This window comes from Ovis canadensis, chromosome 15 (genome assembly GCF_042477335.2).
Source record: "Ovis canadensis isolate MfBH-ARS-UI-01 breed Bighorn chromosome 15, ARS-UI_OviCan_v2, whole genome shotgun sequence".
NCBI lineage: Eukaryota > Metazoa > Chordata > Mammalia > Artiodactyla > Bovidae > Ovis > Ovis canadensis.
The window spans coordinates 37476210-37592716 of record NC_091259.1 but is presented as its reverse complement, the minus strand read 5'-3'; the positions used below and the strand labels follow the sequence as shown (position 1 = coordinate 37592716).

General features: G+C 48.6%; 8 protein-coding genes across 28 annotated transcripts in view; 3 read left to right on the top strand and 5 right to left on the bottom strand.

The window, feature by feature from the left end:
• The window catches only part of ABCG4 (ATP binding cassette subfamily G member 4), a 13380-nt gene extending 10320 nt beyond the window's left edge, over positions 1 to 3060 (bottom strand). The window contains exon 1 of the mRNA XM_069555699.1: positions 2814 to 3060. Within this exon, the coding sequence (XP_069411800.1) occupies positions 2814 to 3051 (238 nt within the window). The 5' untranslated portion in view covers positions 3052 to 3060. The remainder of the gene's footprint in view (positions 1 to 2813) is intronic.
• A 16226-nt stretch (positions 3061 to 19286) lies between these two features.
• Positions 19287 to 29411, bottom strand: HINFP (histone H4 transcription factor). 2 transcript variants are annotated; one of them, XM_069555234.1, is made up of 10 exons: positions 28776 to 29411; positions 25282 to 25466; positions 23033 to 23262; positions 22662 to 22773; positions 22310 to 22462; positions 21716 to 21793; positions 21510 to 21630; positions 21286 to 21424; positions 21069 to 21193; positions 19287 to 20257 (listed from the first exon to the last, which is right to left on the bottom strand). In XM_069555234.1, the coding sequence occupies exons 2-10, from the start codon at positions 25454 to 25456 to the stop codon at positions 19840 to 19842; spliced, it is 1551 nt and encodes a 516-aa protein (XP_069411335.1). In that variant the 5' UTR covers positions 25457 to 25466; positions 28776 to 29411; the 3' UTR covers positions 19287 to 19839. The 2 variants fall into 2 exon arrangements, with proteins under 2 accessions (XP_069411335.1, XP_069411337.1); XM_069555236.1 differs by having other exon boundaries at positions 28336 to 28816.
• A 4001-nt stretch (positions 29412 to 33412) lies between these two features.
• C2CD2L (C2CD2 like) lies at positions 33413 to 43421 on the bottom strand. Of its 4 annotated transcripts, none has more exons than XM_069553619.1 (14): positions 42639 to 43421; positions 40559 to 40654; positions 39871 to 39990; positions 39597 to 39707; positions 39393 to 39509; positions 39184 to 39295; positions 38933 to 39041; positions 37961 to 38025; positions 37740 to 37867; positions 37476 to 37650; positions 36453 to 36554; positions 36172 to 36308; positions 35799 to 36084; positions 33413 to 34503 (listed from the first exon to the last, which is right to left on the bottom strand). In XM_069553619.1, the coding sequence occupies exons 1-14, from the start codon at positions 42990 to 42992 to the stop codon at positions 34292 to 34294; spliced, it is 2124 nt and encodes a 707-aa protein (XP_069409720.1). In that variant the 5' UTR covers positions 42993 to 43421; the 3' UTR covers positions 33413 to 34291. The 4 variants fall into 4 exon arrangements, with proteins under 4 accessions (XP_069409720.1, XP_069409721.1, XP_069409722.1 ...); XM_069553620.1 differs by having other exon boundaries at positions 36172 to 36305; XM_069553621.1 differs by having other exon boundaries at positions 42478 to 43397.
• A 3518-nt stretch (positions 43422 to 46939) lies between these two features.
• Positions 46940 to 52700, top strand: DPAGT1 (dolichyl-phosphate N-acetylglucosaminephosphotransferase 1). Of its 3 annotated transcripts, XM_069553609.1 has the most exons (10): positions 47302 to 47396; positions 47512 to 48203; positions 48504 to 48624; positions 48787 to 49000; positions 49271 to 49417; positions 50541 to 50625; positions 51175 to 51363; positions 51678 to 51765; positions 51932 to 52087; positions 52171 to 52700. In XM_069553609.1, the coding sequence occupies exons 2-10, from the start codon at positions 48043 to 48045 to the stop codon at positions 52234 to 52236; spliced, it is 1227 nt and encodes a 408-aa protein (XP_069409710.1). In that variant the 5' UTR covers positions 47302 to 47396; positions 47512 to 48042; the 3' UTR covers positions 52237 to 52700. The 3 variants fall into 3 exon arrangements, with proteins under 3 accessions (XP_069409709.1, XP_069409710.1, XP_069409711.1); XM_069553608.1 differs by having other exon boundaries at positions 46940 to 48203; XM_069553610.1 differs by having other exon boundaries at positions 47319 to 48203; positions 48880 to 49000.
• An 823-nt stretch (positions 52701 to 53523) lies between these two features.
• Positions 53524 to 54763, top strand: H2AX (H2A.X variant histone). Its single transcript, XM_069553618.1, has one exon. It carries the CDS (start codon positions 53524 to 53526, stop codon positions 53953 to 53955), a length of 432 nt encoding a protein of 143 aa, XP_069409719.1. The 3' UTR covers positions 53956 to 54763.
• Positions 54764 to 55064: 301 nt separating this feature from the next.
• HMBS (hydroxymethylbilane synthase) lies at positions 55065 to 62459 on the bottom strand. 6 transcript variants are annotated; one of them, XM_069553611.1, is made up of 14 exons: positions 62188 to 62459; positions 59764 to 59817; positions 59341 to 59413; positions 58921 to 58970; positions 58776 to 58831; positions 58316 to 58393; positions 58028 to 58105; positions 57838 to 57913; positions 56606 to 56719; positions 56324 to 56362; positions 56081 to 56200; positions 55800 to 55853; positions 55580 to 55666; positions 55065 to 55493 (listed from the first exon to the last, which is right to left on the bottom strand). In XM_069553611.1, the coding sequence occupies exons 1-14, from the start codon at positions 62218 to 62220 to the stop codon at positions 55320 to 55322; spliced, it is 1086 nt and encodes a 361-aa protein (XP_069409712.1). In that variant the 5' UTR covers positions 62221 to 62459; the 3' UTR covers positions 55065 to 55319. The 6 variants fall into 6 exon arrangements, with proteins under 6 accessions (XP_069409712.1, XP_069409714.1, XP_069409713.1 ...); XM_069553613.1 differs by lacking the exon at positions 62188 to 62459 and adding an exon at positions 59982 to 60158; XM_069553612.1 differs by lacking the exon at positions 62188 to 62459 and adding an exon at positions 59994 to 60154.
• A 3060-nt stretch (positions 62460 to 65519) lies between these two features.
• Positions 65520 to 77435, bottom strand: VPS11 (VPS11 core subunit of CORVET and HOPS complexes). 3 transcript variants are annotated; one of them, XM_069553604.1, is made up of 16 exons: positions 77200 to 77435; positions 76025 to 76173; positions 75792 to 75927; positions 75306 to 75469; positions 74465 to 74712; positions 73518 to 73719; positions 72968 to 73119; positions 70324 to 70510; positions 69521 to 69667; positions 69041 to 69229; positions 68774 to 68935; positions 68222 to 68361; positions 67927 to 68129; positions 67628 to 67799; positions 66164 to 66386; positions 65520 to 66040 (listed from the first exon to the last, which is right to left on the bottom strand). In XM_069553604.1, exons 1-16 carry the CDS (start codon positions 77384 to 77386, stop codon positions 65876 to 65878), a joined length of 2826 nt encoding a protein of 941 aa, XP_069409705.1. In that variant the 5' UTR covers positions 77387 to 77435; the 3' UTR covers positions 65520 to 65875. The 3 variants fall into 3 exon arrangements, with proteins under 3 accessions (XP_069409705.1, XP_069409706.1, XP_069409707.1); XM_069553605.1 differs by having other exon boundaries at positions 76025 to 76288; positions 77119 to 77418; XM_069553606.1 differs by having other exon boundaries at positions 76025 to 76196; positions 77119 to 77413.
• A 29-nt stretch (positions 77436 to 77464) lies between these two features.
• HYOU1 (hypoxia up-regulated 1) lies at positions 77465 to 98116 on the top strand. Of its 8 annotated transcripts, none has more exons than XM_069553598.1 (26): positions 77465 to 77592; positions 87503 to 87599; positions 87841 to 87934; positions 88124 to 88202; positions 88353 to 88507; positions 88631 to 88707; positions 89146 to 89327; positions 89567 to 89682; positions 90742 to 90934; positions 91152 to 91286; positions 91441 to 91523; positions 91616 to 91748; positions 91898 to 92085; positions 92365 to 92503; positions 93048 to 93108; positions 93246 to 93325; positions 93836 to 94021; positions 94167 to 94339; positions 94422 to 94509; positions 94632 to 94754; positions 94886 to 95019; positions 95100 to 95184; positions 95808 to 96048; positions 96141 to 96188; positions 96465 to 96515; positions 96629 to 98116. In XM_069553598.1, exons 2-26 carry the CDS (start codon positions 87509 to 87511, stop codon positions 96697 to 96699), a joined length of 3006 nt encoding a protein of 1001 aa, XP_069409699.1. In that variant the 5' UTR covers positions 77465 to 77592; positions 87503 to 87508; the 3' UTR covers positions 96700 to 98116. The 8 variants fall into 8 exon arrangements, with proteins under 8 accessions (XP_069409699.1, XP_069409698.1, XP_069409701.1 ...); XM_069553597.1 differs by having other exon boundaries at positions 77470 to 77592; positions 96462 to 96515; XM_069553600.1 differs by lacking the exon at positions 77465 to 77592 and adding an exon at positions 86405 to 86524.
• The last annotated feature ends 18391 nt before the right edge of the window (positions 98117 to 116507 follow it).

Sequence of the window (116507 nt, the reverse complement as noted above, 5' to 3'; positions counted from 1 at the left end):
GGTGCCCACTGTGGGATCCTGATCATACTAACTGCCTGGATAGTGCTTTCTGGTTTACAAAGCTCGTGGCCTCAGTCACTGCTATTGCAACGGATGAGGCAGCTAGGGCCCAGAGACATCCAGTGACACCCAGAGTCACACAGCAAGTTCTTTACTTGGAGAAGGGACGTCATGAATTCCAACCCTCTGCTTCAGTCATTGTCACCATCAATCAGAGAGACGTGTGGCTGTGCACACCAGCATATGCCTCTCAGAGCTCCACACAAGAAGTGATTTCTTTTGCAGGAAAAAATTGGCAATGATAAACCTTCCCCTCATTTAATTACCACTAAGCATTTGATTGAACTCTGATGTCGAATTCAAATATTATCTTAACGCTTGCCTTTCACAAAGCATTTTCATGGCTAATGTCTCAGCTGAGCTGCACAAGCCCATGCAGTGAGTATTCTTATCATCCCTGTTTATTGGTGAGGAAAGTGACAGCAAAAGAGGGTAGGCAGTCTGCCCAAGATCACGCAGCTTAACTGGCTAAGAACCCATGTCTTGGGACTCCTGCTGGACCCCAACTGCTCAACCTGGGAAGGGCCTGCCTCCCAGGCTTTCAGGATGGAGACCCACCAGAGTTCTAGCTCTGCCCCCATCAGTAACTTTCTTTGCAATTTTATGAAGTCACTTACTCTTTCAGGGCCTCCATTTCCTCATCTGTAATATAAGGATAGAAGTATCTCCTCCCAAGGACAAAAAAAGGTTATTATGACTATTAAGTGAGATTAATAATAATTAATAGAAAAGTGTTTTGAATATCAAGAAATGTCATATATAATTAGGAGAAGCAGGTGACAAATTCTGACCTGGGAAAGTCAGAATCTCCCTTTCTCCATGCCCCTTATTCTTTTTCCTCTTGAAATGAGTGAATGTGCCTGCATGCTCAGTCATGTCCAACTCTTTGTGACCCCATGGACTGTGGCCCACCAAGCTCCCCTGTCCATGGGGATTCTCTAGGCAAGAATACTAGAGTGGGTTGCCATTTCCTTCTCCAGGTGATCTTTCCGACTCAGGGATCAAACCCGTGTCTCCTGTGTCTCCTGCATCAAGAGGCAGCCTCTTTACCACTGCCTCTAATTGCTCTCTATCCTCCAAAGAAAAGGACAGGGATTCACATGAGAAAAGCAGGCAGAGAGAGGAGTACAGAGGGCAGAGAGAGGGACAAGGGATGCAAAAGATGGCAGAATGGCCAGTAGAACAGAATGGGGCTGGCAAGGGCAAAGGAGGGCAGGACCTGGTCGGGGTGCCCATTTGTGGCTAGTGAGTTGAGTTAAAGCCACCAGAAAGTTGGCCCATCTAGACACTTCTTTTGCATTTTCATTTCTCCTAAAACTGAAAGTGTTAGTTGCTCAGTCATGTCCAACTCTTTGGGGTCCCATGAACTGTACCACTCACATTCCTCTGTCCATGGAATTCTCCAGTCCAGAATACTGAAGTAGGTAGCCGTTCCCTTCTCCAGGGGATCTTCCCAACCCAGGGATCGAACCCTGATCTCCTGCATTGCAGGCAAATTCTTTACCGTCTGAGCCACCAGGGAAGTCCTAAAAGCTGAGGGTTAAGGAAATAACAGGTACCTCCTGATTGTGCCCCAAACTGGCTTCAGGACCAAGGGCACTAAGCAGAGAGCCCAGATATCTCATATTCTAGTGACTCAGACCCTGTGATCTTTTGGTCGATCATGGGAGTGAGGGTTGGGAGTACGGAGAGAATACAGACTCAGCTCTGCCCTGAAGCACCCCAAACATTTCTTAAACCTCAGAGAAGAATGTCCCAACTCCACCCCTGATCCACACCCAGGCTCTGGGGAAACCCCAGCTTCTCTATTCCCAGCTCAACCTGCCCAGGGAAGGGGGAAAGGGTGAGGAGCAAAGGAGGGGAGATGGTGAGGATTCAGAGAATTTGGAGCCTCAGGCTATTCCATTACCCACTTGTCCTAAAGAGAGAAGCAGTGAAGATGGGAATTCTTAACAGGGAAGATAAGAGAGAGAAAAGAGCACTGCAAGGGGAGCTGGGAAACCTGGCTTCTGGTCCTCAGACTGCCACTTATTAGCTGTGTGACATCAGTCAAGTTACTCAACTTCTTTGGGCCTCAGTTTTCATATTAGCAACATAGAAAGGGCTTCCCAGGTGGCTCAGAATCCACCTGCAAAGCAGGAGACCCAGGTTCTATTCTTGAGTCGGGCAAATCTGGAGAAAGAAATTGCAACCCAGTCCAATTTGCCTAGGAAATACCATGGACAGAGGAACCTGGATGGCTACAGTCCATGGGGTCTCAAAAGAGTCGAACAAGACTTAGCAACTAAACAACAAGATGTCACCTATCCTACCAACCCTTCACCCTCCCTGCTTTGGAGAACTTTGGCAAGAATGAAGTAAGAAGACAGGAATGAGAACATCTTTTAAAATTAGCAGTGCTCCATAGGGCCAAGGATTTTTGCTAACCACTGAGGACAACCGCTGCCGTACAGCCCAGACTTTCTCATATCCACCCTAGAAGGTAGGAGCTCTACCTGAAACAAAAAAGGACAACTCCTCAAGGACCAGAAGCAATAGCATCAACTTAGAAGAGGAAATAACCATTGAACCTAGTGTCCCCTGGTGCTTACAGGTGTGAAGGGAGCTCAAACCCTGGCACCTCAGCTGTCTGCAGAGTAAGTGAGAGGCTGAGATTTTAGTGGACTGGCTCCTGCAGGATTTGTAGAACAGGGGACAAACCCAGGCCTCCTGTTCCAGAAGAGGCAAATCACGGGGGCCCACTGCTCCCTTACCCCGTTTGCGCCAGCAGGGCCCCTCCCTCACGGAATAGGACAGCTCCACGAACTCAATGTCCACCGCTGAGCGCTTGGGTAGGTGGGAGAAACGCTGGGCTTCGGTGATGTGGTTCTCCACCTTCTTCAGGTGCGTGGTCAGCACAGGGGGCTCCGCCCCATCTTCCAGCGCCACGGCCATGGCCACAGCTCCAGGTCGTAGTCCACAGACCACGGCCTCCAGAGTCTTCTCTGCCATCAGGCCAAGTCCGGCCTGAAGGGAGAGGCCCTGCTCAGTTTGGGGCAGACCTCCATCCCTGGCTCGGAGCTCCCTTGCTTTCTCTTGTGCCCTCGCCTCCCCGCCTCCTTCTCAGGGTAGATCGGCTACCGGAAGCTCCCACGTCCCACCTCCAGAGCATCTGCCCTCCACCGACCACCACTCCCAGCGCAGCTTCGTTCAGTCCCCACCTCTCCTCGGTCCCAAGCAGCCCCAGCCCCAGACGGGCCCCTTGAAGCCCGCACCCGCTCCCTCCTGCCCGCGGAGGCTCTAATCTCCTTACCCTGCAGGCCAGCAGTCTCTGGGGACTGGATGGGGCGCGGCGGGGATGGGGGTGGGGGTGAGGACTGGGGGTGCAGCAGCCTCTGCCTGCTAGGAAATCAGGGTAGCAGGGTGACTGCAGGATGGACCAGGCAAAGGCGGAGGAAGGGGAGGCTCTGGGCCTCCTGCTGCGCCGCCCTCCCCATCTCTAGGCGAGGTGCCCTGGCCAGTCCCTCCTGCCGGCGGCCCTGGGTCCGCGCGCCCTGGACTCTCGCCTGGAACGGGCTCACCACCCGGACTCAAAGCCCACACTGCCAACTAAACGCCGCATTGGGGGTCATTCCCCTCCCATTTTCCGCAAGCCTGGTCACCTTGAGGCGCCCTGGGCTGGTGCAGAGCTGAGATGATGAGCGCTGCCACGGGCTGAGGATGGAGACTCTAGGTCCTCCTTACCTGCCTCTGGCTGCGGCACTGGGCCCGGTGTCCCGGCTCCCGAACCCGGCGGCCGGGCCGGGGCGGGACCGGGGCGGGGCAGGCGACAGGGGAGGGCTCGAGCGTCAGGTCAGAAAAGAGATGACAAGTCTGCGGAGGGGCGACTGGGGCGTGCCCCTACCCTTCTCGGCCGTGCACACGCGGTTCCCTAAGCCCGATCTTTGGTGCCTTGTCCCTCCGAACCCGCCGGCTCTCGGCCGAACCTTTATGCGCTCTTGCCCAAGCTGCTGCCAGCCGGTCCTGCGGTTCTTAAAGGGCCCACGCCGCCCCTCAGCCAGGGGAAGCGAGGATGGCGAAGGGGAGAGAAGCGCCGGCTACGCGGGGTGCGGGAGAGACTGCAAGTGTGGACCCAGGACTGGAGATTGGTGGCAAAAGGCCGACTCCGAGGCGGTGAAGAGGGCTGAAGTCGCTCAGTGGAGACAGGTCCCTGAATTTCAGACTATACAATGGTGGTGGGGGAGGGGTTGGAGGGTGCAGATTCCGTCACTGTCAAGGGATTGTGGAGCTGCCAGGCTGTCTGCACCACCACCCCACCCCCCATCAGTTTCCCTCAGTTCTGGCCCTTGAGCTCAGCATCCCCTAGGAATTCCCAAGCAAGAGTCTTGGGACATCCTCTCCACCTCCCCTTTTCCTCTCTGAGGACCAGGAGACCAGTCAAAAAGGGACAGAACTGCTTTTGGAGAATTCAGAGGCAGCTCCAAGGTTAAACCGGTACCCAGAGCCCAGCCTGCTCCGGCTGATTGCCATTTAGTCACTAAGTCATCCAGTCTTTGCAACCCGGTGGACTGCAGCCAGTCAGGCTCCTCTGTCCATGGGACACCCTCACCCCCACCCCAAGCAAGAATCCTGGAGTGGGTTGCCATTTCCTTCTCCATCTCCGACTGTAGAAATCTCGGTTCTCCCAGGCAAATTCGGGCCTTTAAGACAGACAACGCCTGATGCTGGAGGTACGTGTGTGCCAGGGCGTAGAGCAGAACACTGTGTTTGGCATCTTCTCACACACGTGTACATCCTTACCCTCACCCTACAAGCCTTTAAGACCCCAGAGCACCCAGGGGCTTCCCCCTGCCCTGTGCCTTTCTCAGGCATCTCCTCCTGGCCCCAGCCTGCCCCAGCCCCAGTCTTCAAGGGGTAAGTAGGCTAGCCAGCTGAGACACGTGACCTGAGCTTTTAAGTTCCCACCTGTCACATAGCAAAGATGGATGGTTGGGGAGGCAGTTGCCACTGCTGAGGCTTCTCCTTACCGCAGCAGAGGTTACTAGCAGTCAAACCTCTGCCCCGCAGATTGCACCCCCGTCCCCCAGCCTCTCTGCAGCCTGGAGTCTGGCGGCCCCTGCAGGACACCTCCAGGCCCTGCCCTGTGACTTAGAGTGCCGGAGTCCAGCTCCAGAGCCCAGGGATTCAACCTGAAGAGATGAATGGTGTCAGCGAGCAATGGGACAGCCTCTCAGTTTTCTTGGACTGCCTATTTATTTCAAGTTTAAGATTTTCTTTTATACTTTTACAAAAGCATTAGGTCAGAGGTTTGACATTTTCAGTTCCCCCTCATCCAGATTTATTATGTCCATAAATTATTGTTACTCTTCAAACAGAGTTCCTGCTTCAGTGATTCTCTCGGAATCAACCTTACCATCTATTATCTACTTCTTCTAACGTGTCCTATAGTTAATTTATGATTTACATTGTAACTCATGCTACATTCCTCAGTTTACTACTTATCTTCCTAAGTCCTGTTTGCCCCTAACATCCTGAGCTCACTATCTCTTAAAAAGGCTCCTAGCTATAGTGTCTCTAAAAATTCCTAACTTCTATAAGCTATAGTAAAATATGCTAACTTTACAACATTCCTTAAATCTTTAATTTCTAACTGTTTTAATTATTTCTAAGTGCTAAATTCAGTAAACTCCTTTGCCATAAACATTCTCCTCACAAATAGGCTTCAGATAGCAATCCCTCCCATGGCCTCAAGCTGCGGCCTATGTGCTCATCCTGGAACACTCTTTTGTAAAAGTCGTTAAACAAATGTCAATGATTAACTTTGCGAATTATTTTCTGAGCACAGCTGCAGAAGGCTTTGTGCCTTCTCATGCTCCTCTCAAGAACAATATGCACCTTAATATTCCTTTTCAGTCAACTCAGCCGAGGAGAGGAAAAAACAAGTCAGAATTACAAGGCCTAACTCCTTCATCCCAGGTCCATGCCTGCGGAATGAGGGGAGGGGTCTGGGGCTGTGCCTCCATTTGGTCAGTAATGCCTAACGTGGCCCCCGACATCAGAGGTCTACCTTCCTCTGATCCTATGCCCCACATCACCACTGTTCCCCAGGACCCTCTATTCTCTAAGGTAACCTTCAGTCCTCCCCACAGTTGCATTATCTCATTTAAATCTCACAGTATCCCTACAAGCAGGTGTTACAACAACTCTTTACAGATAAAGAAGCTGAGGCATAAGTTTCTGAGGTTTCTGAGGTTAAGCCATGTGCCAAGAAGACATATCTAATTGGCAGCAGAAAAGGGCTTAAACCCTAAAGCCCTCACTTTTACCCACTCTGCTGTGAAGCCCCTGGAAAACCTGTTCCAGGACTGTCTCCCTCCACTCTCCGGACAGGCTGTTCATAACCTTCACAGCTTAAGGACATTCTCCTCCATTCCATGGCATATAACCTGACAATTTTCAGGAAAATTTCTTCCCCTTCTTAGGAATGCTCTGTCCCCATTCCTCAGGTCAGACATCCCTATCCTCAGAGATCAACATTCCTAAGTCTTCTACCAGCTTTCCACCCTGTGTGATTCACATCCCCAGCCCCAGAGCAGTGATCCCCAGCTTTGGTTGAGACTAGGCATCACTTGGGGATTTTCAAAAGATGCTTAGATAACATTCTAAAGCAGTTCATGCTGATCCCTAAGGTTGGATCCAGGTATTAGTATTTTTAAATGCTCCCCAACTGATCCCACTGAGCAGGCCAAGTTGAGAGCCACTACCCTAGATGAAGTTTCCAATTTCCTGGGTTAGAACACCTGTCATATGCCTACAGAGGGTAAAGCATCTGCCTGCAATGCAGGAGAACTGGGTTCAATCCTTGGGTAGGGAAGATCCCCTGGAGAAGGAAAAGGCACCCCACTCCAGTACTCTTGCCTGGAAAATCCCATAGACTGAGAAGCCTGGTATGCTACAGTCCATCAGATCGCAGAGAGTTGGACACGGCTGAGCGACTTCACTCTCACTTTCATGTGCCTACTATAGGCAGTCTCTTCCCTGGGACATTCTCTAGGACACAGGACACCCTCTCCCCATTTTGTGAACACTTCTTTCATGTCCTGAATTTGGAGTTGGAAGATGTGCATTCTACCCTTGGTGCTGTCACTAATTCTGTACTGAAGTAAATTTCTCTCCCTCTCTGAGCGTCATTCAAGTTGTGGGAATGACAAAAATCCTGCATATCTACCTCAGAAGGTTCTTATGAGATTCAAGTGTTCAAGTGCCCAGATTGGTGATTGTTCGTTCTCAAAAACAGATCATGCATCCTTACTCTCTAAGTCTTACTTTCTAAGTCAGACTTATCATGGTTCAAAGTAATTTCATTTTCCCCAGAAGAATCTCCCATTTCCTTGGCAAAGGAAAGGGAACTACATTTTTTGAATGTCTCCTATGTGCTCGGCTTTCATCTTAGGGATATGAGCTCTGAAGAAGGAGCTAGGTCTGTCTCTTTCTCCCCTGAATTCCCAGAACTTGTACACAGAAAACCCACTCTATAGCTATCTGTTGACTAAATAGTCTAACCAGTCCTCACAACTTTAGAGGCCAGTATTTGTTACTGTGATTGTTTTATTTGGCTCCACCAGGTTTTGGCTCTGACCGGCAGGATCTTCAATCTTTATGGTGACATGCAGGGTATTTAGTTGCTGCCTGCAGGATGTATGGTTCTTTTTTTGTTTGTTTTTTTATTTGCAGCACACGAACTCTTAGTTGTGGCATGTGGGATCTAGCTCCCTGACCAGGGATTGAACCTGGGACTCAGGCACTGGGAATGTGGAGTCTTAGTCACTGGACCACTAAGGCCAGTTATTATCCTCTCATGTTTCAGATGAGGAAACTGAAGCTAAGAAATAGTGTGAGGTCATACAACTCATGTGGTGGATCCAGGGATCCAAATCCAAGACTACACATTCTAAACCATGACTTGGTCTACAGTGCCAAGCTTCCTCAGTCCCTGGTAGTGTCAGCTTCCCATTTGATGAAGCAGATCCATCTCCACTCTCCTAAACAGGCTTTTTCCCCTTCTAAGATACAGAAGTTTTCCAACCTTCTAGAAGCCACTAGGGTAGACCCTTCTCATCTTGGGAGATACCTCCAACTCCCTCCATATACCTTCCCAGACAGGACTTTTGATTCCATAGTATGCACACCTCTAACTACTAGAAGAGGCCTTCTAACTCAAGAATAGTGGTTCTCAAGCTTAGCACACATGAGTATCCCCTGGAGGGATCCTTACAACACAGATCACAGTCCCTGACCCCCCAGAGTTTCTGATTCAACATCTGGGGTGAGGGCAGAGAATCTGCATCTCTAATAAGTCCCCAGGTGATGCTGATGTTGCTAGTCTGGGAGTACAGTTTGATTTCTCATCCCCCAAATAAACTTCCAATCTCTTACCCTGGACTTTTCCTCAGTGCCTCAATGAACCCTTCCCCCTCTCCTCAAATAGACCTCCTCTGTTCCCTGTCATTGATCCTCTTCTGTCTCTAGGATCCTCCCCAGTTCCCATTCCAGAACCTCCCCTCCCATCACCACCAAGACAGCCTCCATCGAGGACAGGCTCCCTAGACCCAGATAGGTAAGTGTTGATGGTAATTGGCTTACGAGGAGCAAGGCAGAAGCAGAAAATTCCTGTCTCAGCTTAGTGCCAGGAAGTAATCAAGCAGACACAGGGTGCTCTGGGCACGGATTTGTGGGAGAAGCAGTTGATAAGGAGATTTACGGACCTATTGGGAAAAGGGAAGGGTATCAGGATCCTATGGGAGCTGGGCAGAAATTGGACTGAGGACTTTGAAACTGACTCAGTTTTGCTTCCACCAAGCCAGGTTTCTTGTCCACCAGGACAGCTTCTCATCTTTGGATAGATTATTATCAAGTGTATTTGTCAATGGAAGGACCCTCTGCTGTCTACTTGGGGAAATGGAAGAGAGTGGTGGATGAAGAGGGAGGTGTTGGAGGTAGGTAGTAAAGACGGGTATAGGCACCTGAGTCCAGGCAGTGGAGTGGTATCTACAAAGAGTCCCTGATGTTACTTAAAACAAAACAAAACACTTTATTGTTAGGACTTCCCTGGTGGTGCAGTGGACAAGAATCTGCCTGCCAGTGCAGGGGATATGGGTTCGATCCCTGGTCCATAAAGATTCCACACACCGTAGAACAACTAAGCTCATGCACCACAACTACTGAGCCCAGAGCCGAAACTATCGAGCCCAAGAGCTGCAACTACTGAAGTCCGCGTGCCCCGCGACACGCGACCGCAGCTCCCGCGCCTACATGCCTCGCCCCGGCACCTTAGGGCCCACAAGGCATGACTACTGAGCCTGAGCACCGCAGCTACTGAAGCCCACCTGCCTAGAGTCTATACTCTGCAACAAGACAAGCCACTGCAATGAGAGGCAACAGCAACAAAGACCCAGGGCAGCCAAAACTCAACTAACTTTCAAAACTTTGTTTAAAAAATCAGAATACAACATATATAACAAAATCAAGCAATACTGAAGTATATTTTTAAAGTATGTGGAGAAGGAAATGGCAACCCACTCCAGTACGCTTGCCTGGGAAATCCCATGGACAGAGGAGCCTGGTAGGCTACAGTAGGGTTGCAAAGAGTCAGACGCACCTGAGCAAATTCAGTTTCAGTTTACTGCCAGACATACTGTGTAATAGAGAGTAATGCAGTTGTGAATAGCTTAAGTGTGCTTAAGAGTCAGAGGCATGAAATCCGAACAGCGTTTCCTACGTCATAACAGTTGCTTATATGTAAGTCCCATTAGAAGAACCTGAAACCAAGATACTGGGCTTCAACGTAAGAAAATGAATAAATAAATAAAGTGTGATATTTCTCTCTCCATCTCTTACCTGTGATGTACTGCCATTTCCTTTTGATAAGAAGAAAATGAGGGGTTCTTCAGAGGTGCAGAATGCCAAGGTTCTCTGCCCAAGTCGTTGTCTCTCGTTCCTTGAGAATCCACACACCTCTGCCTCCCAGTCTCAGCTTGCCATCTTTCTTTTCCTAGAACCTGAACTCCCACCACACCCCTTTGTACCCTTTGCATGGAACCAGTCTGAGACCAGGTGTCTGCCCAGATTTTCTCTGTGACCTTTTCTCCTGCTCCTAACACGGATTACTCACTGGAGGCTGAGAAGAAAGGCTACAGCTAGTAGGGGTTCAAAATGCTTTATTTCCCTTGGTCTCCGCTACTCCAATGACCTCTGTCTCCACTCAGCAGCCTGCTTCCTTGTGGACATACTCCAGACTCTTAATAGCTCCATTTAAAACTGTCCCTTTTCACACACACGTACACACACAACCCAATCAAAAAATGGAAAGAAGACCAAATAGACATTTCTCCAAGGCAGAAATACAGATGGCTGATAGGCACAAGAAAGATGTTCGCCATTGCTAATTATTAGAGAAATGTAAATCAAAACTAATGCCACTATGGGGTACCACCTCAGCCAGTCAAAATGGCCATGATTTTAAAAGTCTACAAGTAACAAATGCTGGAGAGGGTGTGGAGTAAAGGGAACCCTTCTAGAGTGTTGGTGGGAATGTAAATTGGTGCAGCCACTATGGAAAACAGTACGGAGGTTCCTTAAAAACCTAAAAATAGAGCTACCACACAATCCTGCAATCCTACTCCTGGGCATATATCTGGAGAAAACTATAATTCAAAAAGGTATTTTTACCCCAATGTTCATAGCAGCACTATTCACAATAGTCAAGACATGGAAACACCCTAAATGTCCACTGACAGATGAGTGGATGAAGATATGGTACCTACATACAATGTAAGGCTACTTAGTCATTCCAAAACAAAATCCATTTGCAGCAACATGGATGGACTTAGAGATTATCACACTGAGTGACATGAGTCAGAAAGAGAAAGACAAATTCCATATGATACCACATATCATGAACTTACCCACAAAACAGAAACAGACTCAAAGCAATACAGAACAGACTTGTGGTTGCCAAAGGAAAGGGAGGTTGAGGGAGGGATAGAGCGGTATAGGATGGAAAACTATTATATATAAAGTGGATGAACAATAAGGTCCTACTGTATAACACAGGAAGCTATTGAAATATTCAATAGCTTGTGATAAACCATCTAGTCAAGGCTATGGTTTTTCCTAGTCATGTACGGATGTGAGAGTTGGACTATAAAGAAAGCTGAGTGCTGAAGAATTGATGCTTTTGAACTGTGGTGTTGGAGAAGACTCTTGAGAGTCCCTTGGACTGCAAGGAGATCCAACCAGTCCATCCTAAAGGTGACCAGTCCTGGGTGTTCATTGGAAGGACTCATGTTGAAGCTGAAACTCCAATACTTTGGCTACCTGATGCGAAGAACTGACTCATTGGAAAAGACCCTGATGCTGGGTAAGACTGAGGGCAGGAGGAGAAGGGGACGACAGAGGATGAGATGGTTGGATGGCATCATTGACATGGTTGGACATGGGTTTGGATGGACTCCGGGAGTTGGTGATAGACAGGGAGGCCTGGCGTGCTGCAGTTCATGGGATCGCAGAGTCAGACACGACTGAGTGACTGAACTGAACTGAGCTGTGATAAACCATAATGGAAAAGAATCTGAAAAAGAATGTATATATATATATATATATATATATATATATATATATATATATATATGTATGTATAACTGAATCACTCTGCTATACAGCAGAAATTAACACAACATTGTAAGTTAACTGTACCTCAGTTTAAAAAAAAAACCTTAAAAATATCCCTTTGTTCTGACCACCTTTCCCTCCTGCCCTCTAATCTTCAAAGGTTCACTTTATTTGACTCTAACTAGCCTCCGAGGGCCTCCGTGTCCAGTGTTGATGTCACTATCTATCTCTGGGTGCTCTAATTACCTTGCTCCTTCTCCCTAGGCAATTCATGTCTAGGCTGGAAGATCATGGTTAAGGATCAATCCAGTTTTCTTTCTTCTTCTTTTGCTCCAGGAGTGATGATATCGGCTTCAAAAAGGTGTCTGTTTGCGTTGAACTTGCCTCTGCCTGTTCTTAGATTTCAGCTTTGCTGACTTGTCAGGTGATCTATCCCACTCCTATATCTATTGATGGTATTTCTAAAACTTGACAATTCTTATAAAGAAACTTAATCCAACAGGTTATCCCTCAGTCACATTAATCCCCACTCTATCAAGAAAACAGAGACCTCCAGGCATGAAATGCCCCTCGCACCTTATACCTCCTACAAACTAAATCCATGTCCTCTTATTCTGTCTTCCCACTACTTTAAAGAAGGGGTGTCTCCAGTCCTTTCCAAGCTCCTTCTCTCCACTTGTCCTGCATACTCCTCTCCCAGTCAAGAAATGCAGATATTTAGCATGCTAGGAAAAGTTTTCACAAACCCCTGAACCTCCCTCTCAGCCTCACCTCCTCTGCCACTGTACATGAAATGAGTATGCTCCTCATTCTCCAAATGCACCATAGTATTCCTGATCTTGCCCACATTCATTCATTCACTGAAAGTCTATATCCCCTACATCATAATCTGACAGAAATGACTTTTTTCCCCATGACTATTTCTCCTTCTTCTCATTTTGGAGAAATATTTCTCTTTTCTACTGGCTCAGTTCTTCCTTGCTCTTGTCGGAGGTTAGGGACTTGCTCCAAAGAAGAGAAAAGAAGCATTAGCTTCCACCCTCTTGGACCACCTGCCCTCTCTTCCTACCTTCACCCCATTGTGAAGAGTGAGACAGGTGTCTCCTTAATCTTCAGGCACCACGATCTGACTCTAGATGAAACTCTAATCAAATTAGTATTGGCAGGCTGCTCCCTCCAGGGATCTGCTCTCACCCACCCCCAGCCTCTAATATCTTCCATAGGCATCTGACTGCTTAGACCCAATACTCTGTCTCTCCAGTTTAGCACTTTCTAACCCAGGCACACAGAGCCCTGGATCCCCTCCTCCTGGAGAGCCAGAATCATACAGTATCAGGTCAAAATGTCTTCTGCTGCCCCCATGGTCCAGACAGAGCAACGGGATTTCATGTGGGTGTGACCCATACAACTGGCAGGCAAGGCCCTTTTCCCCGGCTGCTGTCCTGACCCTGAAAGCTCTGCTCAGCTGAGAAATGAATGGCATCAGTAAATGCTGGAGTAACCACTCAAGGGGCAGCCCACACCATTGCTTAGAACACCAGCAAAACATGGGCACCAAAAAAAAAGAAAGAAAGAAATTGATGTCAGAATTTGATAGGTTATAAATATATGTTTGTGAAAGCATAATTGAACTGTTCTTCCTTATATTTGCTTCCCAGTTTAATATTTTCATTTTGAATTATACACAAGAATGGGGCTCCTGGAGCGCCATACTCTCATCAGGGCTCAGAGGTTTTAGTCTTCATCTGGTCTTTTTTTTTTTTTTTGGAGAAGGCAATGGAACCCCACTCCAGTACTCTTGCCTGGCAAATCCCATGGATGGAGGAGCCTGGTGGGGTACAGTCCATGGGGTCGCTAAGAGTCGGACATGACTGAGCGACTTCACTTTCACTTTTCACTTTCACACATCCGAGAAGGAAACGACAACCCACTCCAGTGTTCTTGCCTGGAGAATCCCAGGGATGGGAGAGCCTGGTGGGCTGCCGTCTGTGGGGTCGCACAGAGTCAGACACGACCGAAGCGACTTAGCAGCAGCAGCAGCAGCAGGTCTTTTTTTAAATAATTTTTAAAACTTATTTATTTATTTATTTGGCTGTGCCAGGTCTTACTTGTGGCACTTGGGATCTTTGATTGCAGCATACAGAATTTTTAGTTGCAGCATCTGAACACTTAGTTGAGGCATGTGGGATCTAGTACCCTGACCAGGGATGCAACTCAGGTCCACCGCATCAGGAGCACAGAGTCTTAGCCAGCCCCCGTCTTTATCTGGTCTTGATTAGGAGAAAGGTCTCTAACCTTTGTTTGGGGGTTTGCCTTTGGCCCTGTTAACGTGCCACTTTGAGACAGCTGTCAATTGCATCTAACAAGTCAAAATTTAATGAGGATAAACACGAGGGCCTGCTGTTAGGCCCAAGATCACCACTGCAGACATCCAAAGTGAAGAAGCATAGTTTGGGCAATAACAACACATATAAAGGCTTAGGTATGTCAGAGGGCAGTGGCTTCATAATAAGCTGAGAACGTGGTATAACTACCAAAGCCCTAGGCCCCGAGGATGTGGGGATGGAACAGGGACCCCTAACCGCACAACACAAGGAAGTTTAGAAGAAGCTGAGGGTGCTTAGCACAAAGAACTTCTGTTGCTTCAGCTATCTGAAGGCCTATTGGGGGAACCAGAATTATACTTGTTTAGTGGAGGGAGTGGGTGTGGGGTAGCCAAATTAACACAGGATCCTAGAGGAGTGAGCCTGGAGATGCAGTAGCTTTGCTTACGGAGTCTTCACTTGCTTTTCCTCTCTCCTCTGGGTTGCCAGTTTTTAAAATTACCTTTTCAATGCCTTCTTTATAAAGATATTTTTTAATTGAACTATAGTCAATGTGCAGTATGTTATAGGTATATAATATAGTAATTCACAATTTTTAAAGTTATACTCCATCTGTAGTTAGTATAAAATATTGGCTATATTCCCTGTGTATACAGTATATCCTTGTAGCTTATTTTTTCTTGGCTGTGCCACTTGTGGGATCTTAGTTCCCTGGTCAGGGATTGAACCCAAGCCCTCAGCACTGGAAGCACAGAATCCTAACCACAGGACCACCAAAGAATTTCCTCTCATGGCTTATTTCATATATTATAGTTTGTATTTCTTTTCTTAAAATATTTTTATTTGTTTTTGGCTGTGTCCAGTCTTAATTGGGGCAGGTGGGATCTTCCGTGCAGCATGCGTGATCTTTTATTATAGCTGGCAGGCTCTGTAGTTGCCACACATGGAACTTAGTTGCTCTATAGCATATGAGATCCTAGTTCTTAGACCGGAGATCAAATCTATGTCCCCTCCATTGGAAGGCAGATTCTTAACCACTGGACCTCCAGGGAAGTCTCTTCTTAATCCCCTACCCCTATCTTGTCTCTTCGCACTTTCCTCTCCCAACTAGTAACCACTCATTCATTCTCTGTATCTGTGAATCTGCTTCTTTTCACTAGCTTGTTAGTTTTTTTAGATTCTACAAATAAGTGATATCATACAGTATTTATCTTTCTCTGATTTACTTCACTTGGTACAATATCCTTCAAGTCTATCCATATTGTTGCAAACGGCAAAATTTCATTTTTTTACGACTGAGTAGTATTCCTGTATATATATGTATGAAGATCATGGCATCTGGTCCCATCACTTCATGGGAAATAGATGGGGAAATAGTGGAAACAGTGTCAGACTTTAGTTTGGGGGGCTCCAAAATCACTGCAGATGGTGACTGCAGCCATGAAATTAAAAGACGCTTATTCCTTGGAAGAAAAGTTATGGCCAACCTATATAGCATATTGAAAAGCAGAGACATTACTTTGCCAACAAAGGTCCGTCTAGTCAAGGCTATGGTTTTTCCAGTGGTCATGTATGGATGTGAGAGTTGGACTGTGAAGAAAGCTGAGGGCCAAAGAATTGATGCTTTTGAACTGTGGTGTTGGAGAAGACTCTTGAGAGTCCCTTGGACTGCAAGGAGATCCAACCAGTCCATTCTGAAGGAGATCAGCCCTGGGTATTCTTTGGAAGGACTGATGCTAAAGCTGAAACTCTAGTACTTTGGCCACCTCATGCGAAGAGCTGACTCATTGGAAAAGACTCTGATGCTGGGAAGGATTGGGGGCAGGAGGAGAAGGGGACGACAGAGGATGAGATGGCTGGATGGCATCACTGACTCGATGGACGTGAGTCTGAGTGAACTCCGGGAGTTGGTGATGGACAGGGAGGCCTGGCGTGCTGCGATTCATGGGGTCGCAAAGAGTCGGACACGACTGAGCGACTGAACTGGACTGAACTGAACTGAACATACATACTACGTCATCTTTATTCATTCATCTGTTGGTGGACATTTCAGTTCAGTTCAGTTCAGATGGACATTTAGGTTGCTTCCATATATTGGCAATGGTAAATAGTGTTGCTATGACAATTGGGGTGCATGTATTTTTTTGAATTCATTTTTTTTTTTCAGATATACATTCAGGTAGAATTGCTGGGTCAGAGAAGGCAATGGCACCCCACACCAGTACTCTTGCCTGGAAAATCCCATGGATGGAGGAGCCTGGTAGGCTGCAGTACCTGGGGTCGCTGCGAGTTGGACACGACTGAGCGGCTTCGCTTTCACTTTCACTATCATCATTGGAGAAGGAAATGGCAACCCACTCCAGTATTCTTGCCTGGAGAATCCCAGGGACGGGGGAGCCTAGTGGGCTGCCATCTATGGGGTCGCAGAGTCAGACACGACTGAAGTGACTTAGCAGCAGCAGCAGCAGCAGAATTGCTGGATGGTATGGTGGGTCTACTTATAGTTTTTTGAGAAACCTCCACACTGCTTTCCACAGTGGCTGCACTGATTTACATTCCCACCAACAGTGAACTGTTTCTCCACATCCTCACCAACATGTTATTTGTGTTCTTTTTTGATAATAGCCTTTCTGATAGGTGTGAGATGATATCTCATTGTGGTTTTGGTTTGCATCTCTCTGATGATTAGCAATGTTGAGCACCTTTTCATATGCCTGTTGGCTATTGTTTTGCTGAAAGTTCTAAGTTTCGTTTCAGGTTCGGAGGATTCCTTAACAAAAGTAACCACTCATTATACACAAATAAAAAATTTGAATATTTAATAGAGAAGTATCTAACTCACTTTCAACATACAACCATTAAAAGAGAAATAGAAACAGCAGAGAGAAACACCACATACATCACTGAACCGGACTAACATCCAAACAGCACTGGGATGTGTAACAGCATCTGGAGTCCCAACTGAGAAAAGGTCCCAGGCAGTGCATCCACCCACGGGCAAGACTTCAAATTGCAGTTCTGGGGACTCCCTGTTACAATCCTAAGTTTCAAACTGACATCGTCATGTTTACAAGAAAAATGCAGCTCTAGTTTTTAATCTTTCTACAAAGCTATTTATCTTGTGAATTATGAAATTTTTCAGGTCCTGGGGAGTTGGCCAGATTCTCAGGGCTCAAGAGAATTTCAAGATTCAATCTCTATCTTATTTATAGTGTCATGCACCTTACTGGAACCAATTAGTGCATTCACAAGCAGGAACGTCATAGGCAAGGGAGGTCAAGGCAGTGTCAAGGCAGGTCATAAGCAAGGTCAGAGGCCTGCTCCGCTTTCTTGTCTTTGAAACCTGAACAAGACTTCCTCCATCTTAATTTCCCTAACAGTTATCTGCATGTCATCTTTGGAAAAACGTCTATTCAGTTCTGCCCAATTTCTAATTTTTTCTTTTTGAGTTGAGTTGCATGAGTTGTTTTATATATTTTGGATACTCTTTGAGTATCATTCGCAAATATTTTTTTTTCCCCCTGTGGGTTGTGTTTTGTTTACAGGTTTTCTATGCAGAAGCTTTTAAAAATTGGGTCCCATTTGTTTAGCTTTGTTTCCTATACTTTTGGAGACAGATCCAAAAAATACGTTGCCACAACTTATGTCAGAGTGTTCTGCTTGTTTTCCTGTAGCAATTTTATGGTTTCTGGTCTTACATTTAGGTCTTTAGCCCATTTTGAGTTTATTTTTGTATATGGTGAACACATTGGTGTTTCCTGAAGGGGCTCTTGCAAAGGCAAATGAACATCTACACTGATTTGACCTTAAAGCCCTCAGAATTCCTGCCTGAATTCCTGCAGCAACCCCTTAACTTCGGTCGGCCTGCTCTCTCATTCCCCATCGTGGCCAGAATCATCATTCTAAATCTTGATGCAGTCCTGCCGGGTGGCTTTGCTTTCTTTCCCAGTCTTCTTGCTCTCTACAACCTACGGCCCTCAGTGCTTGAGACCACGAAGTCCCTCTTTAAATTTCAGGCCTAGTGTCTTCTGCCTGGAATAACCTGCCCCCCCTTTGTAGATGGTAGCTCTATTCGTTTCTTTGCTGAAGCCCTTCCCCAAGTAATCCTGTCAGCTCCTTCTTTGTCTCCTCAGTGAGCCCTCACCACTCAGGTCTTTCCTCACCTCTGCACTGCAAGTCCCTCCAGGGCAGGTCCTGCCTGCGTTTACCCGTCTGTCCATCTTTGTACCCTTAGAACTCAGTAAATGGCTAATGGAATTAACTGACTTTTCTTCCTGAATTTTTTCAGCAACAGGCACACAAAAAACTACTTTTTTGTAGTAAGAATTACATTTAATTTTTGAAGGGGGAGATAGCTTCCTGCCCATCCAAGACCCAAGAATATTTCCTTGATCTCTTGAGAGTGGCAGAGACTCTTAAGAGTGGACACAGTGCTAAGATGTGACTGCTGCAGCTAAGTTGCTTCAGTTGTGTCCGACTCTATGTGACCCCATAGACGGCAGCCCACCAGGCTCCCCCATCCCTGGGATTCTCCAGGCAGAACACTGGAGTGGGTTGCCATTTCCTTCTCTGATGCATGAAAGTGAAGTCACTCGGTCGTGTCCAACTCCTAGCGACCCCATGGACTGCAGCCTTCCAGGCTCCTCCATCCATGGATTTTCCAGGCAAGAGTACTGAAGTGGGGTGCCACTGCCTTCTCCAAAGATGTGACTAGACAGGCCTAAAAAAATGGTTCATGTTTTGAAAGTTTCCAACCCCTTTAAGAATCTACTGAAAAAACAAGACCCTTTTCTTCAGGAAAACACACTTTCAGACACATACCTTTCTAACTTGGTTCCGGGACTCCAAGTACCCATTCTTCCCTATGGCCATTCACACCCACCCCTCCCCGAGCCGCCTCTGTAGAAGCCCTACCCCGAAGCGCCGGGCTCTACCCAGCACCAGAGCCCCAGAACAGTCACAGTCGGGTGCTCGTCTCCCTGGTGCGCTCCACTCGTCCATTCCAGCGCTCTACTGCCCACTGCTGGCCTATGCCTGGGACCTCCATCTCGGTGGATGTTCCGAGAGGAAGTGGAGAATTTCACCAAAGGTGGGGTGAGGGGGTGGAAGGCAGGGAACAAAAGGACAGTTAAAAACAAAACCAACCCCAGTCACTAAAAAGGGAAACAAGCCTAACTATTCTGCTCCACTTCTGGGCAGCGGCATCTCCTCATTGCCTAGTTAATCCACCAAACGTAAGGAAGAAGAAATGAGTAACAGCCCACACGTTTCTTTTATTACCAAAAACAATTGTTATGCACAAACTCAGTGCCTCTAATCCCATCCCTGAGGATAACCATGAAAGTCCTTGGGGCTATAAGAGGAACCATTCAGAGGGAAATGCCTTGGCTGGTTTTGAGGAAAGGGCCCTTGGAGGGATCAGTTACTTGGCATCCCTGGGCCCAAGGACCCCTACAGATAGGAATGGATGTGAGCTGACTATGGATTTTCATCCCTGTTCTAGCATGTCTAGGGGATTAGGGTTTTAAGCCTGACATTAGTCCTCTCTACAGGAAAACACACACAACCAGGGTGCCCCCCCGTCAAAGAATCAAAACTCTTCAGGATCACCAAAGAATGTGGACTGGCTGAAAAAGGACGCCCCTTAGCCCGCTGAGTGACGCAAGCTGGCTCCAGAGTGGACCACGCTACTCTCAGCATCACTCCTAAAGGCATCCGTTGACAAGGACTGCCCACTAGGGGCGCTGCCACCAGCCTGGCTCAGACTCCAGGGCCTGGAGGTAGCAAGGGTCAAGGCCTGCAGCCTTCACACCATCTGGACTTCTGGCTCTTCAGCTGCTCCCTGAAGCTCTCCCATGACGCCCCCCGAGGGGGGCTCAGAGGTGGGTGGGGGCTCTCCTGGGGCTTCGAACAGCACGTAATAGACGACCTCCCGCTCGCCCTGGGCGTTGGTCTGGTTCACCACGTGGATGATAGGGCTGGACGTGTCCTGAGAGGCCGGGAGGGCTATGCCCTCACCGCCCCCACCTTCCTCTTCAGCTTCCTCCTGGGGTCCTGGCTCCCCGGGCACTGTTTCCAGAATGATGTCCTGCAGGCTGCTCTCATTCAGGGATGCTCCCAGGCCAGATCCCTCTTGTGGCTGCCGCAGCAGTTGCTGGGTCAGCTCTACACTCTCATAGCGAACCAGCTGCAGCCTCATGTAGCCATCCTCATGCTCCTTGTACCTGGTGAAGGAGGAGCACGGAGGGTACAGCAAGCAGGGGCAGGGGGAACGGCGGGGACGGGGGGCAGACACAGGCTGTAGACTGGCAAGGTAAGGGATAATAGGAGGGAAAAAGCCCTGGGATTCTAAGTGATGGGTGTTAAAGACAAAAAAAGAAGTCTTTATTGTATAATATTTAGAAGAAAAGGCAAGAAAGCTCATTACTCAGAAAGGAAAGGGAGGGACTTCCTTGGTGGTCCAGTGGTTAAGAACCTACCTTCCAATGCAGGGGATGGGGGTTCAATCCCTGGTGGGGGAACCAAGAACCCATATGCCACAGGGCAACTAAGCCTATGTGCCTCAACTAGAGCCCACACGTCGCAACTAGAGAGCAGCCTGCACTTCTCTCTAGAAGCCTTCACAGTAGGGCTGCAATGAAGATCATGTGTGCTGCAACTAAGACCTGATGCAGCCAATATTTTTTTAAAGAAAGAGGAAAGGGAGGGGAGGGAAGAGAGAGGAACTGTTTGTGTTGGACAGTAGGGCTGTCAAAGGATTTATAGAAGGTCATGAAGCTACTGATTAGGACCCTTGGCTCTGGGCTCTGGTTCTGGCTGCAGGGCTTTGGGGAGCATTTATTGGGTTTGGTATTGTTTCCTGGATTCAAAAATTAGAAAAATACTCTTCGCCCCACCAATATTTTGGAGGTTCCTCGAGCCTAAATGGAGATAGTGGACATCAGAGCACCATCAAATTCAAGGTTTTTAAATTGCTGCAAAGTATGAAGAAAAAAATGCAGAAATCCGGGTATGGGGGGAGATTGAGAGACATACCGAAAGCGGGGGTGCCCTGAGGGCCACTTGAACTGGTGCTTCTTGCGAAGGTGCACAGTGAGGTTGTTGCCCCTTGTGAAGCATTTGTCACACACGTGGCATCTGTACCTCGGCTCTGAGTCTCCCTGGTGGGGAGGGGAGAGTGAGGCCAGCTTCTCCCCGCCCCAGGCAACCCCCACCCTTCTGCCGGCCCCTCCCTACCATCAGCCCCACTCACTTCATGCACTTTTCGGTAATGCGACTTGATAGAGTACAGCGACCGGGCAGTAAAGGTGCAGTTCTCGAAATCACAACTGTAGGCTGGCTCCTTGCTATGGGTATCCAGGTGCTTCCGGAGGTCAATCAGATTCTTGCAGCTGCCAAGAAAAGTCAGGAGGGATCAGAAAGCATGGGGGATCCTGGAACCCAGGTTTTGTGATTTCCCACCCCGTTTCCTCCTACCTGTAGTCACAACAGTCACATTTAAAGGGACGGGCCTCGCTGTGGCGGAAGCGCATGTGGTTTCGGAGGGAGGAGGGCAGCGGGCAAGTCATGTCACACAGAGGGCACTTGTAGTGGTTCACTGAGGGGCAGAGAGGAGTCTGTGGCCGCAAAGCTCGCGGAAGCCTGGAGGGCAGGCCCGGAGGATGGTGTGGCCGGCTACTCACCATGGTTGCGCATGTGGTCCCGCAGCAGCCGCTCTGTGGCAAATCTCTTGGAACAGTGAGAGCACTGGAAGTGCTGCTCTGCAGGGGGTCAGGCAGAAGACAGGTGGGGGGGTGGCAGAGAGGAGGAGAGCATGCTGGGAGAGAGGAACCCCCCCAGGCAGAGGGAAACCACCCAAGAAGAGGGGAGCTTGAGGAACTATGGATGGACCTAGTATCATGGAAAGAGCGTGGGACTTGGAGTGGAGAACCTGAATTAGAATTCTAGCTTGCCCACTTACTAGCAGTGTGATCTTAGGTAAGTGATTTAATCTGAGCCTCAGTTTTCTCATCTGCAAAAACGGGGGATAAGAAGCCTACCTCATAGGGCCGCTGTGAGGATTCGCTGAGATAAGAGTCGTGGCACAGAGTAAGCATGGAGTGACAACGTCTAATGAGTCCCCATCAGCAGAGACTGTGCCAGGTGACTGAGCCCTCAAGATAGATATAGCTAAGCTGCAGAAACCTTGAGGGGCCCCCTCTCCTGAGAACGTGCCCCCAGCCACCACCCCAAGTAGGACAGCCTGCACCTATGTCCCTTCTTCTTCGACTGCTTACGATCCAACGAGGACTGGCGACGGATATGATCTAAGAACTTGGTGTTGTTGGCGAACATTCCCCCACAGGTGGGACAGGCCACCACCTTCTCCTGGGTATGGCTGCGGAGGTGCTCTCGAAGCTTAAAGCGGTCCTTGAAGGTGCAGGTACAGCCTGGGAAGGAAGGCCTGGTCAGGTCCAGCCACAAACCCCCAGAGTAGGGTCTGGTACCCCCAAGTCTCTCCAGCCACCCCCAAGTCTCTCCAGCCAGCAGCCAACCCTGCCCTGCAGGACTGGTCCTGCCCCTAGCTGCCCTGGTCCCTTAGCAACCCCAAACTTTCTTTAGAAGCCAGAAATTAAGGAGTGGCCCTACCTTTCCAGCCACAGAGTACCACATTGTTGTCCTTGCCGACTACTTGGTATTCACAACACAGGCTGTGCGCTTCCACGTGCCGGTAGAACCACTCGGGATTGTCAAAGGAGTTCTGTGCCAGGAGCAACTTGGGGTAAGGACTGAGGATGGGTGGAGGGACTCCTACTCCCAGGTGTCCAGAGGGGGGCTTCTTGGTTCTCTCCCAAATTAATTGGTGGGGATAGGAAAGTTTGAGCAAGGGGCTACCCAGAAATGAAGGAAAGCTACTAGCAGGAACTTTAGGAACATAGCGTATCCCAGAAAGGATTAAGGAGTCTTGAGTTAAGATCCCCAACCCCTCTCCATCCCTACTCCTGGCTCTGTCTGCTGACCTCACAGTGCTCCCACAGACACAAGAAGTGGTCGGGGATGTCAGGGATGAGGTTGCGGCTCTGGAAGTCCAGGATGCAGGGGCTGAGGTCAGCCTGGCTCTGCAGGGCCTGCAGTCCCCACTGTTTCAGTTTGGTGTGGTAGCAGTGGAAGTAGACGTGGCGGATGAGATCAGCAGAATTGTCCGGAGAACAGAAGCCACACTCCCGCCACAAGCAGGAGAATTCTTCCTCTGCAAAAAGGGGTTTAGAAGGAAGCAACTGATACCTTTCCAAAGCTCTCCTTCCACTTAGCAGCAAGGGACCAGGCTGGGATGACCTGGTATACCAGGATTTCATCTAGCAAATGCTAGCATTTAATGACTACTACTTGTATGCCAGGCACTGGGAATACAACAACAAGTACAAAAAGAGTCCCAGTCCTTACCCTTGCACAGCTTTCAGTCAGGAAGAAAAACACATCAAAATAATCATGTGCATAAATATAAAACTGCAACCAGGTGGAGAGGAAGCATGGTCTAGGCAGGGAGACAGTGTGTCCATAGCCCAGTGCCAGTGACTCAGACACAGCAGGTGTGGCTGGCATTTGCTACTGTGGCTTGGAGTTTCTGCTGTTCCCTGAGGAACCTGGGATGCCTCCCACTCCTTCCTGTCAAACCATAGGTCTTTCTTTCCCCCATATTCTGCCCAAGATCAGCCTTCTCCAGGAAGGCCTATCAGCTATTCCTGTCTACTTCCTATCTCTCTAAGCACCAAATTTTCAGTGCTCTATAGAGGTTTACTTGTTTTGAAAAGTAGGTACTTTTAAAAATATAATAATCACCTAATTCCCCTTCTGTATAAATATTACTTGACTTTTGAAGCTATTAGTTATAGGTTACAGTCACCAGATTCAAACGGAATTTGAGGTGGGGAAAGGAGAGCTGTCTCTATACCTTCTGTAGAAGTTTTTTTCCAACTGTGTTATGACCCATTAGTGGGTAGTGAAATCAATTTAGAGGACTGCAAATCACAATTTCTTTTTAATTAGAGAATAAAATAGAACAATTCAGAGAAAATTTAATCAAGGCAAGGATTGTTTTCAGTATTTAACTTCTCTATACAGGGTTGTGACATAAAATGCATTCCTAACTGGTGGTCACTGTTAAATAAATACATAAAAACACTGCCAGAGAGTGAAAAAAGCAGACTACTGAGAGGGTAACAGGCAGGAAGGCCAGGGGTCTCCAAACGGAGGAAACAGCCTGCAAGTGTCATTTTCCTCTCTCTTAAGGGGCAAGAGGAAACAAACTGGCGATATTTTTTCCTTCTCTATACAAATTTAAAAGGAGGTTTCTCTCAAACTTCTGTGTTGCCATAATGACATCTGGTTTCACCTGAAGTTAACCAATGCCTTTTTCTTATGGAAATGTTTATCTTAAGCTATGCTAATGTACTATGCATTTACCCCAAACTCTGTTTTCAAGTCGGTTCTACCTTTTGGGCTCAGAACCTACTTGATAAACCAGTGTTATACTCGGATATTGTTCCTCTAATCTATGTAAATGAAACTATTTGTATGGTGATCTGCTCTTCTTCAAGATTCAAGTTAATCATTTTATGGCCCAAGATAAACCATCTGGTGCCAAGATTATCCCAAAATACATCTTATGGGTGAGGGGCCTGGTGCCATTCTGAGTTTTGAGACATTTCTTTCATTAACAGGCTGCTTGTGACTATATAACATCCAGCTGAAGACTAGCAGGGGGGTACTCTTTCTGCCCCCTTCTGATGCCTATGTCAGAAGCTTTCTCTATCTCCTAAAACTTTAATAAAACTTTATTACACAAAAGCTCTGAGGATCAAGCCTCGTCTCTGGCCCCGGATTGAATTCTTCTCCAGGGGCCAAGAATCCTGGCGTTGTGATTCAACAACCTTTCACTACCAACAGCTTGTACAATATGATCCTTTAAAAAAAATAAAATCCTATCAAATTTATATATATACATGCAGAGAGAGGTCAAAAAGAATGTTCACTAAGGTACTGTCAGTTAATTGACTTTTAATGGCAAGAGGAAAGGTTCATTCCACATATCCTTGCTGAATGAGTTTTCCAGAATGAGTCTATAATGTTTTTATAAACAAATTAAAAAAGCACAATTAGGAAAATAAACCACCACTCTCACTGGCTGCCTTCTCCCTCTGTGGCAAGGAGAGTCAGATTTTCCACCATCCCTTGAACTCTTTCCCCTTCCTGTGTCCTGCTTCCTTACCAAGCAGGTCCTCCTCCTCCTCTTCTTCCTCCCCAGAGCCCTGCAGGTGCTGCTGCAGGTGCTGAGTGACATGTTCGCAGAACTCCTCCATGGCCGAGCACACAAAGGAACAGGACCCCCACTCACACTGCAGCCCCAGGTTCTCCTTTCGGGGAACTTTCCCAGGCGGCGGCATGGCCTTCACCCTAGAGAAGGAAGAAATCAGCACCTGTAAGGATTCCATCCAAGGGCTGCTGGGGGTTAACACGGGACAGCCAGCCAGCCTAGAGCCAAGAGCCAAGAGATGTTTTTCAGTGACCTGTGAGAAACGCTGTGCTTTTTCAGTAAGGACAGAGTAGCAGTTCTTCAAACCCCTGGAAGCTGTTTGGTGTTCTTGGGAATGGAGAATACAAACTGACATTATTGAGCATGTGCCAGGCTCTGAGCTAAGAACTTTAACAGACACTTTTTCAAGGAGCTCCAGAGCAACCCATCAAGAAGGAATTACTCCTACAAAAGGCAGAACAATGCTCAGGTTCAAAAAGATGGCTTTGAAGACCCAGAGCTCAGATTCAGACTCCTTTGTCCACCACCTACTTAGCTGTGTGACCTTGGCCAAGTAAGCTTAACCCTTCTATTCCTGAACACCCTTATTTTCAGAATGGGGATAACAAACCCTTCTGCTTTTAATCTGCTATACACCAAGCACCTACTAAGCACATTGTGTCATCTAATTACCAACACCATCCTATGAGGGAAGTACTGGTCTTAATTTCATTGGTAGATAAGGGCATAAGGCCCGGAGAGGTTAACTGGTTTGCTCAAGATCACACACCAGAGGGTAGGGTTAGGTCAGGCTGACTCCAAAGTCCACATTTTTCCTATGCACACAGATGAGCCTAGAAGCTCCTTATTTCTCACTGGATCACATACTAAGTACTCCATCAGACTTATGAAGTGCCACACACACTCCTTTTGCCTAACCTATCTGGTGCTTTACTTCACCACTGCCCTAATAGCCTCCGAACAAAAATGTCAATTCTATTTCACATAAGAGGCAGTGTCTGTCCAGTTTATACTGGGTATACACAGTGTTAGGCACACTTAGGTGGGTAATAAACATTCATTGAAGAAAGCTGAATAAAAAACAAAAGGTTCTCAACCTTTAATATGCACACAAATGCAGAGGTTTCCAGCTCCTGCCCTAGTGATTCAGATTTGGGAAGGCTGGGGTTAGGCCTAGAAATCTGCCCTTTAACTCAGCAGCCCAGTTGTGATGGGGCCTCCAGAAGCAGAGTCTGAGGAACAATAAAAGGATAGTTTCCCTCATTAAAACAAAACACAGAATGACAGGTGACACTGCACACAAAAATCTCTGGGGGAAGAAAAGACACTAAGAGGCCCTGACTCTGTCCCCTGAGCATCACCTCCTTGAGGATTCTCACCAACTCTCACTGTGGTGCCCAGGAAGGGAGTGCGGTATTGCTCCTTCTGGCCTTTCAGAGAGGCGGGAACTCTGAAAAAGAACTTTAGTATACAATGAAAGGGGAAAACCCTAGAAAATACAAAATGCATAAAATCTTTCATATTTACAAGTATAAGAACCTACTATATCTAACTGGTTACCAAAGGAACCCCTCCCCTTTTTTTTGTCCACACCTCATGGCATGTGGGATCTTAGCTCTCTGACCAGGGACTAAAAAGGTAACCCCTGCCTTGCAAGCATGGAGTCTTAACCACTGGACAACCAGGGAAGTACCAAAAACCCCTTTCTAAAGACGCCTTGAGGAAATGGCAACCTATTCCAGTATTCTTGCCTGGAAAATTCCACAGACAGAGGAGCCTGGTAGGCTACAGTCCATGGGTTCTCAAAGAATTGGACATGACTGAGCAACTAGGCACAGCACACAGCAGCACAGAGGGTATAAGAAACCTGGGCTTCCCTGGTGGCTCAGTGGTACAGAATCCACCTACCAATGCAGGAGATGCAGGTTTGATCTCCAGGTTGGGAAGATCCCCTGGAAAAGGAAATGGCAACCCACTTCAGTATCCTTGCCTAGAAAATTCCATGGAGAGAGGAGACTGGAGAGCTACAGTCCATGGGGTGGCAAAGAGTCAGATGCGACTAAGCATGCACGCAAGCACATGCCAAGCACTGTTCTAAGTGTCTTATATTTATAAAAACTCATTAGTACAACAATCCTATTGAAGTAGGCAGCCTGATTATCCCACTTTACAGATGAGGAAATGGCCCAGATAGGTTAAGTAATTTACCCAAGATCACAAGGCTAGGAAGTGATGGAAACAGAATTCAAAGCCAGGGAGCATGGCTCTGTTCTCCTCCTCCATCTGCCTGTCTTACCTTTTTATGTTTGATTCCCTCCTCACCAAAGACATCATATCCATATACACAATACCCAAAGCATGCTTTATTGAGTAGCTATTTTGTAAGTTTCCTCCAATAAGCTGTGAGCTCCTAGAAAGCCTGGTCTGTGCTCTCTCCAGTTCTAACTGCAGAGCCAGCACACACCTACTAAGAGCTCTTTTAATGTTCAAGTAAATCTATAACATTATTTTACTTTTGGACAAGTCACCTAGCTTCTCTGAACCTGTTTCCTTAAATGTAAAACAGGATATTAATATCACAGCAGTGGATGAGGGAATCGATTGATATGATTAGAAAGCTCCAACATTTACTAGCCCTGTGATCTCAGGCAAGTCACTTAAGCCCGGGTTTCCCACGTATTATTAATACGAGAATAATCATGCCCGTTTCACTGAACTGATTTATGGATTAAAACACATAATGGATATTAAAATGCTTAGCCTAACTCAACAAGTGTTGGCTCTTCGTATCCTTGCTTCTAAGAATTAGATGATCCAAGAACGAATGCTACAAAAAGATCAACAAAAGGAAAACCCGAAGGATTCCTAACCCTTCCTTTCATAGGGAATCATGGTAAGAAGCAACGAGCAAATACTTGAGTATAAATTGCAACGCAAGGCACCGAGAATGAACCCTGAATGGTATGCAAGAAAAGAGGGACCAAGGTCTGGAACCTTCTAAGGACTCACAATTTGGCCGAAGAGATGAGATTCTGACGTGTTTAAACAACCACCAAAACAAAGCGCCCGTTGAGGGGAGCTGGACAGGGAGCTGGACAGGCGGCAGGCTAAGTAGGAAATGTTGCCTTAGCGGTGGGGACTGGGCCTCTGGAGCACAGGTAGAATTCGGAGAGAAGGAAGGAGACCATTCGGGCAGGGAAACCTCCCCCTTTCAGCCCCGCTGGCTTCCCCCTAAGGCGTGGCGGCGATCGTGCTTCAGCTGCAAGGAAGCCCCAGACTGGAAAGTAAGTCGGGGTTGGGGGCTGGGGGCGCTGCAGGCGCCAGGCAGACAGCGTGGCCGAGCAGCAAGAGAGCGCCTCGCCGAAGCGACCGGAAAAGTGCCTGGCTTCGGCAGCCGGCCCAAAAGACAGACCAATGCTACCCCGCCATCCCCGGCATCCCCTGCTTACCTCCCGTCAGTCAGCTCCCGGGTCTCTCCAGCTCCCCTCCCACCTCGCACCGTGTCCGGGAGGGGAGCTGGAGTGACGGCCAACGACAGCCAATCGTCGCTCTCAAATCCCTCTAACAGCCAATCGCCACTGCTACTGACGGAACCCGTGCGCGACCAAAACACGGAAGGGGCGGGAGTGAGCGGCAGCGGGCCGCGCGGGAAGGTAGCGCTGTGGACGCCGCGGGTCTGCAGGCTAAGTGCAGGCAGGCTTCCCTTGGGCCCGAATTTCCCCGACTGCGCAGGCTCGGCGCACGGCACCCACTGGGCATGCGCCGAGCTCGGGCTGTGAGCCGAGAGGGGTCTCCCTCCTCCTGTTGGTTACAGCTCCAGCTGGCCGCGTGGGCGTTGAGACAGAGGAAGAGGCGGAGGAAGAGGCGTCGGAGGCTCGGTGCCCAGAACAACGAACCCTGCTCGGCCCAAACTGGGGGTCCTTCACCTTCTTAATCTTCCTATTTCTTAAATATCAGTATTCCTTATGCCATCTTCTCTTCCTCCCACAACTCTGCCTCCTTTGTTACCAGTCTCAGTGAACGACTCCTGAAACCTGGCAGTCATGTCTGATTCCTCCCTCACACGTCATATCCATTCCATTGCCAAGACCTATAAATTCTGCCCCCTTAACACAGGATCTCTCAAGCCCCCCCCCCCCCCCGCCACCCTTTCTTGAGCTTCGCAGTCCCATCTCTTGACCATTAGCTACGTCCATCCCGGATGTCTACACTGACCCAACTGGTTCCCTGCGGTCACTCCTGCCTCCCTCCAAACCATTCTCGACGGAGCTCTCAAAGTGATCTTTGCAGGGAGCAAATCTGATCAAACCACCTCGCTGCTTTAAATGCTCAACCCCCCAAAGCCCCAAACCATACGAGGCTCTCTGGACCCTTCAGCATCTGGGTCCTGCATACTTCTCCCCATCGTATCTTGAGTGCTTCTCGACCGCACTCTCTGCTCCCCAGCTCCGCATTTCTTTCAGCTTCCCCACCACACGTAGCCGCCTTTCCTCTGCTGCCTTGTACTTAATGTTTCCTCTGCCTGGAACAATCTTCTGAAACTGATGGGAACTAATTCCTACTCATTCTTCTGGTCTCAAAGAAGAAGCTTTTTTTTTTTTTCCTGGAAATCTTCCTGGACATCCCTTTTCTGTGTTTCCCTATTACAGATCTATCACACTTCCCAGGTGGCGCTACTGGTAAAGAATCCTCCTGCCAATGCAGGAGAGGCAAGAGAGGAGGGTTGGATCCCTGGATGGGGAAGATCCCCTGGAGGAGAAAGTGGCAACACACTCCAGTATTCTTGCCTGGAAAAATTTCCTGGACAGAGGAGCCTGGCAGGCTACAGTTCATGGGGCCACAAAGAGTCAGACATGACTGAGCACACATTGTATTGTATTTGCCTATTTAACTTGTCTGCATTCTGCACTGACTCACTCAGTTCAGTGAGGGAGGACAGGGAGTGTGTGTATGTGTGTGACTTTCTACAACCCCATTGCTTAGCCTAGTAACTGAAACTCAGTAAGCATCCAAGACATATTTGTTTAAAAATTATGTACCCTGCTGCTGCTAACTCTGTTCAGTCGTGTCTGACTCTGTGCGACCCCAGAGACGGCTGCACACCAGGCTCCCCTGTCCCTGGGATTCTCCAGGCAAGAACACTGCAGTGGGTTGCCATTTGTTCATTAGGACTGATATATTTTCTAGCCTAAATATAAGCCTATATAGTTTACAAAATCAGAAAACCCGTTAAATGTTCAATATAAATAAAATGAACTTAAAGATGCCATAAAAAGTAGAAGTCACAAGAAAATCAGAAATTTGTGCATGAAATTTTTTACTAACAGTGATTAACTTTTGTCCCTATTTTAAAATGAGTTTTAAAATATAATTCGAGTAACAAAAATGTTTTATCAACTTTATCCATTCAAAAGCACATAGCTTTAGTAATACTTCACAAATTGCCAGCCGTGTTTTAATTCAGAATTAAACCACCATAGATGGCTCTTGGCTTTAATTTAACAATTCCTGAAGAAAAATTCATTCACAGAGCTGTGTAGACTCAATTTTTACAGAGAAAAAATTTCAGGATATCTCTGAAACGCACACGTTTCCAAAACTTGAGACAGTGCTTTGCTGTCTAGCATAGTTTACTTCCATCTCAATCTGCTTCTCTTGAAAACAGGCCACAACTTTAGCTGGATAATTCAAGACACATCCTGAGATCTGTTCTTTAAAAGCTGCCACAAAACCTTGAAGCATAATTCATACTCATCAAAAACTCTGGATCTCTCCTGAAAGTAGAAAATGGATAAGCTGAATTATGTTTTGTGTTTCCTCTGCGTTCATTTTTTAAATCTCTATTTTTGAAAAGTGATGAGACTCTTCTTCACTACAAAATAGGTGACTGCACCAGGCAGCTCAGCACTGGAAACTAAGTTTTCCAGTCATCAACAACTCAATCCACAGATCCAGGAGGAATCTGAATACCTGGCCTCTCATAAAAAAAAAAATTTCTTCTGAAATTCTGAGTTCAGTGTGTTGGCTGTCTTGTCATGTTGATAAACTGCTCCTCTGTGAACAAATAAGAGTTTCATTTCTTAGATCAGGGGAAGGAGCTTGACAAATCTCTTTGAGTTTTGATGACTAGAATTTGGCATATTTCTCATACAAATTGGGCTTCCCTGGTAGCTCAGCTGGTAAAGAATCTGCCTGAAATGCAGGAAACCCTGGTTTGATTCCTGGGTCGGGAAGATCCACTGGAGAGGGATAGGCTACCCACTCCCGTATTCTGGGGCTTCCCTGGTGGTTCAGCTGGTAAAGACTCCACCTACAATAGGGGAAACTTGGATTTGATCCCTGGGTTGGAAAGATCCCCTGAAGAAGGGAACAGCTACACAGTATTCTGGCCTGGAAAATTCCATAGACTGTATAGTCCAGTCAGTCAGTTCAGTCGCTCAGTCATATCCAACTCTTTGCAACCCCATGGACTGCACCATGCCAGGCTTCCCTGTCCATCACCAACTCCCGGAGCTTATTCAAACTCATGTCCATTGAGTTGGTGATGCCATTCAACCATCTCATCCTCTGTCATCCCCTCTCCTGCTGCCTTCAATCTTTCCCAGCATCACGGGCTTTTCCAATGAGTCAGTTCTTTTCCAATGAGTCAGTGGCCAAAGTATTGGAGTTTCAGTTTCAGCATCAGTCCTTCCAATGAATATTCAGGACTGATTTCCTTCAGGATTGACTGGTTGGATCTCCTTGCAGTCCAAGGGACTTTCAAGAGTCTTCTCCAACACCACAGTTCAAAAGCATCAGTTCTTCCATGCTCAGCTTTCTTTATAGTCCAACTCACATCCATACATGACTCCTGGAAAATCCATAGCTTTGACTAGATGGACCTTTGTCGGCAAAGTAACGTCTCTGCTTTTTAATATGCTGTTTAGGTTGGTCACAGCTTTTCTTCCAAGGAGCAAGTGTCTTTTGATTTCATGGTTGCAGGCACCACCTGCAGTTATGTTGGAGCCCAAGAAAATAAAGTATAGTATAGTCCACAGGGTCACAAAGAGTTGGACACGACTGAGCAACTTTCACTTTCACTCTGTACAAATGAACCAAATATCCATATTCTGCCACCCTTTCAAAATGTTCTGTATTCTCTGGCTAGTATGGACAGGAACATGGGGGAATATTAACAACTCCAAGCTGACTCACCAAAGGCAGGTACCCTTAAAGCCTCTGTGATATAGGTTAGTCAGAATGTCAAGGCTGGAGTGACCTGGAAGATTATCTCGGCCACTCTTCATTTTAGAGATGAGGAAGTTGAGGTCCAGAAAGGAGAAGTGGACTTCTCAAGGTCACTTGCAGGGTCTGTGGTAAACCCAGGTTTTCTGTCCCTGGTTCAGTGCTCTGTCTGACATCCTGCGGCAGCTTATTTGCTTCAAGTCCTGAGTAAGGTCTGGGAGAACAGGAACCAGGATCCTTGAATTTACTAGTGTCGTAATCCCCTGAAATTTGCCCTCATTTAGGAGTGAAAGACTTTTTATTATGATGAAACCCTTACGAGACTTCCCCCTTCAATCTGTCTTTTCTGAGGCAACAGCTCACCCTTATTGAGTACTGACTGTATGCCAGCTGAGTTCTAAGCGCTTTACTCATTTACTTCTCACCCACACCAAACGATAGCTACTATTAATCACAGTCTCCACTCTACAGATGGGAAAACTGAGGCACTCTGAGGTTACATAATTTCCCCAAGGTCATGCAGATAATTATGTGTGGACCTGGGACTCAGATCCAGGCTAGATCCAGAGCCTCTACTCCAGACTCTCCTATATTCTAGGAGGAGCAGCCTGTTCAAGGAAGGGGAATGAAGATGCTTGTACTAGCTGAAAGGCTTTTTTTCTTCCTGATTGAAATTATCACTACAACTTGACCTTTCAAAGACACTGCGCTCCCATTCTCTCTCCACATGTTCCTCCCTCTGTGCAAGAACTTCACAGACCCAATGTATGTGTCACCTCCCCTACCTGGGTCCCTGTCTCTGATCCTCCCACTCGATTGACACCACGGCCTCACTACCCATTTGCCTTTCAAAGGATGACCATTTATTCAGTTTATAAACTCCAGTTTGACTTTAATAAATTAAATTCCAAGCCATCACACAGCAATGGACATCATCATCTCCCACTATACAGAGGGGCAACCCTACTCTTGCTCCATCATCACCCAGTCTGTAAATAAGACTCCTAAAGCCATCTCTCTGGGGAAGGCTTCCCAGCAGGCTCCTGGCTCCCTCCTTCCAACAGAGCCACTGGTCACAGAGAAGGCATCAAGTACAAAAACGGTAATAAAGGGGGAGGGAGGGATGAGGAGCAGAAGGGGAGGCAGGGAGTGGGGAGTACCTGCCCCCCATCCCGGGCACCAGCCCGGCATTCTATGAGCTGCCAATGTCCTCAGAGGCAGACACTGGTGCTGGTCGGGGTGGGGACCTGAGGGAGGTGTGGGAGCCCCATCCCAAAGGGAATTGCCAACCCTCCTCGGACAGGAGAGAAGGGTCACCTGGGAGAGATGCCCTCTATCCACTGTTCACTGAGGGGCCGGGACCACACGTATAAATAGAAAAGAGAATAAATAAGGGAGAAAGGAGCTGAGCACCCTGGGACTCCTCTGAGGGGGTGGGTGTCAACAGCAGGCAAACGGGCCTGAGGAATGCCCACAGGTGTCAGGACAGAGCCTCCTCTTGCTCCCAGCCACCCACTCCCTCTTCTATGTCCTTGGCAACGGGTGTCCACTTCTCACACGCTTCCCGTTGCAAGTACCCTTCCAGCTGGCCCCACAGCCCAGGGTGGATACGGCTTCCTGGAACTCGGGGGGCTTCCCTGGCCCAGGCTGTTGGGAATCCAGGGAGGGGAATGGAAGGGAATGTGGGGAAAGGGCTGAGAGGACTCCCGCTCTCTCCTAGCTCAGAGGGTGAACAGGGCCCTCAGAGCTGAGGGCTGGGGTTGCCATTGGCCTTGGGTTTAGATTTGAAGGAAAAGCGCTTGATAAGACGTCGAGAAAAGCTGCCAGCCTTCTTTCGGACGCTGGGTGTGGTCGCCGTGTTGGAGAGGTCATCGTGTGATTGGCTCAGACCAGCTTCCTTCTGACGTGGCCTCCGGCGGAAGATGAGCTTCGTGCCGCTGCGCAGAAAGCTCACTGTAGGGGGAGAGGGGAGGCTGAGGGGCGAGGTGGGGAGCAGAGCGTGGAAGAGCATGAAGGGGTCCAAGGCACGGAACAGAAAAAACATGCCCTTTCTGCGAAAAACATGGCGGCGCTCATGGGGTTCTATGTGCACTCCTGAGGAGGAATGTCCCAGGGCTGGCTACTCTGTGAGGACAGACCGACAGTTGGGCCTCTTTACTATAGAAAGAAAAAAGCTGAGCAGAGGTGTTCCTAAAAGCCTGTAAAATCACAAAGGGACAAAGTGGGTTGACCTTGATTGTTGACTAGATTCCAGGATGTGAGCAAAGAGCAGTATGTCTGGAAAACTTTAAAGGGGTAAATTCAAGACCAATATAATGAGAAAGGTGCTTACACAGCAGGCTTTGGACTTAGGACCCTCATTATCCCAAGAAGTGATGCAGGCTTAAATCATAAATAGTTAAAGCCATAAATCATAAATAGTTAAAATAGTTAGAGACGCACTGGCAGAGGGAGGAGGATATTTGGGGCAAGTCTTACAACCTTATAAAGTAGAACTACCACAGGTATGCACCGACTGTGTCACTGCTACAGTCACACTCCTAGGGTTGGCCTAGGGAAGGATTTCTTATAGCGGAGAGAGTACAGAATGAAAGGAAAGAGAGAAGAAAAGAATAAGGGAAGGAAGATATGCCCTTAGATCCGGGAAGAGAGAAAAACAGAGGTTTTTTAAAAAAGGGAAATACTTTTGCGTCTCTTCTTATTACCCGCGCCTGTAAGATCCAAGCCAAGACCCAACGTAGCAAGACCCCAGTCTTTACTCTGGCATGGCTGAAACAGGCTGGGAACTCTGATGATCCCTTGGAGGAGGAAGGAGGAGACTGGCCTGAGGCTCCCATGTCCCTAAGTGTCCAGTGGGACCCAGGTGATGAAACTGGGCATCAAAGCGGGGTGGGGGTGGAACAATGCTAGCACAATAGTTAAGAATTCGCTTGCCAATGCAAGGGACATGAGTTCGATCCCTGGTTGAGGAAGATTCCACATGCCTTGGAGCAACTAAGCCTGTGTGCCACAACCACTGAGCTGGAGCTCTAGCTCCTGGGAGCCACAGCTACTGAAGCCTGCACGCCTAGAGCCTGTGCTGCACAACGAGAAGCCAGCACAATGAGAAGGCCACACACTGCAACAAAGAGTAACCTCCACTCTCTGAAAATAGAGAAAGCCTGCACGCAGCAACCAAGACCCAGCATAACCCCACAATAAATAAGTACATTTTTTTTTAAAAGGAAGGGCTGCCAATATCACCTCACCTTTGTGATCCTTGAGACTGCGGGTTTCCAGGGCACCAGTAGACCCTGTTTCCGACTCAACATCATCCACGGAGGGCCTCTCAGAAATGTCCGAACGTGTTGTCTCATCTGCTTCCTGGACACTCGTGGGACTGGAGAGGGCATCTACGGGTCCTGGGGACATGGCTGGGGGGTCTGAGGGAGGTGAGGAGGGACCTCCGCTGGGCCCTGCATCATCCTGTATTGAGGCGTCCAAGGATGCCGCATAGCCCAGGGACAGTGCCAACTCATCCTGAGCGATGGGCACCTGGCAGGAAGGACAAGTTTTAACGGGCAACAGTGACCCATGAGGGCTTTCTCCCGAGCCCCCCTCCTTTCCCCGGAGCCCTGTTACCTTGGAAACACCCGAGATGATAAGTGTGCTACGCTTGGTGGGTGTCTTCTTGGCTGCCCGCCCACTGGGTTCAGTCAGCTGGCGAATGGCTGTCTCTGCTACAGGGTCCAGGCCGTTGGAAAGGTGGCTCTCCCCTGCTGGATGACGGATACAGAAGACGGGCAACCTGACTCCTCTCCAGCTCCTTCTTGGACTTGAACTCCTGTGCCCCCCGCAAAGTGGTTTTTTACTCCGGGACTCCGGTGTCAATCACCACTCATACTTCCCAATTCCCTACTCACGGCTGCTGCTGTGGGACGTGCTGCTGGGGCCACCACTCTCACTCAGCACCGTCGTCGTCTTCTCGGTCACCTCAACCTTGGACGGGGAGCGGGAGGGGGAGTCTGGTGGGTGGGGGAGGGTCAGTGAGCTGGGAGGTGCTTTAGAGTGGCCCCCACCCCCTACTGTCTTTATTGAGAGGCAGACTTTGTCTGACTCACGACTAAGGCATGATTAATCACAGGGGTGACTAAGAAGATGCCACGGGGACAAAAAGATACCACAGGAACCAATAGGAGTGTGGGAAAGAGCCAGGGGGCCCACCAAGGGCATGAAAATACCGAGAGTGTGCAGAGATGGCATAGGGGTCCAGTGGAAGGAGGGGTAATGCCATGGGACCAGTAGAGCTGGGAGAAATGTCATGGAGAGGCCCTGGAGTAGAATTGCCACTGAGGTCACTGGGTTTGTTGGAGGGTCCCAAGGGCTGCTAGAGGTTGAGGGGTGAGAGAGGGGCAATTAGGCAGCTGGGGCTGGGAAAAGGGAAGATAGACGTGTGAAAAGACAGAGGGGAACTTGGGGAGGTGGAAGTATGAGTACTGTTGTGGGGGCTGGTAGGTCCAGGCTTAAAGGGGAGAGGGCTAGTTAGGGAAATGGACAGATGTACAGGAAAGTTTAGGGCTTCCCTGGGGGCTCAGATGGTAAAGCATCTGCCTGCAATGCGGGAGACCTGGGTTCTATCCCTGGGGCAGGAAGATCCCCTGGAGAAGGAAATGGCAACCCACTCCAGTATTCTTGCCTGGAAAATTCCATGGACTGAGGAGCCTGTAGGCTACAGTCCATGGGGTGGCAAAGAGTCAGACACGACTGAGCGACTTAACTTTCACTTTCAAAGGAAAGTTTGAGAGAGGCATAGGCAATATGGAAGATGTGGTCAGAAAACAGGAGGAGTTGGAATTAGGGCTTTCTTTGCCCCCTCCCTGTCCTGCCATAGATCCGCAGTCCAGGGCCCCTGGCTAGAGCTGGACTCCCAGGCTCCTCCTCTTTACCTAATTTGCCATCTACCCGGGGCCGGGACTGGACAGTGGTGACTGTGGTGACAATGGTGCCATCCGGCATGATGGTCCGGTCCAGCTCAATCTTCTTGGTAGGTGTGATGCTGGGGCGTGGAGTCGAGGGGGTGGAAGTGCCCAGGTTCTGGGGGGAACCCTCCTCATACTGAAGCTGCCAAGGTGGAAAAAGGAAAGAGCCAGGGCCTCAGGACTGGCCTTCCCCTGGGTCTTCCCGTTTCCCCACCGGGGGCAGCTTCTCACCTCTATTGCCATGGTGGCTGCCTGCCCCAGGGCTTTCCCCGGCCCAGGGGTGAGTGGGCACACCTGTCTTCGGGACAGTGGTCTGGAAGGGGAGGCCACAGACAGTGTGGCCTGGCCCAAGAGTTCAGCTGGGGAAAGGGGTGGCACTGTGAGTTGGGTCCATGACCAGGCAGCCCCACTCAGCACCCACCCAGAGATGCTCCTTCCTGCCCCATACTCACTGTCTCCACAGCCGCTACTCCTCAGCACTTTGAGGATCAGCTCCCGGCTCTGGGGGCCCAGATCCCTGTGGCCAACAAGAGGTGGGGCAGGGAGGGGGAAGATTAACAAACTGAATCCACCCTTGAATTGATCACAGGCCAGAGGCAGAGAGTGCATGTATGCATGCTCAGTTGTGTTTGACTCTTTGCGACCCCATGGAGTAAAGCCCACCAGGCTCCTCTGTCCACGGGATTTCCCAGGCAAGAGAACCAGTGAGTTGCCATTCCCTCCTCCAGGGGAGCTTCGAAACCTAGGGATCAAACCTGCATCTCCTGCGTTGGCAGGCAGATTCTTTACCACTGAGCCACCTGGGAAGCCCAGAGGCAGAGAGAGATGGATGTAAATAAGATGGAACAAGTGCTCCAATATGCTTCTAAATACAGACTCTTCCTTAGAAAATGGGACAGGGCTGAGCAGGGACCATACTCCTCAGCTGGGCATTCAGAAATTCCAGGTTCCTGCCTTTCCAGTCTCTGTGTTGAATCACCTTCTTTTTCTTTTACTCATGTTGTTCCCTCTGCCGTGAACCCTTGGTCTCTCACACTCTGTTGAAATCCTACTTTTGTTCAAAGGTGTGGTTTAAATGCCACTTCCTCCATGAAGCCTACTCTGATCTTTATTTTTGTGGAATTAAGCTCCCTCACCTAAGCATGCCCGTGGCACTTTTTACAAACCTGGACTGGAGCACTTATACCATCTTCTTGACGCACATCTGTCTCTGCTTTGAGCTGGTGATCAACTTAGGGTTGAGGTAGGTGCATCTTGATCATGTCTGTAGCCCTTGGGACTAGGCCAGGGCCCGGCATACAATAGAGGCTCACAGCAAAACTTAAGAGCTGAAAACAGCTGATTCATGTCAGGGCTCCGCTGGAAGGACTTGATCTCAGTCCACGCATGGGAGCAGGGGTGGGGGCTGGGGAGTCACTCCTTACAATGTCAAGTCCTCGCTCCACTCCACCTCAGGCCCAGCCCTCGTGGGCTTGGTCCACTTCTGTTGCATGGGGTTGTCGAGCTCAGCTACACAGCACACTTCCCCAGTGCCTGTGAGGAACCACAAACGTAAAAATGCTCATATCCAAGCTGAGAGGCCATTGAGTAGTAGAAAGGTAATACCCTGGGCAGAGGGGCCAGGAATGCCTGCAGCCACAGCTTTGGTAGCCCACCAGAAGCTTCTGGCTCTCACCTTCCAGCTCACCTCCCAGGTGAGATGCTCGAAGCTGCCTTAGGAATAACCGGATAGGTCTGGGGATGGATGGCTGGGCCTGGGGCGCCATGGGTGGCTTCTCACTGGGAACCTAAGAGCAGGAGGAGGTAAAAAGAGCTGCAAGAATCCCAACACAGTACACTGGAGACAACACGCACGCAAACTATTTGCTTTGAGTGCCTACTCACCAGGCCCCCAGGGGCAGAGCAAGCCCTGAGGTTGACCATCATAGCTGGCTGGGTGCTGACTATGGCATCCTCAATCAGCTCCTCAATAGTAGAGAGCTCTACTTGCTCCTCACCTCTCTGCAGGGAGGGGAACAAGGAAGTGAGGCCCTCAGCCCTTCCTCCCCCTCCCTGTTCTGTCTCTTCTCTCCAGCCCTTCCCCCTTACCTCCCTGGCTTGCAGCTTGGGAAGCACCGTCAGGCTGAGATCTGGGCGATCAGTGAAGGCCCAGGATACAAGCAGGCCTTCGCCAAGGATTTCCTCCAGGTTGACTTCCAACTGGGGACAAGGGATAAAGGGACTGGGTTGACTTGCCCGACTCCTCCAACCCCTTAGGACCCTCTCTTCCCAAATTCCATCTTAGAGAGGAACCAAACCAAAAAGGCAGAGGCAACTGAACCTCCCGCCCCCTGCCCAACTCCATTTCCCACACCCCCTCCACCTGTGTTGGAGGCAGTGTCAGAGTGACGTGGTAGGTCTCCATGGAGACGGCAGCGGGGGACTGCTGGGTCACAGAGACTGGGAACATCACCTCCTCAGCGGAGAGCTGGCAGTGCAGCACCTGAGACAGCCAAGGCATGGAGGCAAGGTCAGGCATGGAGGAAGATGCTCAACTCGGCCCTGCCCTGTCCTGCCTGGGAGTGGGTCAGCAGACCCCTCTCCAGTTTCCCTTGGGAATCACCTTTTGGAGGGTCCAACTCTTTTGCAACTCCTTTGTGACCCCAAGGACTGTAACCCACCAGGCCCCTCTGTCCATAGCACTTCCCAGGCAAGAACACTAGAGTGGGTTGCCATTTCCTTCTCTGAGGGGATCTTCCCGGCCCAGGGATGAAACCTGAGTCTCCTGCGCTACAGGCGTATTCTTTACCACTGAGCCACCAGAGAAGCCCTTGGAGTGGTCATAAATTCATAAAAGAATGATAAAATTCAGACTTCTCCAGAAAAATGCAGATATGCACACAAGTACTACATTTTGCCTGTAACTTCAATGGGATTCTCCGACCTCCTGAAGCCAATTCTGGGATTCCTAAGGCATTCACAGACTTCAGGTTAGAACCCTCAGAGTAAAGGGAACTCAGGATCAGCCCCCACCCCAGTCCTAAAGAAGGCAGTACCCATCAGACCCTTACCATGGTGCGCTCTGATTGGTCTATGCAGGTCACATGACTGATGCTGGCTTTGGGTGGGAGTTGGGGCACCTCCTCAAAGGCGATTTGGATGGAGCTCTGGGGAGTAATGTGGGCATAAGGTCAGGTCTCTGGAGCTGCCCCCGCAGGGCTGACCTACTCAGTTGCTGGCTAGGCCCTGGCACTGCAGACGCCTCAGCTGCCGGCTGGCTTCTGGCTCCTCCTTGGCACAGGGCTTTAGGACAGGAAGTGTTTCTTTTGAATCACACCTCTTCAGGGGTCTGCAGGTGTGAGGCAGACCTGGGGAGCTAGACCACCTCAGAGACCAGATCACCTTGAGCTGAAGACCCTAGATTCCTCCTTGAATGCCAGGAGCCTTCCTCCTCCCCCTACCTTCTTCCCTACCCCTGAAGAAAGGTGTGCATAGAAAAAATAATAATAAAGGTGTTGGTGCCACCTATATATCCTAGCTGGGCAGGGAGAGACACGGCTGAGCCAAGGGTGAAAGCAGTAGAACCACTTATTCAAGACAAGAACTAAGCCTTCTTCCAGCTAAATGGGATGTGGAGGCACAAAGTATGACTCTACCCATATTCTTGGAGATGAAGGCTAGCTCAGCATGGGGGAACTTTACCAGAGGAACTGGGAAGAAAAGCAAGCTCAGAGGGCTCAGCAGCCAGGGACCTGGCTAATTCCTCAAGGCAGAGAGCAAGGTGGCATTAGGGAGCAGAAAGCTGCTTAGCTTAGGTGTTGTAAGAGCTTCCTAATTCTTCCATAGTGGAAGCAAGCTGCTGCAGCCCCATCCAGGGAGCAGGATGGGAAGAACTGAGGAGGGGGCACAGACAGAAACAAATCCACAGGGCTCATTTGCCTGGCAAACTGGGGAAAGCCAACTTCTCTGTTACTGTAGCAGTCTTGTCCGAAGGTCAGGCCAAGGGAGATGGGTGGTTAGAACCCCAATCTTCCCACCCCCTCCAAGGGAGGCTAATGTCCAGCTGAGTCAGCTGTCTTGGGGAGTCAGCTGTCTTGGGGAGTTGGTCGTCTTGGGGAGTCAGTCCTGACAGAGGAACAAGGTACAGGGAGAGCTGGGTGGAAGACTGAGTTCATGGTGCAGACTGACAGATGCTGTCTGGCTTTCTGGTCAGCTGGGTGAAGGAGGAAGAGCACTTTCTTGTGTGTCTACTTCTGTTTCCAGGCATCTGGGCAGCTAGTTGAGTGAAGCCCTCCAACTAGTGGTGGCTGGAAATGGAGAACCTTCTGAGCGAGGCGGTTCACAGGCTGTGAAGGCCAAGAAGAGTGGGGACCCCAAGACAAGGAGGTCTCACTTCCCACTCCCACCTCAGTCTTATGACCATGCTTCCTGCCCCACTTCCTAGGAGGCCAGCTGCTGGTGGCGCAATGGGAGGAAGTAGGCTGGGCTGGTTTGTGACTGACCCTCAAGGGACTGCTCTAGGCTCATATGCTGGGAGGGCCATGGATTGTCAGTCTCCTTTCCACCTGAACACCTTTCCTTCCACACAGACATGGCAGGGAGCATGAAGAAGGATGTGTTAGACTGGAGCAGTGAAATTACTGAGGGATGGGGTGAAGGGTGGGATTCAGGCTTCTCAGGGACCTGCCTGGTCACACCAGGGATCTGGGGCATGAAGTGCTGACTGGGTGTGGTGGCAAGAGGACCAGGCAGATTCTTTCACAGGTGCACCTGTCTCTTTTCGATGCCTGCCAGCCCTGCTCTCCCCCCACTGCCCCCCCCCCACACACACACACAACCAGCACCTAGGCTAGGCGGAAGTGCCCTGGGGCACAGGGATTAGTGTTGCTATGAGAACAGCAAGTTGTGCACCGGTTTGGAGCCAGAGTACCTAGACCACAGGAATAGAAAATTTGGGATATAGCTGGATTTCCACAATGCCCAGTCACACCTGCACCCTTCTCTCTGATCCCAGAGGGGAAGAGATGCCATGGGGTTCCTCAGTTGATCCCCACCCCCATACGATCCTCCTGGCCTGAGCAGTCCTTCCTCTAAAAAAAAAAAAAAAAAAAAGGCAGAGTGGGGGGACCATCTAGGTCCTGTCCAACTCACCCCATCCCTGCAGGCCTGCTCGTTCAGCGCTCGAACCCAAGCCCGCTGCCAGTTCTCCCGGAAAGACTTGAAGGCGAAGAGAGATGCCAGAAGGCCCCGGACGCCTGGCTCCTCGGGTGCGCCGGCCCGAGTTGCCCTTAGCCTCAGCAGCGAGCGCCACACGCCCAGCTCCCGCAGGGAGACGGCGGGCTCGGCAGCGAAGGCGGGTCCCTGGCCCCGGCCCCCGCGGGCCCGCGCCAGCCACAAGCCCCGGGCATACTGCAGCAGCCAGCCCAACACCGTGAGCAGTGAGGCGGCGAAGAGGATCAGCAGGGCTGCCCAGCCCACGTCCCGCTGCCCCCAACCCGGATCCATGCTCCGCGTGGGTTCCGGTCCCGGTTCCAGCTCAGGCTCAGCCGCTGCCCCGGGGGAGCATGGCCCGGGCGGGCCGCGGGGCGGGGGCGGGCTCCCCCGGGGCTGGGCGCGCGGGATTGGGGGCTCTCCGGGGCTGGGTGCCCGGGACTAGGGGGTGCCACAGATCGAGAAGAGGAGGTTCCTGGGGGGTCGCGACGCCGGGGTCCCTCTCTCCGTAGTCCGGGGCCCTCCTCGGTTGATCCGCCAGTGCGACCCGGGTTAGTCGCCGGCCAGCGCCCGACTCCTCCCACGGCGGGCGCCCCGCCGGACCCGGGCGGAGACTCGTCTGCAGAGACGCTGTGGCTCACGGGCCGGCACCGGCTCCCGGAGGGCTGCGTGCGCAGAGCTGACACTGACAACACGGCCGGCCCCCCGCCCCCACCCTGCCTTAAAGGAGCCGCACCCGCGGGGGCGGGGCTTAGGGAGCCGGGAACTCCAGCTCTGGAAGACTGTGGGAGGAGGAGCGGAACGGGGAGGAGGTTCCTGGGTGGGAAATAGGCGGGATCTTTAACTACCCCGCCCCATCCTGGAATCGGGGGTACTCCTGCTCCCCTGAGCTCAAGGTAAGAGTAAGCAAGAGTAACTGCACTCAAAGAGATGCCGCCTCTGCTTTCCCCTACGCTCCTTAGCTTTCCATAGTTTGGACGCCTGTGGGGTTAAAAAGGAGGTACCCCCTGTGGATAGCATCAACCCCTTATCCCAACACTCCCAGGTTCCGTAGCTTCTTGGTTCCTAGCCGAAGCTAGGCTCTGGGTGTGTAGCTGCAGAGCATCTGTCCTAAACAGAAGTGCCTGGCAGAGGTCCAGCTGATACCCACCTGAGAGAGGTTGAGAACATGGAATATTGACCCCCCTCATCCTAAGAGACAGCCTATTAACCTCCTTGCTCGTGTGGGTTTGTTCTGGAGATACTTCCCAAGCCTGGGGCTGCTTCTGTTTTTAAAAATAATGTATTTCCATAGTAACAGCTTCTGCCTAAGGAGCATGTGTAGAGGGGTTGGTAATGAGAAGGGAGCTGGCACTGCAGCACTGGACTATCAATAGATTCAGCCAGAGGACTGAAATATATGATATCTCAGCACGCATCCAAAAATGTTATAGGTACACTCTGGCCTCAGAATCCATCCCTTTTCCTAGATGTAAGGGGATGGATTCCATTCCTATAGGATAGAGGCTTGTCATTGCTTTCTGGAGGCAGGGGAAGGAAAATTCTACAAAAAGATTCAGAGGAATCTCCATTCCCCAAGAGGCCCTTTTTCTCTACATATATATGGCAGGCCTTCCTTAGAGAGGTAAACAGGAAGGTGTTAAGTATCGCTCTCCCAAATCCAGTCATTAGTCTGAGCAATGAGCACATGGAAGTAAACAATGTCCTCTTAAAGTGTGGGGCTGCAGAGCTAAGCAGAACCTGCCAGGTTAGCGACAGGGTGCCTGAGCCATGGGAGGTGTAGGAAAGCCTGGGGCATCCCCAGATTTCACTCTAAGGAATGGGGTGTGGGTGACCTTGCTGTGGCCCTGCCCATGCATCATCATTGGATCCCTCAAACTATAGGTTTCCCTTGTAGCTCAGTAAAAAACGTGCCTGCAATGCAGGAGACCGGGGTTTGATTCCTGGGTCGGGAAGATCCCCTGGAGAAGGAAATGGAAACCCATTTCAATATTCTTGCTTGGGGAATCCCATGGACAGAGGAGCCTGGCGGGCTACAGTCAGTCGTTCGGATCGCAAGAGTCAGATGTGACTTAGCAACAAAACTACAAACTACAGAAGTCCTAGAGTGTGGATTTTAGAGGGCAAAAAAAAGTGGGGACCCTGTATTAACTCATCTCTCTTCCCGCATATTCAGTCAAGATACTTTAATATAATGAAGTCAACTCCTTCAGGAAAACAATCATGTTTATTTCAGTTTGTGTCCCTACAGTACTTAAAAGTTTCCCAAGCACAAATTCTTTGTAATTTTAAGAAGTCTAACAGAGGGACTTCCCTGGTGGTCCAGTGGCTGGGACTCTCTGTGCTCCCAATGCAGGACCCCCGATTTTGGTACCTGGTCAGAGAATTGGATCCCACGTGTCACAACTAGGAGTTTGCATGTCACAACAAAGATCAAAGGTCCTGCATGACGTGGCTGGGACCCAGCACAGCCAAATAAATAAATATAAAGAAGCCTAACAGAAAATATTCCAATATACATGTAAACACTGAGATATTCTATACTGTTTCCATCTTTTGAAAATCTATTTGTATCATCCAAGGGGAATGGGAGATCTTGGGGCTTGCTGATAAAGGAGAGGCAGGAAGAAGTGGAAAAAAGTAACTCAGCTGCCTGGAAAAAGCCACAGATATGGTCCTGTAAGTGTCATAGATCCAAACCCTCCAAAGCTGTCTCATAATGACTTGTTCAGCACTGTGAAACATTTCTAGGACAGTCTTTTCAGGCAATCGGACTTAATAATGCATTGGCTTTGCTTACTGGAAGGTACTCAGGGCTCCCTAGCAGGAGATGTGCATCTCAGACCTTGCCTGCTCAGCCCAAGAAACCGGCTGAAACCGTTGACAACCCACCTGATCCATGGATCCTAGGATGAACATCAGCATATAGGCAGATGCTTTGAACTTGTATCAGGACAGGCACAAAATTTCAAGTGTGCCCAATCATGTGTTTGTTTCTCCTTGTGAGTCTGATAATCAATTGGGCATTTACCATCATGGGAACAAAAATATTCCGATTATATAATAAGTATCCAAGTAACCATGTTCTGATAGTAACAGGTATCCCTGTTACTATCCATGAATCCCCAGTGTCTTGTTTTTGAACAAGTCCCCTACCCTCTTCCAGTGGAGGTTGTGGGGGAGGGCTAACGATTTCTGGAGAAGAAAGAGACAAAGGTTCCCAATGCCAAGATGGGAAGATTTATTAGGATTGGCCTCCTAATTAAACAGGAAATAGATACAGACTATTCCTCAGACCTCCAGGGAGTCTCAGCCTGCTCCTGATCAACCAGATATCTGAATGCTGCCTCCTCTGGGGCTCTCACAAGCTCCTCCTTTCCACCTGCTCCTGGTGTCTCACTTTCCCTGTTTGAAAGGCCCTTCCACTCTTGTCACATACTGAAATCTTTGGAGATATTACTCCTCCTCAAGGTCCTCTCACTTCCCCTGGTCACAACTAATTGTTCTCTCCTATTGCCCTCTATACCTCTTTCAGATGGAGACTCATTATATGTGTTTATGCCTTCTATTCAGATATCTGTGTGCTTAGCCCCAGGGGGACACCCTGTGGAACAGAAAACACTTTGCCTCTAGGGAATTACAGATGCACACTCATGTACCCATGTGCAGCTAGCTGCACACTCACACACAGAAAAACAATACCAGTGGGATAATAAGTACTGAAAAACTGGTAGAATACAACTATCAATAATTACTGGCTTGATATATATATATATAAGCCGTATATATGGCTTTATGTTGTTAATTAGAGCCACCTTCAGATGGCTCAGAGGTTAAAGCGTCTGCCCACAATGCGGGAGACCTGGGTTCGATCCCTGGGTGGGGAAGATCCCCTGGAGAAGGAAATGGTAACCCACTCCAGTACTCTTGCCTGGAGAATCCCATGGACGGAGGAGCCTGGTGGGCTACAGTTCACGGGGTCGCAAAGAGTCGGCCACGACTGAGCGACTTCACTTTCAAGTAGAAAGGAAATTTGAGAGACAAGAGGGACTACCTTTGGCCTAAAAAGAGTCAACCTGACTCCGACTTTTATTCCAAAGAATGAAGAAACTATCAGCATACTTGAGTTCTCTCCTCAACTTCCTCGTGATGATTTCTTCCCTGAGGACTGGAAATCATTTGCCACCTAACAGCCTGTGAATGCGTGAACAAGGGAAACAGGTGCCAAGCAAAAGGCACCTGACCTGGAGGGAGAAACCTGCCTGGGAACTCCTCAGGTTTACAAGCCAGAACTTTGGGGTCTGATTCTCCTACTTAGTTCTTTCAAAAGCCTCGGCCTCACCTCCTCGGATTGGAAGGCTGCCACAGTCTAATGATCCCGCACGAAGGAAAGTCAAGTACTGGGTTAAATCCAAGACCTGAGAGCACTCCCAGCCCCATCAGTTCTGAAGTGCGCCGCTATGTTGCCCGGCAACTAACTGCTACTGCGGGGGTAGAAGGTGGGTGGGATGATGAAGGAAAAGTACCTGAATCAAGGACACCGGAAAACATGAAGTAGGAGGGGCTTTTCAAGTGTCGGCGCTTAAAATTTACATCATCTTCCAAACTGTAGCTGAGTTTCGGGGAACTGAGTTGTGTTTAGCTTGGCTTCCTTCTCAACGTTGACTACCTTGGCGACCGGTTTTCTACAAGGAGCAGGTGCTGCTCCACATCCTTATCCCGCCTGCCCTCCCCCTGCCCCTCCTGCTTCCTGTAGCCATCTTCCCGGTTCCAGAGGCGTCCCAGAGTAAACGCCAGGCATTGGCTCTTTTAGCGTGACCAGCAGAGGCCGACGGAGCTAAACCTGACGTGGAACCAAAAATAAGCCGCGTCAGACACGTGGTACAAGGAGGCGTTCATCTTGGAACCGGGCAAGGAGTTTTTCCGCTTTGGGCTGTACATCTCTAATATGATGTGGCGAAAGAATCTGCTTTTGTTTGTCCTTCTTTAATTGCTTTTCCAGATCCCTGGTGATGATTCATCTCTCGAATCAGGGGTTTGGTTTAAAATCACACTTCTGTCCCCACTGTTATGCCCGTATTAAAAATGGCCGCCTCCTTCCAGTGATAGTTGCTCTGCGAACTAGATCCGGGCGGAAACAGTGGGTAAGCAGAGGCAGAGGGGCCAGAGCCAAGGTTGCTTCATAGAGGCTCGCGGGAGTCCCGAAGGCGGCTCAGGTCAGAGTTGTTGGGGTTTGCTCAGGCTGCTGTAGGAAGAACCAGCCTGTGGGGAGCTGCTACATCTTACTGCTGGAGCTTGCCCATTAGCTAAGAAGGCGGCCGAGTGGGCCCCCTGGCAGGTCACCATGTGGGCCTTCCCGGAGTTGCCTATGCCGCTGTTGGTGAATTTGATCGGCTCGCTGATGGGATTTGTGGCCACACTCACCCTTATCCCTGCTTTCCGAAGCCACTTCATCGCCGCGCGCCTCTGTGGCCAGGACCTCAACAAATCCAGCCGGCAGCAAATGTGAGGGGCCGGGCAGCGGGGGGGAAGGGGTGGGCAGAGGCGGGGACTGGAATGCTTGACTGCGCGCTAGACGAAGCGCTAACCTAGCAGCCAGCCCGGGATTCTGGGAGGTGGAGGGCAGATCTGGTTAGTATTGGGGAAGGGATGGAGGCGGAAAGGTGGCACCCTTGGGTGTATCTGGGATTCCAGTGGTGGTGCCCTTCCCCACCAAATTAGGTGACGGTACTGCTTGTATTAGTGAGTGACCACGCCCCCTTTCCCCTTTTCCCCCCCTTCACCTGACTTGCTGCTGGGCCACAGCCCAGAGTCCCAGGGAGTGATCAGCGGTGCTGTTTTCCTTATCATACTCTTCTGCTTCATCCCTTTTCCTTTCCTGAACTGCTTTGTGGAGCAGCAGTGTAAAGCCTTCCCCCACCATGAAGTAAGTGGGTTAGTGCGGGCGGCTGCCTGGGGCTAGGGCTAGGAGTTAGTGAAATTATTTGGGTTTGCGGGGAGGAGCTGAGAACGGGCGAAAAGACGGGTCTTGAAAGGAATGGTGAAGTGGGAGTAGGCTGGAGCCATGACATGCCCGAGCCTCCCCCAGTTTGTGGCCCTGATAGGTGCGCTCCTTGCCATCTGCTGCATGATTTTCCTGGGCTTCGCGGATGATGTGCTGAATTTGCGCTGGCGCCATAAGCTGCTGCTGCCCACAGCTGCCTCACTACCTCTCCTCATGGTCTATTTCACCAACTTCGGCAACACGACCATTGTGGTACCCAAGCCCTTACGCCCGATCCTTGGCCTGCATCTGGACTTGGGTGAGTAGCACTGCCACTTCTGCCCCTGTGACCCCTACTGCAGGGCACCCTTGCCTTCCGTGAGATATCCGGCCGAGCATCCTTCCTGGTGCTCCACATTCTCCTTCCTGTTTTGTCCCCACCCCCCCCATCCCCCCACCCCCGAGTCTTCTTAGATCCTTTTGTTGACCTTTCATCCCACACTTGGTCCTCACCACTTTTGTCAGAGGAATATCCTTAAATCCTCATTCCACAGGCGGCATTACTTTTCTTACTGTCTTCTTCCCGCAGGGATCCTGTACTATGTCTACATGGGGCTGCTGGCAGTGTTCTGTACCAATGCCATTAATATTCTAGCAGGAATTAATGGCCTTGAGGCTGGCCAGTCACTCGTCATTTCTGCTTCCATCATTGTCTTCAACTTGGTGGAGCTGGATGGTAGGTGGGATTGGAATAGGGAGAGAAGTCTGAGTGTTAAGGAAGCGGCCTGATCTCTGGGTTTGGGGAATTCAGAAAAAATGTGATATGTGAGTAATTACGGAAAATAAGGGGAGCTATTTACTTATTAATAGTAAGTTACAAATAGTAACTAAGATTTGTTAAATGTGAGAAAGAAAGCCTAGCATTTATAAACGGTTTGTCACTAATAGGTAGGCCATAGCCTTCTCCTATTGAACATAAACAATTTTATAAAACCCCAAATCAGATAGGGTAACTCCATCTGTGACCAAAACCTGACCCTCTCTATAGCTGTGTCTCAGAATAGACAAAACCACAGGAACACAGTACATCTCACAATGACCAAGATCCCCTGCTGGCTAAAATGAATGGTTGCTGCTTCCTTCTGATAACAGTTCAGTTCTTCTCACTTCTTGGATAAAAATTATTAAGCTTCTCAATCATGACACTAACCCTGCCGACAGCACCCAGTCCAGGGCAAAACTCTGTTTCCTTGCATCCTCTGCAGAATTACTTAAATCCTATAACAAGTCCTCCTAACACCTCCTTACTGCGGCATCCTAAGGTTCCCCACAGTGTGTGGGTTCCAAAGTGTCCCTTATTACACCTCAGTAAACCTAGCTTTGCCTCCAGGCATGTTTCTAGTGGTCTTTGGCTGAAGGACCTCCATAAGGGCTTATTAAAGTTAAGCACTTTAAAAATGTAATCTCACTTTAAATTCTGTAGCAGCTCTATGTGGCAGGTATTTTTTATCAACTTTTTTCACAGATGAGAAACTGAGATTCGGAGAAGTTAAACGTGTCATGATACGTTAAATGTGTCATGATCAAGCTCACTCAGAAAGTAAAGCTGATATTCAAACCAGGGTGTGAATGGTCTGAACCAAATGTAAGACAGTAACTAGTTTAGGAGGGGTTCATGAAAGAGGTGAAGTATTGGAAATTGCCTGGGCGATATACAAGGGGTAGTGAGTCCTTGAGACTTTAGAGAGGTGGACTGTATAGCTTGGGAAAGAACTTAGAGACAGAGGAAAATAGGACCATGATGTGCAGGGGAAGTGGACATCAACTTGTCCTTCTTTCTTTTCCCCCTTCTTCCAAAGGTGATTATCGCGATGATCACATCTTTTCCCTCTACTTCATGATACCCTTTTTTTTCACCACCTTGGGACTGCTCTACCATAACTGGTAAGTAGGCCTGTGGACGGGGGGACAGCTCTTTAGACATGTGGCAGGTATTGTCGTGATTGTGACCCATCTCCTGATACAGAGGCTAAACCTGCACATCTCTGTATTTTCTCTGGGTCTTTAGTTGGTTATGTTCTTAAGTCTTGGTCTTCCCCAGTGGCTCAGCGCTAAAGAATCCACCTTCAATATAGGAGACCTGGTTCAATCCGTGGGACAGGAAGATTCCCTGGAGCAGGACATGACAACCCACCCCAGTATTCTTCCCTGGGAAATTCCATGGCAGGCTACAGTTCATGGGGTCACAAAGACTCAGACATGACTGAGGGACTTAGCATGCACACATTCGCAAATCAGTCACTGGGGCAGATGCTGTGGAGCCCCCAGGAATAGAAGGAATCAGGCCCTTGGTTCCTGGAGAGTTGCTGGGAGAGCGGGAACCCTCTCTGAGCCAGATCTAGCCAGGGCTAGCCCAGTGCCCAGGATGTGTAATGTGAGATAAAGGATTGCTAACACCTCTTGCTGCTGGCTCAGATCCTCTCCCCCACGCAGGTACCCATCACGGGTGTTTGTGGGAGATACCTTCTGTTACTTTGCTGGCATGACCTTTGCCGTGGTGGGCATCTTGGGACACTTCAGCAAGACCATGCTCCTCTTCTTCATGCCCCAGGTGTTCAACTTCCTCTACTCACTGCCTCAGCTCCTGCATATCATCCCCTGTCCTCGCCACCGTATGCCCAGGTAGCTTTGGGGCTTGAAAGGGACATCATAGCTTTGTCACTTGGGATGCCTTAGACATTTGCTGTGCAAAGGGAGTGGGCCCAAAGAAGGGCTTTCTCCACACAGTTAGCCCTTTATACATTACAGAGCACATTTAGTTACATGATCTCATTTAATGTTCACAGGAGCACTGATCACACAGAAGTATGCAGCAGAACCAGAAATAGATCGCAGGGTGTTTGACTCTATATTCAGTGCTCTTTCTATGAGTTAACCACAGTGAGGAGAGTTCTTTGTGTAGTGGCCCAGTCACATGAAGCTCTCTTCCCCTGCAGACTCAATACCAAGACAGGCAAACTGGAGATGAGCTATTCCAAGTTCAAGACCAAGAGCCTCTCTTTCTTGGGCACCTTTATTCTAAAGGTAACAGGGTAACAAGGAGGTAAGGCTCTAGGCTGCCATTCTGAATTCAGGGAATGGGAAAACCTAGGCCTACATCAGACCCGAGGGGAGTTTGCAAGCATTCAGCAGATCCCATTCCTGAAGCATAAGTATTAGCAAAAGTTCTCTCCACCTTTGGCCTCTCCAGGTAGCAGAGAACCTTGGGCTACTGACGGTGCGCCACAGTGAGAATGAGGATGGTGCCTTCACTGAATGTAACAACATGACCCTCATCAACTTGCTACTTAAAGTCTTTGGGCCCATGCATGAGAGAAACCTCACCCTCTTCCTGCTGCTGCTACAGGTGCAATGCTATTGGGGGTGTGGTTTACACTTCCTTGTCTCCCTCTCTCCAGGGTTCTTACTATAGTTCGTTTCTCCTTGCAGGTCGTTGGTAGTGCTGTCACCTTCTCCATTCGGTACCAGCTTGTCCGACTCTTCTATGATGTCTGAGGCCCCGATCCATTGCCCTTTGCTTCACAGCCTCCGGGGTTACTGACTCAGGCCAACATCTCCTGGACCAAGACTGCCAACTAGCCCAGGCCTCTCCCACCCTTCATTTTCCTCCAGATTTTGTTCTCAGCATTTCCTTTCCCCTGTGATTATTGACACGTGGGCCTGTCTCGCTCTCTAATGACTGGTGATTGGACTTTGCCTATGGCTTTCTTCAGCTTGCCACTCTCCCTCTCCATCCCATCTTTGCTGCCTCCTAAGTTGGGGTACTGTAGCTTTTATGCAATTGCCCACAACTCTGACACTCAAGGAGAATGCTGGACTTGGGGACAGAACCCTGGCTGGGGATAGAGACACAGGTTCAAAGGTGACTTGACATTTGACTATAAATTAAGTATTCTGATGATTAAGAGCAGACCGGGGGCCAGGTGCTCCCAGTGGTGACAATAAAGTATTGTCTTTTTCTTGTTGTTCCTATAGGTATATTTCCTATGTGGGCATTGTAGGGTGGATGGGGAAGGTTGAAGGAGGTATTTCCTCGGAGAGGATGCCTATCTCTGTCCCATCCTTTTTTCTTTCTTTCTTTTTTTTTAAGTACATCAGGCGCCTCCTAGCAAGAAGTGATCAGAAAGAACAGACCAGACAGAACATGTTGAATAAATGTGAAATCTGCTGCTTGGGTGGCATAAAGGGCCATAAGATTGGGGTTATCTGTTCTCTGGGGTAGGGTTGGACTTTAAGTGGGGGTCTCATTCCTTCCCTTTTTCACTCTTCTTTTGCCAGGTAGGAGGAGGGAGTGACCAGACCTAGGACGGGAGGCAGAGGTAGTTGTGGTGTTGACTCTTTTCCTTTAAAAATCTTAGGCCTGCCTTGCGCAGACTTCCCAGACGCTCTTGAGGTGGCTTCCGATTCTACCCTTCTTGTCTTCCGGTTCTGGTCTCGGGCTATAGCGTTTAAATCTGGCGCGCTTCACTTGGATTGGCTACAGCCGAGACTGGCTGGCTGTCGGGTAGTCTCTGCGCCGCCTCCCGTGTTCCCCGGGCAAAGGGTTTTCAAATTCGGCCAATCGGCGGACGCGTTCCCTCAACTGGGGCGCGTCACCGAAGAGTTAACCTCAGCCAACCAGAGGCGGGTATTCGAGAAAAGAGCCAATCAGAAAGGCGCGGGGGTGTGCCCTGAGGGGCTTATAAGGGCAGCCCGTGGTCGCGCGCGGAAGCGTTAGACTGCGGCGGGTGGCTGTTCCTGTGTTTTGTTAGCCGTCCTCACCGCTCCTCTACCTCATACAGCATGTCTGGCCGCGGCAAGACCGGCGGCAAGGCCCGCGCCAAGGCCAAGTCGCGCTCTTCGCGAGCAGGCCTCCAGTTTCCCGTGGGCCGCGTGCACCGGCTGCTGCGGAAGGGCCACTACGCCGAGAGGGTGGGTGCCGGCGCGCCGGTCTACCTGGCGGCGGTACTCGAGTACCTCACCGCCGAGATCCTGGAGCTGGCGGGCAACGCGGCTCGCGACAACAAGAAGACGCGGATAATCCCCCGCCACCTGCAGCTGGCCATCCGCAACGACGAGGAGCTCAACAAGCTGCTGGGCGGCGTGACGATCGCCCAGGGAGGCGTCCTGCCCAACATCCAGGCCGTGCTGCTGCCTAAGAAGACCAGCGCCACCGTGGGGCCGAAGGCGCCAGCGGGCGGCAAGAAGGCCACCCAGGCCTCTCAGGAGTACTGAGGGCGCCCGTGCCGCCACCGCCCAGCCCTCCCCTCTACACCACAAAGGCCCTTTTAAGGGCCACCACAGCACTCACAGAAAGAGCTGGGCCACTTCGGGCTCCCGGCCTGGCGGCCGCGCTCTCGCCCCTTCCCGGCCCGCCCCTCCCCCCCGCGGCTGGCTCCCGCCGAAGCCCGGCGGAGGGCGTGCGTTCGAACGCCGCTCGGCCCCGGGAGCGAGCTCGTGACTCGGCCGGCTTGGCCCCAGAATGCCGATGGGCTGCGGGGAGGCCGCGGCACCTTCCGGAAAGCCGGGCCGGGGAGTGCGGGGAGGAAGGTGAGTCGGTGCGGACGGTCGCCGCCGAGGCCGTGCGCTCTGCTTCAGCTCGGTGCTTAGTACAGGACTCGATTGTCGCCGCCGGCGGAGTCAATCGGTTGCTTCATTTCGTCCCGGGACCCCTTTTGTTGCCGGATCTCGGGCCTCGCACGTCCGCGTTCCCTCCATCTTCATTCGCAGGCCTGTGCGCGTACTGGAAGAAACCCTTCGCGGCGTGACCGTCTCCAATACTAGCGGGTCCTGGCGGCGTGGGGTCTGCGGGAGCCCTGCCTCCGGGCCCGCCCCTCCTCCCCACTCCCTTCCCGTCGGGTCCATTCCGCCTGCCAAGCACCTAGATACCAGCACAAGTCCGTTAATCCCCGTCTGGACTGAGCCGCCTTTGGCTTCGGAACTGGAATTTTGCAGCTAACCCATCCAAAACTAGTACTTTAGGTATTGGGGGGAGTTTCAGATGGACTAATTTTATTAAAGGGTTGTTTTTTCCTAAAGAAAATTGAGTTGTGTTCATTTTGCAAAAGGGTTGTAGAGTCGACTCTGTAGATACCTAAAGGTAGTGGGGGAGGGGAACCGATATAAGGCTTTACTGTTAACTGGAGCGACAAATTGTAGATTATTAAGATGATGGCTTTCTTGGCGTTCCCTGGGAGACACTCGATTCTGTCAAAAAATGGGAACTACTGACAGAAGGCGTTTTTCAGGAGAACTTTGAAAGGGTCCTAGCCTCAGAGATCAGGCATAAATAAAGAGTTTTGAGTTTGTCCTTCCTTTTCTGCAGCTCCACCAAAAACAAAAACCACCTTTAAATTTGGTTTATTAGTAGAACTGGTTACATTCAAAGGCTGTGGCTTCTTATTAAGATTTTTTTTTTCTCTAGAGAGGAGGCCCCCTCCTTGCCTCCTGGGGAGGCAAGGCCCCTCGGTGAGACAAGTCTCTGGAAGTCTCTGCCCCTGCAGTTCAATCCTGTGGGGGTAGCCACTCCTCAGGTAGCAGAGGGCTGGGATGTAGGCACTGGACACCAGCAAGGCAGGCACCTGTGCCCCACAGACCAATTAGTGGGCTTCATTGAGCTGCCGTGCAACATCCAAGATATTCTTGGCTCCTTTGTTCAGCAACAACGTGGCCAGGCTGATGCCCAGGTTCTCAGCAGCCAGCTGGGGTTGTCGTGGAATGTTCCGGGCAGTGATGCCCACCAGCTGTGGATCATCTTCAGGGCCATCTTCATGCTGGGCAAAGGAAGAAGGGTTGGATTTAGTGAGAAGGAGAGGGGAGGTAACAAAGATGTGTTTCCTCCCCCCTGCAGCCTTGGCACCTGGACAGGGACATGGATGGTGGTTTGCATGGTGTCTTGCATGGTCTCTGCGCCATTCAGACTCCAGACTCCTCCAGTCAGGTACAGCTGGGAAAGAAAATGGCTGCCTCAGTAAACTGTAAGAGAACTGCTTAGAAACCTGTGCTCTTCGTGCTGGTGGATACACAGGGGAAACGCCAGAGTTCCTTCCCTGCCCTCCCATCCATCTCCCCCTGCTTACTTGCCCATCCTTAATAGCTGTATGCACTGCCACTGGCACACTGCAGCCTCCTTCCTGCAACAAGTTCTCCCTGTTAGCTTAAGACCCTTATCACCACCCTGTAACCAGAGCCCACAGAGACAGACAGACCCCTGCCAAGGATATAACGGAAAATGAGGCAGGGGCCCAGACCTGGGTCCTGGCCATTCTTAAAAGAATGAGTTAGGGCTAAATACACAGCAGGAGAAATCTCCCCATTACCCTTCCTAATATCCACCCCTCCACAGGAGCACAGGTCCTACCAGGTGCCTCAGGAAGGATCGTTCAGCAATGCAGCGAAGTAGAGTCTCGGGATCGTGCAACACACCCACCAGATCCAAGATATCCTGGTCTTTGGCTCGAACTTCCACACCCAGAGCTCCCTGATGGGAAAATAGCCTAAGATACCAGTACCAATCTTTCCCCAGCCAATGGAGCTAAGGGACAGTACTTGGTTGAAAACAAAAGGAGGAGACACAATACATGGCTTCCCTGATCAAGCATACCTGACCCACAGCATACATGCACTCCTCAGGGTGCAGGATCTGTGGGGGCAGAAGAGGCAGTCAGAAGGGTGGAGGTAGGGGTGCCTAGAAGCACACAGCACTGAGTTGGGGTTTCCCTACCTACAGAATGCCTGGATAAGCAAAAGTGGGAGTCCAACCTCTGATCCCTAACCTTGCTAACCTGGGTCTCATTTCCAGCTTGCACTGGTTAGAGATGGGTATTCAGAAAGAATATAGGCAGGAAGGAGATGAAGCTAACTAGAGAGGGGAGAGGGAACCTACCTGCCCCACCCGGTTCTGCCAGCCCATGCGCTGCAGGCCAGCTGCGGCCAGGATGATGGCACTGAACTCCTGCAGCTCATCCAGCTTACGCAGCCGTGTGTTGAGGTTTCCCCGCTGTGGAGAGACACTAAGGACCACAAGCTTTGGGCAGGCTGGAGCCTGATGCTGTTTCCTCTGCCTGAGTCTTTCTAGCTGCTAACTTCTCACCTTTTGAGTTCTCAGCTTGGTGACAACTGCTAACACTTACTCATACTTGCTATATGCCACACACTGTCCTGAAGTGCTTTATATACATCAATTCATTGAATTTTCACTACATCCCTAGGGTGAAAAGAGTAGGCAGTAGTATTACATCTCCATTTTACAGATGAGGAAATGATACAGAGAGGTTTTTAAGTTATTATATTTAACCTTACCCAAGGTTACAACACCTCTAAGAAGCCTTCCTTGACCCTCAAGTCTGTGTTTAGATGTTCCAGCTAGAAGCCTCCAGAGAATTCTCTACTTTCCACATTGAAGGACTTAGCAAATATTACTTTGAAAATCAGCTTTACAAACAGAACTGTAAAAATCAAAACAATATGATGGAATATAAAATAAAAATGGATTTATGGTTACCAAAAGGGAAAGTAGTAGGGTAGGGATAAATCAGGAGTTTGAGATAAGCTGATACAAACTACTACATACAAAACAGATAAACAGTAAGATCCCACGGTATAGCACAGGGAACTATGTCCAATATCTTGTAATAAACCACAATGGAAAATAATATGAAAAGGAATATGTATATATATATATGTATAACTGAATCACCAAATTACCAGAAATTAACACGACATTGTAAATCAACTATACTTCAGTTAAAAAGTTTAATTAAAATGGAAGCAACTGCCAATCCCACTGCCTCCATGTAATCATTATTCAGCATCACTCTGTATTGTCAATTCCTGGTTGTCTGTCTCCAGAACTAAAATGTAAACTATGTTAAGAGGGACAATGCTGATCTTGCTCACCATATCCCCAGTGCCAGGCACTTGCTTGGGGCTAAGAAACCATGAAAGAATTATGAATGGATGGATGGATAGATGGGTGGGTGGATGAATGGAACCACATGCAGTCCACTGCATTCACAGTGCACTTCCTCTGGAAGTTCTTCCCCTCACAACTCCCAGGGCCCTCTGGACTTTGTCTTCCTCCTTGGCTGCTGCCTCCTCCCTTCTCTGAAAGGATACAATATTCCTGAACTCCAGGTGTGGGAACTTTCTCTGCAGCTGGGCTGCTCTCCGCAGGGAGCTAGTTCCTACCACACTGTGCAGAGAGATGGTTTAAAATGAGATTTAACTCTAAGCAGGAACTGTTCTGAAATCTCCTCCTTCCACCCCTCCATCTGCTGTACATATCCCAAGATGCCTGTCCACTTACCTCTTCTCTGGCAAGGTTTCTAGAGTCTTCCCAACAAATTTTGGGTGAAAGACAACAGCATCATAGGGGCTCTCCCGCCTGGAGATGGACAGGTGATAGAATGAGGGAGAGATCTCAGTTCAGGTCGTTTCCAGTCTTTCTCAATAGTGTCAACTAACTAGCCTTTTCTGAGTTTTCTGCCATGCACGACATTCCTCAGGTTAGCGGAGACAGCCTAGAGACAGAAGGCCAAGTCCCAAAGGGAAAAGTCAAGGTTAATGTGATTTCCCTGACTGGCAGAGCTCTTACTTGCAGACAGCTCCAATGGTGAAGCCAGGAGGAAGCACCGTGGGCAGGTCCTTCAGCGAGTGAACAACCAGGTCCACTCTAGGGAGATGGGAGAGAAGCGAGAAGAAGGGGTCTGAGCAGCAGGCCCCAGCCCTTCTCCACTCACTCCTGCCTGTATGTCACTGGTGGAGCCTAGAGCAGTCCAGGAAGCGGGCATTTCTGAGAACTTGGGTCCCTGAGACTTGCTCCCCCTCTTCTCTTCCCTCTCATCCCCCTCCCCCAGCCAGTCCAGCACCCTAGGCAGCCAGATGGCTCAGATCCAGGACTCTCTCCTTTTCTGAGGCCTGAAAAACTCACATATGAGCCCCTCTCTAGCCTATCCAAGCGTTTAAGCCTAACAGTCTAGCTGACACCCAGATGTGATGTGCACTGGGTTCCTAGTGAGAGCTTGGGAGGGCTTCATGCTCCCGATTTCACTTACTCATTCCTCTCCAAGGCATGCTCAAGCTCCTTGGTAAACAGGCTCTTCTCTCCAATCTGCCAGGCAAGAAAGAACTTCAAGGTGAATCTTTGAGGGAAAGGAAAGAGGACCAGGGAGGAAAGGGTTGGATGAAAAATGGTGTTACCTTAGAGAGCGCAGTATCAAGAATCTTGTCCCCCGTGGTGGACATAGCAACTGAAGAGAAAGTCAACCAATTAGATGCTCATCGAACAGCATTTATTGAGCCCCTCCTAAGCCCAGCACTTGTGCTAAGATTGGCAGTGGATACTAAGGCAGAAAAGCGCCCTATCCTATCCCCTGAGAAAGTACAATCTAAAAGGAAGACCAGACGCAATCATAAAAAGACCCAAAGCAGAAGATGTTAAAATGCTAGGCTAGCCCAGGTAAGCTCAAAGCTGGAGGTGTTCGGAGGAGGAGTGGGCCCTCCAAACTGGGGACAGCCAACAACTCTCAGAGGCAATGGGACCAGGCTCTGGTCAAAGAAAGCCCCCTCCAGGGGGGTAAAAGCTTCCAAACAGCTTCCATTCCTGTCCAGAAAACTCACTTATTTCAAACTGCAGGCCTGGGTATAAAGCTTTCAGCGTTGCCACCACACTGTCCGTCTGTATGCGAGCCAGCTGGGGGGGAGAAATTTAGGTTAGCCCTGTAGTCTGGCCACTGCCCTAGGCTCAAATCCTCACAGGGTCATGGAGATCCTGAAGGGATTGGAATTCAGAGAGGGCATTGAATGGCTACCTAGGAAGGGGAGGGGTCTGGACTGGGAGTCCTCTGTATCCCAATAACTTCCCCAGCCTAGGGACTATCTCTTTACAGAATGCCATCTGTCATTCTGCATGGGATTTAATGCTCAGTCACCCCATTTCCTCCATCCCCAGGCTGCTGGGAACCCTCTGGGCCCCCCAACTTATAATACCATGAACACAGAACTCTTCTGACAAACCTCCTCCACCCTGGTACCTGCACTAACCTGGCTCTTGCGGGTACCCACTCGAATCACTCTCATCTTTGGGGTGTCTTCTTCCTGCAAAAAAAGTCCCCAGGTTACAGTCCCCGCTGCTGTTCGAGGTCCTCAAAACCTTGTCCAAGAACCAGACTCACTGGCTTGGCATAAAGGAACCTCAGCCCCTTCCCTGTGGCCACGTGAGCCTCAGAGTAGGGAAAGACTCTCCAAGACAGTCCTTTTACCTTCCCTAATACCTTCTGCCTCCTCACGGATCCAGAGAAGCAGAGACCAGAGAGAAGCGATAGTAGGACCCGCTGTTGCTGTAATGACAAGGACACTAAGCCCTGAAGCTCATCTAAGCAAAGGCACCAGGAATGCTGCACTCAACCAGGTGGACAGAGAGATAAGGCCCATCAGCCTGGCCCCAGAGAGGGCGGGCCTGCAGCAGGCAGGGGCAGGGCAGCTGGGGCCACACAGGGGAACTTGCGCTGAGTCACTGAGGACAAGTTCAGCATCCCCAACAGAGCAGCACTCAAGGAAGCTTCAGTGCTACCTAGACCTACCCCATAGCTGCCACACTATGGATCCCGTAATCTGGTTGGCATGCACATGTAAAGGACTGGGGCCAATAGATCTGACATATAGTCCTGCTCAGCTTCTTGGCAGGGTGACCTTAAATTCACCATCTTGTTTTTCATCTATAAAGTTACTTGTTCATCTATAAAATGAAGTTTGCAGTCAATTATCTTCTGCTTTTGATATTCTATAAGACTGAGGGGATAAGCTGTCTAATGTCCCTTCACCTAGAATGTGGCCTCTGATTTCACCAAGGAAATATTAGGATGTCATAGACCAAGCCAAGAACTCAATGGGACATACCTCTTCCTCTTGTCAGTGTATCTTGGACAAACGTATTCGGTGCCAACCAGGGAGAACAGAGTTCTCCAGTCTGAGGTCCTATTTCTTTCCAGATCAGACCTTAGCCCCTACAGACACTATCAACTTTCCCTATTCTGGAATCTTCATCCGATGGAGTTCTTCTGCAGCCAGGTATCTGGGGCCTCTGTCACTAGAGGAGGTAACAACTAGTTGCTCTCAGACTCTAGTCTGCTCCACAGCTATCACTTCTCCAATAAATAAACCCTAGGGTACCCTGAGCAAATTAGACTGAGCTCAAAATGCCAAAAATGGCCACTAAAACTCTGGGCCACAAGGAGCCCACAGAAACATCCCATAAACTGCTATGTTCAAACAATCCCTTAATTTTATTGATTCTGCACAGCATATTCAAGTCAAACTCTTCCAGTAAAAAGATCCTTATCAAGTACATATATACTAGAGCTATTGCTATTAATCTTCATAACAACTTAGCAGGTAGAGAGGAACCATGTTACAAAAGCAAAGGCTGGCTGTGAAGAGCAAAGCAACTTGACCAGGGCCACAGGTTAAATCACATGGGTGCATGCATGTGTAGGCTCAGTCGTGTCTGACTCTTTGTGACCTCATGGATTGTAGCCCACCAGGTTCCTCTGTCCATGAAATTTTCCCAGCAAGAATGCTGAAGCAGGTTGCCATTTCCTACTCCAGGCGATCTTCCCGACCCAGGGACTGAACCTGTGTTTCCTGTGTCTCCTGCATTGGCAGGCAGATTCTTTACCACTGAGAGCTGGAATCACATCGTTACTCCTAGTCCAGCGCTCAGGTATGTCAACAATGGCAAAGAATCCCACTCCTTACCAGCAGGTAGTTCAGGAAGAGATAAACTGCTGCCTCCCTCCTTTCTTATCTCAGGCTGACTTTGGCCTCACCAGCTCTGCACTTTGCATCTGCACAAGCCCAAAGCTAGGACCCCAGGCTAAGAATAGGAAGGCTCGAGGGCGCTCCCCACCCACAAAGGTAGTAACTCAACGGTGCCTCAGCTGGGGAATTTTGAGTGTAGGTTGGGGCTAGGTGGCCGTTAAAAGAAAAAAAGGGGAGAAGGTGCACTTCCAAAACGTTTGTGTGTAGTTCAGAGACTTAGAGGTATGCTCTCCTCTCTCGATCCTAATTGCCTCAGGCCGGTCTCGAGTGAAGGGATCCCATGGAATAGCACCCTGTCTCGTGTACATGAATTTTTCTGGGTTGGGTCACTAAATCTAGAGCCGTGGACTCCAGGCCTTATGATGCCAGATCCCCGCAGCAACGAGGTTCCCGTTCCAGACAAATCTTCTGCTCTTAAGTCTGTCCCCACTGTTCACAGATTCCCCCAGGGCAACACGGATTTTAAGGGCAACCCAGCTACTGGCCCTTTAAAAACTATTCGGGCCAAAGCGGGGGTGGGGGGGTGGGGGGGGTGGAGACAGATCATCGTCCCGACCAATAGGCGACGGAGAGTGGCAACTTGGGGCCAATCGTTGCACCGCTAGTGCGGAAGACTGAGGTTGAGAGGGTCACCGGCTCTGGACTCACCGCCGTTGCGGCCGCGTTGCCATTACCAGACATGGCTGTGTTCGGCAGGTAGGCCGGGGGCTGCCGCCAATGTCCTCCGGTGTCGGGGAAGCCGAAGGCCCCTGCCGGCCGGACACTGGGCTCGCGCAGGTCTCCAGCTTCTCCAGCAGCCACACACTCCCGGCTCCGCTAAGGGACTGCGTCACTTCCGGCGCCGCCAGACAGGGCGGGACTTCCCCTGGGCGGGAATTAGAACGATTGCGACAGCGAAGACCTTACCCTGGGTTACCATCGCTACTGATATGGCAACCTTGCTTATTTAACTTAAATGCAGAGTACATCTTGCGAAATCCCGGACTGGATGAAGCACAAGCTGGAGTCAAGATGGCCAGGAGAATGATCAATAACCTCAGATATGCAGATAACACCACCCTTGTGGCAGAAAGCAAAGAACTAAAGAGCCTCTTGATGGAAGTGAAAGAGGAGAGTGAAAAAGCTGGATTAAAATTCAATATTCAGAAAACTAAGATCATGACATCCGGTCCCATCACTTCATGGCAAACAGATGGGGAAACAATGGAAACAGTGACAGACTTTATTTTCTTGGGCTCCAAATCACTGCAGATGATGGCTGCAGCCATGAAATTAAAAGATGCTTGCTCCTTGGAAGGAAAGGTATGACAGACCTAGACAGCATATTAAAAAGCAGAGACACTACTTTACTGACAAAGGTCTGTCTAGTCAAAGCTATGGTTTTCCCAGTAGTCATGTAAAGATGTGAGAGTGGAACTATAAAGAAAGCTGAGCTCCAAAGAACTGATACTTTTGAACTGTGGTGTAGGAGAAGACTCTTGGGAGTCCCTGGACTGCAAGGAGATCCAACCAGTCCATCCTAAAGGAACTCAGTCCTGAATATTCATTGCTAGGACTGATGCTGAAGCTGAGGCTCCAATACCTTGGCCACCTAATGCAAAGAACTGAGTCATTGGAAAAGATCCTGATGCTCGGGAAGATTGAAGGAAGGAGAACGGGACGACAGAGAATGAGATGGTTGGATGACATCACCAACTAGATGGACATGAGTTTGAGTAAGCTCTGGGATTTGGTGATGGACAGGGAAACCTGGTGTGCTGCACTCAATGGGGTCGCAAAGAGTCAGACATGACTGAGCGACTGAACTGACTGAGCGCCTCTACTCCCCAAAGCTGGCTCTGGTCTTCATTGTTTGAGACCCAGGCCCAACTGTTCATTTTATTTTTACCTAGCCAGGAGTACTGATGTCCTGTGGCTAAAATACGCTCCCCAGATTTGGCCACAAAATAAGCTGTTGTCCCTACTGCCCCCCAAAAGTAAGTCAATAAGCCAGAAGTGGGAGTCCCCGAGAGGAAAAGGATATTAAGCCCTACTATGCAGGGTTGTGGACTTCCCAGGTGGCGCAGTGGTAAAGAACCCACCTGCCAATACAGGAGACACAGGAGATTTGGGTTGGATCCCTGGGTCCAGAAGATCCCCTGGAGAAGGAAATGGCAACCTACTACAGTAGTCTTGCCTGGAGAATCCCATGGACAGAGGAGGCTGGTAGGTAGGCTACAGTCCAGGGCGTCTCAAAGAGTCCAACATGACTGAGCACCCATAACGCCTATGTAGGGTTGGAAGTAAGGCTAATTGAGCAATTTACCATGCCCCCAGGCTGGATTCAAAGTCTACAAATGAAAAGGCCTGCTCTGGAAAGTTAATCATCCAGAATTCTACAACTTTATCTCCTTAGTTGTGTCACAAGCAATTAGTGCAGCTTATGCAGTGCTTCTGCTACAACCCTGAAGTAGGCAACATTTTAATTTCTATTTATTTTTAAAATGTTTTATTTTTGGCAGGGCTGGGTCTTCATTGCTGTGTGGGGTTTTCTCTAGTTGCACTGAGCCAGGGCATTTCTATTTTTAAAATGAGTCAAAACTGGCTCAGAGATCAAAGGTCATGCCTAAAGACAAATAACTGTGAAAAGGGAGTGCCACGACATTAGTGTTAGCCAAGAAAGGACTAGTTAGTAATGCTTTACCCATTAACAGCGCTAATAACCATGTATTAACCACTTCCACAAATCTGGACACCTGTCATCCATACCAGCCCCTGAGGGCTTAAAGTGTCCAAACTTGACTTACCTGTGTGTGTTTCAAAAGCACCTAGTATTTGACAGAGATGTTTTGCAGCTGAACTTTAAGAGAGATGGGGTCATCAACAGCCCCAAACCAGCCCCAAAGCAGATGAGACCTGGTGGTGTCTCAAAGCTACCTTTTCTTCATCACCATGCCAAGATCCCTGCCCAAGGGGGCTATCTGTACACTAGGCACAATTCCTGCTGTGTGCAAAGAAGCATGGAAGACTGTCATGCCCAGGCTGCCCCCCAAAATCTCTGCCCCTTTTCTAGTCTGACCTGTCAACTCCTATCTTTTGAATTCCCTTACTCCCCTCCTTGCAGGGAGGTGTCTTTAGAGCATGTGCTCTCTCTTCTCCATTCCTTCATCAGTGAATAAAGTTTCTGCTCCGCTACACCAAACTTGATTTCTACTGGCATTTGCAACTTCAAGCAAAGGATCCATTGAGGAGTTACCAACTTGCTGGGGACCAATAACACAATAACAACCATACCAGAAAGATGTTTTAATTCCTTACGCATAGACGAAGACCTGAGGTTCAGAGAATGTTCAGAATTGCCCTAAGTGAAACTAGGATTCAAGCTCTGGACAGCTGATCCAAAGTCTGTATTCTCAGCTGCTACCAATGTAGTGCACTCCACCTCTTCTAAATACTGCCTAAACCACAATGTCCAAGTTACTTCTTTTAAGCAAACAGACCCATAGGAGCAATTTCCCAATGGGAAGTGTAATCCAGATGACACACAGACACCTATAACACCACGAACTTCAGCTGACAACTTTCAAGAGAGAGAAAACTGTTTCATAAAGGCCCTTTTTATCCTGCTTATCATCTGGTACTGAATACAGCAAGACACAAACCCACCCATTAAGAAGCTTCAGTCCAATGCCCCTCACCAGAATCTGCCTCCTGCCTGAATACCTAGTCCACACTAGAGCCACAGAGACCAGCCACACTACAGAGCAGCCTTAGTCCAGGCTGCTCTTGGGTCTCAGGCCTTAGCTTTTGCAGACGTTCTTCAGTAAACTGAACTGTGCTAAATGCCAGAGGCCCGACTCCTTACTGGCGTGAAGTCTCGTTAACATCATCTTTAAGGAACTCTATAGGAAGGGAAAGGACGCTCTAGGAGTGCAGAGGGAAAGAAGTACAGTTTGCAGTTAAGAATCACCAGGAAGTCTCCACAATAAATCCTTCAACCATGCAATCATTATATGCTTTTATTTATAGACTCTGGGAGCCAGGACCCAAGCACAGCCTGGTGCTCTTGGATACAGAATAAAGCAGCTATTGTCCAGACTCTGAGGTTACTGAGGTACCCTCCCCCACTGGTCTGGAATGATCTACACTGCTCAGAAAGGCAACAGGAGGAACGGTGGATTGGCCAGCCAAAGGAGGAGGCAGGAAGAGAAAGTCCCCTTAAGTCCTGAGGGCAATGGCATCAGATGAGAGGGGGTTCCTGGGCAGGTCTCCCCAACTCCTATGCAACAGCTCTGTCTCTGTCCCCCTGTGTCCCTGCTGCTGGGCCTCTACCATCATACCCCTTCCCACTAGCCGCTTAAGTGCCCCTCCTGGCGTGCATGAGCAAGTCCCGCTGCAGCCCGGCCTCCATGCTTGCAGTCAGTCGGGCTGTGGGTGGGTCGGTCAGCAGAGTCAATTTGTTGAAAACACCTCTGCCAAAGTAGTCAGCAATCACAGAGAAGCTGTCGTTGGAGCACTTGAGCTGAGGAAAGAGAAAAGGTCTGAGTCAGAACGCAGAGGCGGAGGAAAAAAAAAACAGTAGCCCTCCAGCACTCCCCGCCTCCCAGTAGGTGGGGCAGTTATGTGGCCACGCCTCCCTCCCTACCTGGTGCTGAAACTGATCGTGGAGATCTCGCTTCTGTTCCTGGGCCCGGATCATATCCATGACCTTGCGGTTTTCAGGGAGGCAGGTGGGGCAGTCAGCGTCACTTTCCGAGTAACTCTCAAAGCAGTGTTGGTGGAAGGAGTGGCCGCAGAGAAAGTGGACTGAGGGCAGCTCCAAGGCACTGTTACAGATGCTGCACTTGGTCTTCTGGAAAATCTTTGGACTAAAGGCAAGGGAGACCAGAAGAGTGGCAAAGAATGAGGGCAGGGCTAGGAGCCATGTGGAAAGAGAAGACAGCTCAACGAAACAAGGAGACGTCCCCATTAAGGAACGACAAGGGACTCCCTTGAAGGTCCAGTGGTTAAGAATCTCCTTGCTAACGCAGGGGACACAGGTTCAATCCATAGTCTGGGGCAACTAACCCTGTGCCCTCCAATTACTGAGCCCATGCTCTAGGGCCCACAAGGCGCCAACTACAGAAGCCCACACACCCTAAAGTCCATTCTCATCAATAAGAGATGCCACCACAATGAGAAGCTCAAGCCCTACAACTAGAGTAGCCCCTGCTCACCACAACTAGATAAAGTCAGTGTGCAGCAACAAAGACCCAGAGCAGCCATGAATGAATGAATGAATAGGAACTACGAGCCCTGCTCTTCCTACCACCTAAAGGAGGTCACAGGAGGACCCCATGCTGGGCTTTCAGGGAGTCTCAGCACGCCCCCAGCATGTCCATCCAATCCACTGGGGGGATTGCTCTCTCTCTTGCAATTTCCACTATTGCCACTAAATTATCTTTCAGGTCTTAATTGCATATGACCCTTTCCCTTTCAACAAGACCTTTCCTGGCCACTTGATCAATTATAACACACCTAACCCCTCACCCTATTCCTCTTCCTCAATTTTCTCCTTAGAACTTAGCACCATCGAACACACTACAATAGTTTGCTTATTTAACACATTTACTGTCTGTCTCTACCTCCACAACATAAGCTCTGTGAAGGCAGGGCTTTTTCTATGTGTTAAGAATGAGGCTTGGGACAAAACGGACTCAGTAAATATTGATGGAATGAAGAAACTGGACACGACTTAGTGACTAAATAACGATAACAAATATTTTATAAAGCTAATGACAAAGTTAAGGGTTAATGTCTACTATAAATACTTGTAAACTGTCCACTTTTTTGTCAACGTTTTTTACTTCCAAGGGCTTCCCACCACAACTTATATGTGTGTTTAGGAAAGGTAAAATACAGGCACATCTAGAGAGAAAAGTACCTGCTACAAGATAACAAAACCCAATAAATCATGTTCTAGGTAATAAATCATTCTTTGGAATTCCCCCATTAAAACAGATCTTTAAGAATGAAATGTTGAAACTGATTCCATATAATCCTCTGTATGTAAAAAATGACACCCTGTGAAGAACAAGCTTATCCCTCTACACTCCTGGATGCCAAGTACCTTGCCTTCAGCTCCTGGATCTCCTGGCGGATGCGGGTAGTCTCCTCTCGGTAGCGCCGCACCCGGAGCTCGTCCTGGGCAATCTGCTGGCTCTGTTTCTGCAGTTTTTGGACCAGGTAGTCCCGGATGACAGACAGAGTGGCCGTGGAGTTATGGGCCAGGGTCTGCACCACTGAGATGAGAGGAAGCAAAACCATGAAGCATGCAGCTTTCTGGACAAAGCTGAAGGACCCCTACCCCAGAGCCCGACCGCCAGCAGCCTGCACCCACCTAGCCACCCAGCCCACCCCTCGGAATACCTAGAAGGGGCGGCATGAGGTTCTTGCTCTCGATGTGCTTGAGCACAGCTGCCACGTACTCCTTGCAGTCCTCCTCCTTGCGGGCAAAGTAGCTGAGCGCCTGCTCCCACAGGGAGGGCTCCTGCTCCCCGTGGCGCTCGCACACGGCGACCACCTGCCGGTACTGCTCGTGCTGCATGTGGTAGTGCATGATCTGCTGGAACCTGCGCCGGGCGGTGTGGGCGTCAGCGGCCGACCCTCACTCAGGCGAGTGCCTCAGCTCTGCCCCCTCCCCTGAGGACCCCCTGACTCTTACAGTTTGCCCTGCTCATAGAGGTAAAGGACTCCATCCTGGAAGTCGTGCATCTGGCAGAGGACCAGGGCCTTGTCAAAGACATCACAGAAGCGGCCACTCTTCAGTAGGGAGATGGCCTCTGCGTGAAGCTTCTCTTTGACCTAGAAGAGGAGGGTGGAGCTGCCGGACATTAGGGGAAAAGTGACCCCTCAGCAAGTCAACTACTCTTCCCCTCACTCCAATTTCCTCAATTTCTTCCCAGTATTTATTTATTTAGGCTGCGCTGGCTCTTAGTTATGGCATATGGGATCTAGTTCCCCGACTAGGGTTTGAACGCAGGCCCCCACATTGGGAGTGAAGAGTCTTAGCCTGCCTAAAACTCCGGATTTAGACCAGCAGTGAAAGTGACTCAGTGGTGTCTGACTCCTTGCAAGAAAGTCTTCAATTTCCTTTTCATGGGGAACCATTTAGCCCCTCAGGGCTTATTGATCTAAAGCGAGCAAGTGGCAACCAGAGAAGAAATGGAAGTGCTGTCTTTTTCTCAACACCTCTGGTGGCTCTGCCAGGCCTCACCTGCGGATCCTCCTCGTGGGCCCAGTTCTGGAGTCGCAGCTCAAGCAGCGTGTCGTAGATGCCCTGCGGGGAGTCAGGCTGCACCTCGCTCATGTGCTCTAGGAACGCTTTCAGCTCTCGAGGGTTGTTGGCAAAGATGGGGATGAACTCCTCCGAGTTGGCCTAGGATGGCAAGGGATGAGAGAGGAGGCCAACTGAGTGGGCCTGCTAACCATGCCCCTGAGATGACCCCCGTATGTTCAAAAGCCATCCTCCCTGAGGCCTCACCCTGCAGCCTGGAGCCTCCCTATCACCTCGGCCTTCAAGGCTAGGCCGATAGTCGGTACAGAGTCCCTTCAGCAGCTGGGTCGTCTGCTCTGGTATATGGTGCATGAGGATCTTGCCATAGCGTTTCATGTTGCTCTCAGCCTGCTCAAAAGGCAGCTTGCCGATATACCGGAGGGCTTCCTGATAATTCTGTGGGGACAAAAAGGGCAGCAGAATTGCAGGCTCCTGCCTCACCCATCAAGACTATTTTCTTTTTTGAGCTCCCTGTGCAGATTCTCCAGTTGTGGCGCATGTGGGTTCAGTGGCCCCATAGCATGTGGGATCTTAGTTCCCTGACCAAGGACTGAACCCATGTTCACTGCACTGGAAGGCAGACTCTTAACCACTGGACCCCCAGGGAAATCCCAGGAGGTACTTTCAGCATCCCAGGGATATCCCAGAAAAAGAACACAGCCTGCCCGAGTCAGGAGGCTCACCTACCTTGATGTCCTCTAGCTGGATCTTCAAGTACCACTCATGATGAGCATGGTTCTCAGCCAAATAGAGGGCATGAGAATAGTAGCCAGCCTGCCGGAGGACCTTGATGGCTGTCTCCACATCAAAGTGGACTTCACTCTCACTCTTTGTCTGTCAGGAAGACATCAGACAAAATCATTCACAGGTTGCGGCTGGGCAAGGGAAAGGAAATATGCATCTCATTCTAAGACCAGATTCTTAAGGTAATAGTAAAGTGGATTTTTTTTTTTTTTTGCCACACCGAGCAGCATGTGGAAACTTAGCTGCCCCACACAAGGGAGTAAACCCCGTGCTGCCTGCAGTGGAAGCAAAGTCTTAACCACTGGACTGCCAGGGAGGTCCCAAAGATGATTCTTTTAAAAGATAAGTTATCCTGCCTCTCCGTGTTTCTCTGCCTCTACTGTTAGAGGGATGCCTCTGGGGACACTGGGCTTCCTGGGGCTTAGATACCACGAGAAGTTCTGGCATCAAGAAACAAGAGCAGGGGAATTCCCTGGAGGTCCGGTGGTTAGGACTCTACGCCTTCACTGCTGGGTCCCAGGTTCGATCCCTGGTCGGGGAATGAAGATCCCACAAGCCACACAGCACAGCAAAAAAAAAAAAAAAGAGGGGAGACAGGAGAGAACTCACAGAAAAGGCTATTTCTCTTCCTTGCCTACAGACCAGAGGACCAGAGGATTCTGGTCCCTAAATACAGGCAGCTCTTCCCTCTCCCTGCAGTCCTGGTGAAGCCCCTCAAAGAACCCTCTGCCAGCACCACCCTGCACCTTGATGAACTCCTCCAGCTTCGAGCTGTCCTTGAGCTTGGTGTAGCAGTTGAGCAGCAGGGTGGTGTGGTCGGCATTGGCCAAGGACTGCCGGTGCAGGGTCTGCAGGTAGGCTGTCAGGTTATGGATGCGCTGGGCATCGAGGAACTTGCGGATCACGTACGATGGCTCCAACTTTCCAATGGTTCTAGGGAGACACGGGTGTCAAACAGCATCAGGGTCATCATACTTCTCAAACTTTCATGTGCGTAGGAATCGCTTGCAGGTTTCAAAATGCAAATTCTGTTTCAGCAGGTCTGGGGTGAGGCATGAGATCCTGCAATTCTCACAAGATCCCAGGTGGTATCGATGCTACTAGACTGTGGGCCGTAGGAGCATCGAGGCTCCAGAATACTGGTTTTTAGACTTGACTGAAAACAAGAATTCTAGAGACGTTGGCAAAGAAGCTAGACAGGGTTTTAGAATTCTTCACTAAGTCAGAAACTAATTAGTACCAAGGAAAGAAACTGTGGAAATAAGAAATAAATACCCTTTTCCCTTTAAAGAATTTGATCAAAATGGGTATTAACAAAGGCCAAGCTAACATTTCGGAGAAGCCGATGGCACCCCACTCTAGCACTCTTGCCGGGAAAATCCCATGGACAGAGGAGCCTGGTAGGCTGCGGTCCATGGGGTCGCGAAGAGTCAGACACGACTGAGCGACTTCCCTCTCACTCTTCACTTTCATGCATTGGAGAAGGAAATGGCAACCCACTCCAATGTTCTTGCCTGGAGAATCCCAGGGATGAGGGAGCCTGGTGGGCTGCCGTCTATGGAGTCACACAGAGTCGGACACAACTGAAGTGACTTAGCAGTAGCAGCAGCAAGCTAACATTTAAAATAACAGGTACTTTTCAGCTCAACTTCCTTGAGAGCTTTCCTGGTAACTCAGACAGTAAAGAATCTGCCCGCAATGCAGGAGATCTGCTTTCAATCCCTGGGTTGGGAAGACCTCCTGGAGAAGGCTACCCACTCCAGTATTCTTGCTTGAAGAATTCCTTGGACAGAGGAGCTTGGTGGGCTACAGTCCATGGGGTCGCAAAGAATCAAACACAACTAGTGACTAGCACTTTCACTTATCATCACCTCAACTGCACACTGATCAGGTAGCATCTGACCCTAAATATTCCCTTTCTAATAAGGTATACTGCCGGGAGCCAGTGTGAGGAATCCCGCCCGTGACAAGGTCATGAGGAAGGAAGCTGACATACGCAAGGCGTGCTCAGACTTCAGGGACCCCTCTGGAAATTCCTAAGCATGTACCCCAACAAAAATCTGCCGGCTTTTGTGCTCTGCTTTTCCACTCTTCTGACATTTTCTGGAAAAAGTCAATTCAGGGCTTTAGTCTTCTGCATTTGAAAGAGTGTTTCAATCCAAAAAACCCTCTGATGGCTTTCTAGCCTGCCTGCAGGACTCCTACAGCTGCGCGTGTGATTGTTTGAGGCCTCCTGACCGCAGGAGGCACAGGAAGCTTAAAACATCCTAGGAATGTAGGAGCTTCCGAGGAGTCAAAATCTTTAGAATAGGACTGATTAAAGGTTTCATTTGTTGAGTCAACATTTGCTGCCAAATTTTCACATCCTTTAGTTGTAGATATAGTTAGAAAAACAAGTAGTAGACCTTGTGTTAGCAACATTAGATCTTTGAGTTAAGTACCTTCTTTGTTATATCCCACTGCACCTTTGTTCTATAGAGATGTAACTTTAACCTCAATGCTTTAAGGAGATGTAGATTAAAGAAAAACACTTCAGGGGAAACAAGATTAACATTCATTAAGGAAGAGAGCCAAAAAGTGTTAACAAGCCTCTTGGCCAGAAGATAATGTAAATCACCTGAGACCTTTTGTATACCAAATGATGTATAGAAAGAGCCTGAGCTGCGAACGCTACATAATCTTGTGTTACCCATTGATCTCTGTGTTTTATCAAAAGTATAAAAGGCCTTCTGAACAATAAAGGATGGGGCCAGCTTCTGGGGCCAGGGGCCGGGGGCCAGCTTCTTGGACCAGCTTCTCTAACTAGTCTCCCAGCCTGGTTTCTTGGCACTCTGGCTCCCCCCGTGTCTCTCTCTCTTCTTCTCTCTCTTTCCCTCTCTCTGCTCTTTACTTTAATTTCGGGCTGAATTTCCACCTGGAGCGCGGAGGCTCTCCACGTCTACTTACTTGCCCCGGCTGTTAAGACCCGCGAGAAAGGGAGCTTAAGGCGAGGCACCCTTAGATATTCAAGCGGGCGCCGGTGGCCCAACGTAGATGGTGCAAATTCCTTGTCTGGAATTTTATTGGCCTTCCGCATAAACCAAGCTATTCAGCCCTCTTCTTCCACTTAATCTTCTTACTACACTATAATTTCTTAATCTAATCTTACTTTAATAAATAAACAAGTCTTTCCACGCCGACGCCGTCCACCCTTCGAATTCCCTGGATCCACCGGGGCTGGACCCCGGCAGTATACTGTCTCCTCATTTGAGGCATCGCAATTTATGTAGGAAAAAAGAATAGTTCACGATGGAGTCCACTGCCTGCCCCAGTCCCCAAGTGCAGGTTTCAGTCTAGCTGGCTCTCTGTTCCCACATTCACAGGTATATCCTAAAGCACCTCCAGACTGACCGGATATACTGCTGGACAGCACCATCATGGTTGCCCTTGCTGTAGAGGTGGTCCCCATACTGCATGAAGATCTGAGCCAACCCATCGCTGTCCAGATGCTGGCTCTTGGCCAGGTTAATCGCCATCTCAAATAGGTTCTTCTTAAACAGCATCTGGAAAGGAATAGAGATTAGAAAACTGGAAGAAGTAGGCCTGAGAAGACACCTTCCCAGAATGCATCCACAACACACAAGCTGACGGTTATGAAATTCCAATCAGCCTAGATCTTAGGGTGAAACCCCCAGACACCCCCAAGACTAACATCAGCTCACCTCACCAGGTTCTCTGCAGGCAGGCAGAGTGGACCCTGAGAGTGGGCTCAGGCCCCCAGCCATTGCTTCCCTCTAAGGCCACATCCCAGGCCACTGACCTTGGAATCTTACCCTAAAGAGGCTGAGTAAGGCTGTGACCCAAAGGGAAGGAAACACCCTGGCCAAGGCGACTTGGGGAGTCTGTTCCTAGAGCCGTGTCTGGGTGCCCATAGCCAGCTCTGGGAACCTGGTGGCCTTGCCTCCAGTTTGGTCTGTGTGTCCTTCTCCTGCAGTGCGTGGACCCGCCCATCCCGCGTCAGCACGTACAGGGAGCCCCACTCAGCAAGCACATCCACTACATCTTCAAAGATGGCGCTATAGGCTATGAACTTGTTGCACAGGTCATAGATGTTGAGAATCTGTTTGTCAGAGCTCTGGGAGTCCCGGCTGGTAAACTCTGACCTGTGTGGGAAAGGAAAAAGCACCGGATATTTATCTGTACCACCTTAGTCTCAGCTCCCCTCTATTTCCTTTCCCCTGACAACTCTGGTGCTACCTACTCCTCCCAGAACAAATCACTGCTAGCAGCTCATCCTGCAATACACAGCATGGTGCTAGCAGTTGTGGGAAGAGTATGTATAGACCTGGTCTTACCTTTAAGGATCCTATAATTAATACAGGCAACAGACTGAAAACTTAAGTACATTCCAACATCCAAGATTTAACAAATAATTAATGCCTGGTATATGGAGTCCACTAGGCCTGGTACTGAATGAAAACTAGTATCTGACAAGGATCACCTGCATCACGCTGAAGATTCTGTCCCACTTTCTGATGACTCAGGAAAAAAAAAAACCACCCTGTGTTGCATCTCCCAGCACTTTCCAATCTCTCCACTACTCAATCCCTTGTTCCTCTACCCAATTCATTTCACCCAAGTAACTAAAAACGCAATGCCAAGTCCCAAATTCCCTGGAGCATTCTAGTGCAAAAGGATTGCTCAGCAAATGTCTGCAGCAAAAGCACACTTTTCAGCAAAAAAAAAAAAAAAAACAAAAAAAGTTATAACTGAGTCTAGGTGTAAACACCTGTACAAAAAGTACAAAGTAGGGGGTTGACAGGATGTAGGCATTAGGAGTTTGAAATCAGGTTAATTCTAAGGAACAAGCCCAGCCCACTCCCTTTTGCTTCTCCATAGAATCCTTACTTGGGAGAAACCTTCCGGTCACGGGAGACAATGACAAGATAGCCTCTAAACCAGTGAGCGATGAGTTTATGGCCCTCAAAGGCAAAGCAGGGCCCACGTTCATCAGGCTGGTACAGATAGACACATTCATCCCCTGCCACTATGAACTGCAGGTCCTGAGAAGGGTCGCTGAGGGCTGAGCAGCGCAGGCCACAACCATGGGTGTCCAATTCCACACGAGGATAGTCCTTTCCAGAAACTATGTAGGACTGTGAGAAGTAAGAGAGGGGTTAACAGGCTCCCTCTGAGGAGGTAGCATCTAAATGTTCCCAACAGTATCCCCACCTCCATACTGGTTCTCTTAATTCTTAGCACCCAAGACTACTTGGATGTTTGCCTTCTCCCTTAAATGGGCCATTACCATCAGCCATCTACTAAATATATAAGCAGAACCCACATTTTCTTCCTCTGTATACACTATCACTACTTATTTGGCAAGTAAGAGAATTTTACTGCTTTATCAGAAAACTCTGGCTGAAAAGAAAACAAATCTATTGCTGTGAGTAAGCTGTTATATTAGAAGCACAAGAACCAAAGAAGTAATTTGTCCAGTGTCACTTAACAAGCCTATTTGAAGAAAAACTTATGTCTTCTGCTACAAACCCAAGAGTTCTCTTCCTAGCTCTAAATCTTCCCAGTCTCCTAAGTAAAGAAATAAAATATTAAGTTAGGCAAATGATTCAAGGCTGTAGATTAAAAATATAAGAACCTCTTTTGTCAGTTCCTTACCCTAGCCCACTGAGCAATTAAAAAAACCTTTCCTACTTGCCCCAACAGTCATACCAGGAGGCGCTGGTCATACCTGAACATTCTCAGTTGTCACAACAAACAAGTGAGTGGTCTTTCCCGCTTGGCGAAAGGCCAGTCCAGTAACAGGATAGTTGCCCTTGTGCAAAATCTGGGTCTTGCTATGTCGGTCCCGAGTGATGTCCCCTTTGTTCAATGTAACACTGCCATCTGTGAAACCTGTAGGAGAGCAAGGAACAGTATTTTATTGAGGCTGAAAAGGTACGGAAGCAGAAAAAGACCTTTAGAGGCACTTTTTAGAAGTGACTATCTTTCTCCTCATACCCAACCTCTCCAGTGGTTACCATGAGGATTAGAACTCACGGACTTATTTTCAAAGAACAAAATGAAATGCTTTCCCATCCCAAACTTTAAAATCTCAAAAGTCCTCACTTCAGTACAAAATGGTCTCATGAAAACAGTGAAAATGAGCTGTAGAAGCAACTCTGAAGGAAATCTATAAAGAATCATGGGGTGTTAGCTTTGCCTTCTTTCTTCTTACCAATGGCCATAAAGTTGAGATTTTCATGGACAGTCAAACAAGATACAACAGTCGGTTCTGTCCCCGGGATGGCAGGGAAGATTCGAGTGCAGAGTGGATTGCCACCATCTCTCTTCTCCAGGTTCCAGATCTTTACCTGGGGACAGATCTCAGATGTGTGAATGCTAGTCACCCTCCAACAAATAATCATTCCCAGGCCTCTGGGTCTTTCCTGTTTCCTTTCTAGGACTCACCAGGGGGTTGATGCCCTCTTCATCCTCACCAACAGAGGCCAGAATATTGTGCTGCTTCAGTTGGTACAGGTGTGTCACCCGTAGTTTGTAGGCTTGGAAACCCGTAAGCTGTAGGGAGCGGGGCAAGAACCAGATCTGGCCTTCCATATGTGCAGAGCAGTCAAGGAGCCTCCTTTCCAAGGGGAGATTCTTACATTTAGGCCAGAACGGAAATAACAACTACCCCCAGGGCTTCCCTGGTGGCTCAGATGGCGAAGAATCCACCTGCAATTTGGGAGACCTGTGTTCGATCCCTGGGTTGGGAAGATCCCCTGGAGGAGGGCATGGCAACCCACTCCAGTATTCTTGCCTGGAGAGTCCCCATGGACAGAGGAGCCTGGCCGACTACAGTACATGGGGTCCCAAAGAGTCAGACACAACTGAACACAGCACAGCACCCCAGTGGTTCAGCTAGCAAACAACCCACCGGCCAATGCAGGAGACGCAAGAGACGGGGGTTTAAACCCTGGGTCAGGAAGATGCCCTGGAGAAGGAAATGGCAACCCGCTCCAGTATTCTTGCCTGGGAAATTCCATGGACAGAGAAGCCTGCATGGGCTGCAGTTCATGGAGTTGCAACGAACTGGGCATGACTAAGCACACATGCACAATAAAAACAAAACCTATACAACTGTTTAAATTTTTCAAGGGTTTTTCCACATATCATCTCTGGAAACGCCCCATTTTCAAAACAGTAGAAAGGCCAGAGTTTAGGGGCAGCATTATACAAAACAAAGCAAAAGAAATCGTGGTTTCATTTAACTCTTCCCCCACAATATGGGCTGGGGAGATAATGACACCTTACATATTCATCTTTTAAAATCAACTTGCATCTGTTCTTTTGATCGACCTTAAAAACAAAAACCTTGCCCAACTGTTATTTTACGCCCCTTTTGCAGATAAGGAAATTGAAGTCCAGAGAGGTTAAACGACTTGCCCAGGATTGTTCACTCATTTGGCAACAAGTTAAAGAGAATGGACTTCCTCCTTTCTTCCCTCAGACCACAGAAGGAACACCGAGCGCCCATCTAAAGGAAACTGGCACGTAACACGAACCCTTCTGACGGACAGATTTCATCTCAGCTGGATCTCTTCAGGGATTCGAGGAGGAAAGGGACAGCTCCAGAAGAAGGATATCTCCAAAGACTAGGCTCCCTCGGCCTGAGTCGCAGACTGTGATGCCAGGAGGGAGGCAAAGGAACTTGGAAGTAGCGGGTCCAGAAGCAGGCGCGGCCCCGGGAGCAGCCCCATCATTGCCCTGTGGCTCCTTCACCAGCTCCTTGTCGAAGAAAACGAAGCGCCGCCACTGCAGGTAGGTCGCCATCTTGGCCGCAGGTCCCCGCCTCCGGGGAAGAGGTCACATGACAGGAGCCGGCGTATCACATGACCCCTCGACTTCCTGGAGTCTGGGTGCACCTGCGCTGTCCTCGCGAAGTGACGGTTTCCCGCTGCTGGGACAGTGGGCGCGGCCGCTTGAGGCAGGGTTCACCACCCGCAGCTCGCTCCGCAGTTTTCGGTTTTGCCGGCTCTGTAAGTGCCTTGGCTGAAATGCTTCTTAAGAGCTAGACCTTCACCTCTCTGGGCATCAGTTTCCTCTTTAATTAAATTGGCGGGCAGTGAGGGATGAAGATGAGGGATGACACGCGGTTTGTGAATTGTAACCCGCTGTGCCTAGATGAATTACCTTCTGCATCACAGGACTGTTTTGAGGCCTAAGTGAATCGGTGTATATGAAACTGGTTTTTCGGCTGTAGGAAAGGAGAAATAATATTAGAGGTTTGTGTCTGCCACCAGGTACAGATTGTAACTACAGTCAGTGTGTTTTTGGGTCCCTCTGTGGGGCATGGTGTTTATTGGGCACCTAAAACATGTTTCTTAAGGAAGCTGGGAAATACTTCTGGGGCACAAATTCCAATAACCTGGCCTTTCTCTCCTTGCCGTAATGACAGGGTATAAGCAGAGTATAGCAAAGAGCCTTGAAGCTGCAGCACTGGGCACTGCGTGATTTTACAGGTGACAAGGGTCAAAGACACTTCATGGTACCCACGGGTCCCAACTTGGGCTAAACCAGCTGTCTCTGTGGAAAACTGCAAGTGTACTGTTTTTTCGCCACTAGTAGCTACAAATGGGAGTGACAGTCATTTGAGACAGTATGCAATATGAAAAAGTGGCCATATGATTAGTATTTGTGAAGTTTATTTTTGCATCCCTGTCCCCCACAGCCTATTTTCAGAACATGTTAGGCTTTATTCCCTCCCCAGATTCTCAGCAAGCAGGGCCTGTGTGTTGCTTACCAAGAACCAGGTCTAACAGCCTAGTAGATGCTCCAAGTGGATTGAAGCAGTGAATGTAGATGATTTTCCTCTTACCCTCTCCTTGATCTAGTTGATGGAAAAAGGTGTGTCTATTTGTCTAAAGAAATAAATGAGCGGAGAGCACACAGATTTCCTGATTTACAGCCCAGATTTCTTTCTTCTTTGTCACGCCGGTATTAATACCATTTTGAATCTCAGTCTCTGAGCAGAAGCACAAGTAGAGTCTAGATGGGACCTGATTTCACCTTTGAGTTATGTCCGTTGTTAAGGCTATGGATAATACTTGTTAAAGGAAGTAAAGTGAAAGCAGAGAGATGTGGACAGCAGAATGACATCTTTGTTGTTGTTGTGTTTGCTCCCCCTACTGTCCAGTGGTAGAGGCTCTGATATCTGAGCCACTGGATCTTCTGTTGGTACATAAAATCTTCTGTTGGTCCTCCGGAGGACCCATGCACCTCTTCAGACTTGCTGCCTTCCTTCCTTTCCTCTTTTTGACAAATATGTCTTTGGTATTCCTGAAATTGTACTAAATGCCCAGCATATATACATGAAATAGACATGGTGCCTGCTCTTCAGGGAGCTTGACCACCACCATAGGAAACAGACATAAACAGGACTGACAGTAATGAGCCTTTAAATTTCTTTTTGCTTAAATTGAAGTAAGTTGATTTAAAAATAAATAAGTAAATTGAAGTAAGTTGACTTACATTGTTTCAGGTGTACATCAAGGTGATTCAGTCATACACACACACACACACACACACACACAAACAAATACTTTTTCAGATTATTTTCCATTATAGGTTATTACAAGGTATTGAGTATAGTTCCCTGTGCTATACAGTAGGTTCTTGATGTTTATCTATTTTATATAGTAATGTGTACCTGTTAACGCCAAATTCCGAATTTGTCCCTCCCTTCCTTTCCTGTTTGGTAACCATAAGTTTGTTTTCTGTGTCTGTAGTCTAGTCCTGCTTTTTAAATAAGTTCATTTGTTCATACTGTTTTAGATTTCACATATAAGTGATGTCATGTGATACTCATCTTTAACTTACTTCATTTAGCATTATAATCTCTATGTCCATCTAGGTTTCTGCAAAGGGCATTATTTCATTCTTTTTATGGCTGATACTATTAATATATACCACATCTTTATCCATTCGTCTGTCAAAGGACATTTAGGTTGCTTCCATGTCTTGGTATTGTGAATTGTACTGCTATGAATATTGGGGTACATGTGTCTTTTCAAATTAGAGTTTTCATCTTTTCCAGATACCAGCCCTAAATTTCATGTAGCGAATTATACCTAATGAGGTACTTTCCCTCTCCATTGACTCTTCATAGCAACCACCTGCAGAAGTATCATTATCTCTGATGAGAAACAGTCTCAAAGAGGTTCAGGAATTCTTCAGTTCCCTAACCTTTAATTAAATAACTTGCCGGGGGTGTGAAGCTAGGCTACACTTGTCAGAACATACACCAGGATTTGTCTTTTAGGTATGCTTGTCTGAATCCAGGTGCTTCAGTATAGTGAGGATGTAAGAAGGCAAACTACACAGAGAGTGATTGTGTGTATAAAATCACTTCCAGTTCTGCACACTGAGAACTGGAGTTCTGAAGGGAGGGACTAAAGGTAAAGAAGCAACTCAAGTCTTTAGCTTGAAATTAAAGAGATCATGACTCAGAATCAAGAATTACCTAGCAATGCCCTCTCTTTTGCCCTTCAGCAAACTGCTGCCCATGATGTACAACAGTCATATCCACTACAGCAAAATAGGAACACTTCTTGTTCCAGCTGCAAAATTTTATTTTCTATCATCCCCTCCCCCCCATCTGGCTCTCTGAATAGAAACTATTTTCTTAACTACTGAAAAATGTTTTTTTTTCTTACCCTAAAAAGGCTAGCAGCAGTTTCCACTTTAGGAACAAAAAGGTCAACCTAATAAACTCAGAGGTCTTATAGTATAAGAGAGCGCAAGGCTTCAAGGCAACCATAAAACAGGAGAAAGGAGCAATTAGCTGATTATTGATTGTGAAAATCTGGCCTGCAAGAGGGACCTTCGTCATGAATTTGGTAAAGCACTTAACCAAGCTTTTAGCACTGCAATAGTGCATATCTTTTAGTTTTATTTCTCTAGACTGAATTTTTTTTAAAAAAAAGCTAATGTATATTGGGTCCTTAGGATTCCCTAGCACTGTGTGAAGCACTTTACCCCCTTCTTTAATTTTGACACCAACCCTGTGATGCTGAAAGCTCAGCTTCTCTGCACACAGGTGCTGAATCAAATCTCAGAGTTTTGAGTGAAGTGGAAAAGGATAGCTTTATTAGTTTGCCAAGCAAAGAGGGCCACAGTGGGCTAATGCCCTCAAAGTTGTGTGTCTCCACTTGGAGAAGATAGTGAGTTTTATAGTAATTGTTCAAAGAGGGCGTGATCAGCTTGTGGACATTCTTCTGATAGGTTCATGGTGATGCAAGTAGAAATTAGCATAATTAACCTTCAGGTCAACTAATCTGAGGTCTACATACTTGTACCAGTATACCATCATTAACCATGTCAACTTCTCTCACCTGGAAGGGGTTTCAGTATCTGCAAAGTAACTCAAAGATATTGTTGTGTGTATCCATTGATGGGGAAACAGGACCTTGCCCCAAGACTGCTCTTGAGTTTGCTTCTCCCTGGTCTCACATCCCCTCCCTTCCCTAGTTAACAACTGCTTGAATCTGCCTACCGGAACTCAGGGCAAGTGATGGAGGCTGAATGAAGGCTGTCTCCTACAATCAAAGTAATGGGGATACAAAGCCCTTGTGCCCAGGAGCCCCACAGGCCCTTTTTGGTATGACTTGTGAGGCATGTACCTGCATGCCTCTTTGAAAGATATTGAAACTGAGGTTTCAACTGAGCTACACAACAGACATTTCTTCTGTAATTCTAAAAATATTGCTATAAAAGTAGGAAAAAAAAAAAACTTACCCTAGTGCTTCTCCTGCCTAAAGTTACAGTAAATAAGCCATCGAGTCTTTCGTGTGACACATACAAAATAATTTCTGAAATTATTATTGAAGTGTAACATACAAACAGATTAAGTATACATACTACAATCCATTGAATTTTCACAAAAGCCATTGCAACCAGCATCCCCAAAGCCAGCCTTATGCCCTCTTCTTACGTGAAAGGGTAAGTACCATCCCAGCTTCTATGACTAGAATTTAATTTTGCCTGTTTTTAAACTTTATCCAAGTGAAGTCATAAACTGTGTGCTCTATGGTTTCTGTCTGCTTTCACTGAATACTGTTTGTGGGATTTATTTAAGCAGTTGAATGTAAGAGACCAGTTGCTCTGTAGAATTCCATTGTGTGAGTGTACCACTATTTATTTGATCCAACTTTTTTTTTTACCAACTTCACGTGGCACTCAGGATCTTAGTTCCCCCAAGGGATCGAACTTGTGGCCCCACCAGTGACAGCACCAAGGCCTAACCCACTGGACTGCCAGAGAATTCCCTATCTATACAGTTATTGCTGGGCATTGGAGCAGTATTCCATTTCAGTGCATTTTGAATTAAGCTATTACAGAGTCTCAGTGAACAAAGTTTCTTTGTGAATATGTTCAAATAGATATATACCTAAGAATGGGGTAACTGGGTGACAACACTTTTTAAATTCTCCTGGACCAGGATGTTCACAATTGACACTGGCCTCAGCCCATGACATGGTTATATAATGTATGCATGGTTTATAATGTATGCATGTGCTCTGACGTAGGTGTTCATTTTATTCATGTTCTGTGAGATGGCAGCTTTCTCCCTTGGGCTTCTGCACAGTGTAGGGAAGGGGAGGTAGTCCTCAAACGTTATTACAGGTTTTTCTGGAGCAGAGCTAGTGGATTCAGCTGTCTTGTGCTGTGCTGTGCTTAGTCACTCAGTCGTGTCCGACTCTCTGCGACCCAGTGGACTGTAGCCTGCCAGGCTCCTCTGTCCATGGGGATTTTCCAGGCAAGAATACTGGAATGGGTTGTCATGCCCACCTCCAGGGGATCTTCCCAACCCAGGGATCGAACCTAGGTCTCCTGCATTGCAGGCAGATGCTTTACGGTCTGAGCCACCAGGGAAGCAGCTGTCTTGTTTCATCTAAGTCAGATGTTCTACATTAAAATTTTCCTACTGTTTTACACCTTGCTCTTGTGAAACTCCCATCTGGTCAGAGAACAAAACAGGTGACTCCCCAGAGCAATTGCACCTGCTGCCCCTCCCAGGGGGATAGACACCCAGGTTCAGAAGCATAGCTGATGCAGACTGTGCTCCCACCAAGGATATTCTGGGAGTGGGAGCTCACATAAGGAGCAGGGCAGACTGACTTTCTTACTCTCCCAATAAAGCCATTCAGTGATCTCAAAAATCTGTGGAAAATTCTTAAACAGATGGAATACCAGACCACCTTACCTGCCTTCTGAGAAATCTGTATGCAGGTCAAGAAGCAACAGTTAGAACCACATATGGAACAATGGATTGGTTCCAAATTGGGAAAGGAGTACATCAAGGCTGTATATTGTCACCTTGCTTGTTTAACTTATATGCAGAGCACATCATGCGAAATGCCGGGCTGGATGAAGCACAAGATGGAATCAAGATTGTTGGGAGAAAGAAGTAAAATAAAGTGAAAGTTGCTCAGTCATGTCCGACTCTTTGTGACCCCATGGTCTATACAGTCCATGGAATTCTCCAGGCCAGAATACTGAAGTGGGCAGCTTTTCCCTTCTCCAGGGGATCTTCCCAACCCAGGGATCGAACCTAGGTTTCCTGCATTGCAGGTCGATTCTTTACTAGCTGAGCTACAAGGTAAGCCCACCCAGAGAGAGATCAATAAACTCAGATATGCAGATGATACCACCCTTATGGCAGAAAGCAAAGAACTGAAGAGCCTCTTTATGAGAGTGAAAAAACTGGCTTAAAACTCAGCATTCAAAAAACTTAAGATCATGGCATCCAGTCCCATCACTTCATGGCAAATAGATGGGGTAACAATGGAAACAGTGATAGACTTTATTTTGGGGGGCTCCAAAATCACTGCAGATGGTGACTGCAGCCATGAAATTAAAAGATGCTTGCTCCTTGGAAAACAAGTTATGACCAACCTAGACAGCATATTAAAAAGCAGAAACATTACCAACAAAGATCCATCTAGTCAAAGCTATGGTTCTTCTGGTAGATAGGAGAGTTGTACTATAAAAGAAAGCTGACTGCTGAAGGATTGATGCTTTTGAACTGTGGTTTGGAGAAGACTTGAGAGTCCCTTGGACTGCAAAGAGATCCAACCAGTCAATCCTATGGGAAGTTTGTTCTGAATATTCATTAGAAAGACATGCTCCAGCTGAAGCTCCAACACTTTGGCCACCTGATGTGAAGAACTGACTCATTGGAAAAGACCCTGATGCTGGGAAACTTTGAAGGCAGGAGAAGGGGACAACAGAGGATGAGATGGTTGGATGGCACCACCGACTCAATGGATGAGTTTGAGCAATCTCCGGGAATTGGTGATTGACAGTGAAGCCTGGCGTGCTGCAGTCCGTGGGATTGCAAAGAGTTGGACACGACTGAGCAACTGAACTGAAAGTCATTCAATAGGTTTTTAATAAGTGTGCAAAACTGGGAACATACTTGTTTCCCAACAGATTGACCTCTGAAGGAAAGGATAGGTCACCCCCATCTCTGGAATCCCAACACTTAGCACAATGCTTACATGCAACACAGGGCCAATAAATGTTAAAGTGCACATTCTGTTTGAAAGAATCTACCCTACTGAATTGGAGAAGGAAATGGCAGCCCACTCCAGTACTGTTGCCTGGAAAATCCCATGGACGGAGGAGCCTGGTAAGCTGCAGTCCATGGGGTCACAGAGTCAGAGGACACAACTGAGCAACTTCACTTTCACCCCACTGAATAGGTGGTCAAAAGTAGAGTCAGTTATTGAGAAACAAAATCTTGGGGACTTTGCTGGTGGCCCAGTGGTTAGGAATCTGCCTTCCAATGCAGAGGACACAGGTTCAGTCCCTGCTTGGGGAACTAAATCCCACATGCCACTGAGCAACTAAGCGTGCGCACCACAACAGGCTTAGAAAATAAGCAAAATCTTTCTCTGTGACATTGAAATGACAACTTCTATGTTCATCAGTATGACTAAACAACTCCCATGCTATGGAATGTTCTGTAGCAGTAAACAAAGTGAATCTGTACACTGGTATGGAAAATACACCATGATTTATTTTAACCAAAGAAGAAAAAAGCAAGTTGCAACAAGCTAATCATATAACATTTTATCATTTAAAAAAGACAGCAGCTACATATTTCAAGAGGCATACATGTATGTAAATAGAGGAAAAGGCCTAGAATGTTACACATCTAATAACAGCAGATAACTCTAGAGATTGTGGATATTATCAAAGAGATTTAACTTTATTTAACTTTATTAAAACTTTTTACAAGATTACATTTGTATATTATTTGTGTAATTAAACTGTATTAGTTTCAAGCGAATTTCTGTTTCTACCAATTTCTCTACTACCTGAAGACTGAATTATTCTAAAAAGGAAGGAAAGTAGACCTCCTCTTGATACTGCCAGTAGGTTGATCTTCTAAGCATAGACACCAGACTCAAATCTGAACCCAGCTGGATCTGTTTACTTTAACCTTTGCTTTTCATCGCTTTTAGTCACTAAAAAGATGCTGTCTACAACTGTACTTATATATAATGACCTGGCTAGGGGAACCTGCCCCCTGCCTGAATGTTAAAGTGCCTTTATTCAGCTCCTAGGGATACACTCTGACCCTGCCCAACTGTGAATGGTTACAGAAAAGAAGAAATTAACACATCCCTTCCCTGATGCTTATTTTGCAGGATTTATGGCCTTTTTACTTTACTTCCACACCACCTCCTCCTCTCTGTTCTATAAAAGAAACTGACATCCAGACCCCAATCAGATGGTACTCTAGGGTGCAAGACTGCCATTTTCTTGGTTGCCAGGTTTTCCGGATAAAGTCTCTAGTCTTTGCCTCAGCACTTTGTCGTCCAACTATTGGCTATTAGACAGAGTTTGGATTTTGTAACAGCCCTAAGCATTATTTAAAAATGTAGGAAAAGGACCAGATAAGATTTCCTTAACCAAGCCTGGGCTGTGATAGCCAGGGCCTTCACAAGAACCTTCTGTAAAGGGAGGCCAGGCAACGATTTCATGAGAGGAAGCAGTGATACCATATTTAAGAAAAGTGCTCTGATGTCAATAAAACTGGAAAAAGTGTGCTCTCTCAGGACCATGCAGATTTCTATGGGCTTGTGAAGTACAGAGAGGGGAGTTAAGAGCGCCAGAAACCTTTCCGAGTTGCTTTAAGAAAGAAAGTGCACAGGCATAATGGAAGAGAAACAGGAGGTGGTGCATCTGTGCTTAACCAATTAACAGCCTCACAAAAGCGGCTTTTGTGTCAGGGATTTGCAGTTCGGAATGTTCTTTCTCAAACTGGAGTAAAGAGTCCAGGCCAACATCTGCCACTAATACAAGCGTTATCTCCGACTCATCAGCGAACATCTCTCTTGGTGGCTTTAGTTTCCGCAAAGAAAGAAAGCGGGGGTTAAGGTGGACTAAGCAGTCGTTCTCTGATTTCCAGCCAAAGCCTAGGGCAGTTCAATACCGACCAGCAAGCTAGCACCTCTTCCGCGTGGTTGCCTCGGGGATGCAAGGATGCCTGCTCCTCGGACGGGGCTCCCAGATGACCAGAAGAGGCCCGAGTGCTGGACCACCCGTTTGCCGACTCGCTCCAGGCACCGGCCACTCCAGACCCGAGCAATCAGACCTTCAGCGCCGCGGCCGGAAAGGTCCCTCGAGCGCACCAGGATGGACGCTGGGCCGCGCGTGACGTGGACCAATCGGCGGCCGGGATCGGCGGTTTTCCTCCAACTGATTGACTGGCCTCTCCTTCGCCTTCGCGGCGGCGGCCGGAGACGGAGGAGGGGGTGGGCCTAGGACGTGGCCCAATGGGGACGCGCGCCGCGGCGGTGGGGGGCGGGGCCAGGCCCGCGGCGCAGGGCCGGGCGGCGGAGGCTCCAATGAGCGCACGCCGCGTCCGGGGCCGGCTGGTGCGCGAGACGCCGCTGAGAGGTTGGTGGCTAATGTAACAGTTTGCAAGCAGAGGGGAGTTGTGGAGGGCGCAGGTTTGGGGGACGCGCTGCTGGCCTCGTGGGTTTGTTCGGAGCTGCGTTTGTCCCAGAGCTGGGGTCACGGGAGCGGAGGCAAGAGGTAGCGGGGGTGGGGATGGAGATGGAAACCGGCCACCCCTTAGAGGAGGCAACGTGCTAGCTCCGGGGGCGGGTCAGTAGCGGGAGTGAGGGCCGCACGGACGCCGGTGTGCTTGGCCCTGCAGCTCGGTCTCCGGGGTGTTTTCATGCCTTAGAGGTGGGCTGGGACCCGTTTCCGGGAGTGGGAGCCGCCGTCTTTGGCAGGTGAGGCTTAGGTGAATTCGGAATACTAGCTGCCTTCTCGGCGCGGAACCTTATCGTTCCAGGCACAGCGGCTGTGTGTAGGTAGCGGGGCCGGGATGGGATGGAGAAGGGGAGCGGGCGGAACAACCCGAAGGGATGCTGAGGACAAGACGTGCCCTTCTTCCATCCCTGCCTCGTCCAGCGTCACTATCTCTCAGTTCCCGGCCAGGCCCGGCCAGGCTTTCCGCGCCAGCGGGGGAGCTCCAGGTGTAGGGAGGTAGTCTAGTCCTGAGCGGGGATCCCTGGCGGCACCCCAGGTGTGTGACAGCAGGGACATTGCTGGGGTGCGCCCGTAGAGCTGCCTGTGCAGTGGGCGGAAGGCCTTGGTCTCCGTCCTCCTGGCCTGTTACCATCACTGTTTAGGGATGTGGCCAAAGGCTTGGATCCCCGGTGTTTCACCTGGGCCTTCCTGTGGTCACTTCTGAAGATGGTGAGAGTGCTTGGTTCTCATTAGAAGGGAGGGGAGGGGATGTAGCCTATCCTGCCCTGGATGAGGATGGAGTAAGTATGAATTTTAAAGCTTTTCTGTTCTGGATGAGGTTCTGCCTTCTTCACTCAGGGAATCCAGTTACAAGTGTTGTTTTTCTCCTCTCCTAAGGACACAATGGCAGCCACAGTCAGAAGGCAGAGGCCGAGGAGGCTAGCCTGTTGGGCCTTGATGACTGTGCTCTTGGCAGACCTGTTGGCATTGAGTGGTATGTACCCCAGCAGAGGCATCAAAAGAAATATGAATGAATGAATGATGGATGATATGTGGCGGGCAGGGGTAATGAGGCTGGTGAATGGGAAACCTTTGGGCTCTTAGGTTGCCAGACCCAGACATTTTTGTTTGTCTGCTGCTGTCTTACCTTCTCCATGGAAAGCGGTAGGCTTTGATTAGTGGGGCCTCAGGAAGGCAGGGAAAGGGGCTAACTGACAGATCTGTTTCCCCTTCAGACACACTGGCAGTGATGTCTGTGGACCTGGGCAGCGAGTCTATGAAGGTGGCCATCGTCAAACCTGGAGTACCCATGGAGATTGTCTTGAACAAGTGAGGGCGGCCCCAGGGTTGGGTGGGGAAAAGAGGGTCCGCACCCCAGGCCCAAGTGTGTTCTTGGTAGTGGCCTCAACAGACTTTGTGTCTGCATGATTGTGGGATGTTGTATGAACGTGGGGGTGTTGAGGCTCCTGAGAACACACCGTGCCATAGGCACATGGCCCCAGTGTGTCTTTTCCTCAGGGAGTCCCGGAGGAAAACCCCAGTGACTGTGACCCTGAAAGAAAATGAACGATTCTTTGGCGACAGTGCGGCCAGCATGGTGAGCTCGCAGCCCACCCCTTCCCAGAAGCAGTGGGCAGGAGAGGCGATGGCAGACTCCAGAGTCTACTCCCTGATCGATCTCCAAGGTAGGTAGGTGATGGCAGGTTTGGGAGTCTTAACACTCTGCACTTTCTTTACCTCTTCTCAGGCCATCAAGAACCCAAAAGCAACGCTGCGTTACTTCCAGCACCTCCTGGGGAAGCAGGAGAATAACCCCCATGTAGCCCTGTACAAAGCTCGTTTCCCCGAGCATGAGCTGGGCTTCGACCCGCAGAGGCAGACTGTGTACTTCCAAATCAGCCCGTGAGTGCCCTGCTGGGGAAGGTGGGCTCAGGGGGCCTGGTGAGATCCCTGTCAACATGTGTTCACCACTGTCCTTATGTGGATGCTGGGCTTTCCTCTCCGCTAACCATCCCCCTCCCCCAGGCAGCTGCAGTTCTCGCCGGAGGAGGTCCTCAGCATGCTTCTCAACTACTCCCGGTCTCTGGCTGAAGATTTTGCAGGTGGGTGGCCAAGGTGGAGCCAGTGGCAGCCACGTTCCCTGGAGACTCAAATGAAGGCAGGTCTGAGTCCCCAGGAACACTTAGTAACATCTGATGACATTTTTGGTTGTCACAACTAGGGAGCTGCAGCCACTGTCATCTACCGAGTAGAAGCCAGGGGTGCTGCCAAACTTCCTAGACTGCACACCTCTGCCCCCCAAAACAAAGAATTATCTGGCCCAGGGACTTTCCTGGTGGTTTAGTGGTTAAAACCCTGAGCTTCCATTGCAGGGGACACAGATTCAATCCCTGGTTGGGGAATGAAGATCCCACGTCTTACGTGGTGCGGCCGAGAAAAAAAAAATACTATCTAGCCTAAAATGTCAGCTGTGCTGAGACTGAGAAACTCCCATCTAAGGTGTGGAGCTGGTGGGAACCCTGTTCTCTTGTCCCTTGTAGAGCAGCCCATCAAGGATGCAGTGATCACTGTGCCAGCCTTCTTCAATCAGGCTGAGCGCCGAGCCGTGCTGCAGGCTGCGCGAATGGCTGGCCTCAAGGTGCTGCAGCTCATCAATGACAACACCGCCACTGCCCTCAGCTACGGTGTCTTCCGCAGGAAAGATATCAACAGCACTGCCCAGGTGAGCCAGGGAGGAGCTGCCGACTGGCCTGGCAGGGTGGCCGAGTCTGATGATGGAAGCCACTTGGCTTGATTTGCATCTCATTTGCATTCTGGCCCTTGACAAATGTGGCCACAGCCCCCTCTCAGCTCCTTTTGGAGCTGTTTGGCTTTCATTCAGTGCAGCCCTTTGGAGGCAGGCAGGCAGGCACCCTGGAGTTGTGTTCGGTTCTTGTGACAGTGGCCTTGATGTCTCTGCAGAATATCATGTTCTATGACATGGGCTCAGGCAGCACTGTGTGCACCATCGTGACCTACCAGACAGTGAAGACTAAGGATGCGGGGACGCAGCCACAGCTGCAGATCCGGGGCGTGGGGTAAGTGGGTACTGCGAGGCAGGCTGCTTGCTGAGCTGCCCTTGGGTCCGGGTTTCTTCTTGGAGGGTCAGCTGCCTCACTTTCCTGCTCCCTGCAGGAGTACTCTCCTGGCTAAAGCATCCACCTTTGTAGGATACGTCTCCCAAAGAGCACGAGGTAGATGGAGATACGGAGAGACAGTTTGGGAAGGTTGAGGGCAATGAATGTCCCAAGCTGCTTCTGAGGAAATCCATCAGGCCATAGGCCCTATGAGGAGTGTGAGCTTCAACTATGTCTTTGTTCTTGGCATCTTTGGTTTCCTTATTGCTGATGTGATGTTATTTCATGAACCCATTCTTTACTGTCCACCTTTTCTGTTTCCACATGAGTCTGAACTGCTGCTGCCTCTCACCTGCAGAAGAGCAGATCTCACTGCTGCCGGTGTAGCCTCCCTCCAGTTCTTTTTCCACATTTCAGCCAGAGGGTTCTTTTCAAACTTGTCTGTATCTCATTTCTTTAGAAACCTTTCAGTGGCTCCGCACCTTTGTCTTGGCTTATGAAGCCACCTGTATGTGCCCTGACAACTCCAGCTTGGCTCTGACCTTGAGCTCCAGCCGTCTTTGCCCTCCATTGAACTTACACACTCTTGTTCTCTCACACCTCACCCTCTGCCTAGAATGTTCATTCCTCTCTTCTTCACCTCGTTAACTCCAACTCACCTTCAAGTTTCAGCTCTAGCATCACTTCTTCACCGAACTTTCCCAGACATCTCTAAATAGCTGAAATTTCCCTTATGTATGTTCTAGTGGCATCCTCTGTCTGTTATAACACAGGGGATTGCTAAAATTTCACAGTGTGGTTGATGGCTCAATTATAAACTGTTTGATAGCGGGGACCCTGTCTTTTATTTTCCTTCTTACAGTTGTATTTCCAGAGACAAATATCTAATTTGATGTATAGTAGTTACAGTTGAATAAATGGCTAGATGGACTGTCACTGAGAGGTGTTAGCCATGTGGGTGAGACCCAGGTTCCTGTGTGGATGAAGGGACCCCGTGTGTTCCTCACACTTACTGCACAGGTTTGACCGTACCCTGGGGGGCCTGGAGATGGAGCTCCGCCTGCGTGAGCACCTGGCCGGGCTTTTCAACGAGCAGCGCAAGGGTCAGAGAGCAAACGACGTGCGAGAGAACCCTCGTGCCATGGCCAAGCTGCTGCGTGAGGCCAATCGACTGAAGACCGTTCTGAGCGCCAATGCTGACCACGTGGCCCAGGTGCTCACACGTGGCTGCTTGAGGGCAAAGATTCCTTGCCCCGCCCCCTCCCAGAGGGTGGAGGACCCTGCCACCCTGAGCTCAATTTCGGGGTGGCCCATCCCTTGTTCCCATGGTTCCTGCCTGCCTCCCAGCATCCTGTTCCCTTGGTGTCTCACCCACCCACCCAGAGAGCAGGACCCGGGTGAGTGCTCTGACCTTCCTATTCCTTTCCCAGATCGAGGGCCTGATGGATGATGTGGATTTCAAGGCAAAGGTGACTCGAGCCGAGTTTGAAGAGTTGTGTGCAGACTTGTTTGAGCGGGTCCCTGGGCCCGTGCAGCAAGCGCTGCAGAGTGCAGAGATGAAACTGGTGAGGCAGGGTCATCGAGGTGGGCGTGACGGGGAGACAGATGGGATGGAAAGTGAAGAGGTGGCAGGGAGGAGGGAAGAAGTCAGAGAAGAGTCTGTGCTGAGGATGAGGGTGACCTCGGAATTGACCCATCCTCCACTTTCTCCCCCTGCAGGATGAGATTGAGCAGGTGATCCTGGTGGGCGGGGCCACTCGCGTCCCCAAAGTGCAGGAGGTGCTGCTGAAGGCTGTGGGCAAGTGAGTGTGGGGCCTGAGCAGCAGGAGGGCTGAGGGGAGGTGGGCCAGGCCAGGCTGCAGATGGATGGTCCTGAGCCTTGGGATGTTTACAGGGAAGAGCTGGGGAAGAACATCAATGCCGATGAAGCCGCCGCCATGGGGGCTGTGTACCAGGCGGCCGCGCTCAGTAAAGCCTTCAAGGTGAAGCCTTTTGTCGTCCGGGATGCGGTGATCTACCCCATCCTGGTGAGTAAGCCTGTGTGCTGGGGTGGAAGGCTTCCCATACCTCTCCCAGGGCCATCTCGAGCCTGTCCCTCTGTCTTCCTGCCATCGGCATTCCCCATCCCAGACCCTGCTCTGCTTCTCCACTGGGCCTCCCCTCTCCTGCCATGTAGGTGGAGTTCACGAGGGAGGTGGAGGAGGAGACTGGGGTCCGCAGCCTGAAGCACAATAAGCGCGTCCTCTTCTCTCGCATGGGACCCTACCCTCAGCGCAAAGTCATCACCTTTAACCGCTACAGCCATGACTTCAACTTCCACATCAACTACGGTGACCTGGGCTTCCTGGGGCCTGAGGATCTTCGGTGAGGGGGTGGGGCCAGATGGGGACTCGGGGGAGGGAGGGGTGGGGTCTGCGAGTGACACCAGGGAAGCAGCCTGTGGGCTTGGGCTTGGGCTTGGGCTGAGCTTCTCCTCTGGGGGTGCTTCCATCCCGAGGGTGTCCTGGGGTAGGGCCCCCTGTCTCATACCCGGAGGCTATGTAGACTAGAGCTTGGAGGCAGGCTTGTGGGGGCCTCCCCTGAACGGCTTTCTTTCTTTTTTTTTTTTTTTTTCCCCTGAACGGCTTTCTCCTCCCCACCCAGGGTATTTGGCTCCCAGAATCTGACCACAGTGAAGCTAAAAGGTGTGGGCGAGAGCTTCAAGAAGTATCCCGACTACGAGTCTAAGGGCATCAAGGCTCACTTCAACCTGGACGAGAGCGGCGTGCTCAGCCTGGACAGGGTGAGAGCAGGAGGCCCCATGTGCCAGGCGGGACCCAGGCACTGCCAGGCGGGACCCAGGCGCTACCAGCCGCTTCCACAGTGGCTCCTTGTATTATTCAAACATGGTCAATAAAATGGGTTTGGGAGTTGGATAAATCTTGAGCTAAACAAGGGATCTGGTGTGGGCCATCTCAGAGCCTGTGAGTGCTCATGGACATTGTAATTTTCAGGGTCTAGGATGGCTGAGAAACCTGCTTATTAACAACAGTTCAGGGGATTTGTATCTTTTAGAACATACTGTGGGCAACCATGGCCTATTCTGTTGAGTGGAGGAGTGTGAGGGTGAGGAGGGGGAAGCTCCAGTCTCCTCCGCAGAGGGCTTGTAATCAACTGGGGTGGAGGAGACTCCATCCAGGAGCCCTTGGAGGAGGCAGGGGAGAGGACAGGCTAGCACAGCTGGAAGTCACATGGTTGTGCCTCACCAGGAACCCGCCAGGCAGGATGTTTGTGGAGAAAAGGTGGGTTAGCATGTGCTTGTCTTCACCTTGGATCCCTGTTTTCAGGTGGAGTCTGTGTTTGAGACGCTGGTGGAGGACAGCCCAGAAGAGGAATCTACTCTGACCAGTAAGATGAGCAAGTGCACGCGTGTGAGAGAGTGTCCTTGTGTGCCTTCCAGGGAGGTGGGCAAGCCTTGCCCTTAGGGTTGGGGATGGAGTCACTTCTGTGACGCTTTTTAAGTCTTTGGGTTTTCCTCTTTCTAGAACTTGGCAACACCATCTCCAGCCTGTTTGGAGGTGGCAGCACACCAGATACTAAAGAAAATGGTACTGACACAGTCCAGGTAAGGCCAGGATGGAGTCAGGGGAGCACGGAGGACGGTGCATGGGACCAGGCGGCAGCAGCAGAGACGGGGGTTGGATGTCGACCCCAGCTTCTCAGGATGTGATAGGCCCCGCCTCCTCTTAGCCTGTGGAGAAGGGTATGGCAACCCACTCTAGTATTCTTGCCTGAAGAACTCCATGGACAGAGGAGCCTGGTTTCTACAGTCCATGGGGTTGCAAAGAGTTGGACATGACTAAGACTTTCTTTCTTTCTTTCCTCTTAGCCCAAGCTGGGTTCACCACACCCTTCTCTGGACTCTGAGCCATCCCAAGGCTCACCGTCACCTTCAGACACTTTTCCTCTCTCCAGCTAGACTGCCTCAGTCCAGACGCCCATTGCCCATTTCCACACAGTGGTCCTCTGTCTCCCCCAAGCTGTGCCATAGGCAGTGAGCCCTTCAAAGCAGAGCCAGTCCTGATCCATGGGCCCTGCTGATGACTCCTCAGAGGGTGTGTCTGCTTGTTTCCAGGAGGAGGAGGAAGGGCCTGTTGAGGGGAGCAAGGATGAGCCTGGAGAGCAAGCGGAGCTCAAGGAGGAAGCTGAGGCCCCAGCGGAGGACACCTCTTTGCCCCCACCCCCTGAGGCTAAGGGGGCTGCAGCGCCTGAGGGAGAAAAGGCCACAGAGAAAGATGGCAGGGACAAGCCCGAGGCCCAGGTGAGCTCTCGGCAGAGTGAAGTTGGCCTGGACCCTGAGGCTGATGGGACAGGCGCCTGCCTTGCTTCTGTCCCTAGAGCCATCCCCGCCTGTGGAGGTCAGGATGGCTGATGCTTTCCCTGACAGCCTCGTCTCTTCCCCACAGAAGCCAAGTGAGAAAGGGGAGGCGGGGTCTGAGGGTGCCCCTCCAGCCCCGGAGGAAGAAAAGAAGCAGAAACCAGCCCGGAAGCAGAGGATGGTGGAGGAGATAGGGGTGGAGCTTGTCGTCCTGGACCTGCCTGACTTGCCTGAGGACCAGCTGGCCCGCTCGGCCCAGAAGTGAGTAAAGGCTGTGAGCGTGCGGAGGGTGGGCACAGGGTGTGGAGTGGCACCCCTCACGCCTGCTGCCCCTCGGCCACAGACTCCAGGACCTGACGCTCCGGGACCTGCAGAAGCAGGAACGGGAGAAAGCAGCCAACAGTTTGGAAGCCTTCATCTTTGAGACCCAGGTGGGTGGGCTGGGACACAGGCCTGCCTCAGGACAAGGGACAGAGTTGGGGAGGAGAGTCCTGCCCCAAGAGCCTTGCCCCAAGGGCCTGCTGCATGCTTGCGCTCTGGTGCACCTCCCCAGGACAAGCTGTACCAGCCCGAGTACCAGGAAGTGTCAACCGAGGAGCAGCGTGAGGACATCTCTGGGAAGCTCAGTGCCACGTCCACTTGGCTGGAGGATGAGGGCTTTGGGGCCACCACAGCGGTGAGAGGGCTCCCAGGACATGGTGGGCAGGATGGGGAAAGGAAAGAGAGCTGAAGTGTGAGGTCATAGAGAAGGATGCAGGGCTGTTGTCCCCTAACCCCTCTGCCCTCTCCCACCCCCACGTCTGTCAGATGTTGAAGGAGAAGCTGGCCGAGCTACGGAAGCTGTGCCACGGGCTGTTTTTTCGAGTGGAAGAGCGCAAGAAGTGGCCCGAACGGCTGTCTGCCCTGGATAATCTCCTCAATCATTCCAGCATGTTCCTCAAGTGAGCGGCCCCTTTGCTCTTCTTCCCCACTCAGTCCCACCCCATCCCTCCTGGGTTGACTGTCTCCTCTCTGACTGCAGAGGGGCCCGGCTCATCCCAGAGATGGACCAGATCTTCACTGAAGTGGAGATGACAACGTTAGAGAAAATCATCAATGAGACCTGGGTAATCCCCATATAAATACTTAATTGGAGGCTTACCTGGCAAGGTGGGCTGTCCTTGGCAGTGGGGGAGATACAGAGAAATGGAGACTCAGCAGTCATTGCCTTCTCACTTAGCAGCTCATTGGAAAGGCAAAAGATGGCTGCATTTGAGATCACATCTGATCAGTCCCAGACCAGGTCATAGGCATGAGTCGTCGATTAGAGGGGTAGTGGAGCCCATCCCCGCGGGGTCAGAGAGAGCTGCTCTGAGGAGCTGGGCCTTGAACTGCATGCAGAAATTGGGGCAGGGTTTGGGGAGGTGAGAATGACTTGTGAGATTGAGAAGCTGTTCTGGATGTGGGGGCTGTTTGTTTAACTAGAGCACCAAAGTGGTTGAAATAAGGAGGAAAATAAGAGGTTCAACTGTGGTTAGTCCATAGAAATAGGATGGAAGCCAGAAATAGGCAGTTTGGCAGTCCCTTGTGGAGAGCCTCAGAGGCCATCCTGAGGTATCTGTTTGCTTCTGGGGCTGACAGTGATGGGCAGTGATTTGGGGTCTGAGGGAAAGAGCCAGAGGTTGGTTGTGGTGTGTTTCTGGGACAGAGGCATCTGCTGGCTCCGAGCCTGTCCTGACCTCGCCCACAGGCCTGGAAGAATGCAACCGTGGCCGAGCAGGCCAAGCTTTCCGCCACAGAGAAGCCCGTGTTGCTCTCGAAAGACATCGAGGCCAAGATGGCGGCCCTGGACCGTGAGGTGCAGTATCTGCTCAATAAGGCCAAGTTCGCCAAGCCCCGGCCCCGGCCCCGGGACAAGAACGGGACCCGGGCAGAGGCTCCCCTCAATGCCAGTGCCAGTGACCAGAGTGAGAAGGTCATCCCTCCCCCAGGTGAGGCCAGGGGACTGGTTCAGGCATCACTGGGCAGGAGGAAGCATTCCCTTCCTTCCGGGGACTACCTTTTCCTCCTGGTTTCCCTCCAGGCCAGACTGAAGACACGAAGCCCATCCCAGAACCTGAGAAAGAGACTGGTGAGCTGGGGAAGCGGATGGGGAACATGGACATCACTTAGCCCGAGGGGTCGGCAGACTAGCAGGACAGCCTCTCTCTGGACAGCCCTGGAGCTTTGAATAGCCTTTATATCTTGTAGATGGTTATTTCCAAAAACACAATAGACCCAAGTGTGGCCCACAGATCCTAAAATACTGACATTCACTGTCTAGCTCTTGCCGGAAAAAGTTTGCCAACCCCTGCATTAGCCCCTTCCTCCCTCTTGCGGACACTAACCTGTTCTTTCTGCAAAGCAGGATCTGAAGCAGCAGACTCTGAGCCTCTCGAGTTAGGGGGTCCCGCAGCAGGTGAGGGTGGAGGTGGCGGGCTGTGCTGGGGGGCAGTGCCTGCCCTGAGCTGGGCCTGTTCTCTCCGTCTCACCTCCCTCCATCCTTTGCTCTCTTCCCCCAATTCCTCCCAGAATCCGAACAGAAGGAACACCCGGAACAGCCAACAGGACAGAAGGGAACTTTGAAGAATGATGAACTATAACCTCCCAGTTCCCCACTCATCCCTGCCCCCTTCTCTCACCACCTCTATTTATTAAACACCAAGGACTGGGGGAGGGTTGGTTCCCCGTCACCCCAGAGGCTTCAGTTCCTCTTCTCTCACCTGCGACTGGAGGTGCGGAGAAGGGGATGGAAGGGACGGCTTACTGGTTCCTTCTGGAATAGTTCTGTGGTTCAAATCGAAATCGTTCTGTTCCCCAGCCCCACCCACTGGTTCCCTACCCATCCAGGTCCTAGTTTGGGAAAAATCACTATTATGTCTTAATTCTTCGCCTGCGGGTAGGTGAGAGCGTGGCCATCAGTGGTTGGCTGACAGGCCTGCTAGTGGGAAGGGTGTCCTGGGTGGTTAGAGGGTCTCCAGGCTTTTCTGGTTGTCCTTCCCTCCCTTTTCCACCACGAGATCTATGCCACACAGGCCAGTGTCTGAAGAACCTTGCTTTCCCGGTTTGGTTTCTGAGCTCCTGTCTGTACTTTTGCCTCCTCCAAGGTTTTTTCCCCTAAAAATCCCCATTCCCATGCCTCCCCACTGTGGGTCTCCTTGCCTTCCTCTTGCAAGTTGGACAGTCCTCTGCCTCTTGGCCAGAGCCCGTCCATCTGGACTGCCTAAGTCACTCGAGATCGACCCCCACCCACACGTACAACCCGAGTGGCCAGAGTAGGCAGGGAGAAAGTGAAGAAGAGAATCCAGCCGCCTCTCGAGGGAGTGAGATGTGTAAGAGCACTGTAGCTCCCCAGCCTGTGGACTCTGGGCCAGGAAGGGTGTGTGAGTGGCTGGCGCAGGGTGCCAGCACTCTGCAAGCGGCTGTTGGAATCTGCATCTTCCTGGTACTCCATGGCCCTTGGACTTCTGCCCCCCTTCTCTCCCTGTTGTTCTGCCCTCTCAGAGCCTTTCCCTCACCCCCTGGCCCCCTGGGCTGACCAAAATGTGCTTTCTACTGTGAGCCCCTTGTCCCAAGACCCTGGGGGCAGGAGAGAGTGTGGCATGAATGTAGAACTGCCGTCTCGCTCTCTTGGAGGCGGGCCTTGTGGGCAAAGGAAGAGGGTACAGGCTGGCCTTTCTGTAGTACATTGGTCTGCTGGGATGGGGGCCCTTTACCCACCACATGGATGTCGGGCAGCCCACTCGCCAGGGTCCCATCTGTAGCAAGAGCCAGGGCTGCCACCCCCACTCCCAGGGCATGGGGGAGCCTGGTTGTATCTGTCTCGTCCTTTCTTTCTTTTTCTCTCTTTTTTTTTTTTTTTTGCCACATTGGCAGAAATGTGCCCTAAGGGTCCTATCCTGTCCTTTATGTTTGAATTGTTTCACTAGCAGTTGAGGCTGGCTGGACAGATTTGAGTCAAATTGTACTTTGCTCCATTGTTAATTGAGAAACTGTTTCAATAAAATATTCTTTTCTACAGTTTTTGTGCCGTGATTTTTTTTTTTAATGTGTTTATTTCTAGGACTTCCCTGGTAGTCCAGTGGTTAAGATTCTGTGCTTCACGCGCTGGGGGCACGGGTTCAGTGCCTAGTTGGGCAAGTTCCACATGCCACATGGGATGGCCAAAAGATAATATGCATATAAATAATGCATGTTTATTATGGCAAATTTAGAAGGTAAAAATTTGAATAACAAAATTATCTATAATACTACCACCAAAACATCATTAACATTTTTGAACTTAGTTGAGATTCATGCATGTAATTTTTCTTCATGAAAACAAAATTGTTTTATTTTTCCTCTGACATTATTTGGACCAGGTATTTTTAGATAATATTTGAAGTATTTTTAGACAATAACCATTTTTAAGGTAACAGTCTCATTTTACAAATAAGAAATGGCAGCAGTTCAAAGAGGTTGAAAGGTCCAAGGAATCAGAGGTATTGAGAGGCTCAGCTAAGTTTGAATGTAATGCTGACCCTATAACCCTTCTCTTGTTATCCTGACAGGAATGTGTTGCTACAGCTTCATCATATGTAGAACACTTGATTTGGTGGTTCATTGGTTGCAATGAAGCCATGTTTCACCAAAGGAAAGTCACTGTAGTCAATCATTTACATGTCTAAGCAGTTGAAAAGAAATGACCATGAAGGTTGTGTTTTTCTATAAAGCTTAAACAAGTCAGACAAGTTTTGAGCCTGAACCTTTTTTTTCCCCAACAGACTTTTTAAGGGCAGTTAGGTTCACAGCAAAATTAAGCAAAGTACACAGAGTTCCCATATACCCTCTGGCTCCATACATGCACAGCCAACACCAGTATCAACACCCCACACCAGAGCAGGTGGTTTGTTACGCTCTATGAACTATTACAATAACTATTACTATCTGTGATCTATCACATTGCATCATTGCATATAGAGTACTCACCATCCTAAAAATCCTCTGTGCCCTCCCTCCCTTTTATAACTCCTGGCAACCACAGATCTTTTTACTGTTTCCATAGTTTTGCCCTTTCCAAAATGGCATGTCGGGATTCCTACAGTATGTAGTGTTGTTTTCAGGTTGGTTCCTTTCACTTAGTAATATGCATTAAGGTTCCTCATTGTCTTTTCGTGGCTTGACAGTGTCTTTTTAGCACTGACTAGTATCACGTTGTCCAGATGTATCATAATTTAAACATTCACCTACTAACGGACATCTGGGTTGCTTTTTCAAATTTTGGCAATTATGAATAAAGCTGCTTTAAACATCTGTGTTCAGGTTTTAAGTTTTCCATTCATTTGAGTATGTAATTATGTATATATTTAAAGTTAACATCGTAACCATGTTATTAGCAATTTGTAATGTATTCTTAGTTTTTAAATAATTTTATTTACTTATTTTTGGCTGCACTGGGTTTTCGTTGCTCTGTCTAGTTGCAGTGTGCAAGCTTCCCATTGTGGTGGCTTCTCTTGTGGAGCACAGTCTCTAGGTTCATGGGTTTCAGTAGTTGCTGTACATGGGTTCCGTAGTTGTGGCAAATAGGCTTAGTTGCTCTGCGGCATGTGAAATCTTGGACCAGGGATGAAACATGTGTCCCTCTCGTTGGCAGGTGGATTCTTATCCTCTGTGCCACCAGGCAAGTCCAGTTCTCAGTTTTTAAATAGCCATTTTTCTACAGGGTTGATTTTTTCCCTCTAGTTTCCATCATCAGGTGGGCATCAATAACAACTTTGCAGTCCACTGACTAGATATACCATGGTTTATGTAATCTTATCCTCTATTATTGCACACCTAGAGTGTTTCTGCTTTTCAGGATTATAGACAACAGGATCCAGACATAAGGTTGTATTCATGATCTCTTAGGTTACATTAAAAAGGCAGGAATAAAAAGGCAACGGTTATCAGGAGTTGGGCTGGGGCAGTTGGTAATGTCTGAAGGTACTTTGGGCTATTGTAACTGGGGAGAGGAGCAAGGATTTCTAATGAAAAGATGTCAAGGATGCTGCTAAAACATCCTGCAATGCACAGAACAGCCCCCCACTGCAAAGAATTACCCAGCCCTGGGGAATTCTCTGGTGGTCCAGTGGTAAAGAATCCACCATGCAATGCAGGGGACACATCCCTGTAAGGGAACTAAAATCTCACAGACCTCAGAGCAACTAAGCCTGTACACTGCAGGTACAGAGTCCGTGCCCTTCGTGGAAAGACCTCAAGTGCTGAAACTAAGGCCAGATGCAGCCAAATAAATAGAAAAGAAAGAATTACCCAGCCCCAAAAGTCAATAGGGGCTTCCCAGGTAGCTCAGTGGTAAAGCATCAGCTTGCCAATGCAAAAGACGCAGCTTCAATCCCTGGGTTGGGAAGATTCCCTGCAGGAGAAAATGGCAATCCACTCCAGTATTCTTGCCTGGAGAATCCCATGGACCAAGGAACCTAGTGGGCTATAGTCTGTGGGTTCCCAAAAAGTGAGACGTGACTGAGCGCACATGCATGCAAATGTCAATAGTGCTACATTGAGCAGCCCTGATATAAATTCTCATAGTATTTTATTTCAATTCTTTACTAATGTGTGTGGGAAGCAGCACTGTTCACTGATTAAGAAAATGGGTTCTTGGAACTGGGCTCCTGGCTATTCCCGAGACAAATCTTTTGGCTAGGGTATTTCTTACCTTTTTAAAGGAAGATGAGACTCAAGCTTGAATGATTTCTAGAAACCAACACGGCATTCAGTTCAGTTCAGTCCAGTTGCTCAGTCGTGTCTGACTCTGCGACCCCATGAACCACAGCACGCCAGGCCTCCCTGTCCATCACAAACTCCCGGAGTCCACCCAGACCCATGTTCGAGTCGATGATGCCATCCAACCATCTCATCCTCTGTCATCCCCTTCTCCTCCTGCCCTCAATCTTTCCCAGCATCAGGGTCTTTTCTAATGAGTCAGCTCTTCACATCAGGTGGCCAAAGTATTGGAGTTTCAGCCTCAACATCAGTCCTTCCAATGAACACCCAGGACTGGTCTCCTTTAGAATGGACTGGTTGGATCTCCTTGCAGTCCAAGGGACTCTCAAGAGTCTTCTCCAACACCACAGTTCAAAAGCATCAATTCTTCGGCCCTCAGCTTTCTTCACAGTCCAACTCTCACACCCATACACGACCACTGGAAAAACCATAGCCTTGACTAGACGGACCCTTGTTGGCAAAGTAATGTCCCTGCTTCTTAATATGCTGTCTAGGTTGGTCATAACTTTCCTTCCAAGGAGTAAGCTTCATTTAATTTCATTCCTGCAATCTCCATCTGCAGTGATTTTGGAGCCCAGAAAAATAAAGTCAGCCACTGTTTCCAGTTTCCCCATGTATCTGCCATGAAGTGATGGGGCTGGATGCCATGATCTTAGTTTTCTGAATGTTGAGCTTTAAGCCAACTTTTTCACTCTCCTCTTTCACTTTCATCAAGAAGCTCTTTAGCTCCTCTTCACTTTCTGCCATAAGGGTGGTGTCATCTGCATATCTGAGGTTATTGACATTTCTCCAGGCAATCCTGATTCCAGCTTGTGTTTCTTCCAGCCCGGCGTTTCTCATGATGTACTCTGCATATAAGTTAAATAATCAGGGTGACAGTATACAGTCTTGACATACTCCTTTCCCTATTTGGAACCACTCTGTTGTTCCACGTTCAGTTCTAACAGTTGCTTCCTGACCTGCATACAGGTTTCTCAAGAGGCAGGTCAGGTGGTCTGGTATTCCCATCTCTTTCAGAATTTTCCACAGTTTATTGTGATCCACACAGTCAAAGGCTTTGGCATAGTCAATAAAGCAGAAATAGATGTTTTTCTGGAACTCTCTTGCTTTTTCCATGATCCAGCAGATGTTGGCAATTTGATCTCTGGTTCCTCTGCCTTTTCTAAAACCAGCTTGAACATCAGGAAGTTCACGATTCACGTATTGCTGAAGCCTGGCTTGGAGAATTTTAAGCATTACTTTACTAGCGTGTGAGATGAGTGCAATTGTGTGGTAGTTTGAGCATTGTTTGGCATTGTCTTTCTTTGGGATTGGATTGAAAACTGACCTTTTCCAGTCTTGTGGCCACTGCTGAGTTTTCCATATTTGCTGGCATATTGAGTGCAGCACTTTCACAGCATCATCTTTCAGGATTTGAATGAGCTCAACTGGAATTCCATCACCTCTACTAGCTTTGTTCGTAGTGATGCTTCCTAAGGCCCACTTGACTTCACATTCCAGGATGTCTGGCTCTAGGTAAGTGATCATACCATCGTCATTATCTGGGTTGTGAAGATCTTTTTTGTACAGTGCTTCTGTGTATTCTTGCCACCTCTTCTTAATATCTTCTGCTTCTGTTAGGTCCATAACTTTCTGTCCTTTATTGAGCCCATCTTTGCATGAAATGTTCCCTTGGTATCTCTAATTTTCTTGAAGAGATCTCTAGTCTTTCCCATTCTATTTTTTTCCTCTATTTCTTTGCATTGATCACTGAGTATTAAGGCTTTCTTGTCTCTCCTTGCTATTCTTTGGAACTCTGCATTCAAATGGGTATATCTTTCCTTCTCTCCTTTGCTTTCGCTTCCCGTCTTTTCACAGCTGTTTGTAAGACCTCCTCAGACAGCCATTTTGCTTTTTGGCATTTCTTTTTCTTGGGGATGTTCTTGATCCCTGTCTCCTGTACAATGTTACGAACCTCCATCCATAGTTCATCAGGCACTCTGTCTATCAGATTTAGTCCCTTAAATCTATTTCTCACTTCCCCTGTATAGTCATAAGGGATTTGATTTAGGTCATACCTGAATGGTCCAGTGGTTTTCTCCACTTTCTTCAATTTCAGTCTGAATTTGGCAAACACCACATTAATACTATAATTTTGCCAACGTGATAGATGAAAAGTGGCATCAATTTTATTTCATGATTGAGGCTGAGCATCTAATTGAAGAACCATTTATATTCCTCTTCTTAGTGACATTTGTTCTCTAACATTTGTGCATTTTCCCACTAGGTTGTTGGTCTTAATGATTTTTAAGAATTCTCTACCTATTGAAAATCAATCCCTTGTCCACCACTTGTAAATGTAATGACTTGCCTGGTGATCCAGTGGCTAAGACTGCCCTTCCCATGCAGGGGTCCTGGGTTTGATCCCTGGTCAGGGAACTAGATCCCACATGCCACAGCTAGAGATCCTGGGTGCTGCAATTAAGATCCAGTGCAGCCAAATAAATAAATACAGAAATATTTTTTTAAAACCTATAATAATTAAACCTGTACATTACTGGCATATAAGAAACATTATTATTAGCCAGTTACTAAGAATTCTGAAACAAAAACACAGGTGTAAACAACACGGGGATGATAAGCAGAGGAATTAAGAAGGAATTTGTTTGTTAAGAGGATGATATCAATTTTGAACAGCTTAAGGCACTGATGGAAAAATCAGCATGACTATGGTTCTTAATAATTGATGATATGCTTACAAAAGACTCACTTGAAAGAGACAAACAGGTTGAAAATGAAAATACTGAAAATGATATTTCATGCAAATAGTAACCAAAAGACAGCTGTATTATTTTATTATTATTATTGAATACCAATTTAAACTTTAAAACAGACATTAAAGGGGACTTCCCTGGTGGTCCAGTGGCTAAGAATCTGCCTTGCAATGCAGGGGATGTGAGTACCATCCCTGATCCAGAAAGAGCCTGCATGCCAGCAGAAAAACTAAGCCCATTGTCACAACTAGAGAGACCCTGTACGACCACGAGAGACCCCACATAATGCAGTGGAGAGCCCCTGTGCCCCAAGTAAGACCAGATGCAGCCAAATAAATAAATAGTAAAAAATAAAATTAAACAAAAATAGACATTACAGGACTTCCCTGCTGGTCCAGTGGCTAAGACTCTGTGCCCCTAATGCAGGGGGTCCAGGGTCGGGGAACTATGTCATACATGCTACAAATAAGAGCTGGTGCGGCCAAATAAATAAATACATATTAAAAAATAAAACAGTAAATTTTGTGCTATATGAATTATATCTGAATTTTTAAAATATGTGTAATTAGTGTTATTATTTTTAAATTTGCTCTATGTTAGCAGTCATATTATAAAAAGGGTATAAAGAGAGAGAAAATTTTGTAGGGCAGAGTAGTGACTTATTTCTATTTTTTCTTGATCAGTATCTTCAGAGTATTCTCTGTTTTTAGTTTTTCAAAGAGTCTAGCTTTGAGACTCTGTATTATAGTTTGTTTTTTGTTTCGTTAATTTCTGCTGTTATTGCTGATTCATTTTCTTTGAATTTATTTTATTTCAAAACAATCTTAGGGCTTCCCTGGTGGCTCAGTGGTAAAGAATCCACCTGGCAATGCAGGAGACATGAGTTTGATCCCTGGTCCAGGAAGATCCCACCTGCCACAGAGCAAGTAAGCCCGTGTGCCACAACTACTGATCCCGTGCTCTAGAGCCCAGGAACTGAAACTACTGAACCCATGAGCCACAACTACTGAAGCCTGCATGCTCAGAGCCTGGGTTAGGCAAGAGAAGCTACATCAATGAGAAGCACGTTCACTGCAACAAAGGGCAACCTTCGCTCATCGCAGCTAGAGAAAGCCCTTGCAAAACGACGAAGACCCAGTGCAGCCAAAAATAAAATAAATAAATAAATAAATATATAGTTTTTTTTTAAGAACTATAGATAATTTTATGCTTTTGATGATGTTATCTTCCTTCAGAGAGGAATTTCTTTTGAATATTGTAGGTAGTATAGGGGAAAATCGCCTATTTTTTCCCTAAAATTGTATTCCCCAGTTTTATTGAAGTATATCTGTCAAATAAAATTGTATTACATTTAAACTGTAGTACAAATAAAAGTGTAATATTATTTAAAGTGTAAAAGTGATGATTTGTTATATGCACATATTATGAAATGATTCCCAAATCAAGTTAATTAAGATCTACTCTCTTAGCAAGTTTCAAGTACAAAACACAGTGTTATTAACTATAGTCACCATGCAGTACATCATTAGATTCTCAGAACTTGTTCATCTTATATCCTTCGACCATCCTCTCCCCATTTCCCCTACCTCATAGCCTCTGACAGCCACCACTTTGAGTTCAACTTATACTTTCGTGCTGTGCCAGGTCTTAACTGCACCATTCAGATGCTCTAGTTGTGGTGCTTGGGCTTAATTGCCCTGCAGCATATGGGATCTTCATTCCCTGACCAGGGATTGAACCCGAGTCCCCTGCATTGGAAGGTGGTTTCTTAACCACTGGACTGCCAGAGAACTCCCCTTTGTCCATTTTTAAATTGGGATATTTGGGGGGTTTTTGTTGTTGACGTGGAAAAGTTTCCTTATATATTTTGAAGGTTAATCCTTATTGGTTTGCAAATATTTTCTCTCATTCTGTACATTGTCTTTTCATTTTTTTGGTGGTGGGGGGGGTGGGTTGTTTCCTTTGCCGTGTAGAAGCTTTTTAGTTTGATGTAAGGTCCGTCTAGTCAAGGCTATGTTTCTCCCAGTAGTCATGTACGGATGTGAGAGTTGGACTGTGAAGAAAGCTGAGCGCCAAAGAATTGATGCTTTTGAACTGTAGTGTTGGAGAAGACTCTTGAGAGTCCCTTGGACTGCAAGGAGATCCAACCAGTCCATCCTAAAGGAGGTCAGCCCTGGGAGTTCTTTGGAGGGAATGACGCTAAAGCTGAAGCTCCAGTACTTCGGCTACCTCATGCGAAGAGTTGGCTCATTGGAAAATACTCTAATGCTGGGAGGGATTGGGGGCAGGAGGAGAAGGGGACGACAGAGGATGAGATGGCTGGATGGCATCACCGACTTGATGGACATGAGTTTGGGTGAACTCTGGGAGTTTGTGATGGACAGGGAGGCCTGGTGTGCTGCGCTTCGTGGGGTCGCATAGAGTCGGACACGACTGAGCAACTGAACTGAACTGAACTGAATCTCATTTTTTTATTTTTGCTTCAGTTGCCTGTGTTTTTGGTGTCAAATGAATAAAAAAAAAAACATTGCCACGACCAATGTCAAGGAGCTTTTCCGTGTTTTGTTCTAGAAGTACTATAGCTTCAGCTCTTATGCTTAATTCTTTAATCTTTTTTGAGTGGACTTTTATGTATGGTGTAAGATAGAAGTCCAATTTTAGATCTGTGTATGTGGATATCTCATTTCCCAAATGCCATTTATTGAAGAGATTTCTACCATTGTGCATTCTTGACACCTTCATCAAAAATTAGTTAACTGTTTGCCTGCGCGTGTGCTCAGTCACCTCAGTTGTGTCTGACTCTTTGTGACCCCATGGAGCGTAGCCCGCCAAACTCCTCTGTCCATGAGATTCTCCAGGCAAGAATATTGGATTGGTTCCCAAGATCCTCCAGGGGATCTTCCTGATCCAGGGATCAAACCCAAGTCTCCTGCGTCTCCTGCATTTCAGGCAGATTCTTTATTGCTGAGCCACCGGAGAAACCCCAGTTGACTGCATATATGTGGGTTAATTTCTGGGTTCTCTATACTGTTTCATTGATTTATGTGTCTATTTTTAATGCCAGTATCATACAGTCTGATTATCCTAACTTTGTAATACAATTTAAAATCAGAAAGTGTGGTACTTCGAGACTTGCTCTTCTTGCTCAAGACTATTTTAGCTACTTGGGATCTTTTGCGGTTCCATACGAATTTTGGAATTGTTTGGAATTGTTTTTCTATTTCTGTTTCTATAATGCCATTGGAATTTTTATAGGGATTGCACTGAATTTGCAGCTAGCTTTGGGTAATATGAACATTTTAAGCATTATTAATTCTTTCAATCCATAGACACAGAATATCTTCCCATTTGTGTCCTCAATGTTTTTCAAAAATGTTTTATAGTTTTCAATAAACAGATATTTCACCTCCTCAGTTAAATTTATTCCTAAGTATTATATTCTTTTTGATGCTACTGTAAATGGGATTGTTCATCTCTTTTTAGCCTTTTTAAAAAATTATTTTTGACTGGGTTGGGTCTTTGTGCTATGCATGGGCTTCCTCCAGCTGTGGTGAGTGGAGGCTACTCTCCAGTTGTGTTGTACAGGCTTCTCATTGAAGCGGCTCCTCCTGTTGTGGAGCACGGGCTCTAGAAGAAGTGGGTTTTGTAGTTGTGTCATGCAGGTTTAGTTGCGTTGTGGCAGGCGGAATCTTCCCTGACCAGGGATCAAACCTGTGTCCCCTGCAGTTGAGGGCAGATTCCTAACCACTGGTCCACGAGAAAGAAAGTGAAGTCGCTCAGTTGTGTCCCATTCTTTGCAACCCCATGGACTGTAGCCCGCCAGGCTTCACTGTCCATGGGATTCTCCAGGCAAGAATACTGGAGTGGGTTGCCATTTCCTACTCCAGGGAATCTTCCCAACCCAGAGATCGAGCCTGGGTCTCTCGAATTGCAGGCAGATTCTTTACCCTCTAAGCCACGAGGGGAGGTCCTTAATTTCTTTTTTGGAGCCCATCCAGCAGTCAGGCAGATCTGCCTCTTGCTTCAACAGTAGTTGGTCAGAACAGAGCAGGGGCTTTCCTTCCAGCCTCTGACCATCCTGTAACCTGCTCTCCAGTCACCACCTCCAGGACTATCTTCTCGGCCACCCTCTACCTCCAGGACCAGCCAACAGGGTTTTGTGTGGTGGCTCCTTACTGTCATCAACCATGAGCTCCCAGATTTGTCAGACTTATTCCACTGACATGGAGACTGCGGCCCACCATCCAGTCAACCAGCATCTGGGAGGCTCTGGCCTTCTACACTTACCTCCCTGGGCTTCTACCTCAACTGCAACAACATGGCTCTGGAGGATGTGGGCTGCTTCTTTCTGCCAGTTGGTCAAGAACTGTGAGGGCTCCAAGCATCTTTAGAAGATCAAAACCAGTTCACCTGCTCTGACCTCTTCCAGGACTCAGAGAAGGTGGCCCAGTAGGGGTGAGGCAAGACCTGGAGGCTATGGAAACCACCATGGCCCTGGAGAAGACCTTGAACCAGGCTCTTCTGCATTTGCGTGCCCTGGGTTCTGCCCACACATACCTGAACGACAGCTTCCTAGAGGTGAGGCAGGCTGGGACTCAGGCCTGGGACCCTAGAGTGCAGTGCTTGCACCTGGGCAACTGACTATATCTCTGCAGCAACAGAATACAAAGAAACTATAAGGGACTAAAAGCAGCTCCGTACATGCGCAACTGGGGCAAATGGCAACCCACTCCAGTGTTCTTGCCTGGAGAATCCCAGGGACGGTGGAGCCTGGTGGGCTGCCGTCTATGGGGTCGCACAGAGTCAGACACGACTGAAGCGACTTAGCAGCAGCAGCAGGAATAATTTAGGAGAAGGCAGTGGCACCCCATTCCAGTACTCCTGCCTGGAAAATCCCATGGACAGAGGAGCCTGGTGGGTTGCAGTCCATGGGGTCGCTAAGAGTCAGGCATGACTGAGCGACTTCACTTTCATGCATTGGAGAAGGAAATGGCAACCCATTCCGGTGTTTTTGCCTGGAGAATCCCAGGGACGGGGGAGCCTGGTGGCTACCGTCTATGGGGTCTCACAGAGTCGGACACAACTAAAGCGACTTAGCAGTAGCAGGAACAAGATACAAAAAGATCAAAACCCAACTGCCACTTCTGAGATGTCAGACCCTGCACACAGCGTAACCAAGGGGTTGGGCAGATCACCCAAGCCACCCCTCCACCTGGACCCAAGGGACCCATCCTTCCCCTCCCCTATATATATTTTTTTAATGGCCAAATGGCAAATGCATTGGATCCTGGTTTCAGACTTTTTTAAAATTTTATTTATTTATTTTTGGCTGTGTTGGATCCTCATCACTTCTCCGACTTTTCTGTAGTTGTGCGCAGGTTCTCACTGCAGTGGCTTCTCTTGTTTCGGAGTACCGACTCTAAGGCACTCAGGTTTCAGTAGCTGTATGTGGGCTCAATAGTTGTGGTGCATGAGCCTAGTTGCTCAGCAACATGTGGGATCAAACCCGTGTCTCCTTCACTGACAGGCGGATTCTTTACCACTGAGAAACCAGAGAAGCCCTCTCCTCCCCCATTTAAGGGACCAGCTTACACCTCCTGCCCGCCTCCGCCCTCCACCCCGACCCCACCGCAGGGAGTGAGCAAGGGCACTGGTTACTTGTTCTCGTTCCCTCCTGCTGTAGTCCCAAGAAAGCCTTGCTGAATTTTTTTCCTGGCCTCTTATCAATTTCTACTGATTAAAGATTTCACGAACTCTGGTCTGTAACAGAGAAAGAGGTGAAAGTCATCAGGAAGAAGGTGGCCACATGACTAATCTCAGCAAGGCTGGCAGCCCCTGGGCTGAGATGGGCAGAGAATTCTTTCCAAAGGTCCCATGAGTAGCCCCCCAAAGCTCAGTAGCCTTTGAGGGGCTCCTCTGCATCTCCCCGGTATAAGGGCTTCTGCCTGAGCCTCTCCCTGCAACCTCCAGACAGGTTTTTAACCACCCTGGAGCCCACCAAATGGAAACAATGAAGCTTTTTGAAGAAAATACAACCTCTTTCCAGATAATTCTTGTTAGTGTATAGAAACTGGCTTTGAGTATTAATTTCATATCCTGCAACTTTACAGAATTCATTGAGATAACAGATTTGGGGTTTTTTGGTGGAGTCTTTAGAGTTTTCTCTATATAAAATCATGTCACTTGAAAACAGATAATTTTAAGGGTGGAAGAAGATCATAATGCAGCGATCTCAGGACCATTTTACCTTCTTTTCTTTTTCTATTTTTTTAAGCATGTATTTCACTCTCACATGTGAGACAGACTGAGTAAAAATATGTGATGTGAACGTCAGGTTTTTATTTCTTTCTACATGCCAAAGACAAGTAGAAAATAACACAAATTATCCTTTCAAGCCGATAAAATTCCTATAAAAATAATAAGTTCAGCTGTCAAAGCTAAATCAAATTGTCTCTAAATATAGTAGCAACCCAAATGTGGTGAGGCCAAGAAACATCACAGCCACAAAACTAAGGTTAACTGAGGAAATGGCTTGTTCATTTTGCCTTCTTAGAAATGATCCAAAAAACTGATAAGAACAGACGCTACACTTGATCTTAGTCTAAAGACTTTACACTAACATATGTAAAATAGATAGCCAGTGGGAATTTGCTGTATGACTCGGGAAACTGGAACCTGGGCTCTGTGACAACCTAGAGAGGTGGGATGGGGTGGGAGGTGCGAGGGAAGCTCAAAAGGGAGGAGACATATGTATACCTAAGGCTGATCCACGGTGATGTATAGCAGAAACCAACACAATATTGTAATTATCCTTCAATTAAAAATAAATAAATAAAAGAGATTTTAAAATAAGTTAAATCTGGAACAGAAAAAAAAAAAAGCGCTTGCCATACCAGGATATCCTTACCTTCTGCAGAGAGAGCTAGGGCAAAGTGCTGGGGTTGGACAGTGTCATCCACTGCACAGACAGGGAGTTCTGCTAGAGGACAGCCAGGCTGCCCTTCTGCAGCCACCCCAATCCACACCAGCTGCCCCGCTCCTGCCAAGATTTAGCGCTGAGTCCAGTGATTGGAAACCCACCCCCAATGTCCCACAGAGCAGTGCTGGAGGTCCAGGTGTGCCCAGTCCTCTGTTCAGGTGTTTTCTAAACTGCTGTCAGAGAAAGTGCTAGCAAGGACATGGGGAGAAGGAGGGGGAGTTGCCTCCCAAATAAAAAGTAAAAACTTATCAAGGACTCCAAAAAGCTGTTATGTATGTGGATTATCTCTTTCTGTATTTTTCATATTACAAGATTAAAACAGAGACAATTTAATGACTATTTAATTATGAATACATTTTAAATAACAGTAGGGCTTTCCTGGTGGTCCAGAGATTAGGAACCGCCTTGCAGGGGACACGGGTTCCATTCCTGCTCCAGGAGGATCCCACATGCTGCAGGGCAACTAAGCCCGGGCACCGCAAGGGCTGAAGTCAGTGTACCCTAGGGCCGGTCCTCCCCCACAAGAGAAGCCGCCACGGTGAGAAGCCTAGGCACCAGGCACCGCAACTAGAGAGTTGGGCCCGCTAGCCACAACCAGAGAGAGCCCGTGAGCCCCAGTGGTGACCCAGCACAGTCAATAATACATGAAGTGAAGTGAAGTGAAGTCGCTCAGTCATGCCCGACTCTGCGACCCCATGAACAGCAGCCTGCACCAATAATACATAAATATTATTAAACAATAAATATTATATAAATTTATATTAAAACAACACTAGTAAACCTACTACCACAGGTCAATGCAAATAACATATTCTTATGAAAAACAATTATATTTTCAGAATTGTGAGGGAATTCCCTGGTGAACCAGTGGTTAGAAAACTGTGCTTTCACTGCTGAGGACCCGAGTTTCAACTCCTAGTTGGGAAACCAAAAAAAAAAGGAAGAAAGAATTTTGAGAACAGCAGGGTTGTTTTGTACCATGTTTGTGAATCTGTTTGATGTGTGGTTTGAAATCCTCACACCTGCTTCAGCATTCAGCTGCCACCCCTGCTATTTTGGTTGAAATCTAGGAAGAACCTCCAGCCTCATACAGATATGTAGTTGGAAAAGGAGAAGTTGTTTAATAATAGCCTTTTCAGACAATTGTGAATATTCTTTTTTTTGGTCTACACTAAATTAGACAAGTGGCAGTTTCTTAAAGATTAGTTGCAATGTGGAATCAGAAACCAACTCAGGAACTTTTCATATCTTATTCAGTTAAAAACCTACTGACCTATTTTGCACTTTGAAGGGATTTTTTTACCCCTGCATGATTTTTTTTTAATATCATGCATTGGTAATTTGGAAAGTGTTGGTTCACTGAATTACACAGATCTTCAAATGCTAGCGCATTTCATGACACGATACCAAAAAATGATTCTGATAATACACTACCGACCTTATCAGAAACATGTTAAGATGGTGGGAAGTTGTCAAGCTCAAGCTTTATTGTTGGCCACAAATACTATCAGTTGTTTTCCTTGAAGTGATGATAGCTTACAGTGAACAGCGTTGGATTCGTGATCTCCTGGAGAAAAAGAAGATTTAGCTTTGGGACTAGAGACCAGGCTTGATCACTCATGAGCTTTTGTGTAGCAGAGTTTTATTAAAGTATGAAAGGGGAGAAAGCTTCTGACATAGACATCAGAAGGGGAACGGAGAGTGCCCCCCTGCTAGTCTTTAGCAAGGGAATTATATACTTTTTAAATTAGTTATTACAATAAATCAAAAGAATGTCTCAAGGTTGTGAAAATTTTACCAGACCCACTCCCACGATTTACATTTTAGGATAACAGGATTAGAACTTAAAAATAGAAAGATCCTATCAGACCCACTCCCATAATATACATTCTAAAATGTCAGGATTCAGTTCAGTTCAATTCAGTCGCTCAGTCATGTCCAACTCTTTGCGACCCCATGAATGCCAGCATGCCAGGCCTCCCTGTCCATCACAAACTCCCAGAGTTCACTCAAACTCACATCCATCGAGCCGGTGATGCCATCCAGCCATCTCATCCTCGGTCATCCCCTTCTCCTGCCCTCAATCCCTCCCAGCATTAGAGTCTTTTCCAATGAGTCAACTCTTCACATGAGGTGGCCAAAGTATTGGAGTTTCAGCTTTAGCATCATTCCTTCCAAAGAAATCCCAGGGCTGATCTCCTTCAGAATGGACTGGTTGGATCTCCTTGCAATCCAAGGGACTCTCAAGAGTCTTCTCCAACACCACAGTTCAAAAGCATTAATTCTTCGGCCCTCAGCTTTCTTCACAGTCAACTCTCACATACATGACTACTGGAAAAACCATAGCCTTGACTAGATGGACCTTTGTTGGCAAAGTAATGTCTCTGCTTTTGAATATACTATCTAGGTTGGTCATAACTTTTCTTCCAAGGAGTAAACATCTTTTAATTTCATGGCTGCAGTCAGACCATCTGCAGTGATTTTGGAGCCGAAAAAAATAAAGTCTGACACTGTTTCCGCTGTTGGAAACAATGGAAAATATCAGGATTAGTCAGAAGTTTTTCAGGAAGGAGAAACTGTCTTCAAGCAGGATACCCTGTTATATAATCCCTAGTACAGAGTTTATACTGAGTTGTTTGTTGTGTAATCATCAGTTCCAGGCTTAAAGAAAAAAAACTTTTCTTGTGACTAAGACTAAGGAATGTAGAGGGATTTAAAAAAAAACAGTTTGTCCTTTCCTCCTCCTCGAGAATCCCAGACTCCCCTCTCCTCAGGGACCCCCGGACTTCTTATCAACCTGCCTAGGAGTTGACTCAGTGACCGGGTTACTTTGTTCATTTTGGAGAAAATGTCTGCCAAATGCACGAAGTCTAGATAACCATAGCTCTTCTCTCACTTGTTCTTTCAGGTAAAAAGCATGTTTCTTTGAATAAGAGGCTAATTCAGCTCACAACTCAAACAACTGCAAAGAAATGCACCAAGGAAATACATCCTTGGACAACCATGGTACTCCCAGAGGCAGCAGAAGTGTTTTAGGCATACTTCACGTTTCATCACGCAAAACATTAAAAAGATGTGTATTCAGGAGTTCAAAATTAATAAAATTAACGAGTTTTCCTGCTTCATCAAGGACAGTCTGAAGTGAAACTGACTTTTGTCTCTTCTTTTTTTTAACTTTGTGCAGTGGTGAAGAAAACAATGATTACTAGTGTGGTTTGATGTCACTGCCTGATTCATGCCAGGGGGGCAGCAGCAGCTTAATTTTCCATTGCTTTTGTACCATCAGTACAGATATTAATATGGTTAAAAAAAAGGGCAAATTACATCTCATTATTATTATAAAGATAGTTTTGACCTCCCTACCTCAAAAGACCTTGAAGAGTCCAAAGGTAATACTTTGAAAAACACTTAGTCCAACCAGGATTTGAGCTGATTTGACAGGACTTTAATTTTTAATTAATTATTAATCTATGTTTATTAAATTAATAATTTACTTTTTAATTTTTTAATTTGGCCATGGCAGGTGGCTTGCAGGATATCAGCTCCCGTGACCAGGGATTGAACCCTGGCCATGGCAATGAAAGCCCGGAATCCTAACCACTGGGCCACCAGGGAACCCCCAATTATACTGTTGTCTTTGTGAAGGTTGCGGTATTTCATGTTGATCCTTATTCCCAGAATGTGATCCATCAGGTGCCCCCAGGTTAATGCCTGGGCAGGTTTTCAGGCTGCCTTCTCCTTGATGGCCTTGAACTTCAATTCTTGTCCCCCAAATCTTCGACTTTCAAGAGCAGGGATGAGCATCCCTCCCTCTCCACAGTTTCTCTTGGATTGCAAAAGCCTTTGTGAGACAAACAGCACCAAATGTTGGGTTCACTTCTTTGGGCTTTTCTTCACTCTGGGATCTTGACCTCTGTGGCAGATCTATTAGAAGAAATGACTCTAGTTCTTCACCTGCAACTTTTCGTTTATTTATTTGGCTGCGTCGGGTATTTAGCTGTGGCACGTGGCATCTTTGGTCGCAGTGCACAGACTCTCTAGTGATGGCACAGGGGCCCCAGAGCAGGCGGGTTCGGTAGCTTCGAGGCATGTGGGATCTTAGTTCTCTGACTAGGGGATCAAACCCTGGTCCCCTGCACTTCAAGGCGGATTCTTAACCACTGGAACACTGAGGAAGTCCCTATTTACAACTTTTGCAATGTGATTTTGCAACTCCTTTCATCAAGAGGTGGAGACTTTCCCCATCCCTTGAATTTTGGGTGGTGTTATAGTCTGCTTTGGGCAATAGAAGATGACAGAAACAATATTGTGCCATTTCTGGAACTAAGCCTCTTTAAGAGGCTGGCATGCTTCAGTTCAGCCTCAGACCCTGCTGCAAGAATTGCCATGAGAACAAACCAAAGCTACTCTGCTGGGATATGCAAGACCACGTGGAATAGAAAGAGACTGTCTCACCTGAGTCCATCTTAAATCCAGACACCAGCCAAGTCACCTCCTAACTGCAGACATGTCCCCTGAGCCTAACCTGGATCAGCAGAACTGTCCAGGTGTCCAATTATCCCTTGGACTTGTGAGCCATAATAGAATTCTTATTATTGTTTTAAACAACTAAGTTTTGGGGTGATTTTGTTCTATAATAATAGCTAACTGCAAAAGCTAATTGATACCTTGCCCCTTTGGTAGCTCTCTGAGACCTTCAAACACCTATTAATATTTTATATTTTGAGAAGCTTTTCTATTTGTTATTGGTGGGAAGATTGGTCTGAAATAAGCTAGTCTGACATTACTCAAAGCAAAACATGCTTGATGACTTCTTGCTTTTCCTCATACTTTCATGAGACTGCTTTATCTTTTTTGGAATATTTAATATGTTGATTTTAGCTTCTTGGCCCACCAGTCTGCCTTGTCTCTTATGTGCGTGCTAAGCTGCTTCAGTCGTGTCAGACTCTTTGTGACCCCATGGACTGTAGCCCACCAGGCTCCTCTGTCCATGGGATTCTCCGGGCAAGAGTACTGGAGTGGGTTGTCTCTTATAGGCTGTTCAATTTATCTTATATATTTTTGAAGTCTTTATTGAATTTGTTACAATATTGCTTCTGTTTTATGGGTTGTTTTTTTTTTGGCCCGGAGGCATGTGGGATCTTAGCTCCCCAACCAGGGATCCAACCCACACCCATGCCACCCGTATTGGAAAGGAAAGTCTTAACCACTGGTCCACCAGGAAAGTCCCTCAATTTGCTTCATCTATGTTTTTGCATTTATTCGTTTCTTTTTGGCTGTGCTAGGTCTTCATGCTGCACAGGCTTTTCTCTAGTTTCAGGAAGGGGGTGCTACTCCCTAGTTGCAGTGTGTGGGCGTCCCATTGCGGTGCTTCTTGGTGCAGAGCACAGGCTCTAGAGCACAGGCTCAACAACTGTGGCCACGGGCTTAGCTGCTCCACAGCACGTGGGATCTTCCTGGATCAGGGACTGAACTTCTGTCTCCTGTTTTGACAGCCGGATTCTTTACCATTGGGCCACCAGGGAGGCCCTGTTTTACCTAAATTTAAAAAAATAATAATTTATTCTTATGGTGGTTTCTTCCCTAGAGTTTGCCCCCTTGAACTCATATTCCCCTAGGGATATTTGCTACTTTGGTGCGTGACTCGTGAGAAAGGGCAAGCATTCTGGTTGCTAGCATAGGCCCCTCCTGGTGAAGCAGGCTTGTATTCGGAGGAGGGTATGAGATGTGAAGGAGAGATGTTAAAATTATCCAGGGCAGTACAACTGCCTTTTGATGAGTTCTTTTCCTCACTTAGAATCATTCAGATTTTGAGGTGGTGAATTAAATGCTGCTGCTGCTGCTGCTAAGTCGCTTCGGTCGTGTCCGACTCTGTGCAACCCTAGAGACGGCAGCCCACCAGGCTCCCCTGTCCCTGGGA

Bases quoted from the DNA above. Each gene is read 5' to 3' on its own strand.
- DPAGT1 (XM_069553608.1), top strand. From the start codon at position 48,043: ATGTGGGCCTTCCCGGAGTTGCCTATGCCGCTGTTGGTGAATTTGATC. The intron at 49,418-50,540 runs GTAGGTGGGATT...CTTCTTCCAAAG, and splicing joins CAACTTGGTGGAGCTGGATG to GTGATTATCGCGATGATCAC. The intron at 52,088-52,170 runs GTGCAATGCTAT...TTCTCCTTGCAG, and splicing joins TCTTCCTGCTGCTGCTACAG to GTCGTTGGTAGTGCTGTCAC.
- HMBS (XM_069553611.1), bottom strand. From the start codon at position 62,220: ATGTCTGGTAATGGCAACGCGGCCGCAACGGCG. The intron at 58,394-58,775 runs GTAAGTGAAATC...CCATCTCCCTAG, and splicing joins CATGCCTTGGAGAGGAATGA to AGTGGACCTGGTTGTTCACT. The intron at 55,494-55,579 runs GTGCCAAGGCTG...TCCTTTGCCCAG, and splicing joins CCATCCATGTCCCTGTCCAG to CATGAAGATGGCCCTGAAGA.
- VPS11 (XM_069553604.1), bottom strand. From the start codon at position 77,386: ATGGCGACCTACCTGCAGTGGCGGCGCTTCGTTTTCTTCGACAAGGAG. The intron at 68,936-69,040 runs GTGAGGCCTCAG...TTGCCATCCTAG, and splicing joins GGGAGGCTCCAGGCTGCAGG to GCCAACTCGGAGGAGTTCAT. The intron at 67,800-67,926 runs GTATTCCGAGGG...CTCTCATCTCAG, and splicing joins CCTCATGCCGCCCCTTCTAG to TGGTGCAGACCCTGGCCCAT.
- HYOU1 (XM_069553597.1), top strand. From the start codon at position 87,509: ATGGCAGCCACAGTCAGAAGGCAGAGGCCGAGGAGGCTAGCCTGTTGG. The intron at 90,935-91,151 runs GTGCTCACACGT...TTCCTTTCCCAG, and splicing joins ATGCTGACCACGTGGCCCAG to ATCGAGGGCCTGATGGATGA. The intron at 94,340-94,421 runs GTGAGTAAAGGC...CCTCGGCCACAG, and splicing joins CTGGCCCGCTCGGCCCAGAA to ACTCCAGGACCTGACGCTCC.
- C2CD2L (XM_069553619.1), bottom strand. From the start codon at position 42,992: ATGGATCCGGGTTGGGGGCAGCGGGACGTGGGCTGGGCAGCCCTGCTG. The intron at 39,296-39,392 runs GTGAGTAGGCAC...TCCTGCTCTTAG, and splicing joins GCTCTGCCCCTGGGGGCCTG to GTTCCCAGTGAGAAGCCACC. The intron at 39,042-39,183 runs GTGAGAGCCAGA...GGTTCCTCACAG, and splicing joins CCTGGGAGGTGAGCTGGAAG to GCACTGGGGAAGTGTGCTGT.
- H2AX (XM_069553618.1), top strand. From the start codon at position 53,524: ATGTCTGGCCGCGGCAAGACCGGCGGCAAGGCCCGCGCCAAGGCCAAG.
- HINFP (XM_069555234.1), bottom strand. From the start codon at position 25,456: ATGCCGCCGCCTGGGAAAGTTCCCCGAAAGGAGAACCTGGGGCTGCAG. The intron at 21,425-21,509 runs GTAGGAGGAAAC...TTTTCTTGGCAG, and splicing joins TGTGACTGTTGTGACTACAG to CTGCAAGAATCTGATTGACC. The intron at 21,194-21,285 runs GTGAGTGGGGCT...CCTCCCCACCAG, and splicing joins ATTACCGAAAAGTGCATGAA to GGAGACTCAGAGCCGAGGTA.